Genomic DNA, 144,179 nt, shown 5'->3' with positions numbered 1-144,179 from the left:
ACGTAAAACACTATGGCCCGGTCGTTATGGGGTTAATAGGCATTCTGTCAGCATATTTAGGATTTCAGCCGCAGTTCAGCAGCGCTGCTGATTAGAGCCACCTGATTGGCTCTTCGGCACCACGTGACCACACAGCGTGCACGCGGATTGCCTTCAGCAGCCGTGCACTACACACTACACTTAAGGGTTAGGTTTACCTAAACCCTAACCCTGTGCTGCTTAAGTGTAGTGTGTAGTGCACGGCTGCTGAAGGCAATCCACGTGCACGCTGTGTAGTCAACTGGTGTCGAAGAGCCAAGCAGATGGCTCTAATCAGCAGCGCTGCTGAACTGCGGCTGAAATCCTAAATATGCATTCTGTCATGACAGCCCTGGGGCCTTTCAGAAGGCACCCGGCTGCCATGACACCTGCACGGCTCCCTGCAATCTCATCATGGGGGGTTGTATTGAATTGACAGCAGCATTTAAAAAGTTAACAGCCCTGATGAGCCGTGTAGCTCATTGGGGCTGTTGCCGTCGGGTGTCAGCTACAAGAAACAGCCGGCAGCCGCAATGTATGAAGAGAAATCAGCCTGTGATCTCTCTTCATACATAGGCCATCAAAAAGCATATCGGTGGTCACCAAGGGGTTTAAATGCTGTATTATTTATAGTGGCCGTTCTGAGTACTGCGTGCTTGTCCTGTCCCACGCTCTCTAACACCTTAACACTACAGGATGTACAGTCACATCCTATGTGTTCAGAGTTTGCACAGAGGAAGATCAGGAATCTATCCCACTCCATACAATGCAGGTGTGGCCTGATAATTACAGCTGATACCCGCTGGCAACAGCTGTAATCAGCACCCATGCTGATTGCGACTGTTGACCCTTTAAATGCTGCTGTGAATTGACCCAATCGGAGTTCAGCAGTCCCATGAGATTGCGGAGTGCCAGTTGGTTGCCATGGCAGACGGGGGCCTTCTGAGAGCCCCCAGGGCTGTCATTGCAGATTGCCTGTGGCATGGCTTGGTAGATTGCGGTATAATGTACTATGGTACTACATCATACTACAGGAGCGAGTACATTATTTAAAAAAATAAAAAAAATAATAAAAGTTTAAAAATAAAAAAGAGAATGCAGCATGTTCCATTTTACAGTGTATTGTGTGCGATATAGCCTTATTGTTCTCTATGTGTACATTGCGTATGTGCAGCTTTTACACACGATGTCGTTAGACGACACAGTGGTGGTGGGGGGGGGGGGGGGGGAGGGGGAGTCGAAAGACAAAATGAAACCGGGAGGACTTCACATTTAAAGAGTGCGTGAGATACGCGGTCATGCCCAGTCCAAAAACCACTGTCATACGCAGCGATACACCAGCTTACACAGCGCTCATGTGATCAAGCCCTTAGATGTATGAAGAGGAAAGTCCTTTCCAATCCAAAGGCTTGTATACAACCACGCTCAGTTCTGTTTTCCTGTACCGTTTGGGAAGCAAGAACACGGTCACCCCTGACTAAACATATCCATATTATGACAGAAACGAATGAACCAGGCCTCCAAGTTGTTACAGGACAACATAGCCAGCATGCTGCACTACTTTGTTCTGTTTTTAAACTGAATTCAGCGAAGGAGGTTCAGAACGTCAGACATTGATGTGAACGAACCCTAACAATGTTGAAATCTGCAGACCAGTAAAAGTGATAAGTATGGGGTCCACCGTCTATACCAGGGGTCTGCAGCCTATCTCTGCTACAGATCATGTTTGCCCATGTAGGCAAGGAGGGCCGGCTGTGGGCACAGAATCTGAGGGGGTCCATCATCACCATTAGGCTGCTTTCAGATGAAGGCATTTTATTTGGTGCATATTTTGCGGATCGCAATACAGAGCTAATCCATATGGCTGTATTTTAAAAACGCAGCATGTCCTATTATTGTCCGTTTTTGCCTCCGAATTGATAATTTCTATTGGGCAACTTCAGATCAGTATTTGCCCAGTTGAAAATAAAACCATATGACAGTAAACAGGGAGGCAAACACTGATGAACTACTGATAACATACAGCTGCCATGTCATCTGTAACACGTCCGTATCGTAGATCTGTTTCATGGCCATCTTACAATACGCTCATCTGAAAGCAGCCCATTTTAAATCAAATTAAAAGCTTGAAATCTGCTGCAGATCTGCACCAAAATTCGTGTCAAATCCACAGCAAAAAAAGCTACATGTGAAAGCACCCTTAGAGTGAATGCACACGGGCGGATCTGAATTACGGAATCTGGAGCAGGCGTCTGCCTCCAGACTCCACAGCAAATACCGCCCATAGCATGGAAAAGTGATTCTTAATGCATATGAGTGGAAACCAATTGCTCACGGATGGAAAAAAAAAAAAAAAAGAAAATCGCAGCATGCTCCATTTTCGTGCGGGACCGGCTCAGATGGTTTCCATTGAAGTCAGCGGAAGCCATTCGACCCACGGCCATTCCGGAATGTACAGATTTAGACAACTGACGGCGCAAATTCTGATTGCGGATCTGTGCCAAAAACTAGGTTAGAAAGCCGTGGATTTTGACGCAGTTTTTTGAGGCGGAATTCACGCAGAAAATTTGTGGTGAACTGCATCGTACGAACATACCCTAAAGGCAGGGGAAATTCTGCACCAAAAATCCATGTTAAAATCTGCATAAAAACCTGCACCAAACAGTGCAAATTTTGACACGGAATTCACGCTGCTGATCTGCTGTGGAATGTCCATTGTGCACACTGCGCAGCAGAATCTGACCCTTGTGTACGTGGCTTACAGTGGGGCGTCCATATGTTATGGGCCCCCGTGGCTAGCGGTTATTCGGACAGCTACAGGCAGTAGCCACTATGAGGCTGCCTGATGTCACACATGGTACAGCTAGAAATACAACTGCCATAGAAGAGCTAACAGTTCGCCATATGTTCTCATGTGATCTGAGCCAAAGTACACAGCTCCACAGCGGAGAACGTCCATCCACTAGTGACACTCCAGCTCTCTGCACTCACCATGCTCCTGTGCTGACTGTTACACTGATGACACTTCCCAGCCTGCATACACCGCTTCCGTCTCCCAGCTGTCCACCAATCACCAGCAGCCCACGTGTCACACTAAACAGCCTCATTATTCGGGCGCATGCGCAACAGCTTGATGTACGACTACAAAACTACATTGCCCAGTATGCATAGCGTGAGTGAGCGGAACCATTAACAATACGGGGGGAGTAATAAAGAACTTAGCGATGTTTTATAACTTTTAATAAAAGTAAATATAAAGCTTGATTTTTATATCATTTAGTAATATCATTTTCAAACGCGTAATGTAAGAATATGCCGTTTTGTGCGACAATAATGGGAAGTCCGGCGTCCCCTTTTCTTGAGCCATTCCGTTTCCATGGCAACCACTAGTAACAAACTGCTAGGAGCAAGCGGAGATCTGGAGAGCAGAGGAGGAGGAGGGGGCTGGTGACATAGAGGAGCAGGTACAGTTATTATATGGGGGGGCATTGTGCAGGACTGGGGGCTCTGCTCTGTACAACTCAGCAAGTAGTAATGGGGATCCTGCTGTCAACTCAAACAGCATGTCATATTAGTAACTAGGTCCTGGAAGTTCATTAGCATAAAAAGACAATGAGACATAAAGTGACTTTTGTGGGATGTCACTGGACTATGAGCGCGGTGCACCATGTCAAGGCTGAATTATGGAGCTCCAGTGCAGCCACTGCCACCTATATGCATTAAAGAAAAGCAAACGGACCGCCGAGGGTGTCGTTACACAGGACAATTACTGCCCAAACTGTCACTCGTTAGTGCAAATGTAAGTTACAGCTGTTCTATGTAAACACGGCCACCACAGGGTGAAGAGCGACAATTGTTGTTATTCAGCAACTAGCCAACAATTTTGGTGGAGATGTGCACTTGTTTGGCGTGCGCCTCCCACTGAATGCTGATTGGCTACTGCTTTTTTTTTTAACATTTAACACTTAATGCTTATTGGTTCCTGCAGACACATAAATAAGTGCAAGTGATCCATCCGCGACTGAACAGTCTCTGCTGGACTTCGAAAGAACATTGTTGCAGTGCGCGGGCCGCGGTTCGAAATCAGTTCACATGGGTGCAAGGCAATGTGAACTCGGCGCATGCACTCTGTAACTCTGGTGCCCGTGTGAAGCTTGCCTAAGGAAGTGATTATGTTACATTCATTCTGTTCAGGATTCCATCTGAATACTATTTTCTGCGATTAAGATGGAATCCTGGGATACAAACAGTGAATGTTGCAATAAAAACTATGTTTGGAATATGCAGCAAGAGAGCTCCCAGCCAAAACAACATCATAGACCAGATGTGTGCCATATGTCAAAGAAGGGGGGGGGGGGGCTTTGTTTAATTGAAGCATTTACACGTGGTTTGAAATCAACGTGAGATCTGCATCTCATTGTCTTCAATTGAAAATCACAGCTTTCTCCTTTGTCAATTTTGAAATTCATGTTTTGGAACGTGCAGCAAAAACCAAGCAATGAGGAGGAAATAACTGCCTGTGGAGCTCAGAGACAGGATTGTGTGGAGGTACAGAACTCCACATAATCGGAAAAAATGAAAAAATCTCTGCTGCACTGAAAGTTACCAAGAGCGCAGCGGCCTCCATGATTCTTAAATGGAAGATGTTTGGAACAACCAGGACTCCTCCTAGAGCTGCCGACACACCAAACTGAGTAATCGGGTGAGAAGGGCCTTGGTAAGAGAAGTGACCAAGAACCTAATGGTAACTCTGGCTGAGCTCCAAAGATCCTGTGTGCAGATTAGAGAAACTACCAGAAGGTCAACCATCACTGCAGCACTCCACCAATCTGGCTTTATGGCAGAGTGTCCAGAAAAAAGTCTCTCCTCAGTTAAAGACACATGAAAACCCATCTAGTTAGTTGTCTCGCTTGGACAACGAGGGTCCGTAGCGCCGATTTAGAATGACCACGACCGAGAGCATTGTTCCATTTAGTGTAGATGTCGGAGGAGGTACCTCCTTCGATCTGTTGCACCCACGAGCGTCGTGGACGACGAGGAGGCCTCCGCCATCCGGTAGGGGGTCGTCTCTTGATTTTCCTAGCAATTACTGCGGTTAGAGCACTGTGGGCTGGGACAGCTTCTGACAGGCGTGCAATATGACCAAAAAGTTTGAATCGTCTCCTTGTTATTGTTTTTGTGATTGACTCAAGCCCCGTTCAAGCCTGTATCTCGCTGTTTCTGATGAAGTTGAACCAACGGACACAGAGAATCTGGCGTTGGCATCACATGTGAAAGGACTCAAGACATTTAGTGGTTTGCGACAGCAAGGTCCAAGTCTCTGAGCCGTACAATAATATTGGCATTACGCAGGTCTGGTAGAATCGAATCTTTGTCCTGAGTGCTATGTTCTACCTCCACCAGAGTTTTTACAGGGACCTCTTCGCCAAGGCTGCAAGCGCTATTTTTCACAGGATGTCCGGAAGCGTCCTCCCATCTGTGTGCTGAACACTTCCGAGGTACACGAACTCACTGACAGTGTCGACTCTCTGGCCATTTACATCTAGGTCCGGAGGGGTTGCGAAGGCTCCTAAATTCTGCTGCATGGTTTTTTGCCAGGAGATGTGGTGCCCAAGACAGGACGCCTCATAATCAAACTGTTCCAATGAGTGTCTCAGGTTATTAGATGCGACGTCCAGGACTGCAACATCGTCGGCGTAGTCCAGTTCGGTGAAGTGGTCCTCCAGAAGAGTGACCCCATTACATTGGACAATACGCTGAAGGGTCCAGTCCATGACCCTGCAGAAGAGTGCTGGAGCCAAGACGCAACCTTGTTGAACACCGGACGAGGTCTCAAAATTAGCAGAGGTTGAACCGTTAATACGGACTTTGGTGGATGTGCCCTGATGCATGTCATTTAGTAGGTTTAGAAGGGATGTGGGGATGTTGATGCAACGCAAGGCCTTCCAGAGGGCTTCTCTATCGACCGAGTCAACATACGTTAAATTCTCTGTTTATCTCTGAGAGGAGCCTAAGAGCGAGTATGGCATTCGTGGTGGAGTGGGCTGCCATGAAGCCTGACTGCTAGAGTCTCCGCTTGGAGGTCAGGAGTGGTTGCACCCTTGAGAGTAGGACGTGCGCGAAGACCTTGCCGGGAACCGAAAGGAGCGTTATTGGCCTGTAGCTAGTGCATGCAGTTTTTGGGTCCTTTTAGAGGGCGATGATGATACCCTCCCTCCATTCAATGGGGACTTTTCCACAGGATCAGACGCGCAGAAATAGTTGATGTAGAGCAGTGCTTATTCGCTCAATTTGCGCATTTCAGCAATTTGGGTGGAATGCCATCTGAGCCAGCGGCGTGTCAGTGTCTACGTTTCTGAATAGCAGAATGGACCTCTTCCCGTGACGGAGCATCCGTAGGCACAGCATGGTCATCCACAGCAACGGATGCGATGTCGTCAAGGTCGTGGCACAGATTAGCCGGTGGGTGGTTCAGGGCGGATGAGGAGAAATGTTCACACCAGCATTGGAGTGTCTCGTCATAGTTGGTACAAGGGCTGCCATCGGATTTGTGGATTGGTGTATGCCGGCTGGTCCCTGAGGACTCTCGGATTCTTGCGACTGCTTTGTATGCTGCTCTTAGATTGTTTGACTTCAGACCCTCCTCAGCTTCATCAGCCAGAGCATTATAGTACCGCTCCCTGTCTTTTTTGGCTTTTGCCTGGAACACGCCCTTCAGCCTCTTACATTCTGCTTGATCATTCTTAAGATGGGCTTTCACCTTTGCTTCAATGACCTGCATAGTGTCGTGCATTAGCCAAGGCTGCCTACAGGGACACCGGTATCCAAGAAGGTCTTTGTGGCTTGACGGATAGTGTCTCTTGTGACATTCCAAGGTGCCTCTGGTTTATCTGGGAGATTGCCCAGAATGTGAAACCAGTTTTCGATTGGAGACCGGAAGTGACGTCAGACGCCAGTAGCAGCGCGCCGAGGCAGAGGCACGAGCGGGGGGTCTGAGGGAGACATCGGACCAGCGGAGGAGCCGATACCGGCGCCCAAAGGTGACAGGAGCCGGCAGGAGGAGTGCAGAAGCGGAGCGGGTCTCGGAGCAGCAGCAGGAGGGCAGAGTGACAGGTGGAGTGAGCGACCGCCGAAGCAGAAGCAGGTGCGGGGGCAGCAAACAGAGACCGGCAGTAGCGGAGGGGACCAGAACGGAGCAGCTGAGACAGGAGGCCAGAGAGAGCTGATAAGTATCTACCTCTACCTCTGTGTGTGTTTGTGAGCTGTGTGTCTTCTGTGTATCTGGTTAATTGTGTCTTCTGAGTGTGTGTGTGTGTCTGGGGGTCTAAGTGTTTGTGAGGGGGGGGGGAAAAAAAAAAAAAAAAAAAAATTTTGTGAGCGCGTGTCAGCGGGTAAGCGTTTGCGCGAGAGCGGCAGCGACTGAGCGGTTGCAGCAGCGTGTGAGCAGTTGAGTGGTTGCAGCAGCGGGTAAGGGGTCGCAGCAGCGGGTGCAGCGGGTGCAGCGGGTGAGGGGTCGCAGCAGTGGGTGAGGGGTCGCAGCAGCGGGTCAGCGGTCGCAGCAGCGGGTCAGCGGTCACAGCAGCGGGTCAGCGGTTGCAGCAGCGGTTGAAGCAGCGGGTGAGCGGTTATAGCAGGGTGTGAGCGGTTGCAGCAGCGGGTCAGCGGTTGCAGCAGCGGTTGCAGCAGCGGGTCAGCGGTTATAGCAGGGTGTGAGAGGTTGCAGCAGCGGGTCAGTGGTTGCAGCAGCGGGTCAGCGGTTGAGCGGTTGCAGCAGCGCGTGAGCGGAGTGTGAACAAGTCTATCTTCACTACTTCCACAAGTAAATTGTAGATCCCCATTAGAATGAGCTCCATGCCTGGCAATGTCATCCAGTGTGCTACTTGTGCAATGTATGCGGTCCTTGATCAGCCGATCGAGGGTGCATACTGTTGCGCAAGATGCGTGCACGTCGAACATTTAGAAGCCCAAATTCTGGATCTAAATGGGCAACTGGCAACACTGAGAGCCATTGACATCATGGAAAGGAGTTTGGTGCTCACTGAGCAGGCACTCGCTGGGGTAGAGGCGGGGGCGGACGGTAGTACGGAAGAGCAGGGGGAGCAGGCAGTCAGCTGGGTGACAGAAAGAAGGAGGGATAGAGGGAAGAGAACCAGGGAGGCTAGTCCTGAACTGGCACAACCCAACAAATTTGCAAGATTGGCAGATGAGGGGGATGCCATTACAGAGCCAGCACCGCTGCAGCACGACACGCCCTCTGAACGCCAGGGGGATGACTGCTCCAGTGAGACGGGGACGGGGAGCGCAGGGCAGGCTAGACAGGTTCTAGTGGTGGGGGACTCAATTATTAGGGGGACAGAGAGGGCAATCTGCCATAAAGACCAGGATCGTCGAACGGTGTGTTGTCTTCCTGGCGCTCGAGTTCGACACATCGCGGATCGGATTGACAGATTACTGGGAGGGGCTGGTGAGGATCCAGCAGTCATGGTGCACGTTGGCACCAATGAACAAGTTAGAGGTCAATGGAGGGCCCTCAAAAATGATTTCAGGGACTTAGGGTCCAAGCTCAGGGCGAGGACCTCCAGGGTAGTTTTCTCGGAAATACTACCTGTACCTAAAGCCACACTAGAAAGGCAGCAGGACCTTAGGGAGGTAAACAAGTGGCTCCGGAGTTGGTGTAAGAAGGAGGGATTTGGGTTCCTGGAGAACTGGGCTGACTTTGCGGTCGGCTACAGGCTCTACCGTAGGGACGGGCTGCATCTAAATGGGGAGGGTGCAGCTGTGCTGGGGGAAAAGATGGCTAGAAGGCTGGAGGAGTGTTTAAACTAGGGACTGGGGGGGAGGGCAAAATGAGATATGGTGGGGTAGCCAGTGTAATTAGCGATCTGGATCCAAGCAAAGGGAATGGGGGACGAGCAGGGGGTGGGGTTAGTACAGTTAGAACTGATAGATCAGCCATAAGTACGAATAGCAACAAAACAAATTTAAAAAACAAAAAAAATGATATAAATTGTATGATCACGAATGCACGAAGTCTGATCGGTAAAGTGGGCGAGCTTGAAGCAAGAATGACTGATGAAAGTTATGATATAGTCGGAATTACTGAAACATGGCTTGATGATAAGTGCGATTGGGCGGTGAATTTGCAGGGGTACAATCTCTTCAGAAGAGACCGAAGGAACCAGAAAGGGGGAGGGGTATGTCTGTACGTCAAATCGAACTTGAAGCCGAGGCTACGGGAGGATATAGGGGTAGGAGACGAACAGGTGGAATCTCTGTGGGTAGAAATACAGGGAGGAAAAAATAACAAAATCCTGATAGGGGTCTTCTATCGACCACCAAAAGCAACAGAAGAAACTGAAGACTTACTACTAAGGCAGATAGATGAGGTGTCAAAACGAAACGAAGTAATTATCATGGGGGACTTTAATTACCCAGATATAACATGGGAGAACGAAACCTGCAAATCTCATAGGGGTGATAAGTTCTTGAGAGTAATTAAAGACAATTACCTGAACCAACTTGTGCAGGAACCAACAAGAGGGAGAGCCATTCTGGACCTAGTACTAACTAACAAACCGGAACGTATAAGGGGGGTGCAGGTTGAGGGGCACTTGGGGAACAGCGACCACAATATAATCAACTTCCAGCTGTCAGTCAATAGGAAGCCTTATCAGGGAGAGACAAAGAAACTAAACTTTAGTAAAGCAAAATTTGATGAGCTTAGAACTACTATCGGTAACATTAATTGGGACAACATCCTCAAAAATATCGGTATAGAGGACAAATGGGAAAAGTTCAAAAGGATCCTAATCACCTCATGTGAGCAGTTCATTCCCTTTAAAAATAAAAGAAACTCAGCTAAAAGGAAACCAATGTGGCTCGACAAGACGGTACGAGGGGCAATAAACGAAAAGAAGAAAGCGTTCAAACTACTAAAGCAACAAGGCAGCGAAGAAGCGCTAAAATCGTACAGGGAAAAAAACAAAATATGCAAAGATACGATCAAAACTGCCAAGGAGGAAGCAGAAAGACGGATCGCAAAAGAGAGCAGAAACAACCCGAAGCTATTTTTCAACTACATAAACAGCAAAAGGATTTGCAGAGAGAGCGCTGGCCCTTTAAAAAACAATGCAGGAGAAATCATTGATGATGACGAAGGGAAAGCAAATCTACTAAACAGCTTCTTCTCAAGTGTGTTCACCAAAGAAAAGGAAATGCCACACGAGATGCAGGGGAATAAAACGAACCCCTCACAAAATATCTCATACCTAACGCAGGAGGAGGTGCGGAAGCGTCTAAAGAAAACTAAAATTGATAAATCACCGGGCCCAGATGGATTACACCCAAGGATACTAAAGGAACTAAGTGACGAGATAGCTAGGCCGCTATACCTAATATTTCTAGACACTATCAAGACCGGAGTAGTATGGACTGGCGCATTGCCAACGTGGTTCCAATTTACAAAAAAGGGAGCAAAAGTGAGCCTGGCAACTACAGGCCGGTAAGTCTCACTTCAGTAACGGGAAAAATTTTCGAGGGGATTCTGAGAGACGCCATCGATGAGTACCTCAAGGAGATTAAGGGAATAACTCCTCACCAGCATGGATTCATGAAGGGTCGCTCATGTCAGACAAATCTGATCAGTTTCTACGATGAAGTAAGCTCTAAGCTGGACCAGGGAGAATCTATTGATCTTGTATATCTGGACTTCTCTAAAGCCTTTGACACCGTGCCACATAATAGGCTAATATACAAAATGAGGCAGCTCGGACTGGGCGAAAACGTGTGTAAGTGGGTAAAAAATTGGCTCAACGAAAGAAAGTAGAGGGTGGTAATAAATGGATCGTACTCTGATTGGACCACAGTCGCTAGCGGGGTGCCACAGGGTTCAGTATTAGGCCCCACTCTGTTCAACATATTTATCAACGACCTAATAGAGGGGCTGCACAGCAAAATATCAATATTTGCAGATGACACAAAATTATACAATATAATTAATGCAACGGAAGACAATGTGCGGCTACAAACGGACCTGGACAAGATGGGGGCTTGGGCAGAAAAATGGCAAATGAAGTTCAATGTTGAAAAATGTAAGACTATGCACATGGGCAGGAGGAACGGATGTCACAAATATTCACTTAATGGGGTACCGCTGGGAAAAAGTGATATGGAAAAGGATCTAGGGGTATTAGTGGATAATAGACTAAACTGGAGTAACCAATGCCAGTCAGCTGCTGCAAAGGCAAATAAAGTCTTGGGGTGCATTAAAAGAGGTATAGGGGCGAAGGACGAGAACATTATCCTTCCACTATATAAGGCACTTGTCAGGCCTCACATGGAATACTGCGTACAATTCTGGACACCGGTGCTCAGGAAAGATGTCACAGTGCTTGAAGGGGTTCAAAGAAGGGCAACTAAACTAATACATGGAATGACGGGACTGGAATACCCAGAGAGGCTATCCAAATTGGGACTATTTACTCTAGAAAAAAGAAGGTTAAGAGGCGACCAAATAACCATGTATAAGTACATGAGGGGACAACACATGGATCTCTCCCGTGATCTGTTTACATCCAGGACCACGACGGTAACAAGAGGACATCCGCTACGATTAGAGGAAAGTAGGTTTCATCACCAGCACAGAAAGGGGTTCTTTACTGTAAGAGCAGTTAGACTGTGGAACTCTCTACCGGAGGAAGTGGTGATGGCAAAATCGATAGAGGAGTTTAAAAGGGGACTTGATGTCTTTCTGGAGAAGAAGTATATTACAGGATATAAATATTAGGTTAAGTGTCAATCCTGGTATACAGGCAGGTAGGAACTATTAGGGGTTGATCCAGGGAACAGTCTGATTGCCATTAGGGAGTCGGGAAGGAATTTTTCCCCCAAAAGGGCTAATTGGCTTCTGGCCTTGGGGTTTTTTGCCTTCCTCTGGATCAACACAGTAGGATAGACAGGCTGGACTAGATGGACAATGTCTTCATTCGGCCTTACATACTATGTTACTATGTTACTATGTTATACTGATGTTTGAGTGCTGGATCTTCCCTTAGGGCATCACTTTCAGTGAAGATTGTGAACTGGTCTTATGGGGCGGAAGGAGTGGAACTGCTATTTCGGCAATCAACAAACAGTGGTCTGTGTTTGCTGGAGCTTTAGCCCCGTGGTAGACTGAACTCGATTTGACAGAATTGCGATGACGAATGAGTATGTGGTCCAATTCCTTTTCTTGTACATCCATCGTTGGATATCCAGATAAACCTATGGATGCTACGTCTCTGGAACCAGTACCCCGCCAGGACACTGCTAGGCCCGTTGAGGCACAGAATGACAGCATCCCGTGTGAATTGTCGCTGGTTGGGCCTTCCCCAAAGGGTCCAACTATGTCTTCAGAGCCAAGAGTCCGAGGACCTTGGTTTGCGTTCAGGTCGCTGAGCACTATGAGTACATCATGCGGAGGCACGGACTGCATGGTGGTGGCGAGCTGGTCGTAAAAGGCATCTGTGTCTGTAACTGTGTTTTCTTCAGTTGGTGCATATGCCACAATAATGGACATGTGGCCGTGACGATGAACGGACCTGGCGTACAGCAGATGCAGAGAGATCGGATGCCACATTACTATAGACTGACTTAAGGGAGGGCGAAGGATCAGTGCCACTCACTGGGTGTGGTCCGAGCCACCAGAGTGTAATATGGTGGTGCCATTAACCTCACGCTGGTCACGATGCAGTAGAAAAACTTCGGTGATGCCAGCTACTGTGATGTTATATCTAGCCAGTTTGTTGCTGAGTGCCACCTGGAAGGCAGTCCCATTCAGGGTAAGGACATTCCATGTGGCGAAATGGGTGACTGAATGCAGGTCAGTTCTCGGGACCCGGTGATCAACCTTCATCCAGAAAGGGCCGTCCCGAATTGGAGTTTACCAAAAAGCACCTACAGGACTCTCAGACTGAGAAACAAAGGTCTCTGGTCTCATGAAACCCACATTTTACTTTTTAGCCTCATTTCTAAGTCTTATGACTGGAGAAAACCAGGCACTGCTCATCATCTGCACAATACCATCCCTACACTGGATTGGGTGAAAACGTATATAATTGGGTTAGAAATTGGCTCAATGATAGAAAGCAGAGGGTGGTAATAAATGGCTCATACTCCGATTGGGCCACAGTCACTAGTGGGGTGCCACAAGGTTCAGTATTGGGCCCCATTCTGTTCAATATATTTATCAACGACCTGATAGAGGGGCTGCACAGCAAAATTTCAATATTTGCAGATGACACAAAATTATACAATATAATTAATGCAACGGAGGACAATGTACGGCTACAAACTGACCTAGATTAGCTAGGGCAGAAAAATGGCAAATGAAGTTCAATGTTGATAAATGTAAGGTTATGCACATGGGCAGCAAGAATGGATGTTACCAATATTTGCTTTATGGGGTACCGCTAGGAAAGAGTGATATGGAAAAAGACCTGGGGGTACTAGTGGACTATAGACTAAACTGGAGTAACCAATGCCAATCAGCTGCTGCAAAGGCAAATAAAGTTTTGGGATGCATTAAAAGAGGTATACGGGCGAAGGACGAGAACATTATCCTTCCATTATATAAGGCACTTGTCAGGCCTCACATGGAATACTGCATACAGTTCTGGTCACCGGTGCTCAGGAAAGATGTTACGGTATTGGAGGGGGTTCAAAGAAGGGCAACTAAACTAATACATGGAATGAAGGGACTGGAATACCCAGAGAGGCTATCCAAATTGGGACTATTTACTCTAGAAAAAAGAAGGTTAAGAGGCGACCAAATAACCATGTATAAGTACATGAGGGGACAATACAAGGATCTCTCCCAGGATTTGTTTATACCCAGGACTGCAACGGTAACAAGAGGGCATCCGCTACGTTTATAGGAAAGCAGGTTTCATCACCAACATAGAAAGGGATTCTTTACTGTTAGAGCAGCTAGACTGTGGAACTCTCTGCCTGAGGACGTAGTGATGGCAAAATCCTTAGAGGAGTTTAAAAGGGGACTTGATGTCTTTCTGGAGAGGAAGGATATTATAGGCTATAAATCTAAGATTATTTGTTAATCCGGTTATACAGGCAGGTAGGAACTATTAGGGGTTGATCCAGGGAACAGTCTGATTGCCATTAGGGAGTCGGGAAGGAATTTTTTCCCCAAAAGGGCTAATTGGCTTCTGCTCTTGGGGTTTTTTGCCTTCCTCTGGATCAACAAAACAGGAGGCTAGACAAGCTGGACTAGATGGACATTGTCTTCATTCAGCCTTACGAACTATGTTACTATGTTACAGTGAAGCATGGTGGTGGCAGCATCATGCTGTAGGGGTGTTTCTCGGCAGCTGGGACAGGGAGACTGGTCAGGTTGATGGAAAGCTTAATGGAGCAAAGCACAGAGATATTCCTAAAGGGGTTTTGTCATTTAAAAAAATAAAAATCAATAATTACTAGAGATGAGCGAGCACCAAAATGCTCGAGTGCTCGTTACTCGAGTCGAACTTTCAGTGATGCTCGAGAGTTCGTTTCGAGTAACGAACCCCATTGAAGTCAATGGGCGACTCGAGCATTTTTGTATATCGCCGATGCTCGCTATGGTTTTCATTTGTGAAAACCTGGGAAATTCAAGAAAGTGATGGGAACAACACAGAAACGGATAGGGCAGGCGAGGGGCTACATGTTGGGCTGCATCTCAAGTTCCCAGGTCCCACTATTAAGCCACAATAGTGGCAAGAGTAAGACCCCCCCCCCTCCCCCGCACTGTCAGCGTAAAGATTGTTCTCCTCTGCCACAGCTGTAACAGCTGTGGCAGAGAAGAACGATGTTAGCCCATTGAATTCAATGGAGCCGGCAATACAGCCGGCTCCATTGAAAGCAATGGACTGCCGGCGATCGCGGGATGAATTGTCGGGAAGGGCTTAAATATATAAGCCCTTTCCTTCAATTCATCCAGAAATGTGTAAAAATAAGAAAAAAAATATACTCACCTTGTCCCGGCAGAACAATGTTAGCCCATTGAATTCAATGGAGCCGGCAATACAGCCGGCTCCATTGAAAGCCATGGTCTGCCGGTGATCGCAGGATGAATTGTCGGGAAGGGCTTAAATATATAAGCCCTTCCCTGCAATTCATCCAGAAATGTATAAAAAAAAAAAATATATATATACTCACCTAGTCCCGCCAGACGGAGTTCAGCGCGGCCGGCTGCAGTCCTCCTGAACTGCTCTGAACAGCTGTGATTAGTATTCAGCAGCCGGGGATTTAAAATCCCCGCCTGCTGAATGAGCTGCCTCTGATTGGTCACAGCCTGACCAATCAGAGGCAGATCTCACTCACACCCATTCATGAATTCATGAATGGGTGAGTGAGTGCTGCCTCTGATTGGCTCAGGGGCAGCTCTCAGCTGAATGACCCATGAATGGGTGAATTCATGAATGGGTGAGTGAGTGCTGCCTCTGATTGGCTCAGGGGCAGCTCTCAGCAGGTCAGTGTATGTTGTGTCACTAGTGACGTAACGTTTACTGCCTAGAATGGAAATGCCGAGCTACTGCCCAGACTGCACATGTGCGCTATCTTGCCGTGAGTGTTCATATAGTATTGTCACGAGACAGCACGCATGCGTAATCTCGGCAATAGCTTGGCACTCCCTGCTAGGCATTGAATGCTAGTGATGTAGCGTACATTGACCTGAAGGAAGAAGAATGCCGAGAATGGACTCTTTGTCACTAGAAGAATTTGGACAGCTTGTGATGATGTGACCCGGGGGACTGCAGGAGCCAGGAGAAGATCAGCGAGGAGAAGATGTGGTAAGCAGACTGACGGGGGAGGAATAGGTAAGTATTTTTTTTTTTCCTATAATGACAGAACCCCTTTAATGAAAGCCAGATCCAGAGTGCAAGGGAGTTCAGACTGGGCAGTTACCCTAAGCCCCTAAGCGCACCGCCAAGACAACACAGGACTTAGGGACAAATCTGTGAATGTCCTTGAGGTTTTGATTGGTGGAGGTCTAGATACCAAGACCCCCATCTATCTTTGGAATAACAGGCAGAAGTGCTTAGTTTTCAGTACTGTGCCATTTGCTTTTATCAGTATTTTTTAGTAGAGCAGAAGGAAGTTTGGCAGTCACAGGGGCACAGCAATTGGTAGGTGGTATCAGCCCCAACTCATCAAAACTTTTGATATGTCAATGTAACAATTGCTAGGAGACGAGATAACAAATAGAACAAAGAAAGCAGGAATTTGTGGGCAGACGATGTAGGACAGAGTCTGGGAAGCAACACCCCCATACAGACTGCTGTCTGCACCCTCCACTTATTCTTCTGGGCTCTTCATCCACAAGAAGAAGGGTTTATTTGTTTTTTTAAGTGGTTGATACTACTTATAATATAGCCTGGAGAGCAGTATCCCATTCTGAAGGCTCTCAGGACATCTCTCACCATGACAGCCAAGAGAATGTCGCCTAAGTATTAGAAGGGTATTTCCAAGGAATTGGGCTACTTTCTGATGTCATTCCTTGCTTGCGTCAGTTCTTTCACGCGGACGATAAGCTTTCACATCAGTGCAGAAAACCAAATGCATACGCGACCATACATAATTCACTTCTGTGATCATATGCAGGTCTTCCACTGTGAAAATCTGCACGTGGAATCCGACCCGTTTCTGTGAGCCTGTCCTAAATTATAGTCGCAAATTGTCTTCCTTTTTTCTAATTGTAGTTGTAAGTGCAATTTAAAAACATTTTCTGCAATTTTAGACGGTAAAATCAATATATCACAATAAATATATTAAATAATTTAATAGTTTTTAAGGCCTCATGTCCACGGGGAAATAATATTTAGCAAATCCACGCGTGAAAAGAAACGCAAATCCGCATCCCATAGGAAAGTATTGATCATCCGCAGTTAATTAAATAGCCGCGGATAGTATTTTAAATGATTTGCGGATATTAAAAAAACGTGACATGCTCCATTTTAGTGCAGATCACGCATGCGGGAGCTCATAGAACTCATATCTCAATTGATTTCCCGCATGAAAAAAAAAGGACAATTATAGTGCATCCGCAGCAGAAATCTGTGCGGGCCTGATTTTCCCCGTGGATATGAGGCCTAAGTCTCTTAGGAAAGAGCCTTGCAGTTTGGGGGAAATGCACACTCTTAATTTCAAACTCATAGAGAGTTTTAACCTAAACCTAACAATTGTTGCATTTTTAAGATAAAACCTTATTTTGTCAGTGAAAACAGACTGATAGACTTGTATCCCACACTGCTCTTTTGTACATAAAAACTTTGTGATAAAGCTTTTAGGATCCTTTTAGACAGACAAGCCGATTCTCGTTTGAACGAGCGAATGAGCAAGTGACGTCACCGCTAACTTGTTCGCTCTTGTGCAGCCTGTTTAGAGAGGCAGATACATTGTTGGCTCGTTCAAACGAGAAATTGTTCAGAATCATTCATTCTTTCACATACACTGTAGAAGCGAATGAAAAAAATGATTGCTGTTTAAACCGAGTGATACGGAACGAGCCAACGATGGGTTTTATGATTACATAAAATGTACGACGAACCAAAAGTGAACAATTCTCATTCGTCTTTCAGTCGTTGGATCGCGCTTAGACCAAACGATTATTGTTCACTTTCGCTAGATGGGAATTAAAAAGATAAGAACTGTAGAGCCAGTGTGTTCTGTATGACGTCTCTGCCTGAATCATTCAGAAGTGTAGCTGCGCTGATTAGTCTCTCTTAATAATGTATGGTCGTGGTACTTGTGCTTATAAATAATTCCTTTGCTTTCCTTTGTCACTTTGTAGTTTCACTCATTTGTGATAACAAGGCTGATAGGATACAGATTAGTATAAATTATTCAGTCTATGATACAATTCTATCAGCCTCAGTGACACCTGTGAAAAGACACTTGGGGACCTTTCACACGGGATGGAATTTGTCTGCGCAGACATTTTTGCGCCACCATGTTATCCCCATGTGGCTTGAATTCCGCACCTGTTGTAATACCTGTATCTTTACTTCAAAACTGCAAGATTAAACTCTGCTGCGGAAAAGCTTTCTGCTGTGGAATTAAGAAAAAAAAGCAAAGCGTTCCACAGAACGTCTTGCACAGTTAGGTCTTTTTCATGCGAGCGTTTTTATGCAGCTATTTAGCCGTGCAAAAAAATTATGACCATCTGAAGCATTGGATTCCAATGCATTCTTTCAAATGGGCGATATATCGGCCAGACAAAAAAAAAATCTGCGTCTGAATTCGACAGTTGATGTTACACGCGGCCGAAAAAGATAAGTCTTGCCCTATCTTTTGGCTGCGATAAGCCAGCAACTCCTATAGAAGCCTAGGGATGGAGTTTAGCAGCGGCTAGCGCTGCTAAACTATGTCAGCTGCCTCTATTGAGCCATTTGAAGGATTTCTCCCGGCCTAAGGAATTCCGTGCTGCAGCGCCTATACATCACACCCAGCCGTATGAATGGGCGAGAAAATGCAAGATTTGGGCACGCCTTTCTCTCTCCTACGTGTTTTTCAGTGGCGATGCGGCCATTAAAAGAGGCCTTAGAAACACAACAAAATCTGCATCAGTGCTGTGCCCTCGGCTTGCTATTTGTGGGACAAGTTATATTTTTATGTATTAAAAAACTTTTTAAAATATTTAAGTGTGTTGAAGAAAAAATTGTGACTTTTTTGGCTGGGAGGGGTTTAGTTTTTACAGTGTTCATGTTGCAGTAAAAAATGACGTGCTCTTCACTTTGCAGGTCAGTACAGTTATGGCAATACCACATTAATATAGTTTTCTATGTTTTACTACTTTTTAAACAAACATTGCTTTCCCTTGCCATATTCTGAGACCCATAACTTTTTTGCTGATTGGACTGTCTGAGAGCTACTTTGATGCAGGGTGAGCTGTAGTTTTTAGAAGTAATATTTAGGGGTGCATACATCTTTATACATCAGGGTTTTTTTTAAATGCTTTAAACTTTTTTTATATTTTTAAAAACTTTATTAAATCTTTTTCACTTTTTTTTAAATTTAGTCCCCATAGAGGAATTGAACTTGTGATCACTTGTATGCTTGTACTCTGTACTACAATAGATCAGTATTGCAGTATATAGTACTTTTTACTTATGACTATTAAACACTACTATAGGCATCCATACATGACAGCCCTGGGAGTCTTTACTAGGCCACAGGCTGCCATATTAACCTACCAGTTTCTTGCAATCATATAAGCCCCCTCTTCCACACCCAACACCCTGTATGGCTGCTTTGACTGTGTTGTCTAAATAGTAAACGGATTGCAGTCGTCAGCTATGGAGCGGTATATTTTTTAAATTATTTATCAATCCAGATTTTGACATACCTTTTTGTTTTTCCGCCAATGTTGCTGTGTGTTGGTGATGTATAGGGAGAAAGGTGTCCATCATGTGAGGGTAGGGGAAGTCTGCCACTCATGAATACGAGGACTCAGTGCTCAGCTTTTATTGCAGCAGATGAAAAGTGATTTTATGAAAAATACTTCAAGAAAAAAAAAGTATGCAATACTACTCAGATGGGGCGACATAAACTTGGTGACCGATTCCCTTTTAATAGATTTTTTTTTAATGATACATGCCCTTTAAAATATTATCCTTTTTTCCCCTTAGGTTATAAGGTGTGTTCTCTCTACACTTTGCAACAATGCCTACAGAAGGAAAATCAGATATGGATAGGATCGGCCTGTTCCATGAGATGAGCTACATTAGTATAGGAGACAAATATGTCACTCCCTGCTCCAGTAAGTAAGCTTTATCAAGTTTTAACATGTATAATGCTAACTTCATGTCCATGGGCAGATTTGAATTGCAGAAGGTCCGCAGTTCAAGCCGCCCATAGGGAACCATGGGCGTCTGCACTTGAATTTAATGGAAGCCGTTCAATCCGCGACCTGTCCGCAATTGTCATTGCGGGCAGGCCGTGGATTCTGCAGCAAAGAAAGAGTTTGGGGGGAAAAAAAACTGTTCTGCGCATATGTGCCAGCCGGCACTCCCGCACACACCTGCAGTACAGAAAAAAGAAGACCCAGACACATACGCAGGGTCCTCGGCCATAGGAAGGGTCGATTCCGCTGCTGGCTCCCGCATTCATAATCCGACCCACCAGTGGACATGAGGCCTATGGCTTCATTCAGAAAATAATTTAAATAATTGTGTAAACCACTCGATAAATAGTGCTAATTAGAGATGAGCGAGCATACTCGGCCACGCCCCTTTTTCGCCAGAGCGCCGCGATTTTCGAGTACTTCCGTACTCAGGTGAAAAGATTCGGGGGGCGCCGTGGGTGAGTGGGGGGTTGCAGCGGGGAGTGGGGGGAGAGGGAGAGGGCTCCCCCCTGTTCCCCGCTGCTACCCCCCGCTCCGCCACGCCTCCCCCCGGCGCTCCCCGAATCTTTTCACCCGAGTACGGAAGTACTCGAAAATCGCGGTGCTCAATCGAGTAATTACTCAAAACGAGTACGTTCGCTCATCTCTAGTGCTAATCTTTTCCATGGGCTGAGTGAGTGGCGCTGTTTTTTTTTTCGCATTCAAAATTAACGATTATCGCTCAAATTCATTTATTTGAATGAATTTTGAGCTATAATCGTTACGTGTCAATTGGCCTTGAGAGTCCAGCTAAAGAAAAACCTATCTGTACCTACATTTCCTATGATATAACAATTATGAGGCATTTTTCTTTGAGCTCTGTGTTGTGCTGTTCCTCTTTTATTCCTCCTGGAAATGTATGTATAAATTGATAGTGTTAGACTATATATGAACATACCCTTTAAACATGACCCATTTGTTTCAGAACCATTTAATGAAGCTGCAAGTAAGAATAGACAGATGTTTCCTGGTGGTGCCAAATCTATGGAAAATACATTAGGTGGTTACTTTGATCCGCAGTTCAAAAGAACGTTTGAAGGTGAAGCCTACTCAGATCCATTAAAACAAAGGCGACAGTATCGTATGCAGCAAGCCAAGAAGAACCTCGGAAAAACATTCCTCCCATCTAATGGGGAAAAAAAGTCGTAAGTTAAATAGCCCTGGAATTTCTAGAGTCCTACATGATTGTTGACTGATGCGATGGTGCAAGATTAGTGTTGTGGTATGGCCACCATACCAGCATTGTGTGAGCAGGGGAGCACTTTAATTTTTCTAGTACTCAGAACAACCCTTAGGCATTGCTCAGGAAAAGTCCAGTAGCTAAAGTAACACTACGGAGAAAATGTGTACACAGTAGTTTACCTAACTTAAAGGGGTTGTCTATTTGTAAACTATTGATGGCCTATCCTCGGGATAGGTCATCAACAGTAGATTGGCGGGGCTGCATCATTGTAGACCTCTGCCGAACAGCTGTTTGCTGGTTTGGTGCAGTTGTGTACTAACCTGATTTCTGCAGTAAGCAGACAGCTGTGTTCTTATTGCAGTGGCCCGTCTTGGTATTGCAAGCCACGTTAACATTGAAATGAATGGAAACTTGGCCTGCAATACCAAGCTAGGCCACTGCAGTAAGAATGGAGCTGTCTGCAGCATGGCGAACACATGATCAGTGGGAGTCCAAGGTGACAGAACCCCACCAATCTACTACTGATGATATACCCTGAGGATATGCCTTCAATAGTTTATAACTGGACAACCCCTGCCTGATGTTACAGTGCTTTACACAAGGATTCTCTTATTGGTACTCTTAACACAACAAAGCTTTGGGCCTGCAACAAGGTATATACATTGATAAATCAAGTAAGGGGCCCATTAGCTGACTGCAGACTTCTGTAAACTGCAGTTTAGAGTCAGTTGCTGGCAGTGAATAGGCAGTCAATGGGAAAAACAGTAGGTAAAAAATGCATCTTCTAATACAAATTTTAAATGTTCCTTTGAAGGCAATATCATTGAATAGGCTTCATAGAAATAAATGTGAATTTGCATTAATTTCATGACCTGGCAGTTAGTAATTAATTTGCTGATTCTACATTCCAATTACCTCTTTATTGTTCCAACTCTACTATGTTGAAAATGTACGATGCATTATTTACCTGGATTCTCAGATCTGTCAAGTCCATATAGCCCTTCCGTATGTTGTCCCTACTATTGTCTTACACTTACTCCCTTACAATTCACATTTTGAAATAAAGTATTATATGTTTGAGAATCTCTGCCACTGGAAGCTATGAAGCTTCACCACAACTCAGAGCTAAGAACTCCTCAGATCTTACAAACACTCAGTCCCCTCCTCTGTGTCTTCCCTTTACTCCTTAGTTTTACAGTAATTGTAAAAATTGCTAAAAAAATAAATGCCAGGTGTAAATATTACTTAAATGTGTTTTTGTTGTTGGATATTTTAGATCTGGAGTTGGCAGCTACTATGGAACTCTAAGTGGTCCAATTCCAGCCTTAAGTGCAGCAGTGAAACCAAGAAAAGCTTATACTGCACCAGGGAAAAACTTCTATACCAACCCTTCCAAGCAGGGCACAGGATTTGGGTGATGTATTGTAGACTGTACGCCATAACTGGTCTCACACTGAGTCCTCATTACTGAACTAGTTTCTTCTTTACAGATATCCAAACATCACCATTGGCAAAAGCTATACTTATTCCTCGGACAATTATGACATATCCAAAGAGCTCATGAAGGTATAATCCTATGGATCTAGTGATTGTCCGCTCTTTCATGTTTTTGCTCTTTTCGTTTGACTCTTTTTCTGCTCTTGCCTTCAAGCAGTGTTTCTTATTAGCAGAATGGAGTGGCTTATATGTTTAATCTTTATAACCTTTATTGAATTTACAATACGAATTACATCATTTCATCTTTGCATCACATAAGGACGGGAAAAGAAGAAAGGCATATATATTAAAACGCAAAAAACATGTAAAACCTTTTTAGGGAAGGGTGACAAAAAAAAATTAGGCAAAGCAATACAGAACAAAGAAAAGAGAACTGCCCGTTATGCTGTAAGTCTCTCCAACTCGCTCATCATGAATCCATCGTTTTTACAAGGTCGAGCGTGATATTGATTCAAGAAACTTGGACTGATTTTGCACCTGTACAAATGTGATTTTTCTGCAAGTGCAATGCGTTTTTGGGAAAATGCTGTACATGCAAGTTTCACGCTCATTTTTCATGCATGTGAAGAAAAAATATCACATGTTGCTTCAGTACTTTTAATGGTAAAAATTGCATCTCACTTGCACGCACAGCACATGGCATGCAATATACAGCGACTGTGAAAGACTGAACGAGTGTTATTTGAACGAGCCAGCGATGTATCCGCCTGTCTAAAAAGGCTCCACGAAAGCAAACGAGCTAGCAGTGACTTCACCTGCTCATTCGCTCGTTCAAATGAGAATTGGCCCGTCCTTTTCATGCACTACTCATCAATTCTAGTGACAGACCATTAGCACACCTATCTGCACTATGGTATGTAGTAAAAGTAGTTAGAAAGAAGAAAAATAGATAAATTCTAAAATATTGCAGTTTTCCTTTTGCCCACTAGATGTCAGGACAACCTGCTGCTTATTCACATGGTTATTTCTATCATTAGTAGGAGTCATTTGCAGAATGCCAACTTTTGTCTGTATAAGCTAACACTAATAGTACTGTACATAATGATGTATATTCACCCGCTACAGCTGTCAAAGTATAAAAACTGTTGAAGTGAAAATTGGCTAAATGCATTAATAAATATGGCACATTTGAAGACAAACACGGAGTGTATTACTTCTGTGTGAAGTAGTGATATGTCAGTTTGTAGAAGTATTAGTGGTATACATTGATAGCTCTTCGCCAACTGTTTGACCCCACATATTTTCCTCAAAAGTTGCAGTCAGAGATTGCATTTACAATTCAAGGGGTGTGGGGGGGACGGAATAAACTTTGCATCAGTTTCTTGTATGAATATGCCTGCCTAAACTGAACGATAAATGATAAGCGAATGAATTATCAGTTGTTGTTCAATCGCTGGCAGCATTTACACTGAACGATTGTTGTTCACATTTGCATGATCCAGTGATAATCTGAACAATAGCCATTCCCTGTAAAAGGGTTCCTACTCATGGGAAGACTTGGTGTTATTTCACACCTAATTCAAATTTGTAGACAACATTACTAACAGGTAAAACATGTAAATATTTATATAAAAGATTAGATTAAAACATGGAATTGATTATAACCCAGAAAAATTGACATCCTTTATAAGGGCGAATGCACACGGCCGGGTCGGATTCTGACTGCGAGATCTCGCAGCGGAATTAGACCTCGTGCCTCGGCGGTTATCCCGGCGTACATGTGCGATGTCTTCCTCTCTGTGCTGTGGATGTGCCAGCTGGCGTGCTGCTGCACTTGCGCAGTGCAGATAATGATGCGCCGGCGATGACATGGATCTGCGGCTATTTCGAAATTGCCGCAGAAATGGCGGCTTCCATTTACTGCAATGGAAGACGTCCGTGCGAGGCTCACACTAGAATAGGACATGCTGCGATTTTTCCCTTGGGAGGGGAAAATCGCAGTTGATTTCCACTCGTCGGCATGGAAAAGCGTTTGGCATAGCATGCCTATGGACAGTATTTGCTGCAGGATGCGGAGGTGAACGCCCGCTCCATATCCCGCAGTGCAAATACGCCCGTGTTCATTGGGCCTAAAATGGAAATGCTCTTTGAAAATAACAGCTATTACTTTATGAATATTAGTGTTGTCTTTCTTGTTACGTCTTTATTACAGTATATCTTTTATCAATATCATCCACCATAATCCACTTCTCTTATAACCTTTAACTATGATATAATATAGTATTATGATGATATATAAATTAAGAAAAGCCCCGTCATATATGCTCATTAGATATTTTGTGCTTTCATCATAGAAAGAAATGGACATGCATAAATCAAAAGTTAAAGGCGGAGCTTTTAGGCTTAACCTTTATCCAAAGGAATATTTTGACATAAATCCTTACCGGTCTGACAAACCTTTACCACCACTGAAGAAAAAGACAGAGAAAAAAGTGACTGTGAACCCATTTAAGCCAAGCTCACCTGCTAAGTCGGTAAGCAGGACTGTTCTAGTACAAGCAATGTATAGTAAATACATTTTTATTGAAAGAAATGGAAAAAGATTGCAATACACTGCACTACCACTACTAATAGTGCGGCACTCGGCATATCGAATTATCTCCGGACCAGTCTAAAACAACCCAGGGGAACTCAAAAATGTTACCTCAAACAGTACCACCAACACGGGTTACTGAGAACAGAAATTGATGAAGAGTGCTATTATTTAAATATAACATTTAGTTGATGGATTAATATAAGGTACTTAGTAGTCACTATTTTTATAACTCATTAAGGGTCAAAAATATACATCACAAAAAAGGAGAGAAAGACCAATAACTGCATCTTCTCCTCTATACATTCCATTTAAAGTAGACCATATTCCTACATGAATGTAAATAAAGCAGCGCAAGTGTTCAAGCAAAAGCAGAATAGTGTTAAAATGAATCCATTAGGTATCAATTCATATTTATTTATATATATATATTAGTTGACTGGGTCTTTCAGGCAGTGATGTGCAGCACAGATTGCATTGTCTATGGAATTTTAAGTTAGTTACATCATTAGGCTTCACATCATTCAAGGCAAGATTCACATGGATTTTTAAAACTGAGACTTTTAAAACTGAGACTAAGGAACAAAGTGGACAAGATTTGCAAAAATGTCGGTCACGCTGCGGACAAGATGTGTTGAAACTGACATGCAGCGCGAAATTCAAATCCGCAACATGTCAATTTTGCAGCCATTTTGGCTTCTGACTCTCTTCTCTCTTTTCAGAGAGGTTTTCACAGTAGAATACAGGCTGAAAAGCCACTTCAAAATCTGCATTGAATGGTGCGGGTTTAGGAGCAGCCTTTCCGCTGCGGAATTTCCATGTTGTACCGCTGCGGACATTCCTAGAGATTTCCGCCCAGTTTGAACCCAGCCTTAGGGTTCTTACTTGAGACACAGGATTGAGCATTCCGTGAATGGAGGTGAAGTGTGCTGGAGATTCGCTTCCGGACACCAACCTCCATTCATAGTAAACAGGCAGTTGTTCATAGATGAATGACTGCCTGTTTACACAGGCCAATCGTCATTTGATTGTTATGCCTGCCTAAACTGAACGATGAACGGTAAGTGAACAAATTATTGTTGGTCGCTCAGTGGCTGACAATATTTATACTGAATGATATAGTTCAGTTTTACATGATCCAGCGATAAACTGAATGATGATTATTCTGTGTAAAGTCCTTAGACCAGAGTAACCCGAGGAACCACTGGTAATTTGTTTTATAAAGTTTGGCTATATTTGCTAACTCTTCTGGAATGTTCAAGGGGCTCCCGGAAGAATAGGAAAACTCTTTGTTAAGTCACCTGTTCAAGACTGAAATCATCCAGAAGGGTATTGCATGTCTAGCCAATTATCTATTGCTTCTCTATTGCTAGGTAAATACATAGGTTGCCACAACTTGCTCTACATTGTCCAGTATATATATATATATATATATATATATATATATATATGTATATATATATATTATTATTTTCTTGCTATTTCTGTTGCCAGGCAGGTGGCATGAAAGCTGGAACATTTGACCCGTATCCATCTCATTCCAATGATTCTTATGGAAAAAGAACTGTAAAAAGTGCAAATGTTATTAAAGGTGGGAAGACATTCCAGCCTCCACAAGGGCCAAAATCATATCCAATAAAAAGTATTTTGGAATCACATGTTATAAAGTAAGTGCCATGGATATAATAATAATGTGTTGCTGTTTACTGTATTTTCTTCTATTTTTCTTTATGAATTAACCCTTTTGTTATATAAATGGTGCTACTGTAATAGCTAGAAATATAAAATTTCTCTAAAAAATGTTGAGAAATTATTAGATTTTTGTATAAATTTAGTTTTGTAATGTCTATTTATGTTCCTTTCATTGCAGGTCAGTAAACCCAATGAACTACAAGACAGTAACTCTGACATCGTACTGAAGGCCAGCCCATTATTGCTATGTTTAAAGCCAATGTAAATGTAACAGTACAAAGACAATCCTTCTATAAAACCACCAAGACTTTATATTTATTTCTAAATAAAATGCAGACTAAACTTTATACATGCATTTTAAATGGTCACTAATTTTCAAAACAACTTGTGTTTATATGATAGCCAATGTGATACCAAGCAAAACAGCAATTGATTTACCTAAAATGAAATTTTTATGCTGAAAAATAACTCTGAAGTGCTCGCCACTAAGGGTCTCCCTTCTCCTTAATTTGTGGCCACTGTATGATGTCAAGTGTGTTGCTAAAAATGGCATAGTGGCAAAATGGGCAGTGGAGGAGATGGATGAGATATTGTGCTCATTGAAGTCAATGAGAGCATAAAGGAGAAGGAGGAGGGAGAAACATTTACGCACAGACTTGCATGCTGAAGCAAATAGTGACTAATTTGCTGCCATTTATTAATTTCTCTACTGCCCAGAAAGTGTTATTCCTCATGTACACACAGAGCAACTTATTCTGAAACTCATCTGGAAAGTTATGTAAGTTTTAAGGTTATGTTTTTTTTTTGTTTTTTTATTTGTTTTTATTAGGTAAATCAGGACATATCTTATCATTACAATGGTTTTTGATACTTTAGCATCATGGGTATAGAAGTCATCCTGATTCATATTTTGCATAACATTTTTATATAACTGGGGGGGAGAGGGGGAGGGGGGATAGGGCTGGGGTAGGGGGAAAGAAAAGGGAAGAAGGGGGAGAAGAGAAAAAAAAAAGGGGGGAGGGGAATGGAGGGGGGAAGACAGAAAAAAAGCAAAAACAATAATAATAATCCCCCTTGGGGGAGTATCAGCGGGATGGGAAGAAATCGGGGAGGGGGGGGGGGGGGGAGAGAAACACATGTATTAAACCGAACTCTTGACCTGTTCTGATAATAACATATTTAGTCTGTTGACCTTCAAGTTGGAGATCTTCGGAAAATGTGGAGACCCCACACGGCCACGGCACGACCAATGGTTCACCCTATACAGGCCTATCTCCCACCGCTACCTGGAACCAATAGGTGTGATGAAAGGAGTTTTTTAGTTTTTCTTTTACTCTCTGTGGCATTAGTTGGATAAAGCTTCCCCATGTTTCGAAGAAAGCCTGCACCATTTTCTCCTTGAATAGTGATGTTTCTGCCCAATCCATTTGAAACAAGAATGCGAGTTTTTCCAGGAACAATCTAAATGGGGGGCCTGTTGGTTGCACCCATGTCTGTAAAATTGCTTTTATTCCTGCTGCTGCTATGAAGTGCAGTAATTTTCTTACTCCTCTGGCACAGTGGTATGTCTTGGGGTCTAGGTACCCAAATATTGCCCAGGTTGGTTCTTGTGGGCAGAAGTTTGTCAGGTGTGATATGGTATATTTGCGTATTTGGGCCCCAAATTTTTTTTTATCGGGGGGCATGTCCACAGACTATGGTATAAGTTGGTGTTTGGTTCCCTGCATTTAAAGCAGTTTGGGGTATCGTAGATTCCCATGTAAAATCCCTTGATTGGGGTAAGGTATGACCTGTGGACTATCTGTAGCCTCATCTCCAGAAATCTGACCGATGGCAGATATTTGTGGGCTGACGACAAGGAATCCCTAATTAGTGTAGGTGTAAGGTCTGGGTTGTCCTGGGACCACCTCCCGACCCCTGGGTCAATGTCCTCTTCCTCCCTCATGTTCCTAATTGCTCTGTATAGTTTAGATATCATTCCCTGTGTTCCCGTTTTCTTAGAGATCCAAGTGTCTCCTGCTTGTGTCCAGTCAGGTTCTTGGAGTTGTGGTATGAGTTCCGTGATGTAGTGTCTGGCCTGCAGATATGAAAATAGTGGGATCGGAAGCTCAGGGTATTTTTGTTTTATTTCTGCATGAGTTAGAATTCGTTTTTCCTTTTTGTGTAGTAATTTGTCTATTGAGTCCAACCCATGTGTCCTCCACTCTAGAAAAATGCTATGGGGGTTTCCATTGTTAGCGCAAAATTCGCTATCTTAGATATACTGTGCGTTTCCAAATTAAGATAATATGTACAGGCCTGGAGAGCTTTTCAAAGAAACACACGGCTACATCATGTGCCCCAAAAAAAAAAAAACTCTCCTTTATTCAGCGCGGGTCAAAACTTAAATCATCTCCAACACAGGAAGTCAGGCAATTTAGCAGTTACAGTGAGCTGATAGGCTACTTCTCAGAGGGAGGTATTTGTGAGGTAGCTTGTGATCTCATCCATCTGGGAGGAACTTCAGTGAGCACGCTCAGTTCATTCTTGAATTTAGCTTCATGAGAGAAACATCCTGTGTTTCTCCTCTCTGTTGTCCAAGACAAAGCACTCCTAGATAGCTTTCTGCCAGTTAGAACCGGTTTTTCCAGTTCTTGAGCACACGGCACTAGCTGTGGAGGTGGGGGGGGCGATGTTCCTTCTCCCAGAGGTTTAAAACATTATAGAAAATACATTATATTCACAGTTGATAACAGAAAATATATACAAAATGGTGAACATATAGGATATCTCCCACAATTCCCTCCTTTGTTGTGCGTATTTTCATTCTCCTGGATGGTTTTTCCTTCCTATTTGTGTTCTCGGGCCTTTCCCTACCACCTACAGGGGACCCTAGCTGTCACCTCCGCCATGTGGCTGCCTCCTGCCTTATCCCTTCCTGCTGCTGGGTGATATCCAGGATATGGAAAATACCACACAACACGTTACAGTTTCCCAACGGTATTTTAGGTAGATGGCTCCTGAAAGATTGATCTTTATTCCACGTTTTCTGCATAAGCCACCTTGTTCATAGTTTAAATGACATACAACATGTTGAATGTGACTGGCTTTCCAAGTGTGATCTCAGGTTATATTGTTTGTTACATGTTAACATTGGTCTGATTACACAATATGGCTGAAACATTGGTACACTTACTGCTACCTTATTGCATCTGTTGACATTTTTTTTTTTTGTACTATTGCAGATTTTCTTAAAACAGCGACATTTTTACACTATGCCAGATTATCACAATCTTCTTTTAAAAACAAACTAGTATATTACTCTCTGCGTAATCCTGTTTCCAGCGCCATTTATGTATTGCTGCAAGGAGCAAGACTTAAGTTCAGATTACGCTTTTAAGAGAGTAAGACACTATAAAAGGTTTTACGATAAGAATTTATTAAAACCAAAATGATAATTGAGCATAGTGAATAATTGTCCTACATTTGTAAACTATCAGATCTATATACAAAACATAAAGGTTGCAGATGTCACATCACAAAGTATAAAGATAGCAAGTTACATTATTACCTATCTATTACAGATCACATATTACCATCACCAAAGGTTCCCTCACTTCTAGGGGTTCAACAGATGTCATCCTAATCTGGTATTGAAGTGTACGGACTACCCAGAGCTTCTCATCCTAGATTCCAAAAGCTACCACTCCTTAGTCCCTCTCCTGTCCTTCATACTAGTATAACTTGTTGAGTCATAGGCCATATTCTCCAAGCTTTTCAAACCAAGATGTTATCAGTCTGAGACCCCCCCACCATCTGAAGGAGCCAGTTTCATTGATCAAAGGTTCAGAATCAACAACTCAATTCCCTAGACAATGCTGATGGTATCACAGGATTAACAAGACAACAGGTTCCTGGCCATACAATGTATGTGGACAGAGTTCAAACAAACCTATACAAATGGAACTGTAGTTAATGCAGTTAGCATTGTTCTGTCACATTTCACAGTTACATCAAAGCTTCCTACACCAAAAAGGTTTGAAGTCCACATGAATGTCCATAGCTATTTGCATGTAAAATACAAAATGGAGGATGAAGGACAAAATGGAGGGCTACAAATAGCCAATTATTATTGTACCACAATCCACCCTTTCGCTATTTGTAGCCATCATACAACTATTTCATCAAGATACATAAAATTAGCATACAATTTAGGGTTGGAATATGTACTTTGACATATCATGGTTTGATCTTCAAGTTCTATTTATCAACTTCTGAAATATATTACATAAACAACCAAATATCTGTTCCCTATATATATCCATTTGCTATCAACATAAAACCAATCTTGTCAGATCTGGGCTCGAAAAAATAACGAAAAACAAAAAATTCAAAAACCGTTAGATGTTGAATACAAATGTCTCTTCCTGTAAAATTGTTTCTTCTTCTCTTGATCTTCTTTAGATCCTAAACCTATAGGATCTCCGATGCAGGGAAGCAGGGGGATTATTGTGCCCTCACTGCTTTCCCTGGTTAGCCAAAGAACAGACCCTAAGTAGGAATCTGTCCCGCCCATTACATTGGTATCAAACAATCTTCTCCATTCTCCATATCCAGAAGTATCCACAGCTGACTATAGAGCCCCTTTATTCCAATGTAGCAGATGTCTCTGTACAGCATTTTGTTGCCCAAGGTCTTCAGGGAGGAGCGGTGATGCTTCGCCCTCCTTTGACGTCATCTGCTGGCGGTTATTATGCAGAGTATGAGGATCACCCCAGTGGCAATTTAGCAGCAGTCGGGCACACGTGTCAGTTCTTCAGGCTCAGTTGGCTAGTCATAGCATGGACAGATGCAGCATGCACTTAGAGAAGATGAAATTTCAAATCACAATTGAAAAAGTCCAAATGTCCTGGTGGAAATAACTCAGTTCATAAATTTTCTCAGTCCCTAATAAACTTGATCCAAAATAATGCAGTCCATGGCAAATCAAACAAAACAAAAACAAAATCACAATCTGGGGTCTTGTGTGCTTTTCTTCACCCCTTCATAAAAATAGATGAAACAAAAAAAAAATCTGTAGCTCAAAATTATCAATGCAACAATCTCTGCCCAGAGAGACTTGATAAGTTTTCAGCTGTAGCAAATGAATATTTTTAATATTCCTAATCTTCCTACATTATAGCACAAATAATGTCTATATACAGTAGACATATCATTTAAACAAATAAAATAATATCAAATATTGCAAGTAAAATCAATCAAGTTTCCATACAATAATCTTCAATTTATCATTATCATCAGCACTATTCTTGGTTTATCACATATGTTATTAAACACTGCAAACCAAGTTAATCAAATATATAACCCAATATTCCTAGATTTGTCATGATCCTCTTCATCAGTAGTTACGTATTTACCACATCCCTTATGAGGAAGAAGAGAAATGACAGCCCAATGACCGCAGGGGTCCTACATATAACAAAGGATTTTGGGCCACATTTATCTCCTTCCTTGATTATCTTTATTCAATGTCTGACATGAACCCAAATTAGCTTTTCTTGAAGTTTTCATTGAGACCGTAGTGGTTAACAGCACTTGAAAGGATTCTTTGCATTTTGATCTGGAAACACGGAGAATACACATTTATGAGTGACAGATGATATAACTCCTGATGTTAGGCACTCGCATGGGAGGTAAGGCCCTCCTTTTTGGCCTGGAATAAGAATAGGCCTATTACAGGAGCATTACCAAACAAAACCTTCATAGGGCCTCAACTTAGTCTTATATTTAGGCGTGGTTCTAACCAAGTAGATGACTAATAAAATGTTTACCTTTATTATTTATTATTACTTCTGCTGTACCCAAATATTCAAAATTACTTTCATAAAACATATTCTTAGGTCATATTTTTGGCGTGTTAAAAATTATTTTTATTTTATTTATTTATTTATTTTTTTTATTTCTCAAGCCACGCCTCCAAATAACATGAAAAGAGGTCTATGCAAACCAACAACTCCAAACACCTACCTGTGATAGCTGTATGCTATCATCCTGCAGTCACTGATACAGATAGTCTGGCTCGCACCGAGAAGGTACCTTGACCAATTGGCCTGGATTGTAACGGGCGCATATCATGCATCCTTGTACAAACCCTATTGCAGCAGTGTTGAACCCTGGGGTAAACCAAGCAGAAGACACTATACCACACATTACCTCCTTGGATGAATGGGTTAGCTCAGGGATCAGGTGTTGACATCATGGAGTACAGTGTGCAGGGGAGGCACAGGCATTTACCTTTCTGCCAGACCCCAGTAGCATTCCGCTCGCTTTTTCACTCCTCCTTTTTCTTCTTTTGAGGCCTGTTCCTGCAAGTCAAGCAACAGAGAAATATCTACACCTGTTTCAGGTGCAAGCAGGTTACCAGCCGTTACCTCATTCAAGGGAAGTCAGGCTGCTGCGGTGCCTGCTCTCTGGTTCCTTCCAGCCTCAGTAGTTGTCTCTGTGGCATAAGCCTGGACTCTGATGATAAGTCACCTGTGCGGAAAGAGCTAAAACCTTGTAGAACAAAAACACTGCTTCTGCGTTCTGGATTGGCTTACTCAAGGACCCCATGAAACTTCCACTGTGCCCCATAAGATGTGAAATCGTGTACGATTCCCAATGTGTACCTTAAGTCGGTGCAGACACAAACAGTCTTACCTGCAGCCAGCTTACATATTTCAGTGAGCGCCATCACCTCTATTTCCTGAGTAACTGAGTCTCTCAGGAGGGAAAGAGTGGTTTTTGTACAATTACCTCTTTCTGTCGGTTACCATTGCATAGCCTGTTTTGCTTGTCCATTTTCACAATATTTGGAACCATCTATGGGTAAAACTCAAGATTTACATTAATCATGGCAGTTACAACATTATTGTTAGGACCCTATTTTCCCTTTTCATTCGTGTTTCTACAACCATACAATCATGTGCTTGCTATTTAATGTCATGGTCTGCGCCTGCTGCCCCTTCCTCTCAACCTTCTAAATTCAGTAAAAGACATGAAACGACATTTGGAACTATACCCCTCTTGATTGCGATATGTGAGGGTGCTAGCAGGGCAGTCTCATACATAGTTAGTCTGGAAGCTGAAAGATGTTTAGTTTGCACTCTATACAGTATTTTATGACCCCTTGAGGGAGCATGACGTTACGGGGCCCCACACCATCTCCGGTACCTGCACTGAAACATACTGCAAACAGGAGAGGAAAAAATTGTTATTACAATCTGCAACCATAACAACTGCACAAATGATGGTAAACTACTGGTTTACTAAGGGACTGGTATCCCTGATACCCTTTGGGATAAACTCAATTACTGGCATCAAAAATGTACTTATTTTTCAAATGTAACTATTTTCATGTAAAATTCTGTTGTTAATTGAAAATGAGATACATTATAAAATAGAACTTTTGTTATTAATTTGACTAAAGTACTTATCAGGTGTCTCAAGTACACAATTATCTCATTTTAGTATCTTAATTCAATGATCTTCAAAATAACACGACTCAATATTTTTAAATTCTCCACATACTCCAAGAACCTATATATATATATATATATATATAAATATACTGTGGTAACCCTGGACTATTATCTCACACAACTACCCTCAGGAATAAAATTAGATGCCCCTCCTTTGGTCACCTACATTTGTTCAAGTGAGAGACTTACATGGAGTCTAAGAGTGACCTTCCCTCTATACATTACCACAATATATATATATATACCAACATCCACTTAAATGGAGACACTCTTCTCTCCTAGGCTGATCTGTGTTGAGGGTGGAGCAAGACCTCTTCCTATTGTTCTTCCCTCCCATCTCCTTACATCACCTAGCTCCACCCCCTGTGGTCTGGCTCAGCGTTTGGTCTTTCTTGCCTCATTTCATTTCTAGCCTCCGAACAGTACACACCATATAACACAATCTAACTCTCATACGGGCCCTTCATTTATACACCCAAATTCACACTCACTGGGGTTTTCACTCACTCATATATACAGACTGATAAGTATCTCATGTGAAGTAGAAACTGGGATTGTATTTACTGTTCATAGAACTTCCCATATTGAACAAAGTATATATATAAGAAAACTCTTATGTACCGCGGTTTTTACATATTTTGTTCAGAATAGGCTATCCAATGACAAACACAATACAACTTATGCCCATTTCCACCCACATACTTATATTCACCACTCCAGATAGCAGCCATTATCACCGTTCATTGTTAAACCTTCTACCTTTCCTTAAATCATTGACTTGCTTTTTCCTTTCCCATTTTTGTGTGTCCAGTTATGTTTACAAACATCATCTCACTGAATTTGCTTGCGAGTCATACTTACGATTTTTCCCACAACTCACGACACAGGTCTGGCTTACCACTAATAAGCACTTACAATTTCACCCCTGCCCATCTTGTCGTAATTGGAAAAATCCTTAATTAATTGAGATTCTCTACTCCTGCACCTCATGGCACAGATCTGTACTTTTGGCACCACATTGTGGAACCTCAACAGCCCGTTTGGCCTGCCCTAATCGGAGCAGAATCTCTGGCTAGCCCACATCTCTACTCCAAGCCCAAATTCCCTTGAGTTGAGGTATGCAGACATGGCAGATGCAAGCACTCCATGTGCACCCCTCCCCCCACATAACAAAGGGAGACCTCTTCAGCCACATGTTGAACAATGGAAACTCACCGCATGGACACTCTCAGCAACTTTACTCACTACTATAACCTTCAGCTAAAATTGCTTATATCAACTTTCCTTTTTGCTTTCTTTTTAACAAGTTATACTACACATTCTTTGTTCCTTATTAACCTGCACAGTCTGTTCACACCATTCACTTCTACAGAGAATATATAAACCCCCATAGCTCACACCTTCTTTCACTCAGGACATTTTCTTCACAGACAACATAAAAACAACACAGTATATCTATTTCATAGTTCTTTAGATACAGACTTATCATATTTCAACTCACCCGGCCTGGGGCGGATCATAGCAGAGAGGGAGAGATGGGACAGGTACAAGAATAGCTTATTACCTTGTTTGAGCTCATTATCTGTCCGTCTCTGCTTCGAAGTCCCCTTGTGTCCGGATAACGATGAAATATCTTCATATCTCTGTATCTTCATTATCCCAGCGGTGCCTCCAAATTTGTTAGCGCAAAATTCGCTATCTTAGATATACTGTGCGTTTCCAAATTAAGATAATATGTACAGGCCTGGAGAGCCTTTCAAAGAAACACACGGCTACATCATGTGCCCCAAAAAAAAACAAACTCTCCTTTATTCAGCGCGGGTCAAAACTTAAATCATCTCCAACACAGGAAGTCAGGCAATTTAGCAGTTACAGTGAGCTGATAGGCTACTTCTCAGAGGGAGGTATTTGTGAGGTAGCTTGTGATCTCATCCATCTGGGAGGAACTTCAGTGAGCACGCTCAGTTCATTCTTGAATTTAGCTTCATGAGAGAAACATCCTGTGTTTCTCCTCTCTGTTGTCCAAGACAAAGCACTCCTAGATAGCTTTCTGCCAGTTAGAACCGGTTTTTCCAGTTCTTGAGCACACGGCACTAGCTGTGGAGGTGGGGGGGGCGATGTTCCTTCTCCCAGAGGTTTAAAACATTATAGAAAATACATTATATTCACAGTTGATAACAGAAAATATATACAAAATGGTGAACATATAGGATATCTCCCACACCATTCTGAAAGTTAGGGTTGTTTATATGTGATAGGTGCGGGGATATGTGTGGTGATGTTTGACTGTCTCTGCGTAGTTTGTTCCATGTTTCCCATGCTGCCAGTATCAAAGGGTTGTGTTTGATTTCTCCTGGTAATTCTGAGTATGGTTGATGAAGTATGTTTTGTAGTTGCGTTGGGTTAGGTTAGCCATTGCCTGTTCTAGTTGTATATTTGTGAACTGTGACTTGGAGTAGATCCAGTCATGGATGATTCGTGCTTGTGCTGCTAAATTATAATCCCGTATGTTTGGTAGATTAGCACCACCGTTATCTTTGTGTTTGTGTAGGGTTTTGAGAGCAATGCGTGGTCGTCCCCCCCCCCAAGTTTCTGTATAGGTAGTTGATCTTCTTTATATCTTTTAATTTTAAGAATATGGGTAAAGAGTGTAGGATATATAGTAACCGTGGGAATTCTATCATCTTTAGGAGGTTAATTCTCCCCAAGAAGGAGACCGTGAAGTTTTTCCATACATTTAGGGTCGTTTCTAGTTTTCTAATGTATGGTTCTATGTTTGTGTTGTAGAGTGCAGAAGGATTTCTTGCGATTTGGATTCCCAGATATTTTATGGAGTGTTTTTCCCATTTAAATGGGTATTGATTTGCCCATGGAGGTTTAGCTGGTCCTTTGAGTAGTAATGCTTCTGTTTTGTCCAGGCTCAGGGTATAGCTCGAGAGTTTGCCTATTTTCTCTATTTCCTGTAGTATGGGTGTTAGTGTTTCCCTAGGGTTGTTAACTATGAGTAGGAGGTCATTGGCAAATGCTTCTACCTTTATCTTTATTTCTCCATAGCGTGCTCCCGCAAAGAGTGTTGTGTGCGTTAGGAATCTAAGTAGCGGGTCTATTGATATGTTAAAGAGTAATGGCGATAGAGGGCAGCCTTGTCGGGCTCCTTTGAATAAGTCGATGTGAGGCCATTAACTGTGAGAATTGTGGCGGCGTTTGTTTGTGTTGTGTTTATGTAGTTTGTGAAGGTCTGTCCGAACCCTCGTCTTCTCAGTAGTATATTTAAGAATGGCCATGCCATTTTATCAAATGCTTTCTCAGCGTCTAAACTTAGAAGCATTGTTATGGGATTCTCAGGGTTTTGTGCTGCGACAGTCGCTGCTATGGCGGCTCTGATGTTTTTTAAAGTGCTGCACCCTTGGGTGAAGCCTTTTTGCGATGGGTCTAGTATGGATGGGAGAATGGATTGGAGTCTGTGGGCTAGTATTTTGGATAAAAATTTGTAATCGCAATTTAGTAGTGCGATCGGTCTGTATAATCGCGGGTCTGCCGGGTCTTTGTTTTGTTTGGGGAGCAAGATTGTTCTGGATGTTCCGAAGTCCTCTATTTGAGTGTCTTCCGTATATATTGCGTTATATAATTGGGTTAGCACTGGTACTATGTCTGCTGTTAGTATTTTATAATATTCCGTCGAAAAGCCATCTGGCCCCGGTGATTTAACCCCTGCTGCTGTCTCAATTACTCCCCGAACCTCCTCCTCTCGTATGTCGGCATTCAATAATGTTCTTTGTTCCTCTGAGAGGCTCGGTAGATTTACTGCTTCTAAGAAGCTGTGGATGTCTTGTATATTAGCTGGCTCTGCCCAATATAGGTTTTCAAAGTATTCGTATAGTATTTGAGTCATCTCTTCCTGTTTTGTTGTAAGGGTGTTGTCAGTACGTCTTAGGGTTAGTATTGGTTTGTGTGGCTGTCTTTGGTTAGCTAAATTTGCTAACAAACGTCCTGTCTTGTTGCCCCACCTGTAAAATTTGTTTTTTGTCAGTTGCGTTTGCCAATGTGCATGCGTATGTACGAATTCGTTCAGCAGGTGTTTTGCTGTGAGAAATATTTGGTATGAGTCGTCATTTTGGGAGTCTATGTGTTCTTTTTGTGCTGCCAAAAGGGAGCTATGTAAGGCCTCAAATTCTGTTTGGAATTTTTTCCTTCTGTGGGACACGTAACCTATGATGTGGCCTCTCATCACTGCCTTTGAGGCTTGCCAAAATAGTGTTATATTGTCTATATGTTCTCTGTTGTCATCTGCGTAATTGTTCCAGTGTAGTTTTAAGTATTCTCTGAAGTCTTCCGATTCCCTTAAATATGAGGGGAAACGCCATATCTGTGACAGTTTCTGAGAGGGGATCATTTGTAATGTTATTGTGATTGGTGCGTGATCGCTTAGGGATATCGGGTGAATTATGGACTGTTGGTGGCACTCAACGGTTTTGTTTGATATTAAGAAGAAGTCAATTCGGGAAAACGAGTGATGGGAGTTAGAGCAGCATGTGTATTCTCTGCTAGTGGGGTTCGAGAGTCGCCACGGGTCACACACGTGAAGTTGGTCTATTAGTGTGATTAGTGTGTGTGTGGTTGTGGTTGGTTGGATGGAGGGTCCTGTTCTGTCTAGTGAGTCGTCTTGTATTCCATTAAGTCTCCCCCCATAATTATGTGGTCACTTGAATAAGTTTGTAGTTGTTCTATTAGTGTAGTATAGAATTTTGGTTGGTCTGTGTTGGGGGCGTATATGTTCACCAAGCAGTATGTTTGTGAACTTATGTCGACCCTTAGTACCAGATATCTTCCTTGCGGATCTGCTATGGTTTGTTTCGTTGTGTATGGTATGTTCTTCCTAATTAAGATGGCTACTCCTCGGGATGCTGAAGTGTGCGAAGCTGTGTAGCATGCGTCTATCCAAGGTGCCTTCAGTTCACCCTTCCCCTCTTTTTTCCAGTGTGTTTCCTGCAGAAACACAATGTCTGGTTTGGGTCGCTTCAGATGTGTTATTACTTTTTTTCGTTTAATAGGTGTGTTAAGTCCTTCTACGTTCCATGATAGAATTTGTAGTGTTTTGGGTGTTTGATATTCTGTTGTCTCTGCGTCTATGGGCATGTTGGTGTGTATGTTTTGGTTATATTTACCGTTGTGTTTGCCTCTTTGTTGTTGTCGCGTCCCCCGGTCCCAGCGAGCCGTGGGTGCAACTGAGTAGTGGTCGTGCCGCGTCAGCGGGGCCCTCCGATCTCCTTGTTAAGCTTTTTCCTAGAAATCAAACGGGTCATAGTGAAAAACATGAAAAAAAACTTGTAAACATTAAACATGAATATAGTCTTTTCTTTTGCATTAGTGTTGCCACATCCACGTTATTTGGACCAGGGTCGTGGTGGGGATTGGGGATCTAGTTCCCTCGTTTTTTTTTTTCCTCCTTCTCATCCTTGTTCGTCGTCTTGTTCCAGGCGCAGGTGTCTTCTTGCATCTTCTGGCGTGTTGAATGTCAGGGATCTGTTACCTTCTTGGATTTTAAGGTTATGTTTATATGGAACGTAAATGGTGCAGTTATTTTGCGTGAAATTTCCACACGAAAAATCCTCAGCATTTACAGAACAAGCCATGTGGATGATATTTAATAAATCTGCTCTACATGGTACAAAAAACTCCATGCAGAATCCACAATGGAAATGACATATGCTGTGGATTTTAAATTTGCAGCATGTCAGTTGTTTGCTGCAGAGGTTGAAATGTATGGCGATCCCATACCAACATTTACTGAAAAACCATCAGGTGCAGATGTGGCCACTGCAGATAACCCTAACCCTTACAGCTCTTTGTTATTTCTAATAGAACCTGAATATTCTGGACCATTTATTTCGCCATAGAACGGCTGTACCACTGGAATATTTATGCTATAAATCTTACTTCTGATTGTCTACACTGCGTGGAGAGGGTCAGTATGTGACTTGGCCTGTGCAATGCATCTCTAATGGAACATACAGCAACTTTGCAAATTGACTTAAACTACAGTTTTGTGCAGAACCTTGCAGAACTACATGTCTCTGTGATTTCAGATTAGAAACAAACCTTGTGTAGTCTAATTTTGCAGTCTCCTTACAAAGAAGTAGGAGACAGATGGAGGTATGAAAGCTGGATCAAACAATGCAAGAGTCGATAAACTGCTGAGTTCATCAGAGGCTTTCATAGACAGAGCTTTAGTCTCACATCCATGGCAAAAAGGGCTGAAAACACCAAAACTATATGATCAGTTGACATAATGGACAGCCACTTTAAAGAGCGGCTCTGCTGTGGTAGAATATGTATTACTTTAGTGCTATAGGTGTGATCACCTCCAGTGTCCGCTATCGCTGGAAGTCTCTGATTAGCTTGGGGTTCCAGTTGCCATCTCTTGTATCAGGGAAAAGTAACTTCTTCTTTACAACTTTCTGCATTTTTGCCATCAAGAGATCCATCCCTTCCCAATATGCTGCTTTTGTAGAAGTCTGCAGCAAATCATAAGCTGAGAAACTGCCACCCCATAGAGTGGGTTGCAATAGAAATGTTGCCAGGAAGACTCCTTCGTGAGGATATGCTTATTCCCTCTTGCTAATTGAAATTGGCCATGTCACAGGCTATGTCCATGATCATCTACAGCGAGTCTTCATCCAACATTCCTTGTCAGCTGGGGTTCGCCTTTGCTGAGAAAAAAGCTGTCAGCCTCTGTCCATTCATAGATTATTGTGGAGTCAAAACGATCAGCATTTAGAGCAAATACTCACTTTCATTAATATCAGAGCTATTCAACCAAATCAAAGGCTCCATAGTGTTTATCAAGCTAGACCTGAAGGGAGCATAAAATCCTGTGCGCACAAAATCTGGAGATGTGTAGAAAGTGGCTTTTAATGCCCATGATGGCCATTATGAGTATTAAGTAATGCCATTTGCTCTCAGCAATTCACCTGCAGTGTGTATATCATACACAACATCCTAATTTTCTCCTGGTCATTACTGAGTAAGTGGGAGCATGCCCCACAAGTCTTAAGCCAACGAAAAGAAAGGCAAACTCGAAAAATGCTTTTTGAACTGACCTGTGTTCCATTCTTGGGTTACATCTTATCTGGTACCGCACTCCAGAAGGATCATGTGAAGGTTCAGGCTATCCAATAATGACTGCAACACACTACGCGGAAAACCACCTAGCCCTTTTTTTTTGTATTTCCTGATCATTATTAGCAGTTTAATAGATTTTTCTGCTGCTAGCACCTATACCTGCATTCATTCAAAAATCTACTTATCCTAAGCATTGAAGACCAGAGACCATTCAAGCCTAATTTAAAAATAAGGTTTTCTTATTTGCTCCAATTCCCAGTTAACCGGATATTACACTGCCTTTCTTCCTTCAGGTGGATGTATCCTCATTTACAGTAGAGACAATCCTGTCCGAGCAGAATCTAATTAGTTAGATGCATCCCTGTGGGTTGTTCTCTAGAAGATTTTCTCCTGTTGAGAAGAGCTATGGAATTGGAGATAAGAAGGAGCTCCTCATAACGAAGCTTGCTTTAAAAAAAAAATAGAAAATCTACTGGAAGGAACTGTTTTTCAGTGACAATCTATAGGGATTATAAGAATTCACTGTACCTCCATATAGCTCACTGGTAGAACCCTTGTCAAGTCAGGTTGTTGCCATTCTTTTCTAGGTTCAACCTGATTATTACTCACTTCTTGATTCTACAAATAGAAGCCAGGATGCCCTCTCCTGTTCATTTGATGCCTTGGACCACAAAACCACCATAGAATCCAAATGCATAATTGACTTCAGAAGCATTATCCTTGCTACCGTACCTCAAGACTCACTAACCCTTCCACTCAGGAAAACCTTTGTGATGCACAAACTAAATCCTAAACTCCTGATTATGGCCCACATCGTTAGGTTTTCCCATCATACAGTGGTAAAGAAGAGTGTAGACTTACTTTTCAGGAGTTTTTGGTGGCCTACACTTACTAGTGATGTAAAAGACTTTACAGCATTCTGAAATTTCTATTTGTAACATAAAGTTGTTTTATAGCTCATATTTTCATGGATTTTATTACTGACCTCCCACCTTTAAAGGGCATAACACCATTTGAGTAGTGGTTGACTGTTTTTCCAAGATGGCCCATTTTTCTCCCATCAAGGCTTGCCCTCAGCAACAACCCTAGCTACTGGCTTTATTAAAGATATTGTCTATCTCCATGGATGTCCCCGGTAAATTGTATCCGACTTTAAGTACATCAAAATTTAAGTAGGCTTTCTTCAAATTTATTAAACTAAACTTGTCTACAACCATGCCTCTCACTCACACACAGAGAAAGGGTGAACTTGGATTTGAAGACATTTTTGAAGCTGCATGCTTCTTCTACCCAAGACAATTGGCTAGACCTTTTACCACAGGTAGAATTTACCCATAACAACCACTAGCACAAATCTTCTTTCATGTCACCTTTTGTCCCAACTGTACTATTTCCTAAGATTTCAGCCATAGAACCATTTCTTCAAAGTTTCTCTTCTGCAGTATATAATCTCAAGTGAAGAGAAATCTTTAGAGGACCTCTATTAGGTGCAAGACCAATGCAGATCAGTGGAACCTTGGAGACAAATTGTAGCTTTCCACCATCTTTCTTTGCCTGACAGTACATTGGACCATATGATATTTTCAAGGTTATCAACCTAGTAGCCTATAAGTTAGACATACAAACTTGTTCACAAATTACAAGATTGTTTTATGCCTCCCCATTAAAAGCCTATAGTCCTCAACATATTTTCTACATCTCACCCTATTTTTTCTTGTCACCTGTTCATCCTACACCTTTAAAGAGTGTTCTTAGGACAAAGTGTCCAATCTTTATACTCCTTGCATTCTTAGGAAATTGCATAGAAGATTCTAGAATAAATCTTTTTTTTAGGTGTTGGGGGCCCACACCTAAGAGAAGGCATAGTGTAACAAAACTTCAACAAACACCTACTGTGTCTGCTGGTTCAGCATCTGGGAAGACTTTTTTTCCTCACAGTGTCTTTTCTTTACTGTGCACAGTACTATGTGCAGGAGCTTCCACTAATAGCATGTGTGTAGTATTATAGCCAATTTTGTAGACCTCCCTCTGATGTCACATGACATCCAATTCAATTGAATAGCCTTTATAAACCTTGTATTGTGCACAAAAATATGCCTTAGTATTAGGTACCATCCTGACACCACCACTGTTGCAGTTTTCCTGTGATTAACAACTTCTGGAATCCTAAACCGTTGTCTGTTTATCATCTTTGAAACTTAGCTTGCAATCTTGACCCAATCCTTGTTTGACTACTCTCTTGGATCTCAGTTTGCCATTTTTTTCTATCTGTCAGGACAGGGTCCGGGATAATGGAAGTCCCTGAGAAAACCCGCAACCCCTGTCCCGGGCTACTTGCCCCCCTGGGCTAACCCCCAGGGCGACAACTGGGCGGCGGGCCCTACACTCACTAGGGAAGCGGGACACGGGAAAGACAAACAGACACTGGAGACAAACAAACAGTAGAATGGTCAGAAAATCCGGGTCGGCTACAGGAGGGTACGCGGTACAGAGGGGTAAGGCAAAAACTAAGTCAAGTCCAAAAGCAGAAGTCAGAAAGCCGGGGTCACAACAGGAGTCAAAACAATACGCGGGTGCAGCTGGAAGACCAAACTAACACTGGCAATGCTGGAAGGAAACAGAGACATTTAAATGCTGTCAGAACTCCCGCCCCAGCATCTGATTGGGGCGGGGAGCCTGACAGCAGCAGGACCCAATCAAGGAGACACTGGGAACACCGCCCCCAGCCATGCTGAGCAGATGGATGCCAGGGAAGCACGCCTGGTAGTCATGGAGATGGGGACGTGCGGGGCGGCACCCGCTGCGTCCCTAGCAACCCAGCGGCGACCAGGGTTACAGCGGCCAGGGGAGATCACTAGAACCGGGGCTCCCCTGCGCCGCACCTCTGCACCCCGGGTGGTAGGACTGGCAGTGCGGGCATAGCGGCCCCAAGAGTTGCCGGCTCTGACAGTACCCCCCCTTCTACGGGGGGACACCGGACCCCCATGGCCAGGAGCGGGCTTGAGAGGGAAGGCCCTGTGGAACGATCGGACTAGGCGTGGCGCATGAACATCCCTGGCAGGGACCCACGTCCTATCCTCAAGGCCAAACCCTCTCCAGTGGACCAGATATTGTAGCACATCTCTAACCCGTCGGGCATCAACAAGCCTTTCAACTTCATACTCCAGTTCCCCCTGTACCAGAGTAGGAGAGGGCGGGTTCTGGGTGGGTAGAACTGGAGTCACGTACCTTTTAAGCAAATTTTTATGAAAAACCTTGTGGACCCTCCAGGAGTCAGGAAGTGACAACTTATAGGCCACAGGATTGATAACCTGCGAAACAGTAAACGGGCCAATGAACCGAGGAGCAAGTTTCAGGGACGGAACCTTAAGTCTCAAATTCTTGGATGACAATAAAACTTGCTCTCCAACCACAAAAGGGGCCGAGATAGTGCATCTTTTCTTAGAGTATTTAAGCAGTTTCTCTTGGGAACCCTGAAGGTTCTTACGAACCTGGGCCCAAACTGTGCACAGTTCATCAGAGGATATGTCAGCAGCCAGATTGTTCGAAACAAAAGGAGCAGAGAGCGAGAACCGGGGATGGAACCCATAATTACAGAAAAATTGTGACAATTGAGAAGACAAGTTAACATGGTTGTTAATTGCAAATTCGGCGAGAGGTAAGTAGTTGGCCCCCTGAAACTGGTTATCAGAAACAAAAAGTCGCAGGTACTGGATCAGTTATTGATTCATACGTTCCGTTTGTCCGTTAGACTCAGGATACAAAGCGGAAGAAAAAGGCAAATTAACATTTAGAGTTTTACAGAAAGCTCGCCAGAAGCAAGTGACGAACTGTACCCCTCTATCTGAAACAATATTCTCAGGGATCCCATGTAGCCGAACAATCTCCTTGATGAACATTTCTGACAAAAGTTTGGCGTTAGGCAGCTTGCAAAGAGGAACGAAATGTGACATTTTGGAGAAACGGTCAACTATGACCCAAATGACCGTTTTCCCCAGCGAGGACGGCAAATCAGTAATAAAATCCATGGACAGATGGGACCATGGCCTGGATGGAATGGGCAAGGGAAGAACCGAGGACCCTCAGGACGTCTCCTGAGATTCTTCCCCCTTGCGCAAACCGGGCATGCGGACACAAACGACCGTACATCCCTGGCCATATGCGACCACCAATAGACTCTGGATAATAACTCTTGAGTACCCCTGATACCTGGGTGACCAGCTAGGACTGAAGCATGTGTCTTCTCTAACACTTTCAATCTCAGTGACAAAGGAACAAAAAATTTGCCTTTCGGAAGGGCTTCAGGGGCAGATTGTTGAGCAGCGTGTATAAGAGGTGAAAGGTCGGAGGAGACAGCAGCGAGAACCACCCCAGGGGAGAGAGAGAATACTGTCAGGCGCAGACTCAGAAGGTTCCGGGGTACCAAAACTCCTAGTCAGGGCATCAGCCTTAACATTCTTTGAGCCGGGTCTATAGGTCACAACAAAATTGAACCGAGAAAAGAACAAAGCCCAGCGGGCTTGCCGAGCATTTAACCTCTTAGCGGAGTCTAAATAAGTGAGGTTTTTATGGTCTGTGAGTACCGTGATCTGATGACGAGCCCCTTCCAAAAAATGCCTACACTCCTCAAAAGCCCACTTAATAGCCAGTAATTCCTGGTTGCCTATATCGTAGTTCCGTTCAATAGAAGAGAACTTTCTAGAAAAATAGGCACATGGTCTAAGGTTAGTGAGTGTGGAGGGACCTTGGGACAGTACCGCTCCCACACCAAACTCCGAGGCATCTACCTCCACAACAAATGGGCAGGAAAGATCCGGTTGTACAAGGACGGGCGCTGAAGAGAAAGCCGCCTTTAGGGTATCGAAGGCCATAAGGGCATCAGAAAACTAGGTACTCACATCTGCTCCCTTTCTGGTGAGGTCCGTTAAAGGTTTAGCCGCCACGGAGAAGTTTTTAATGAACTTGCGATAGTAATTAGCGAAGCCGAGGAAGCATTGAAGAGCTTTCAAAGTACCTGGCCGGGCCCACTCTGTGATGCCTTTCACCTTCCCAGGATCCATCTGGATGTCACATGGTGTGATAATATACCCTTAAAATGATATTTCTTGTACCCCGAAAACGCATTTCTCGAGTTTTGCAAGCAACTTGTTGCGTCTGAGTCGAGCCAACACGGTCCGAAACATGTGTACGGTGGCTCGCCAAGTCGGAGGAAAAAATCAGAATGTCATCTAGATATATCACGACGAACACCCCCATGATATCCTGAAACACAGAATTCATGTACCCCTGAAAAATGGATGGGGCATTACATAATCCAAAAGGCATCACTAGGCATTCAAAATGACCGAGAGGCGTATTGAAGGCGGTTTTCCACTCATCCCCTTCCCGAATGAGATTGTAAGCTCCCCTGAGGTCAAGCTTCGAAAACCACTGGGCACCAGCGAACTGGTTGAGGAGGTCAGGAATGAGCGGAAAAGCATACTGGTTTCTGACCGTGATTTTATTTAGCTCTCTATAATCTATACAGGGCCGGAGACCCCCATCGTTTTTCTTGACGAAGAAAAAAACAGCACCCACTGGGGATTCTGAGGGTCGGATGTGCTCCTTGGCCAAGATGTCCTGGATATAGTCCTTCATGGACTCTCTCTCTGGAACTGTAACATTATAAATGCGGCCTTTAGGAAGTTTGGCCCCAGGAACCAAATCAATTTTACAATCCCATTCCCTATGAGGGCGCAGGGCTTCAGACAATTGCTTAGAGAAAACATCCAAAAACTGGGAGAGGTAATCTGGTAGGGAAATCCCCTCGCAGGTGGAGGTACCCACCTCAACCGGACATAGGTGATTAGCACAGCGGGGACCCCACTCTACCAGTTCCAAAGTGTCCCAATTAACTACAGGATTGTGCTCCCGGAGCCAGGGAAGACCTGAGACGACGTCCACAGACAAGTCTCTCATCACAAGAAATGTGCAGGACTCAACATGTAAGGCTCCTACCGTAAACCTTACCTCAGAGGTAACCAGATTAACTAGACCTGCCTGCAATGGAGTGGAATCCACTCCTGAAACCAAAATCGGAGTCTCTAAGTGTAACAAAACCTCAGACAGTTGAGCCACAAAATTAAAATTAACGAAATTTGCAGCAGCCCCAGAATCAACGAAGGCTTGCCCAGTACGGTAGAAATAATAGAATTCTAGGGTGCAGGGCAATAACATCTTGGACATCCCAGGGAGTACCTTAGCTCCTAGACAGTCCTCCCGACAACTGCCTAGGAGCGGAAGTTTTCCTGCCGCGGCTTCTTGTTGCAGGTCGCAATGCGGTGACCCCGCTCCCCACAGTAGAGACAGAGATTCTTCTTTAGGCGATATTCCCATTGTTGCTTAGGGTTCATGGCTCCCAGCTCCGTGGGCTCTGCGGTGGGAGGTGATAAAGTCAGGTCATTAGAAGAAGTGGACGTGGGGAGTGGACTGGTCCGAGTGGAGTGTCTTGCCCTCAAACGTCGGTCAGCCCGAATAGCCAGTGACATGGCTTGCTCCAAGGTTCTAGGCTCCGCGTGGGCCACGAGTAGGTCCTTAAGACCCTCAGACAGACCGGCCAAAAATAAATCTTTTAGGGTGGCATCATTCCACCCGGATTCCATACAATGTTGGCGGAATTGGGAATAGTAGTCTTCCCCCATCTTGCAACCCTGGCACAGGGCTAGAAGTTTAGAAACTGCGTAGCCAGCCCAGTTGGGTTCGTCATAAATTTGGCCAAAGGCGGAAAAAAAGGCGTCAAGGGACAGTCGGGTGGGAGAGCCAGCAGGTAACGAGAAGGCCCAATTTTGGGGCTCTCCCCTCAGGTAGGTAATTACAATTCCCACTTTCTGGTATTCAGTACCGGAGGAGTGGAGTTGGAGGTCAAAGTAGAGCTTGCAGCTCTCTCTGAATGCGAAAAACTTCTCTCCCTGGAGAAGCAATCAGGAAGAGTAGCCCAAGGTTCTGACACAGTTCCTGGAGCGGAAGGGGGTTGCATGGAACCCGCAGCCACCACTTGTTCCTGTAGCTGCAAGCAGGTGGTTAGGTCCTGGACAAGGTTCGTAAGGACCTGGACCTGGTTCGCTAAAGCCGCCACGGCCTCCATCGAGGAGTTCAAAGTTGCCGGTCGGAGACAAGGGTCTGACCTTCCTTCGGCCAGTGTTACTGTCAGGACAGGGTCCGGGATAATGGAAGTCCCTGAGAAAACCCGCAACCCCCGTCCCTGCCTACTTGCCCCCCTGGGCTAACCCCCAGGGCAACAACTGGGCGGCGGGCCCTACACTCACTAGGGAAGCGGGACACGGGAAAGACAAACAGACACTGGAGACAAGCAAACAGTAGAATGGTCAGAAAATCCGGGTCGGCAACAGGAGGGTACGCGGTACAGAGGGGTAAGGCAAAAACGAAGTCAAGTCCAAAAGCAGAAGTCAGAAAGCCGGGGTCACAACAGGAGTCAAAACAATACGCGGGTGCAGCTGGAAGACCAAACTAACACTGGCAATGCTGGAAGGAAACAGAGACATTTAAATGCTGGCAGTGACCAGGGTTACAGTGGCCAGGGGAGATCACTAGAACCGAGGCTCCCCTGCGCCGCACTTCTGCACCCCGGGTGGTAGGACTGGCAGTGCGGGCATAGCGGCCCCGAGAGTTGATGGCTCTGACACTATCCGTTTCCAATTAGCCATGTAAAGGAGCTTCATTGCTTATGGGCATGCCTCCAAACTAAAGGCCCATTTAGACACAACGATTATTTCTCAAAAGATGTCTTTTGAGCGACTTTTGAGCGATAATCGTTGTGTCATTTACAGCGCAAGATGATCGCTCAAGATGAGCGATCACCTTGCGCTGCGAGTGGAGGATGCAGAGGACAAGCGGGGTGTGCCCGCTTGTCTTCTGCATCCAGCGGTTCCCCGCTCCGAGTGCCTGGCTGTTATACAGCCGAGCGCTCCAAGCGTAGGATGCAGAAGACAAGCAGGATGTCCCTGCTTGTCTTCTGCATCCAGCTGTTTTCTGCATGCAGCGCCCGGCTGTTATACAGCCGAGCGCTCTGTGCGGGGTATGAAGAACAAAGCTGGACCGCTCTGTTCTTCATACCCCCTCCTGTCATCAGGGAGCGGGATACAGCTGAAACAATAGCATCAGCTGTATCCCGCTGTGAATCCCTGTTAAGGCTCATCGTTGTCTTTCAGCACGCTGAAAGACAATGATGAGCGATGGCTTAACGAAAACTGCACAATATCAGTGCAATTACACACAATGATTATCGCTCAAAAGACAGCTTTTGAGTGAATTTTGAGTGATAATCGTTATGTCTAAATGGGCCTTTACTCTGTAACATTAAACTGGAACATGAACACTCAGCAGAGTCTTACTGGTACGTGGACTGCAAAACTGCGAACTGGAACTCGGAAACAGTGGACATAACTAAGCAGCAGACCTAAAACACTGACTGACAAACACTCAAAACACTCACCAAGCATACCCACAAACATAGATAGATGGAATTGCTATAATAAGTATGAGGAATTAGTTTGTGGATTGGCCGAATCACTTAAGCTGCAAGCCCACTTCAAGGGTCCTTGTTGTCTCGCAGTCCCTACTCTAACGAGACAACTAACCCAGGATACCTGCCTGCAAGCAGGCGATTGCCCCAATAAGGACGACCCTGCACTGGAACCTAAGGACCTAACTAGCCCTAGATGGTAAAGATCCACAGCAAGACAGTTCACACCACATGCACCGAGAGCCACACAGACACGCAGGAGCATGACACTATTCACACTTGTTCAACAATTATTTGTCGTATGGATCCCATTCATCCATATCCTTAAAGCCCTTTTAAATTCAGCGTAAAAGAATGTTTTTGAGCATCCACCTTGTATCTTGAATATAAGCTAACATTTTCTGCAGCTATATGAATAAATACAATATTAGGCCCTTATAAACACTGCCGGCTTTTGGGGTTTGCCTGAAACACCACGCAGCGGGACTGTTATGTCATTCACACTCACGAACTGACAAAACTCTGGTGGAACTCAGAAACAGCGAACATAACTCATTAACAGACATAACACACTGACTGACAGACGCCCAAAACACGACCAACCATACCCACACTCATAAACAGATGTAAATAGATACAATGTGAGGTATTGGTTCATATTTAGGCCAAGAGACTTAAGACCGCAAGCATACTTCAAGGGTCCTCATTGTCTTGTGGGTCCCTACTCTAATGAGACAACTTCCACATGACACCTGCCTGCATGTGGGGCGATCATCCCGACAAGGACGGCCTCACGCTGGAACCTAAAGAGCTACCTAGACCTAATTGACAAATGAAACACAGCAGGACTTAACACAGCTTACACCAAACCGCCAGGGCTTTGCATTCAACACAGCATACCATGCATCCTGAACAGGACTGTTCACACCACACGTCTGGCACATGCACAGACATGTAGGAACATGACACCATTCACACTGAACAAACAGAAGAAAGCCCAGCAGTCTCTAGCAGAGAAGCTGGTGTATATGAGCAGCAGACCTGTGGTGATTAGCTGACTGGAAAAATCCACACCCAGACAGCTTAATCAACCCCCACCTGTGCTGCTAGAAACCCATGTAGAACAACAGATCCCAGCAGCACACCCTAACAGGGACTTTGAGTTATAGCACACTTAGCCTGGGTTCACACACAGCGGAATCTCGGCGGAAATCTTGCGGTTTGGCCGCAGCGAAAACACGTGAGCTTTCCGCCGGGAGAAGCGCTGCTTCAAAACCCGCGGCACTTAGTCGCGGGTTTTGAAGCGGCCTGGCCACTCGCTCTTCCGCTGTGGCTGGCGCTCCCATAGAGGAGAGTGCGGCCGCAGCGGAAGAAAAAAAAATACACATGCTGCGGCCGGCTTTGCTGTGGTGGATTTGCCACCCTGTGTGGACGAGATTTCTGAGAAATCTTGTCCACATGGCTGTCTAATCCCGGGATTAGTGGCCATAGGTGGATTTGCCACGGTGAAATTCTGGACAGAATTTCAGTGGCAAATCCGCCTCGTGTGAACCCAGCCTTAGGGTTTGACAGTCTTACGTGTTCTGTTTTTTTTCTTCCGCCCCTTCCCCCTCCTCTCTTTTCTTTTTCTCTTCCTTACTATTTAATATCATAAATATAACATACTTTTGGTTACCATTTTATAATGGTCATAAAAAAGGCAATAGCAAAAATTGAAGAAATAAATCAAGAGTTATATTATCTGAAACGGTTTCTTGTATAGTTTTTTTTTTACTTAAATTTTTTATTAAAGACTTATGAGATTACAATAATGCAGAAAACAAATTTTGAAATAAATTTCAGTTACATTAGTGCAAAACAAATGCAAATGCATCTTGCAGTCAAACACATTCGTGGCCAGGGAAAAGAAGGAAATGAGTTTCCTAGAATCAGAGAGAATATTTTTAATGCATTTGTTTAATAGATCCTCCCAAGGGATACATAGCCTCTTAACTCAGGGACAGGACCTCCGGGCTTCAAGCTCTTTTCACGGTGGTACATGGTGCCCTCTAAACTGCACAATATTTACCCTTTGTCATCCCCGATGTGTTGGCGTTGTGATACGGAGATGGATACCCTCATGCATGTTTTTTGGGATTGCCCTGATGCATGGTTTCTGGAGGGCTGTCCATTCTGTAGCTTGTAAGATCTTACACACACAGATCCCTATGTCTCCGGCCTTATTCCTACTACATCACTCAGACCTCCCTGCGCGCTTTTATCGTAAATCTATACTTAAACACCTTGTCAATGCAGTCTGCTCATGCATCCCGGCCCTTTGGAAGGAGTATGGAGGGTTTGTTATTGAGTATATAATATTGCTGGCAGGACCACCGCAATTTCCTTTCTATGGAATCTGTAAGGCATAGGTCCAGCTCAACTCTAGTCCAGGACAACATTTCAAGATTATTTTTTGATGGGTGTTTTTTGGCTTCACGTTCAAGTCGCGATACTTGCTGTTCTAATTCCAGCTGTCGCGCCATGTGTTCCCGTTTACGGCTAACAACTTTATGTGTTTACCAGAGGAAAATGAGAAAGAACTGGCTGTTAATTTGAAAGTATTTTTCCAGCTTTGGCATTAATAAGGAAACTTTGGGGATAGATAAAAGGGAGTCGTTAAGGGTCAAAGATGTATTCATAGATTTGGATATTAGAAAGTTATAGATGACATTGGGCTATGATCTGACCATTGGACCGAGAGAATCTTTGACTGTAGTATCTGTGGCAAAAAGGTATCGGACGCCAGGATGTGGTCTATTCGCCTTTATAAGGAGTGCGGAACTGAAAAGTGTGTAAAGTCCTTGATGGTTGGGTTCAGTTCCCACCACGTGTCTGCTAGGTGGTATTGCTGAAGGAGAGATTTAAAATTGTGCAAAATTGAATGTTGAGGTAATTGAGGAGGGGCAGTATGAGTAGTGCCGTTCCTATCTAGATTCAAGCTAAGCATGCAGTTCGAGTCACCACAGAGAATAACTGTGTCTGTTTTGTTAGTCTCAACTAGCTCAAAGAGCTTCACGAAATATTGTATTTGCCTAGAATTTGGAGCATAGTAGGAGAAAATAGTCATTGGTGCATCTTGGATGGTGCCCGTTAATATTAAGTAGTGGCCCTTTGGGTCTGCGATGGTGAAGGCATGGGTGAAATGGACTGATTTACTGAAAATGGTAACTCCCTTAGATTTGGTTTGGGCTTTTGCTGAGTAGAATGTGGGCTATTGGGAAGAGAGATAGTGTGGGGCAGAAGTGGTGGAGAAATGGGTCTCTTGCAGGCACACAATATCTGTGTGTTTACTTTTGTAATATTGGAAAGCCTTTTATTTTTTTGTAGGGAATTAAAGCCCTGTATGTTATGTAATATCATTTTTACGTCTATTGGGGGGGGCACAGGGAATATTATGTGCAGTAGCTGTCTCAGAAGCTCCACCCCATAGTAAGGGGGGGTTGGAGAAAGGGAAGAAGGGGAAAGGAAAAGAAGCAGGGAAGGGGGGACAGGATGCGGCCAACAAGAAATGTTAACTTTAGAAACTATGAATGGAATTGACTCGGTAGTCATAGCTGATGTGGATTTCATTGCTTACTGAAGGGTTTGGAGATGGGAAGCCACTTCAGCACAGACGTGGAGTGGTTTATAGTGCTGATAGCTAATGTTAGGGGGAGACCCTGTAGGAAGAGAGGGAGGGGGAGGAGGGGAGCATGTGGAAGAGGGAGGGGAATCTTTGCAAGAGACAACCTAGCTATAAAGTCAAAGTACCAGCTGTTTTTGTACTTTAACTAGTTAGAAGGACTCAGCATACTGTTACACTGAGCAGTGGTTGCCAGGATTATTTCTAGTTCAGTATGCTAACCTCATTTGTAGAGTATGGTCTTCTTGAGTGTCTTTGTGGAATGGTCTCTCGCATGCCGTGATAAGGTGGAATGTCCGCTGCAGGTGCGGAAGAGAGCCGACAGAAGGTCATCAGGTCATGTTTTGGGGTGCTGCGATCGTCTCACTGTGGATTATTCCTGGAAGTTGCAATATTGTTCTGCTTTGGCTCCAGGTGTAGATTTAGGAAGTGAGGAGGGGATAGGCGATGAAGCAGTGGAACCCGGCTGAGGTGGAAGTTGCTGTAGCTGTAGCTCCTTAAAGCAGCGGGGGGTACTCCTGGCAGATAGAATAGTGTACACCTTTTCCTGGTATGAGAACAATAGCTTTAATAGGAATCCTCACCTGTATTAGAACTTTTACTATTGCAGGATTGTTAAGTACGAGGGGGCGCTGATCAGTTTTCGGCTTTACCCAGAAAGAAACGAGATAGGAAGATGAAACTTTACATTTATTCGACATACTCTCCCCTGATGTCAACACACTTCTTAAATCAGTATTCCAAGTTCTGTAAGCCTTGCAAAAAGAAGGATTTCAGTTGTGCTTCAAACCAGTCATCTGTAGCAGCCATGGCATCAAAAATGGTGTGAAATTTGGTACTCTTGAGGTGTTTCTTCAGGTTTGGAAACAGATGATAGTCGGAGGGAGCTAGATCTGGTGAATAAGGTGGGTGGTCAACCAGCTGGAAGCCTAGCTCCACCAGTTTTGCCGTGGTCGCTTGTTCAGTGTGAGCAGAGGCGTTGTCTTGCAGGAACAAGATTCCTTTGGACAGCTTGCCGCACCTTTTGGCCTTCAGAGCTGCCTGCAATTGGTCCAAAAGTTCAATGTAATACCTTGCATTGATGGTGGAACCATTTTGAAGGTAGTCCACTAGCAGCATGCCCTCCTCATCCTAGAACACAGATGCCATCACGTAAGTGGCTGATTTTTGCACCCTTAACTTCTTTGGGTGAGGAGAACTACTGTGCCTCCACTCTTTTGACTGCTCCTTGGTTTCAGGGTCATACAAATAAATCCAGGTCTCATCCATAGTGACCAGACAATCCAGGAAGTTCTTATCAGTCCGGAAACGCTGATAAATGGACCGGGAAGTTTTCACTCGCATGCTTTTCTGATCTGTTGTCAAACATTTGGGGACCCACTTTGCAGATAGCTTCTTCATGTTCAAATGTTCATGGATAATGACAAGAGATGAGTGAGCATACTCGCTAAGGACAATTACTCGAGCGAGTATTGTCCTTAGTGAGTACCTGCCCACTCGGAAGAAAAGATTCGGGTGCCGGCGCGGGTGAGCAGTGAGTTGCGGGAGTGAGCAGGGGGAAGCGGGGAGGAGAGAGGGAGAGAGAGATCTCCCCTCCGTTCCCCCTGCTCTCCTTTGCCGCTCCCCGCCAGCACCCGACTCTTTTCTTCCGAACGGGCAGGTACTTGCTAAGGACAATGCTCGCTCGAGTAATTGTCCCTAGCGAGTATGCTTGCTCATCTCTAATAATGACACAAACTCGTTCACGAGAAATCCCCATGATGTCTGCTATTCCTTTAGCTAAAATTGGCCGATTCTCCAGTGTGAGGTTGTGCACAGCATCGGCAATCTCTGGAACAACAACCTCTCTCGGTCATCCAGGACGTTCCTCAACATTGGTACTCAAGTGGCCCGTTTTAAATTTGGCAACCCAGTTCTTAACTGTAGAATATGAAGGGCATTCCTTTGCAGACTTTCCTTGCAGAAACAAGAATTTTATCACTCCTCTGCTCTCATTTGCTGTGAATATCGCCTTAGACTCCGCCATTTTGTTTTCCCGCGTGCCTAGATCACTATTGCCATAAGCTACAAACACAAAATTTTGAAAACATATATTAGACACATAAGGCTTTCATGTGATGTAACATTAATTACCATAGAAACAAAAAAAGAACACAAAGCCAAAGACTTTCAGCACCCCCTCGTATAGCTTGAGGGCTCTCCTCTTAGATAATGTCAATGGCGCTAGATTGGGGAACAGCTAGTACTCAAAGCCCTAAATTGTTAATTTATGGGAGGAGCGTACTGCACACATCAATTGCTCTTTAGTGCGGTGGAAGTGAAGTTTTAGCACAGCGTCTTTAGGGGGACTGTTTTGAGTTTTGTTTTCGTAAAGCTCAATGAACTTTATCAATTTCCAGTCGTTCGATTGGAATATTCAGGCATAGCTCCTGGAATAATGCAGTCACCATCGATTGGAGATGCGTAGATTGTCTCTACTATTTTCCACATCTTCTAATTTGTGATGGAGAAAGCGTATCTGCTCATGGAGTTGTTTTATTTCTTTCTCATGGGAGCCTAGGACTATGGTGGCATTGTCCATTCTGTCTTCTAGGGCTATTGTTCTCTGGCTAAGGTCCCGGAATTTGTTGGATAGTTTAGTTATAACTTCAGAAGAAATTTTTGAAAGTTCCTTCTGCGATAATATTTGTATCTGGTCTAGAAGGTTTTTTAGGAGAGAGGAGGTTGCGCCATCTGAAACGTTGTGGTTCGCTATGCTGGTGTTTGAGGAAGGTTGCAGACCCTCCATCGACGAGTTGGATGATTCATCTGAGGGGATATAGGTCATCTGCAGCTTTGGTGACTTTTTGGTTAATTGTTGTGAGCTGTGGCTGTGATTTCCTGCTTTGGATTGTATGTGGCTCATGGTAGCTGCGCCAGTAGTGGATAAGCTATAAGGTACTTGGGTCGGATTTGCGGATGAGGTGGGGTTTAGGGCCTCTCCGGGGTAAGGACCACTTCACATTGTTGTGTGTGGCTAGTTTTGCTTCAAAATGACATTATCCTTGCTGGATCTAGAGTCTCTTGTGTAATACACTATGCACATGATGCACTATTTTGGCGGGGTGCGTGTTAGGTGTGCATTATATGGCCGTGGCTGCAGTTAAGTGTCAACTTTTGTGAAAGAGAAGCATAATCCTGTAGATTTACTTGGTTCTTGGTATACCGGACATCTTCAAGTGATTGAGGAGAGACTGCCTGTGCCTCAATCAATACCCAATTGGGTTAATCATGACGAAAAAAAATGGAGGTTAATTGTGCTAGTTGGGCCGTGTGATAATATTTGATATTAGAAACCCCCAAGCCTCCTACACTTCGGGCATGTATAAGGTAGACTGCTGGATATGCCTGGATTTGTTAGACCAAATGAAGGACAAGGTTTGGATTGTAGGCCTTTTAAATCCACTGCCAGGATAGGAATGGGCAAAGCATGAAAGAGGTATAGTATTTTTGGGAGCCAAGACATTTTGATAGAATGGATTCTACCTAACGAGGATAAATTATAGGTTGCCCAAGTATTTAGGTCTTGCTCGAAATTCTTAATCAAGGAAGACTAATTAGCTCAGTATTAGGTCTCATGGGTATTTGTGAGATGTACACCAAAGTAAGGCAGACTCTTTGTAACCCCTTTGAAAACATCAGAAGTTTAAGCATGGGGAGAGGTAAGTTTAAATTCAGAGCCAACGATTTGGTGTCATTGACTCTAAGCCCTGTTATCGCTCCGAATTTATCCAGAATCTGATATATATTAGGGAGGGAAGTGAGAGGGGAGGAAATAAATAACAGCACGTCATCTGCATATACAGCATATTTGTGTTCATGTCCTCCTATGTAGATACCCTTCATATTCACTCTAATCAAGGATGCTAACTGCTCGATTGCTAACGCAAAAAGGAGAGGCGATAAGGCGCAGCCCTGTCTTGTTCTCCTTTCTAGTGCTATTGTGTTAAGCTCAAGCTCGGATCAGGGTTTTGAATTTTGTTCCAAATCCCATTTCCTCCAGAATAAAAAGTAAATATTGCCAGGAGACTGAATCAAAAGCCTTATGCAAGTTTAGACTGAGGAGAAGTCCTTGTCTGGTTTCCCCTCTGTCCCAGCCAGACCACACAGCCGAGATAATATCAATTGCCCGTCTTGTCTGATCAATTGCTTGCTGCCCAGGGATAAATCCAACCTGGTTCAGGTGAACATATTGACCGATAAAAGTGTTAAGTCTAATGGACATGATTTGCGAGAGATAAAAAAAGAATATATCAGCAGCAAATGTATGGTGCATAAAATGTAGATCTTTGTTTTTCCATCTTTAATAAAAATGTAACGTTTCGTACATCACACAGTCTTTTTCATGACTACACAGAACTCTATGCAGCCTATAAATACTGAAATGCCCCAAACTACCACCAATGAGGAGGCTCTATCTGTAAACTCCTCCCCCACAAGATTGAACCCACACATGCATATACTTCTTATTAATATCACACCTTGAACAAGCAGAGTCTTTATCCGGGATCCAGTTGCACATAGCACGGCTCCATGTTGCGTCCTATCTACCTACAGCACATGTCAGAGATTCATCCACGTCGAGAATCTCCATTGCACATGCGCCGGCCTCCATAATAACGTCATTATCTCATTGTCATGCAAGAGCCGTCAACTCTACATCCCTGCTATTTATTAATTATTTACCATCTCAAGGTCCACCCAACAAATCCCAGTATAAATATATACATAGTATTTTAATCTGTTTACCTAACCCCTCAAGTATCATGAATACCAGTTACTATCACCCATAACTCCAGCATATCATCATTATACCAGGGAGCATTACATACATTGCTTCCCATTATTATCCTCCAATATTACCTCTATTCAGACTACCATATTTCATATACATAGCCCATCTCAGCTCAACCACCCTGGTATTCTAATAGAAACAACAGCATCGATAATGATGATAACAATCTTTAATCAAGAATAAAAGTTGTAAACATCATATTAAATTTCATTAGGAAATGTATTTTTAAATTAGGTAGCTCCATCAAAGCATGAAGAGTAACACTGCAGCTGAGATATAGCACCTGGATACAGGGTAATCCAATGACCTGCGACAAAAAGGAGAACAATGATGAGCACATGACAGGACACACCTACAACCTAACTAAACAAAGAATCATCACTAGATGGTATATATAATTGAAATCAAGGCATAAAAAACAGCTGTTCACTATAGAGAATCAAACATGAAATATGTGGTAAGTAGTGGTACTCCAGATTTAGGTCTCTAGGAGCCATGGCATCTACAGTGTAGATCTACTTCAACTCCTTCGATTTTAGCATTAATGTGCGGTCAACCACTCTTGGTAGAAAAGGCACGTGGTCTATGACCCTGTACCTAAGCTGACTCACAGAACAAATTCCGCACTTTTTGACAAAATCCGCAACTGTGCTGCATTCTGCAGAATAATTCAAGCATGTGAAAGCATCTTAAAGCTTTCCCAACTTTCAAAGAAATTTTAGGTTTTCTCTTTCATATAAATAGAAGTTTCCACACAGTCTATTTGGAATAAATACTTATTCATTAATATTTATTTACATGGCATCCTGGGATGTGTATTTCAATCTGTACTGCAGCATAAAGTTAATTATGCAGTACTAATTGTACAGTGTCCCACTTAGGCTGAATTCACACGTAATCCTGCAGCGGAATCCGACCCTGTGCCCAGCCGGTGACCCCTAAATACCTGTCTACATTCTTCATAATCCGTATTGCGGATGTGCCAGTTGGCACATGCGCAGTACAGTTTATGCCACGCTGGCGCTAGGCGATGATGCGGGTTTTGCGGCCCGTCCACAGTGTCATCTGTGGACAGGCTACGGATTGGATGGCTTTCAATGACTTTAATGGAAGTTGTCTGTGTGAAACCGGCACTAAAATAGAACATGCTGCGATCTTCCCTCTGCGAGCAGAAAATTACAATTGGTTTGCGCTCGTGGACACGGAAAAGTGATTTTCAATAGCATGTTTATAGGCAGTACGTGCTGCGGAAAATGTCCACTCCGGATTCCGCAATGCAAATACGCCCATGTGCATTGGGCCTTACACATGGATGTTAGGAAGAAGGTGGGCTTCCCTGCTCTAGTGTCAGCAGACCTTCTTTGTTGCTTGTCCTATAGCTGTTGCAGTGTCACATAATGTGCATGGCTGATGGGTTGGGAGTTCCTCCCCCACCTGCTTCTTTGCATGGATCACCTGCCTTCAACCAATGTGCTTTGCTTTCCAAACAGAGGATTGTCATGCCAAGAACATTTGACCCCATTACTACCAGTCTCAGTGTGACCGTATTGCCAGAGTTATCTTCCATGCATATGTGACTGCTACAATATTCCAGCACGCAAACAACGCAGAACTCCGATGGTGAGTCGGAGGTGGGATCCCACCTCTGTCTGACAACTTTAATGCCGCGCATATAAAAAACAAACATGATGCCAGCAGCACAATCCAGAGCACTTCAATAGTCGGGCAAGATATGCATAGTTACCTGGAATCAGAATCGATGGATCACATCTATAATCATGTAGAGGGACTTGACAGCTTCCAAGGTGCAAATATAAAATGTCTTTATTCCCCCAATAACATAGTAGCAACATTTCGACCCCAAGGTCTTTGTCAAGAATACACATACATAAACGTATCTCATATATATAGTTACTCAAAAAGGAATCATACAAACTACCTGTAATGGATATCCAGACACACTTACATAATCCTTGATCAGCCTTCACTAATGCGTGCATATCTAACATGGTGCCATCCACCTCCTGATTCCCAGACATTTCATCGAAAAAGGGAATTCTGTAAACCAATTACACTTTTTTGTTTTTTTTTCTAAACTAAATAACCCCAATTTTGTTAACCTCCCCTGGTATTGTAGTACGCCCATTCCGTTTATTAGTTGCCCACCCGCTCACGCTCTTCTTGAGTAGCAATGCCCATAACTATGCACAATATTCCATGTGGTCTGACCAGTGACTCGTAAAGTAGAACAATGTTCTTGTCATGTGCCCTTAAATCTCTTGATGCACTTCTTGATCCTATTTGCTTTGGCAGCTGCTGCCTGACACTGGTTACTCCGGTTAGGCTTATACTTAACTAAAAGCCCCAAGTCATTTTCCCCGTCAGTGTCACCCAGTGGTTTCCCATTTAGTGAGTAATGGTGACATATATTTCCCCTGCCCATGTGCAGAACCTTACATTTATCAGTGTTATACTTCATTTGCCACTTTTCTACCCAAGCCCCCAACTTATCCAGATCCACTTGCAACTGCATTCTGTCCTCTGTTGTGTTAATTACTTTACATAGTTTTGTATCATCTGCAAATATTGCTATTTTACTATACAATCCTTCTACCAGGTTATTAATAAATATATTAAAAAGAATAGGGCCCACCTTTCATCCAAGCAGGCCTCAGTTATTCCTGCCATATGTCGTAGTTTTCTTCAGATGTTATTACCTCCAGTTTGTCAATTTTATTAGTCAGGCTTCCAGCATTAGTGACCATACAGGTTAGAAGGTTTGGGTTATTTTTTATATTAAGTGTGTCCCAAATAACTATTCTGCCAGTTTAAACTAATATCCCCTCCAACTGCTCCACCCCCATTTTCATTACTTAGTTCCAAGTTACTCTCTACACTATCTTCTCCTTGCCCCCCCCAGTCCCCAGTTTAAACACTCCAACCCCCTAGCTATCTTCACCCCCAGCACAGCTGCACCCTCCACATTGAGATGCAGCCCATACCCACAATAGAACCCGCAGCACACAGCAAAGTCGGCCCAGTACTCCACGAACCCAAACTTCCCTAATCTACCTCTGCTTTTCTGGTGTGACATATGGTATGGGTAGTATTTCAGAAAATACTACTTTGGAGGTCCTTGCTCTAAGCTTACATCCTAGTTCCCTGAAATAATTTTTAAGGACCTTCCACTTACCTATAACTTTATCATTGATGCCAATGTGTACCATGACCGTTGGATCCTCACTAGCCCCTCCCAATAATCTGTCAACCCAAACCGTAAGGTGTCGAACTTGAGCACCAGAAAGACAACACACTGTTCGATGATTCCGGTCTTTGTGGCAGATTTTTCTGTCTGTACCCCATATAATTGAATCTCCCACTACCAGGACATGCTCTTCGCTTCTATTCTCCTTCTTATTGGAGAAGACATTCTTCTGGGAATCAAAGGCCATGTCGCACTCCAGCAATGCTAATCCTGTAATGGCATCTCCCTCTTCTGCCAACTTGGCAAACGTGTTGGGGTGTGCCAGCTCAGGACTAGCCTACCTGGATCTCTTCCCTCTATCCCTCCTTCTGTCACCCAGTTGGCTGCCTCATCATCCTGCCTTCCAATGTTAACACCCGGCCCACATCTGCCCAAGGTTATTGTCAATGGCTCTTAGTGTTGCAAGCTGTGTATTTAGATCAAGGCTTCGGGCTTCCAAACACACAACACACTCACATTTTGTACAGCAGTATGCACCCTCGAACAAATGTTCAGGACTGTATACATGACACAAGATGTACAATGGATAGCGCTGTCAATCATGGAGCACATTCTAGATGGGGATCCTACAGGTAGATTAGATAAAAGTAATCTATGCAAAGGATTCAAATAAATAAGTAGTAAGGGCTTTTTCACACTGGCGATAAAATCGTGCGAGATTTGTGTGTTGCGAGATGCAAAAATCTTGCACAAATATGAGACCCATCCTTTTGAAGCAGTTCACTCACATTTCCAATGTTTTCCTGCATAGCACCGCATTGCTATGCAGAAAACAAATCGCAGCATGTTCTTTCTTTTGACAATATTGCCCATTGTCTTCACTCGGGCTGGCGGCAGCAGCACTGGCCCCATTTAAACCAATGGGAGAACATGATGTCATTGAATGGCTGTGATTGGTTAACCCTGCGCCGGCTTTCATTGGCTGACGCGGCGCTGAGTTAACCAATCAGAGCATTAGCTTGCTGGAGGTGGGGCATTCAAGCCCCGCATCCAGAAAGCAATGCACTGTTGGCATGGAGGAGGACGTGACAGCCTGCAGCAGGGCCGCAGACCATCGCAGAACGCTGGCAGTAGGGGAGTATTGATTTTCTTTTTACTTGTAGTTAGTTTCCCCATTTAAATGAATTGAAACGCCATTAATGCGTAACACATTAATGGCGTTTCAATTCATTTCAATAGGGAAAAGCGCTTTGACATACCAGGTTTTTGGCTTAAGAGCTCCATCATGGAAAGGATTAAACTCGTATATCAAGGCACTACAGTATTTAACCTCAAAGAAAAAAGACAATATAGCAATGCAATAACTAAAAGATTACTGTGACTTGATATGCACAAATAAACAACTGCAAATAAAATAGGGAAAGATGCACTCAGCAATTCCACTAATCCCAAGTTACACACTTAAGACACAGAACACTTTAGTAGACAGTACACTTAGAATCATGGCATTAAAAATTTCAATTTGTTCTGCAATAATCAAGCCATCACATGGCTGTGTTGACGGAAAAGTAAAGAAGTTATGATTTTTGAAAGCAGGAAGGAAATAAAAAAAATAGAAATAATGAAAAATGGTGCAAGAGTGAAGCAGCTAACAATTGCATTTGAGTTAAGTGTAAAAGATTTACTAAAGTTAAAAGGAGTAGTACTACAAGTTAGCACCTATCCACAGGATGCTGATCCCTGCTGAGAACCATGTCGATCTCGAGAATGAGATTTCTGTCTTCCGCTCTGCCTGTCACAGCGCGGGTCACTTCTTCCCCCACAGTGACGTCACCGTAAATCGAACGCTTGCCGAGCACGCGTGGTCCGGGCTCCATTCAATCAATGGGACTGACAGATATAGCAAAGCAGGTGCCGCTCGGCTATCTCCACACTCCCACTTAAAGTGAATTGAGTGCTAGTGCAACCAGCACTTCATTCAGTTGTCTCCTCATTGTGGGGAGTGCAGTAACCCCATAGTGAGAAGCTTTGGGGACATGGAACCCCCGTTCACAAAATCGTCAGGGGTCTCCTATCTTGTGGTAACTTGTAATAGTGGTACAACCTCTTTAATTTCATCCAAACCTGCCAGATTTTTTTCTATAAATGTATTTATTTTTCCACAATGCCTCAACCACAGTCTTATTCAATCTCTGTTATAGTTCTTCAGTTCTGGAAGCTAGATCTGTTAGTTTTAGAGTAGATGGCTTGCGTCTGTAAGTTGTATCTTCATTGCTCCAACCTTCTTTTGATTCATCCTTTTTTTGCTGAAATAAAATATTTACATAAAATCGATCATTTTGTGAAATAAATTCTTTAATACAGATAACATAGCAAATTTTCCCCTGCACAATAGTTATATAAACATTAAGGTCATGTCTTCACTAAAACTTCTGCATGCGTAGCCTTTAGTGAGGTAGTCAAGGACATATAACAATATATATGACTGAGGACATAAAAGTCTAATACCTTTTACTATTAACAATTAAAAAACTGTATATACAAATATTTTGTGGATACGAAGACAACAGAACATAGAGTAAAACCATTAGGGGTACGAATATAGCTCTGGAAGGAGTTGCCCTTGTCAGGGTGGGTGCTCTGTGTTCATCTAGGACTTACAGGGACAATTCATCACATATAAGACTTTTCTACCCTACCCTTTTCCCACTATGGTACTCCTATTGGCTCCATGCTATGTTGTTTTTTCTTTCTATGTATCCACTATATTGGTGTTTGGATTGTTTTTTATATACTTGTGCGTGTGTACATATTTTTAATTGCACATAAGGAAGATGGAACACTACCTCTGCAGCCCCACCTGTTGGAAGGCAGAATACATGCAAGCCAATGTTAGACTCCTTATACAAACCTTATAACAATGATTGGGAATTGAAAACAAAGCCAGAATCCATACACAGACAGCTGTTTCGGGGGGTTTGCCCATCATCAGTATGCAGTAGGTTTTTGGCTTAGCTAGGATGCTTTTATTTTATTCTTTTACCTGCTTTGTTTTGTGGACATTTATCCTTCTAAGGTCAGAGTTTTCTTCCAGTGCCTCCTGTAACATGGACTGCAGTTCTTGCTTTTCTTTAGCGTATTTAAATAACGTTGTCTTTGTGGAATTCAACATTTTGACGAGTTTGTCTTTCTCAGCATCAATTATAGCCAGTTGTTCAGCATTTCTTTTCTTCTCTCTTTTTAAATCTTCAATTTCATTGATTAAAAATTGTTTCTCAGCAGATAAATGGTTCGTCTCATCTTGAAAATGTTTTCTTTGGGTAAGAAGCTCTTCGCATTTGTCTGTTACAGTTTTAATTTCATGGACATTTTCTACTCCATCCTGTTCTGCTTTGGATAACCTTAGCTGAAGAAAGTTTGTCTGCGTTTTTAGTCTGCTAATTTGTTCTCTGTAGCGGAGATTTTCATCCTTTAAGCACTGTTCATTAATACGTAGATGTTTTATTGCCATCTGTATTCCAACAGTCTTACTCTTGAGACGCTGCTCTTGCATATGAAGTTGATCTGATTCAGTTAAGTAACTCTCTAACTCTTGAATCCTAAATACAAAGCCATCATCCTTCTTTACGGCTATATCTCTAGCATCCACAGTCTTGAACTGTTTCTGAAGACTACAGTTTTCATGTCTTAATATATTTATTTCGTTGTCTACTTTTTTTTCAATTACTGCACAATCATGACAAACAGTGGAAGGGGTAACAGGTCTAAGATGATCAGTGTTCATGGTGGACCAACATGGACTATCCACTGAGTTTTCGCTAATTCTTGCCTCTCTTTTATGATGAAGCAAAGGCACTTCTACTTTTGTTAAATCTGCAGAATGGTCCATAAGTTGACTGACATTTCTAAATGGAGTTAAAAAGCTGCTGTCACTAATGTGTGAAGAAATACTGGTAGTTTCTAATTGACCAGATTCTACTTCTTCAGTATCAGAGTTTTTTCCTTTGGATTCACTAAGAGTCAACATTTGATCTTTAAGTAGCTGATGATCATAACCTTCAGAAATACGATAGCTAGTGTAATTTGGGCTACTCTTAGGTTGTTTATCAACTTTTACAGGTAAAGCTGTATGCTCAACTGAGGAAAGTTTAGATGACAGGTCTGATCCAAGATCTTTTTTACTTGCTGTGAGTGGGAGTTCAGATGACTTAGAGGTTGTATTATGATGTCTTTCATCACATTTTTCATTGACACGAGAAATACACAAACTATCAATTTTCTCTGGATCACTGATCTGGTCTGCCACAGGGAATGATATATACATTCTGTTTTTAATTTGACGCAGATAAGGTAAATTATTCTGGAAATATAAAAACAAATTTTTATTAATAGGTAGATTATTGCGGTTACTACTTAGAAGTCTGAACCTGTGTGTGTTGCCCCTAGACCTCTTTTAATGCACCCCATAATCCTATTTGCCTTGGCAGCAGCTGTTCTTTTCCATGGCAGTGCTACCCAGTGTTTTCACATTTGGTGTGTAATGGTGACCTATACTTTAGCTGCCCATATGCATAACTTTACATTTAGCAGTCTTAATAACCACCCTCTACTTCCCATCACTGAGCCAGTTACTTACCCACGTACACAGATTCTCGCCCAGACCGAGCATTCTCATTTTATATACCAACCTTTTATGCAGCACAGTATCAAACACTTTGGAAAAATACAGATATACAAGATCTAATGAGTCTCCCTGGTCCAGTGTAGAACTTACCTCCTCATAAAAGCTGATCAGATCAGTTTATGAGGGGTGCTCCTATCAAACCAATGCTGATATGGAGTTAGGGGGCCTACACACTGGCGATAAAATTGCACGGTTTTTGCACAATCTGAGAGTGAGTGAAAACGCAGAATTATGAAACCAATGATTTTCAATGGTTTCATTCTAATTTGCAATGTTTTCACTCATGCGATGTGGCATAAAAAAAATCATGGCATGTCCTATCTTTCTGCGTTTTGCTTCCAGAGCATGTTTCCCTATGGATCCTCCTTTTTATCGAATTGCAATGCACGAACTTGCGATTTTTGTGCAATGCATTTTTATCATTAGAAACGTCTGTTGACTTTCACGCAATAAAAATCACGTATGGCAGCGATGTGATGTGCGATTTTTCACAAGAAAAAGCATTGCTGACACTCAGAAATTACCTGAATAAAGTTGCGATTTTGCAGCGATATCACGATTGCCAGTATGAAAGAGCATTTATACAGCTATTTTCATTGAGGTACTCCAGGATAGTATCTCTTAGAAACCCTTCAACATTTTACTCACCAAAGAATTTAGACTTACCGGCCTACAGTTTTTAGGTTCACTTTTTGACCCCTTTTGCAATATTGGCAGCACAAGTGCTATGCGCAAATCCAGTGGAACAGACCCTGCCATTATGGATGGAGTCCTTAAATATAAGAAACAATGGTCTATCACATTACTTAATTCCCTTAGAACCCGGAGGTGTATGCCATCGGGACCTGGCGATTTGTCTATTCTAATCTTTTTAAGGTGCTCTGCATTTTTTCCTGGGTTAGACTGATAACATTTACTGGAGAGTTTACTTCATCACTCTCAATTTCATCTAGCATTTCATGCTCCTGAGTCAATACACTGGCAAACTATTTAACAGATTTGCTTTGTCGTCATCACCCTCTACAAGTTTTTAAAGGATCAGCACTTTCCATTTTAAACTTTTTACTATTTATATAATTTAACAGTTTAGGGTTAGTTTTACTCTCTTTGCAGTGAGTGTCTCCCACGTCGCTGCTTTTATTTTCTTCTTACATACAGTATTTTCCGGCATATAAGACGTCGGGGCGTATAAGATGACCCCCGACTTTTCGTCTTATATGCCGGGAATATAGTGGGAAAAAAAAAAAATCAATACTCACCTCCAGCGGCGCTGCTGCAGGCTGTCGCTCCCCCGTGCACGATAGCAGAGCATTGCTTTCTGCAAGCGGGGCTTGAATGACGTCATGAATGGCTGTGATTGGCTAACGTCAGACTAAGTTAGCCAATCAGAGTATTAGCTTTCTGGAGGAGGGGCATTCAAGCCCCACTTGCAGAAGGCAATGCTCTGCGGATGTGCACGGGGGAGCAACAGCCTGCACCAGTCCTGCCGGAGGTGAGTATTCATTTCTTTTCCGGACACTGTATACCCGGCGTATAAGACGACCCCAGACTGCAGAGAAGATTTTTCGGGGTTAAAAGGTCGTCTTATACGCTGGAAAATAGGGTAATTTATTTTCTTGATTGTCTGATTGCTTTAGTAGTTTAAATGCTTGGTTTTTGTGGTTCATTGCCACCTTTACATCTTTATTGAGTAATATTGGCTCTCTCCTATTCCTAAAGGCCCATTTACATGGGACGAATGTTGGGCATTTGTCCCTGTGTGTACTCACTCCCATGCTGCTGCACAGGAGCGAGTATCGCTGGCTCTCTGACAGAGTGGCCAGCACGGAGCTGGGGCGGCTGGAGCAGATTTCACTCCTCATTCTTCCCCACCCCTCTCCATTCACTTAACACAGCGGCCATTCAGTACTGAACGGCTGCTGTTTACACTGAACGATCATTGGTCAGGATTTTAAGCTGCATAAAATCCTGAATGATGATCATACAGTGTAAACATCAGCTGTTCAGTACTGAACGGCCGCAGTGTTAAGTGAATGGGAAAGGGCAGGGGAGAGCGAGGACAGAAATCTACTCCAGCCTCCCCGGCCCCCCTGCTGAGCGAGCCAACGATACTCGCTCCTCTGTAACAGCACGGGAGCGAGTACATGCAAGGACGAGTGTCGTGTCAGGCATTGTTTGCCCAACATTCGTCGCCGTGTAAATGGGCCTTAACCTTTTTATTCCTGTGAGTATTTAGGGTGCATTCACATATTGCAGAAATGCGACGTTTTTCCCCTCTACACATGAACACGATTTGTTTAATATCATTCACTTTAATAGTAAATGTTTACGCTGCATTTACTCAGCAGCATTCCTGCTACTGAAAAACTTCGGTGTTTCTGCAACGTGTGAACGCACCCTAAGGGTGACAACCCACTACAGTTTCTTTTCACTGCGAAATTTGCAGCGTTTTTTTTTCTGCAGGGGTCTATGGGACTTTTAAAGGGGTTCTGACATCAAAAAAAAAAAATTGTACTCACCTTGCCTGGCCTGGCCCGATCGCCAGGCATGTCCCCTCCAGCCGGCATCTTCCCTCCAGCCGGCATCTTCTTCTGTGCCTTTAAAGCAGAGCAGGAGCGGTCAAAAAGACCGCTTCCTGCTCTGGTCCGTCCGTCAGGCACTTCCGAGGTCAACGGACGGACCGCCACAGCAAGCACGTCACAAGCAGTGCTTGCTGTGGGCGGCCCGTCCGTCCGGCTGAACTCCGGAGTGCTGCGCATGCGCAGTGGAGACGCAGCCCGTCCTGACTCCTGTCAGAGGGCACCTCTCCACTGCGCATGCGCGCGATCCCGGAGCGGCGCGGCTCGTGCAGACAGAAGAAGAGGAGCAGCGCCTGCCGGGAGATGACCCCCCGATGTCAACAACAACAGAAGACAAGGTAAGTATTATCTTTTTATGCTTTAGCAGCCATTAAACCGTGGGTTCCCTGGGTCCATTAGGCACACCAGGGAACAATGGCTGCTAAAGCATAAAAACATTATTCATGTCAGAACCCCTTTAATGTTAAAATCGCGATTGCGCAAAATTGCAATTTACCGCGAAATCGCGATTTTAACATTACAAGTCCCATAGTCCCCTACAGAAAGAAAAACGCTGCGAATTCCGCAGTGAAAAAAAAAACTGTAGTGGGTAGTCACCCTAAAGCTGCTTTAAAAAATTTCCCATTTATTGTCTGTACTCTTATTTGTGAGGACCTTGCCCCAGTCAATAAAGGTCGCTGTTTGAACTTTGCCTTCCAAAAATGTTTCATTTTTGTAGCGCTCTGATAGAAATCCCTATTGAAAGACAAGTGCAAAATATATTATGGCCACTATTTCCTAGGTGCCCCCCGACATGCACTCATGTTACACTGTCAGGCCTATTAGATCAGTCCAAAATAGCTGCCTCTCCAGTTGGGTCCTGTACAAGCTGGGAAAGGCAATTATCTTTAGTTATAGAAACTAATTTCCGTTATGAGATCCACAATCAATGTTGACCAAAGCACCTAAACCATTAGGGCTAATGCCCACGAATGGATTTTCACCGCAGTTCCCGCAGCGCAAATCTGCTGCTATGAGGTTCTATTGAACCTAATAGCTTTTCTGCCAGCCAATGCCGACTTGCTGAATTTTACCACGGATTTCCGCAGTGAGAAATAAATCGCAGCATGTTCTATTTTCCACAGATTTACGCCTCGGGAGGTCTCAATTAATATAGTATTAATGGAGACTGTGGAAAAACATGTGTTTTTCCACGATCGCCAGAAGGCGTGTTGTGTTTACCACCACGGTACTCCCGCGGCTTAAATCTGCGGGCGTATCCCGCTACGGCTGTGGGCATGAGGCCTTAGACAGAATAATAAAAATCTGCTTAAGTATTTATTACCCCTCCCTCTATCCCAAAAATGGTACTAATAAAGACTACAGCTCACCCAACAACAAATAGGCCTTCACACAACCTCATTCACAGAGAATTAATAAATATAATGTTGTGGCTATGAGAATATGTCAACAGAAAGTTATTTAGTTGAAGATGAAAAACAACATACATTTGGCATCGCTATAGTCACACTGATCAGTGGAATAAAGCTGGCATCTCATTATCACCATATTGTAAAGATTGTAAAAATGAAATCCAAAAACAATGGGGCAATTGTGTTTTTCCCCCCCAATTTACCACCACTTAAAAATGTTTTAAAGTTTTTCAATTCATTAAACGTTAAAGTGCTACCATAATACAACTCGCCTCACAAAAATTCCTAATAAGGAAGGCTACCTACACAAAGGCATGGGCGATAGCGGGTCGAGTTTCTTGTGAATGTGCAATTTACTCATAGTTGCGGGGCGGTTTTTTAGGCAAAAACGCCTTGCATCTCTTCTGTGAAATTTCAATTCTCTTGCGGGAGTTTCACGAGCATTAGGGGATCGGAAGTGTTTACCATTGGTTTCAATGCGAAACGTCGCATTGCAATTGCATGGACATTGCACGGCATGTGATGCATTAAAGGTCCCATTGAAATCAATGGGCAAGGAATTCTGAGAAATGCAAAAAGACAGAGCATGCCATGATTTTTTCTCTCACCACAAGGCAGTGCCATTCACAAGCTTTGGAATGATGTTGAGAGATGCGGGACAACCGTAGTCAGGTCATGGCATGGGTCAGGATCTGAATGAACTGCAGAGCAGCTGCAAATACGTAACACCCCTTTACCTTTTTGGGGTGTGCTCTGGGACCTGCCATAGCCATAAATTGATCGTAGCGGTGGGCCACAGATGGTAAAAGCTAATCTGTGACAAGTCTGATAGGTGGTTTTGGTAGTTATGGCTCAGGGTGGCCTCCCAAGAAGAACATATTATAATCTATGACTTCATCTAACAAAGTTGTATTACAGAAATACCATAATCATCAGAGGATAAAAACGTAACAATAAAACATACCATATCTTTACTTTTTGGTGTACTGGTCATTTGATATTCCTTAATACTTCGACTTAGAGTACTCTTAATGTCTGAGTAGACCTGTAAAAACAAATATAACCTTACTTGCTTATTAGAGATGAGCGAACGTACTCGTCCGAGCTTGATGCTCGGGCGAATATTAGGGTGTTCGGGATGTTCGTTATTCGTAACGAACACCACACGATGTTCGGATGTTCGTCTATATGCGCTCAATGGGGCCGGCGGCAGCAGCGCCAACCCCATTGAGAACATATAGAAGACAAATCCTTCTTCTCTGCCACAGCTGTAACAGCTGTGACAGAGAAGAACGATGTTTGCCCATTGAATTCAATGGAACCGGCAATACAGCCGACTCCACTGAATGCAATGGGCTGCCGGCGATCGCGGGATGAATTGTCGGAAAGGGGTTAAATATATAAGCCCTTTCCTGCAATTCATCCAGAAATGTGTAAAAATAAAAAATATATATATACTCACCTGGTGCCGACAGACGGAGTTCAGCGCGGCAGGCTGCAGTTCTCCTGAACTGCTCTGAACAGCTGTGAGTAGTATTCAGCAGCCGGGGATTTAAAATCCCCGCCTGCTGAATAAGATGCCTCTGAATGGTCACAGCCTGACCAATCAGAGGCCAGCCCTCACTCACACCCATTCATGAATTCATGAATGGGTGAGTGAGGGCTGCCTCTGATTGGCTCAGGGGCAGCTCTCCTGCCCCTGAGCCAATCAGAGGCAGCCCTCACTCACCCATTCATGAATTCATGAATGGGTGTGAGTGAGGGCTGGCCTCTGATTGGTCAGGCTGTGACCATTCAGAGGCATCTTATTCAGCAGGCGGGGATTTTAAATCCCCGGCTGCTGAATACTACTAACAGCTGTTAAGAGCAGTTCAGGAGAACTGCAGCCTGCCGCGCTGAACTCCGTCTGTCGGCACCAGGTGAGTATATATATATTTTTTATTTTTACACATTTCTGGATGAATTGCAGGAAAGGGCTTATATAGTTAACCCCTTTCCGACAATTCATCCCGCGATCGCCGGCAGCCCATTGCATTCAGTGGAGTCGGCTGTATTGACGGCTCCATTGAATTCAATGGGCTAACATCGTTCTTCTCTGCCACAGCTGTTACAGCTGTGGCAGAGGAGAACTTGCTGTGTCGTTCCCATCATTTTCTTGAATTGCCAAGATTTTCACACATGAAAACCTTAGCGAGCATCGGCGAAATACAAAAATGTTCCGGTCGCCCATTGACTTCAATGGGGTTCGTTATTCGAAACGAACACCCGAACATCGCGGGAAGTTCGTTTCGAATAACGCGAACCCGAACATTTTGGTGTTCGCTCATCTTTATTGCTTATACAATACTTTCCTTGTAGCTTGAGAGTACAACATAATAACTAAGCACATTTTAGTTAACCCCTTCCTGAACTGTGCCGTAATAATCAGTGGCGTAGAGTTGGTGATTCTCACATGGTGCAGTGCCCGTGCTGGAGCTATGCCCACACCATCACATGCAGATGTTGGCTGCAGTACACAGCTAACATATTGCGTTCATGGTCGGCATTGGAGATAACTGTAATATGGACCATTTATCCGGCTCCGTTCAGATTTCTGGACAAGTGCAATGTTGTCATTGAGACCTCGTGTGGGTCCAAATCACCAAATACAAAATACCAACTTGGCATAGTGACATAAAAAAAGAAAAGTGGTAAGCTGAACTTTAAGCCCACCTTCACAGGGGCCGGAAATGCAACGGCTTTTCCGCTATAGAAATTGTTGCGGAAATTACACAGCGTTTACAGTACAAACCACCTAGAAATTTCAGAAGTCTCATTCACATGGTGCAGGAATTTTCTGCAACAAAAAAAGCTGCAGTATTTAAAAAAAGCAAAAAACAATGGATTCTAAATCCATAGAATGTCTATCTATGCTGCGGAATGATTTTGTTGAATTAGTGGTATTCAGTTGCAGAATGCCCGCAGCGATTCCATGGCCTTAGGCCAGCTTCACACGAGGGGAATATGCTGCAGAATCTCCGCTGTTGGAATCATTGTGGAAATTTAGCAGTATTTACAGTACAAGCCATGTGAAGATTTTAAAAATCTTCACATGGAGCAGATATTTTCCGTAAGAAATCCGCAGTTATTCAAAGTTTCTGCAGATTCTAAATCCACAGCAAGTTTATTTTTGCTGCGGCTTTAAACCCTTGAAATACAACGGTTAAATCCAGCAAAAGAATTGCAATAAAAAACGTGGCCGAATACACACCATTTAGACCACGGTGGATTTATAGCATAAATGCTGTGGGTTTTCTCTTGCGGAATGCCCAGCTGCAAATATGCACTCTATCAAGATAGCCTTTTGTCATGGATTTACTGGTAGAAAAGCTGCAGATTTGTAATCTCCTCCACATGGCTTGTACAGTAAATGCAATGGAATTGCTGCAGCTATTCTGGCAGAAGAAAATGAATTTAATGAATGGTTGTGATTGGTTCATCGAGCGCTGGCTCTGATTGGCTGAGCCGTGGCACTCGAGAAACAAGAGCTTCCTGGAGGCTGGGATTTTCAAACTCCTGACCAGGAAGCTCTGCTGGCGTTTAACCCTTTGCAATCCAATTTTCGATTCAGGGTTTCCTAGGAGGCTTTGTCATTCTGCCATTTTACAATGGTGCCATCTGCTGGCTAGAGCCAGTCCTGCAGTATGTGACATGCTGGAGAGGCCCCCAACAACAGAGTGGCCAGTAATATACATTACCCTGCCGGACGTCTTCCGCCATCGAAGCTGTACGGGCTTCAATCAGAATGTTGGAAGATGTCAGACAATGGATTTGAAAGGATTAAACTACTGGGAAGCTTCGGGAGAAGTGCGGTGGAGCAGACAGCGCCTCTGATGTGATGATTTTATTTTTTTAACTGTAGCTAGGGCTTAGTTTACGGCTCAAACAGTAGGATTTCCCACTGTAAAGGTACCACACGAAAACCGCGTTTTTGTGCGATGCCACACATAGAAAGGCTCCAAAGGGAAACATGGGCTACAAAAAAAAAAATTAATCACAAATCGTGGCTGTATGGAGCATGCCGCGATTTCGTATTCTAGCAATGTAGCAGACTACAAAACATCGCTCATGTGAAAGAACCCATTTAAATCCATGGGCTTCTCATACATGCGTTTTGTAGCACAGTTGCATTGCTACAAAATTGCGCGATTTTGTAGCCCGTGGGAAAGCAGCCTTTATGTAATAGCTCTAATTGCCAGGCTATACTGCAACATTGGCTTGTTCATTAAGAGCTTAATATTTCCAACAATTAAAAGATACATGGAGACAACAAAAGTACCTCTAATAATGACTGTGAACTGCTCGAAAGTTCCTCATCTATGTCAAAAGATTTCCCTAAAAAAAAAAGAAGACATATTTTGATTTTATCCAAATTTTTTACACTTTTTAGAAAGCATGACACGACAAACAAATGAGAGCAGGATGATATATTCTGTATGACACACAAAGCTAGTGGCAGATCACATTCTGCTAATACACGTGCTGACCATTCTGTTCTAAGAAGGCTATGTATTAGAATGGGCACTACGGGGGGGTATATTAGGGCTAGAATTTGCAATTACTCTTGCCACTTTTGAAAAATGTCAAGTAAAGTTGGTAGGGTTTGCAGGGAGGAGTTGGTCTGTATCTCTCCAACAGATTTACTAATCCTAAAGACAAAAATGAGCACAATGTTTTTATAGCAGTTGTACATTTCATTTTCTGTTCTTGAGCAGCCCGAAATGTGTCATATTAAGAGGTGTGCAGCTCCTAATAAACTGGCGCGTTTTAGGCCTGTGCACTTCAGATTAAAAGTAGCGCACAAGACGTCAGTCTTAACCCTTTCCAATCCAATTTGTATCCTGGTTTTCCTAGGGGGCTTACTCTTTTATGCCATTATACAACAGCGCTATATGCTGGCCAAAGCCAATACTGCATGAGGCAACACGTTGGATAGGCTAAGACAGCAGAGAGGCTGGCAATATACAGTAAGAAAACCCAGACAGACTTCTTCCAACATCAGAGCTGTACAGCCCTAAATCATAATGTCTTAAGACATCAGACAGTGGATTGGAAAGGGTTAAAGGGGTTGTCCCGCGCCGAAACGGGTTTTGTTTTTTTTAACAGCCCCCCCGTTTGGCGCGAGACAAACCCGATGCAGGGACCTAAAAAAAAATCCGCACAGCGCTTACCTGAATCCCCGCGCTCCGGTGACTTCTTACTTACCCGGTGAAGATGGCCGCCGGGATCTTCACCCTCGGTGGACCGCAGGGCTTCTGTGCGGTCCATTGCCGATTCCAGCCTCCTGATTGGCTGGAATCGGCACGTGACGGGGCAGAGCTACACGGAGCTGCTCTCCGGCACGAGCGGCCCCATTGAGAAAAGAAGAAGACCGGACTGCGCAAGCGCGTCTAATCCGGCGATTAGACGCTGAAAATTAGACGGCACCATGGAGACGAGGACGCCAGCAACGGAACAGGTCAGTGAAAAACTTCTGATAACTTCTGCATGGCTCATAATTAATGCACAATGTATATTACAAAGTGCATTAATATGGCCATACAGAAGTGTATAGACCCACTTGCTGCCGCGGGACAACCCCTTTAATAAATCTTCCCTTATCGGTGGTTCGGTGCAGGCACTAATATCACAGATACTGATATGCTAGAGCTGTAGTTTTACATTTGGGCACTGTATGGCGGTGTTTCAGTACATAGACTAGTATAATGTGAGAGCTGTATAAGGCCATGTTTTGGAAATAACATGGCAATATATTATGCAATCAGAAAAAAAGGGAAAAAAACACTTCAGCGCTCTGTTAAACTATGTCGATATATATCAGAATCTTACTTGTTTGGGGGTGCCCGATCTCCTGGCACCCCTCACATCCAGAGAAGCAGAAAACCCAGTAGAAAGAAGCGTGTTCTTGTAGGTCACATTTAATAATTAAAAAAAAAAAAAAATTTACAATGCTGCGACGCGTTTCGGCTTATACCAAGCCTTTCTCAAGCCTTGTCACCTTCTGCCGCTCTCCCTCTGGGATGTCTCAGGACCGTTGATCTGTGAATAACCTAATCTAGGTATTGGAGGCTCACGTGGACCAACAAACTGACCGGTTCCTATATCCTAGGACCGGTTCAGTTGCGGTGAGTCCCCCTCTAAACCAGTTCCTTTTCTGCTTTTCCTTATACACCACTGGAGCGCCGTTTCTGACCTATATTGTTTTATGGCAATATATTACATATAAGCCCATTATTTGGACTCTGAGAGGCAGTTTAATTGGGTATTATTGTATCTTGACACCACCAGGAAGTCCTGGTGAAGACAAGAGTGACAGGGGGGTGACGTCTCCTGTAGCTGATTGGCTGCCGACATCGCTCCCCTGCAGGTCCTGAGCGTTCAGTATAATAGTGCCCTGATGTAAGCTCCCCGCTGATGGTCAGAGCAGCGTTCAGAAGTGCAACCAATGGAAGTGGATTGGTGTTTCAGTCTCAGCTCTCTGTATCATGCTGTTTCCATAACTCCAACTCACTTCTTTAATAGTTACAGCACAGCCTGCTCGGACGTTCCCAGATTCCCAGCCATCTCGGCCTCTGTTTACAAAAGGTATTGCCATTTCGGCCATTAAAGGGGTTTTCCGGGTAAACATAGTACTATTGATAATTATTCTCAGGATATTGATCAGCCAGTTGTCAGTTTAACTATACATTTCCAGGCGGAATAACAGAGGTAAAACCATTGATAAACCAACTTCTGCAACAGGTAGCCGGCCTGCCGCTGCAACACCAGAGATCGATGGGAACATTGATCTACGCTGTTTCCTCCTACATACTGCAAAAGGCTGATGAGTTGCCATGGCAACTGGACGCCAGATACTGGTGTCACGGCTTACCACTGCCTATGAATGCTATTGTAAGCAATAAGGAATTGCAATGCAGAAGTACTGCAATGCATTATCACAGCTGTTATGGTTCAAGTCCCCTACAGGGACGTAAAAAATGTAAAAAAAAATAAAATAAAAATAGTGTAAGAAAAATAACAAAAAACCCAACCTTTTTTACGCACTTTCCCCTATTTGTATAAAAAAAAAAAAGTACACATATATGGTATCCTCGTATGTGTAGCGACCTGTAGAATAAATTGAGCACACTACGGCAAAAACTGTGAACAAAAACGACCTAAGGAACTGAGGCAAAAAGCTTAATATGTTCGTTTTGCCTCCCCAAAAAAATGCAATAAAAGTTGCCATTTTAGAAAAAGCTTTTATTATGCAAACAAAATAATTTTGGTATCGTTGTGTAATTGTACCAACCCGCAAAAAAAATGCATCATGATTAACGATGTGTAAGAAAAAAATAAAAATGTAGGTTTTCTCTGCCTGCTACAAAAAAGTTTTACAATACATTATATGTACCCAATAATGCTACCAATAAAAACTAGTTTGTCGCGTTACAGACAAGCCCTCCTGCGGCCGCCGTGCCCAGGACAACAGTACAAATGTTATGGCTTTTGAAAATTTAAGAAAATCCTCAAAAAAATGCTGTGTCACTTGGGCCAAAATAGGCCGCGTCACTAAGGGGTTAAAGAGTGAGGCTCCCATCTATCAGTCACAGCGGGGCCTCTAGGACAGCAGGGGGCAGCAGTGGGAGGAAATGCCGGTAATAACAGTCACAGTGCCCTCACACAGCCATACCTGCGCTCTCCGGCGGCTCCGCCATGTTTGTCCTGGGCTCCGCTAACAGCCGCTCCGCCTCGCGCTTCCCGCCAAACAGCAGCAGCCGTTTATTCCCTCGTCGCGCGGCACCGCGGAGCAAAGCGCGGAAGAGCAGCTGCTGCCGGCTGTGTGAGTGTGTGAGGTAACCATGGCGGGCCGCCGCTAGCTGTGTTACCATAGACGTACATGAGGTAATCACATGGCCGCCCTCCTTCTCGTCATTACATTATTGTAAGCTCTCCGGGGGTGTAGATAATGGAGGTTCTCCGTCCATGTGCCCGCGGTGGAGGCTCCTACTCCTCTCACACAACTGGGGCTGTGGAGATTGAATTGCTTTTCCATCCCAACAACTATTTTATTTAATGAGTTTTATGTAAATGAGATTAAGTGTCTCCTGTTAATTGGAGAACATTTTGTACAGCTTCGTGCCGCCATCTTCCTGCTGAGGTAATCTTCGTACCGCTTGGGTGCGGTTAGATAAACCAGACCTGCGTACGACCACTACATGCGCTGTTACCGGGCTGGCTGCGGTTTTCTTTTTACACGGTTACCGCCCTGAGCTACACTGTGAATAGACCCTACCACCCTCCGCTACACTGTGAATAGACCCTACCGCCCTCCGCTACACTGTGAATAGACCCTACCGCCCTCCGCTACACTGTGAATAGACCCTACCGCCCTGAGCTACACTGTGAATAGACCCTACCGCCCTCCGCTACACTGTGAATAGACCCTACCGCCCTGCGCTACGCTGTAAATAGACCCTACCGCCCTGCGCTACGCTGTGAATAGACCCTACCGCCCTGCGCTACGCTGTGAATAGACCCTACCGCCCTGCGCTACGCTGTGAATAGACCCTACCGCCCTCCGCTACGCTGTGAATAGACCCTACCGCCCTCCGCTACGCTGTGAATATATCCTACCGCCCTCCGCTACGCTGTGAATATATCCTACCGCCCTCCGCTACGCTGTGAATATACCCTACCGCCCTCTGCTACGCTGTGAATATACCCTACCGCCCTCCGCTACGCTGTGAATATACCCTACCGCCCTGAGCTACACTGTGAATAGACCCTACCGCCCTCCGCTACACTGTGAATAGATCCTACCGCCTTCCGCTACACTGTGAATAGACCCTACCACCCTCCGCTACACTGTGAATAGACCCTACCGCCCTGAGCTACACTGTGAATAGACCGTACTGCCCTGAGCTACACTGTGAATAGACCCTACCGCCCTCCGCTACACTGTGAATAGACCCTACCGCCCTCCGCTACACTGTGAATAGACCCTACCGCCCTGCGCTACGCTGTAAATAGACCCTACCGCCCTGCGCTACGCTGTAAATAGACCCTACCGCCCTCCGCTACGCTGTGAATATACCCTACCGCCCTCCGCTACGCTGTGAATATACTCTACCGCCCGCAGCTACGCTGTGAATATACCCTACCGCCCGCAGCTACGCTGTGAATATACCCTACCGCCCTCCGCTACGCTGTGAATATACCCTACCGCCCTCCGCTACGCTGTGAATATACCCTACCGCCCTCAGCTACGCTGTGAATATACCCTACCGCCCTCAGCTACGCTGTGAATATACCCTACCGCCCTCCGCTACGCTGTGAATATACCCTACCGCCCTCCGCTACACTGTGAATAGACCCTACCGCCCTCAGCTACACTGTGAATAGACCCTACCGCCCTCCGCTACACTGTGAATAGACCCTACCGCCCTCCGCTACACTGTGAATAGACCCTACCGCCCTGCGCTACGCTGTAAATAGACCCTACCGCCCTGCGCTACGCTGTGAATAGACCCTACCGCCCTGCGCTACGCTGTGAATAGACCCTACCGCCCTCCGCTACGCTGTGAATATACCCTACCGCCCTCCGCTACGCTGTGAATATACTCTACCGCCCGCAGCTACGCTGTGAATATACCCTACCGCCCTCCGCTACGCTGTGAATATACCCTACCGCCCTCCACTACGCTGTGAATATACCCTACCGCCCTCCGCTACACTGTGAATAGACCCTACCGCCCTCAGCTACACTGTGAATAGACCCTACCGCCCTCAGCTACACTGAATAGACCCTACCGCCCTCCGCTACACTGTGAATAGACCCTACCGCCCTCCGCTACACTGTGAATAGACCCTACCGCCCTCCGCTACACTGTGAATAGACCCTACTGCCCTCCGCTACACTGTGAATAGACCCTACCGCCCTCCGCTACACTGTGAATAGACCCTACCGCCCTCCGCTACACTGTGAATAGACCCTACCACCCTCCGCTACACTGTGAATAGACCGTACCGCCCTGAGCTACACTGTGAATAGACCCTACCGCCCTCCGCTACACTGTGAATAGACCCTACCGCCCTGCGCTATGCTGTAAATAGACCCTACCGCCCTGCGCTATGCTGTGAATAGACCCTACCGCCCTGCGCTACGCTGTGAATAGACCCTACCGCCCTCAGCTACGCTGCGAATATACCCTACCGCTCTCCGCTACGAATATACCCTACCGCCCTCCGCTACGCTGTGAATATACCCTACCGCCCTCCGCTACGCTGTGAATATACCCTACCGCCCGCAGCTACGCTGTGAATATACCCTACCGCCCGCAGCTACGCTGTGAATATACCCTACCGCCCTCAGCTACGCTGTGAATATACCCTACCGCCCTCAGCTACGCTGTGAATATACCCTACCGCTCGCAGCTACGCTGTGAATATACCCTACCGCCCTCAGCTACGCTGTGAATATACCCTACCGCCCTCAGCTACGCTGTGAATATACCCTACCGCCCTCAGCTACGCTGTGAATATACCCTACCGCCCTCAGCTACGCTGTGAATATACCCTACTGCCCTCAGCTACGCTGTGAATATACCCTACCGCCCTCCGCTACACTGTGAATAGACCCTACCGCCCTGCGCTACGCTGTAAATAGACCCTACCGCCCTGCGCTACGCTGTGAATAGACCCTACCGCCCTGCGCTACGCTGTGAATAGACCCTACCGCCCTCCGCTACACTGTGAATATACCCTACCGCCCTCCGCTACGCTGTGAATATACCCTACCGCCCTCCACTACGCTGTGAATATACCCTACCGCCCTCAGCTACGCTGTGAATGTACCCTACCGCCCTCAGCTACGCTGTGAATATACCCTACCGCCCTCCGCTACGCTGTGAATATACCCTACCGCCCTCCGCTACACTGTGAATAGACCCTACCGCCCTCAGCTACACTGTGAATAGACCCTACCGCCCTCCGCTACACTGTGAATAGACCCTACCGCCCTCCGCTACACTGTGAATAGATCCTACCACCCTCCGCTACACTGTGAATAGACCCTACCGCCCTCCGCTACACTGTGAATAGACCCTACCGCCCTCCGCTACACTGTGAATAGACCCTACCGCCCTCCGCTACACTGTGAATAGACCCTACCACCCTCCGCTACGCTGTGAATAGACCCTACCGCCCTGAGCTACACTGTGAATAGACCCTACCGCCCTCCGCTACACTGTGAATAGACCCTACCGCCCTGCGCTACGCTGTAAATAGACCCTACCGCCCTGCGCTACGCTGTGAATAGACCCTACCGCCCTGCGCTACGCTGTGAATAGACCCTACCGCCCTCAGCTACGCTGCGAATATACCCTACCGCTCTCCGCTACGCTGCGAATATACCCTACCGCCCTCCGCTACGCTGTGAATATACCCTACCGCCCTCCGCTACGCTGTGAATATACCCTACCGCCCGCAGCTACGCTGTGAATATACCCTACCGCCCGCAGCTACGCTGTGAATATACCCTACCGCCCTCAGCTACGCTGTGAATATACCCTACCGCCCTCAGCTACGCTGTGAATATACCCTACCGCTCGCAGCTACGCTGTGAATATACCCTACCGCCCTCAGCTACGCTGTGAATATACCCTACCGCCCTCAGCTACGCTGTGAATATACCCTACCGCCCTCAGCTACGCTGTGAATATACCCTACCGCCCTCAGCTACGCTGTGAATATACCCTACCGCCCTCAGCTACGCTGTGAATATACCCTACCGCCCGCAGCTACGCTGTGAATATACCCTACCGCCCTCAGCTACGCTGTGAATATACCCTACCGCCCTCAGCTACGCTGTGAATATACCCTACCGCCCTCAGCTACGCTGTGAATATACCCTACCGCCCTCAGCTACGCTGTGAATATACCCTACCGACCTCAGCTACGCTGTGAATATACCCTACCGCCCTCCGCTACGCTGTAAATATACCCTACCGCCCTCAGCTACGCTGTGAATATACCCTACCGCCCTCCGCTACGCTGTGAATAGACCCTACCGCCCTGCGCTACGCTGTGAATAGACCCTACCGCCCTGCGCTACGCTGTGAATAGACCCTACCGCCCTGCGCTACGCTGTGAATAGACCCTACCGCCCTCCGCTACGCTGTGAATAGACCCTACCGCCCTCCGCTACGCTGTGAATATATCCTACCGCCCTCCGCTACGCTGTGAATATACCCTACCGCCCTCTGCTACGCTGTGAATATACCCTACCGCCCTCCGCTACGCTGTGAATATACCCTACCGCCCTGAGCTACACTGTGAATAGACCCTACCGCCCTCCGCTACACTGTGAATAGATCCTACCGCCCTCCGCTACACTGTGAATAGACCCTACCACCCTCCGCTACACTGTGAATAGACCCTACCGCCCTGAGCTACGCTGTGAATAGACCCTACCGCCCTGCGCTACGCTGTGAATAGACCCTACCGCCCTCCGCTACGCTGTGAATATACCCTACCGCCCTTCGCTACGCTGTGAATATACTCTACCGCCCGCAGCTACGCTGTGAATATACCCTACCGCCCGCAGCTACGCTGTGAATATACCCTACCGCCCTCCGCTACGCTGTGAATATACCCTACCGCCCTCCACTACGCTGTGAATATACCCTACCGCCCTCAGCTACGCTGTGAATATACCTTACCGCCCTCAGCTACGCTGTGAATATACCCTACCGCCCTCCGCTACGCTGTGAATATACCCTACCGCCCTCCGCTACACTGTGAATAGACCCTACCGCCCTCAGCTACACTGTGAATAGACCCTACCGCCCTCCGCTACACTGTGAATAGACCCTACCGCCCTCCGCTACACTGTGAATAGACCCTACCGCCCTGCGCTACGCTGTAAATAGACCCTACCGCCCTGCGCTACGCTGTGAATAGACCCTACCGCCCTGCGCTACGCTGTGAATAGACCCTACCGCCCTCCGCTACGCTGTGAATATACCCTACCGCCCTCCGCTACGCTGTGAATATACTCTACCGCCCGCAGCTACGCTGTGAATATACCCTACCGCCCTCCGCTACGCTGTGAATATACCCTACCGCCCTCCACTACGCTGTGAATATACCCTACCGCCCTCCGCTACACTGTGAATAGACCCTACCGCCCTCAGCTACACTGTGAATAGACCCTACCGCCCTCAGCTACACTGTGAATAGACCCTACCGCCCTCCGCTACACTGTGAATAGACCCTACCGCCCTCCGCTACACTGTGAATAGACCCTACCGCCCTCCGCTACACTGTGAATAGACCCTACTGCCCTCCGCTACACTGTGAATAGACCCTACCGCCCTCCGCTACACTGTGAATAGACCCTACCGCCCTCCGCTACACTGTGAATAGACCCTACCACCCTCCGCTACACTGTGAATAGACCGTACCGCCCTGAGCTACACTGTGAATAGACCCTACCGCCCTCCGCTACACTGTGAATAGACCCTACCGCCCGCAGCTACGCTGTGAATATACCCTACCGCCCGCAGCTACGCTGTGAATATACCCTACCGCCCTCAGCTACGCTGTGAATATACCCTACCGCCCTCAGCTACGCTGTGAATATACCCTACCGCTCGCAGCTACGCTGTGAATATACCCTACCGCCCTCAGCTACGCTGTGAATATACCCTACCGCCCTCAGCTACGCTGTGAATATACCCTACCGCCCTCAGCTACGCTGTGAATATACCCTACCGCCCTCAGCTACGCTGTGAATATACCCTACTGCCCTCAGCTACGCTGTGAATATACCCTACCGCCCTCAGCTACGCTGTGAATATACCCTTCCGCGCTCAGCTACGCTGTGAATATACCCTACCGCCCTCAGCTACGCTGTGAATATACCCTACCGACCTCAGCTACGCTGTGAATATACCCTACCGCCCTCCGCTACGCTGTAAATATACCCTACCGCCCTCAGCTACGCTGTGAATATACCCTACCGCCCTCCGCTACGCTGTGAATAGACCCTACCGCCCTGCGCTACGCTGTGAATAGACCCTACCGCCCTGCGCTACGCTGTGAATAGACCCTACCGCCCTGCGCTACGCTGTGAATAGACCCTACCGCCCTCCGCTACGCTGTGAATAGACCCTACCGCCCTCCGCTACGCTGTGAATATATCCTACCGCCCTCGGCTACGCTGTGAATATACCCTACCGCCCTCTGCTACGCTGTGAATATACCCTACTGCCCTCCGCTACGCTGTGAATATACCCTACCGCCCTCCGCTACGCTGTGAATATACCTTACCGCCCTCCGCTACGCTGTGAATATACCCTACCGCCCGCAGCTACGCTGTGAATATACCCTACCGCCCTCCACTACACTGTGAATATACCCTACCGCCCGCAGCTACGCTGTGAATATACCCTACCACCCTCAGCTACGCTGTGTATATACCCTACCGCCCGCAGCTACGCTGTGAATATACCCTACCGCCCTCAGCTACGCTGTGAATATACCCTACCGCCCTCAGCTACGCTGTGAATATACCCTACCGCCCTCCGCTACGCTGTGAATATACCCTACCGCCCTCCGCTACACTGTGAATATACCCTACCGCCCGCAGCTACGCTGTGAATATACCCTACCGCCCTCAGCTACACTGTAAATATACCCTACCGCCCTCAGCTATGCTGTAAATATACCCTACCGCCCTCAGCTACGCTGTGAATATACCCTACTGCCCTCAGCTACGCTGTGAATATACCCTACCGCCCTCAGCTACGCTGTGAATATACCCTACCGCCCTCCGCCACTTTGTGAATATACCCTAAGGCCACTCTCACACGTGCATTTTAGAAAGCGCGGCATTTTCACTACGATTTTCAGCGTCGTTTTTGCGTGTCACAGCGCTTGACTGCGCTTTTTATTGCACCCCATTGTTGTGATGGGTGATGAAAATTGAACGCACGTCTGCAAGGCTGCAATGAAATCAATGGCAGCGTTGAAACACGGTTAGTGCGGCGCTCGGGACGCCGCTGTAAAAAGCAGCATGTGTGAGAGTGGCTGCACGGAAATAAAATTGCTCATGTAAATAAGTCCATTCAAAGGAATGGAGGTCATATTCATGTGAGTTTTCTGTATTGCGCACCGAACAAAACTTGCGCTAAATCCCCACCCATGTGAATAAGCCCTTGGGCCGTTTTCACACGGCTGAGAAAATCGTGCGAGATTTGTGTGTGGGATGCGGGAAACAAATCGTGGCACGTTCTATCTTTCTGCGTGCCGTTGCATCACATCTCCCGTTATTTGCAATGGGGCCGGCGGCAGCATCGCACCACTGAGCAAAATTGCATGTTGGTGAATGTAATATTGGGCTGTGATTCATGTTTGACCGCTTTCGGCAGTGATCACTAGAGGGCAGTATGGCTTACTGAATGTGGTATGTTTGTTGCTTCCAAGTTCTCTTTCATTTGTATTTTGTGGCTAAGGGCTCATTGACAGGAGGGAATTTGCGCAGCTAACTAACTTACATACACAAAAAAATTGCGACTATTAGAAGCAATGACTTCCTATGGAAAGGCTCAGACGAAGGAACTTTAGCCATGCAAAAAAACAAATAAAATAATAGGACATCAGTGGCATCAAGGGAGGGAGGAGGGAGTTCAGCTGCGTCCAACACTCGGAAAATAAGACAGCTGCCTGCATTTTACACATTAGGAGGATTTCTACCGACCAAGGAAATTCCAAACAGCAGCGCATTTTTTCTGCAACACGCCGCTGCAGATCGTGTGAATGGGCGATTTTTACGCAAATGAAGCTCGAGACTCGTCTGAGGAAAATCGTCCATTCACACTATTGTTTGGTTTTTTTTGTTTGGCGGATTATCCTCGTTTTTTAATTTGTGCGATTTTTGATGCCCGTCCGAATGAGCCCTTGAGTGTGCAATTGTGTATTTGCTGCATTTAATGCATTAGAATCACTAAACTCCTTTCTCTGTGAATTGCGCACACAAATTCTGTGCACACAAATATGCCTTAGGGCTCCTTCTCACTGGTGCCTGGATATTAGGCAGTGAATCATGGCTCCATATTGCCCTCGCCATCCATATGAAACCCCCGAGGTGCGAAGCATTTTCATGTGAAAACAGCCTAACTTCACTGCGGGGCTGAAGGAATGCCCCGCCATGGGTGTCACAGCCGCAGCAGATGATCGCGGAGATCCCCAATTGCTTTCATTGTTACTGCCAATAAATCACTGGTTCATACGCAAATATGCTCGGTAGCGGCGTATTTGTGCATGCGCCCGTTTGTTTAAAGGGGTTGTCCCGCGAAAGCAAGTGGGGGTATACACTTCTGTATGGCCATATTAATGCACTGTGTAATGTACATCGTGCATTAATTATGAGCCATACAGAAGTTATTCACTTACCTGTTCCGTTGCTAGCGTCCTCGTCTCCATGGTGCCGTCTAATTTCAGCGTCTAATCGCCCGATTAGACGCGCTTGCGCAGTCCGGTCTTCTCCCTGGTGAATGGGGCCGCTCGTGCCGGAGAGCGGCTCCTCGTAGCTCCGCCCCATCACGTGTGCCGATTCCAGCCAATCAGGAGGCTGGAATCGGCAATGGACCGCACAGAGCCCACCGTGCACCATGGGAGAAGACCCGCGGTGCATCGTGGGTGAAGATCCCGGCGGCCATCTTGCTAAGGTAAGGAAGAAGTCGCCACAGCGCGGGGATTCGGGTAAGTACTAAACGTTTTTTTTTTTAACACATGCATTGGGTTTGTCTCGCGCCGAACGGGGGGCCTATTGAAAAAAAAACAAAAAACGTTTCGGCGCGGGACAACCCCTTTAAGTCCTGAATGTGCTCATCCATGGACAAGAATAGGACCTACAACGATTGCCTTCACATGGAGCATTGGTCCGTGTGAAAGAACATACCAGTGAATAGCTATAATGGGCCAATGTTCTTCCCCGAACACACACTTGTCTGAATGGGCCCTTACGTTGTGTCAACACACTGTACACGCTGCGTGTATTCATAAAGCCCCATTGACCTGGTGTATGCCGGTACGCTTCAGCTTTTTTTTCTCGCTCTATGGTAAAGCATAGCAAACTACTAGATTGCAGATTTGCTTCTGAGGGCTTTAACAGACAGGTGCATGCGCAAATACGCTCGCCGTTATGGAGCGTATTAGCACATGAACCAGTCAAAAAGTAGGAAGATAGGTCCTGCTCTATCTTTTCTCGCATGCAGAAAAACTACATACAAGAAAGATTGGGCAAGTCCTATCTTTTCCTGCACATAGTAATAACGCACGAGAATCACGCTAGTCAAAACTGAACCGTTGAAATCAGAGGTTTCATCTTGTCAAGTTTTGCGGACGTTCTTTTCACATTGCTGGGGTCTGATGGGTAACAAAGAGAGCTCTCTCTGTACTGACCGTGGCGTGTAAAGGGTTAAACACGGGGACTCCAAAGTTTATTCAGCCAAGTACCTGCTTCCCTCGGCTTGGGAGACTTGTACCGGGCTTCTAATGCAGCGCTATCAAAAGACAGCACTACAGAATAAAGCCTCATAACAGCCGCTGTCAAAAGACGTATTGGCAGTCGTTAAAGGTTAAACCCCTTAGTGGCGTATTGGAAGTAAGTAATGCCCCCTTTACACAGGACGAGAAACTCATGATTCTAGTTTGCCCGAGTGAAAAAAATGCTGACGTCATCTCCAGCTTATTCCCGCTCGGGTGGCGTATTTAAAGTGCAGTATTCTTTCACTAATCTTGAGTGTTTCACATTCCTATCAGGCACACTGTACTATCAGTGTTTAAACTGCCCAACAAGCACACAAGCCTGCTCTGATTTTCATGACGGCTGAAACTCCACAACGAATGAGAAGCACGCGATTCTCATTCGTGATTCAGTCGTTGACTCGCATTTCAACTGAATGATTATTGTTCGGTTTCACTCATTTGAATGATTTTCTGAACAATAATCATTTTGTGTAAACTCAGTTTAAGGGGTTAAAACTAATCTCCATTTTTTTTAAAAACCACCACCTAAAATGTTGTAATAAGAGCATTAGGGGAGATTTACTAAGCTAAATGTGTCAGATTCTGGCTGAACTAGCTCTAAAAAACTGTCCTACACGGCTTGTGCCACATTTATGTATTTTAGACACTTTTTGTCCGTCTATAGACAATGGGTGGGGGGTGAAAATCTCAATATATAGTTTGTAACAAACTTCTATATTTTCTCTAAAACAACAGTAGGTCCAATCAGTTGTGTTTTTGTGTAAATTTATTTAACATTCATTTGCATTATGTAGCAAAAAGTCACACATTCTTTTCAAATGTTGTCACATCAAAAATAGTGTAAAGGTATGTTCACACCTAGCGCAAATGCTGCAGATTTTCTGTGGCAAAACCCCTGCTCATGCATTGGTGCGGATTTTGACTGGAAATCAGCTGTGAGTCTGCCTGTACTGCGCTCCTCTCATGTCCCAATACTGCTCTGGGTACAGCAGCGTGCGTAGGGAACTGCTACCGAGCCCCGCCGCCGGCGTTCATGTGATGTGACGGCCATGTGATGCCAATTGCACATCACATAAACACCGGTGGCGAAGCTCGGTGGCAGTTGCTGGTGTGCTGCTGCACCCAGAGCTGTATGGAGAGGTGAAAACACCGCAGGGCAACCGGAAATTAGGTGTGGATTCGCAGCTGATTTCCCTGGGAATGGGGTTTTTGATGCAGAAATGCTGCGGAATTTCCCACTGTAGAATATCCTCAGCATTCCCGCTACTTGTAAACATACCCTATTAACAGGATAATGTTTAGTTGTGCTTCTTCATGGCTACCTCACCTTATATCTAAATATAACAAATCTATGATAACTGCAGTCTTGTAATTCAGTGGCTTGTAAAAATGCAAATACAATCGTGACATTCCAGAATCCTTTAGTAAATTGAAAAATATTAGTTGACTGAAAAAAATAAATACTGTTAGTAATCTGTTATTTCCAGCAGTAATGGTACTAGGCATTGGCTGTGTTTTGTATTACAAAGTAGCCTGAATTAAAGGTATTTTCACACTGATTTGTCATCTTTGTTTTTGTGGTGCAAATAAATCCATCTAAATAAATATCAGCTATTCCATTAATGAGGAATTCACATTTCTGACATTTATCTGTTGTTCCATTGACTTCTTAATGGAGGTCCCAGCGCAGATGTGAATGCAGCCTAAAATAACTATAATCAACCATTCCATAGTAGACTGATAAGTACTGCAGTTTACTATTTGTTTCTTTTCATTAGTGTACCTAGATGCGTAGTATCACTGGTGACATGCAGGGTTCAGTATTGATGGAAATCTACTGTATTAGGTTTTTCATTGTGTTATTTGTTGTATTCTTCAGGCTGCTTGGGAATACACGGAGCTGAGTAAACAGTCCTTTCATTATTTTGATAATGTTTCATCTGTATGATTTTTGTATACAGTGGATATACAGTGCCAGGTTTTTGTCATGTTAAAAAATCCGACAAAGCTGAATCGTTTTAGGTTTATTTCCAACGTCAATGTGCCCCGTTATCTGTGCAACTCCATTGACAAACAAACTGATATCTTTTAGGGTAGGGAATAACAAAAAAAAAAAACACCCAACAACTGAAATACTGTGGTTGCACTTTATGACAGCATTCGGTCTTTTTGGGTTGGTGTCTATCAGCAGAGCACATCTTGACTTGGCAATCTTCGCCCACTCTTCCTTGTAAAAGCATTCCAAATCTGTCAGATTGCGAGGGCATCTTGTGTGTAGCGCCCTCTTCAGGATCTTCAACAGGATTCAGGTCTGGGCTCTGGCTGGGCTATTCTAAAACTTTGATCTTCTGAAAAAGAGTCACTCTATCGTTAATTTGTAGGTATGGTTAGAGTTGTGCAAAAAACCACACTAACATGCTCCCATTCATTGAAATTAGCAATTAAGGTAATTAGTTCAATATATGCTATTTTCGTGTACAAATGCACAGAAAAATAGAGCATGCTGTGTGTTTTTTTGCACAAACGAATGTGCCTGTGAACTAACCCATTGAAATCAATAGGTTCTATTCACTGGGTATTGTGAGCGCAAATACGTTTGTTTGACACAAGCCTAAATGTGATTGGCTGATGCTGAACATAGCCCCACCCCTAAATATAAGAGGGTGTTCACAGTTACGCAACTACATATTATTAGTTATTTTTCCACCCTAAATTATTTCAGTCTGTTTTCCAGTGGAATTGTACAGATAACGGGTCACACTGAAGGTGAAAATAAATCTGTAATGACTCATCTTGGTTAGATTTTTTTTAACAACATTTTTTTAACAAAAGCCTGGCATTGTAACAGGGGCTTTTAATATCCACTGTATGAGATTATAAGCTTCAGAAAGCAGTATGTTATGGTGAAAAACATTTTGCAAAAACAATAATAAAAATATTCGTCATTCTCATATAAAGGTGAAAGTGCGGTGCTTTCATTTGCGTGAAATGATTACCTAAGCTCTACGTTATCTAAACAGTTTTTCAAAAAGCTTTTTTTTTCTTCATGTCTTCCTTCAAATGAGTAAGCTATGCAACACCCCATCCATTACCCAGATAAAAACTCTGACTATTGACTATAGTCAATTTATTTACAATGTAATGTTGAATTGACTTTCTGGGTAAGGTTTTCGTTTTTCCCATTGTTGGCAAACCTTCCACTTTCATGCTATTTGAAAGCCTACACCTCATTAAAGCTGATCGTCATTATTGAAATACGTTGTGGTTGAAGATGGCTCCATTTACGCCTTTGGATAGACTGTGACTGCGTCGTATCCTTCTGGTGGTCTCATGCGTGCTCTCGCATGGGCTTCACAATACAGCTGGCCATCCACAAAGAAGTATCCTTTCTGTTTCAAGTTCAGGTTGCAGTCTTCACACACAAAGCAGTCGGGGTGGCGGAACTTGTCCCTAGCTTTTACCACGGTGCCTCTGCATTTTGTAATATGAAAGAAATTAGATATTTTACTATTCATCTTTGCATCTATGAAAAAATGTGTACAGTATAGCTCATACACGTCTATGGGAGATTCATTTGGCTATTTGCTTGAAAACATCATTCAAAAATCTGTCCCTATAATGCATTGCTCACATAGTTGCATGGCTTCTTACAAGAGAGAGCTCAGATACTCTAGAAGCCACATCTATGTCGGTTAGACGTAAAAAGAATATTAGGGCTGGAAACGCAGAAGCAGTTTGTGATTCATTTTTAGATGCAGTTTTTTGAGCCAAAGCCAAAAGTGCATCCAATTGGGATGAGAAGTATAAGGCTCCATTCTCACGGGCAGTTCAGTTTCAATAAAAACTGCACCGAAAAGTGCATTTGCGAAAACTATGTGTGTTTTGCCACATTTTACTACAAACATAGTAAAAACACACATGGTTTCTCCAGTGCACTTTCTGGTATGTTTTTTTTATTGCAACCGAAGTGCCCCGTTTGAATGAACGTGATTTATGACCCGATATATCGCATTCGCAGTCCTAAAAACCCCTGGATGCGAGGCGTTTTTACATGGAAATTGCCTTGCATAACTGAGAGGGTCCCCTTCATCGCCGCTGCGGCTGTGACAGCCGCGGCAGGAGATCGCAATCTTTTTCCATTGTTTTCAATAGGGCCGGCACTGCTGGACGATATCACAAAAAGAATGAAGATGCTGAGATGTGTTTTTAACTGCATCCCATCGCAACATGGTGCCATGCAGGGAAATATCGCAAGTGTGAATGAATTCATTCAAAAGAATGGGTTTCATATCTGTGCGTCTTGCAACGCACAAATCTCGCTCTAAGGCCTCCCTCACACAGGCGTTTGCAGAAACGCAATATATTTCAACTTTGCGTTTACTGTGGTTTCAGCACGCTGTCATGCATTTTTTACAACGTTTTGGACAACGTGTTGAAAACACAACCAAGGATGCTGAACAAAAAAAAATCAATACTCTCCAAGCTGCCGCTGTCCGGGTCCCTCCCACTGCTCTCCGGAACTCCTGGAACTTGTCATCACTGACAGAGGATCTTTTACTTGTGACAGGGTTTGAAGACCCTGCCTCCAGCAAGAGATTGCTCTGATTGGTTGAGCCCGCTGAGTGTCAGCAGGCTCAGACAATCACAGCCAGCGCTGAATGCACCAATCGCAGCCATTCGTTGAATGGCTGTCATTGGTGCATCGAGCGCTGGCTCTGATTGGTGGAGCTGGCGCTCCTGAACCAATCAGAGCAATCTCTCCCTGAGAGACGGGGATTTCAATCTCCGTCACCAGCAATAGATGCTTTGTCAGCTTGGCAAGTGGCCGGCAGATGGCTTGGAACTCGAGAGAAAAGCAGCAGGTTCCCCGACGGCACCTGCTAGGTGAGTATTTTTCTTTTTTTTTTGTTATTGTTTAGGTAGTGCAGCTAGCGCTTATGTTTGGTGATGCCAAAAACGTGGTACAAAGTTGTGCCATGTTTTCAGCAGCACTGAAACCGCTGCCCATTCATTTCAATGGGCGACGCAGGGCCAAGGATAGAACATGCATCGCTGTCAAAGTACAGCATTGAAGACGCTGCATTTTCACGCTTGTGTGAACAGCCTCATAGAACTGAATGGGAGCGTTGTACAGCCTTCAGCACTGCGCCAAAGGCTCTACAAAAACGTCCGTGTAAGGAAGGCCAAAGAGATCCTTCACACTGGCATATTTGCACATCTTTCAGTGGGTCTGTTCACATCATGCGTCGTGTAAAAAAAACCAAAAGGCAGCATGCTCTACTCTTCTGCACATTTGTGCATTAAAGGTTCCTATAGAAGTTTATGAGGGGTGTGCAAATATATACGCAAGGAGAAGTGCAAAACGCTGTGCAATTCTGTAGGAGAAACAACACATCTGGAAGTCATCAGGCTAAATAGTCATTTAAATTGGGGCGTGATCCCGTGCCTTGCGCAAAGAAAAAGTACAGCAAAGTACGCTGATGCGCGTGTAAAAAAGACTTGTTCATGGCACAATTATGTTGCGCGGAGTCATGTGCACTGGCATATATGTAGTGCCCTATTTGCATGCACTAAACACAGAATAGAAAGATGCCCTAGAAGTCTATGGAAATGTACGAAAATACGTAAGGGGACTTATTGTCTGTTGTGAATTTTGCTATGGATCTGCAGAAAATCTGCAACAGATCCACTGCAAAATCCACATGTGTTAGGGCTTCTTCACACGAGCATAGGCTCAAAAACGCTCGCCGCAGCGCAACATATTTATGCATTCACCATCACTTGAGGGGGTGAAATATACTATGAAAATCGACGGCATGAGGGCTCATGCACATGTCAGTATTATTCACCAGGAGCCAAAACCAGGAGCGGGTCCAAAATACGGAAAAAAAGCAAATCTTTCCATTATACTTCCTCTCTGTATGTTCCTGGTTTTGTCTCACAAAATACTGATGAAAAATACGCCCGTGTGGAGGAGCCCTGAATTTGACATTGTCTCAAATTACATTGGCGACTATGCGGACATAAATAAATTGAAAATGTGCCCCATTTTGTGTAATCAAATCAGCATGCATACCACTGAGACATATACTGTACACACACAGCTTACACTCCTTATTCGTAGAGTTTGGAATGTGAACACTCATATCTACACTATAACACTGAACAAGCAGGACATAAACAAGTATTCATTGCATACCTTTAGGGATCCTGCCCACGCGGCGAAAATCCGCTGCATTGCCCGCAGCTATTAGGGTCTATTGAACTTAATAGCTCAATGCTAATGGTGCGGAATTCCATCACGGAATTCTACACCAATGAATCACCCGACCTCACCCGCGGCATGCTCTATTTGCCGCGGGTGTACGTGCGGCCGGCTTCCATTGCAGTCAATGGAAGCCGTCCTTCACGCTATCTTCCGCTGTAGCACAGCGGAAGATAGTGTGAAACCGCTTCCCCGCCAGCCGCGTCATGCGCTCTATTGCGCATGCGCGCCGAAGCGTCTTGTGGGACGGAGGATGCCGGATCCGGAGGTAAGTATTGGGGTCTCTGGGGGGGCGCCATGACGGGCTCCGACGCGGAATTCCGCGGTGGAGCCCGTCACGTCTGTGGGAAGCCAGCCTTACACATAATGTTTTGGGAATTCTAGGAAGCTTATACTTACACGATCCCATTCCCACATCTGTCACATAGCGGAACTTTTTGCACAGCAGATGCTCCTGTGTTGGGCTTATTGACTGGAGCTCTTACACTTCTTGTGCCCGTAGGACGATCTAAAAGAACAAGAATTTTTATGACTTTTCGTATGTTTTTCGTCATTTCACATAATAACTCACCTAGCTTTTTAGAAATCTACGTATACACTGGATCATTTTTTTTTAGTAAGGGCTAATGCCCACGGACAGATTATTGCTGTGAAAATCGCAGCCAGATACCCGCCGCGAATTCCGCAGCAATATCAGTCCATAGACATGCTGTGTAAATGATTCTCCCTTGCCCACGAATAGAAATCAACTGAGATTTTTCCATTCGGAGGGGAGAATCGCAGCATGTTCTATCTTGTGCCGAAAAATGCATGGACGACTTTCATTGCAGTCATTGGAAGCCATCCGTCCCGCGTTATTTCCCTCTGAGCACAGCGGAAGTATCGCGGAAATCCGCATCACAGCCCGACATAATGAGCTGGACTGCACATGCACTCCGGCTCGCCGGACGCGACACTCGCGGTGGATCCGGAGAGATGAGTATGGTGTCTCTGGGGGTGCCGGGTCTGATTCCATTGCGATATTACACAGGCGAAATCCAACCCAGCCGTGGACATGAGGCCTAAATGTATAGGCAAAATATTAGATGTTTACCAAATATGGTTAATGACAATGATTATTATTCAGGGTTCATACGCATCATAGAATACCTGGAAATGTCATGGAATTATCTGATTTGTCATGGAATTTTTTTCTAAGTAGTAGTAATAATAATAATATTATGTTTGTCCAAAACAATTTCTTTATTCCATTACAATCCAGTATTGTGTTTAGCACCATAGGCCAAAGGAATAAAGAAATTGTTGTGAATAAACAGAACTAAAAACACACAAGAATCTCAATACTCAGTCTTGAAAATACAAAAAATGCTTCAGATTTTTAAGTGCATTAGGCCCAATGACAACATGCGGATTTTAATTATAAAATCTGCGTGTGTCATCCGCAGCTCCAGAAGCCCATAGGAATGTATTAGCATCCGCAGGGCAAATAAATGCATGCGGATGTGATTTATTTTTTATTTATTTATTTCCTGGCGTGTGGGTCGAAATCGCAGCATTCTTCATTTTCCCGCTGATCATCCGCACAGATAGCTCCCGCGGTGTCCACTGAAGTCAATGGAAGCTGTCTGGGCCCGCGGTACACCCACAGCTGTTTTTGTGCTGTGCTGCGGATCCGCGGGAGAGCAGGAGATTTTTTTTCTTTAAAAAGTGTGCACGTTGCATGCGTGTGGCACGCTGCCGGCGTGCCGAGCACATCCACCGTACTGAAGTAAGAAGATCCGTTCGCGACAGAGGGGAGACCCGCAGCGTCAAGACAGGTGAGTATGCTGTCATTTTTGGCTTTATGGGTGCGGGCACGGGTGGAAACTGCTGCGGGATTCTGTCGTGCGTGCCTGTGGACATGAGGCCTTAAAAGTTTTTTTGTTCTCAACTGGCCTCTCATGGTTGGGGATTTTTTATGAAAAATTGCAAGTGGCAGCCATGTTTTTGCGAGAAAAAGCAGTTCTGACGCTCAAAAATCGCGGGGAAAAAGTTGTGGTTTTGCCGCGATTTTCACACAGCGATATTGCATTTGCCAATGTGAAGGAGACTTAAACCTCTGATTGCGTGTATTTCGAATTCCGTGAGTGTCATTTAAAATCAAGATTTTGTCATGGAAAAGTCATAGAAAATTTTTTTTGAAAACCTGTATTAACCCTGTTATAACAGTATTTTTCTATACAAAACCTTACAGTAGATGAAGAGGCTAAATAAATACATAAATACAAGCTTGGTAATTTGACAGCTATCATGCGGAACCCACTGCTTTGATACTCTTAAAGCTCCGTCACACTGGCGAGGGCGATATCACCCTCGCTATCTATGTGAAACCCATGAATGTGAGACATTTTCACTGCGTAGATGAAGAACCCCCCCACCCTGCCACGGCAGCCGTCAAGGAGTCCCAATCACAGCCACGGCAGAGGATCGCTGAGTTCTACCATTGTTTTCAATGAGGCCGGGAGGCAGCAGCTGCCCCCGGCCCTATTGAAAACAATTGGCGATATCGCAGAAAGTTAGGACATGCTGCAATTTTTTTCTTTCTTTTCCTGGGTAGCATCGTATCTTGCTGCCATGCAGGAAAAAATTGCTAATGTGAATGAACCAATTCAAAAGAATGGGTTTCATGTTTGTGCATCTCACAACGCACACTTCTAGCACTATTTTCTCGCCAGTGAGAAGGGCCCCTTACCATGGGCATTATGAATGCTTGTCCCTGCATGACAGTAGAGATAATTTTCTTTACATCTACAGTATATAACAAATACATATGTGGATACCAACCAGAATCCTCGTCAACCATATCCTGCAGCACTCTAAAGGAACCGGACTGCCGTGGTCTACTTTCATGTTCTGTGTCGTCATGAAGGAGCCGGTATACATCAGACTGTGGCACAGCAGGCATTGGATCGCTGAAAAATACTTTCATTCAGTGCTGTTTTGTGGAGCAATAATCTCTAACATATGTTACCATCCTATCACAATCTCTTATCAAAGGTTTACCACAGGATTTAAGTTAAAAACCCATTTAACAATGATTACCATATCAACGAACCGCACCAACAAACTCAAGGCCCTTTTACATGCAACGATTATCGCTCAAAATTTGTTCAAATGGCCAAAAGTGAGCGATAATCGTTACATGTAAACGCGGGCAGCCATGCACTGTTCGTTCAATTGTCGTCTAGAGATGGTTTTTAAGCCAGCATAAAAACCATCCCTAGCAGTTCAAAAGACATTTTTATCAGTGTACTGATTTGTTTTTGCTTTGCATACCTAATGAGTTCACTGTTTACTCTGCTAGGAGGAGAAGAATGGAATCTTCTGGCCAGATATTTGCTCAGTGGGAGTGTGTTCATGCGATAACCATCATATAAATACACGCCCAGCTGAGCAAACAACTCCTGGAGAAAAATGCAGATGAAGCCATTATCTGCAGGTGTAATTTTATTCAAAAATGTTGGCAGTTCGTTCACAATTCGTTAAGTCATGCAGTTGTTTAAGCGATAATCGTATAGTGTAAAACGGCCTTTACTGTTCTACAGCTCATCACCAATCTCAGATCCTATCTATGTACAAAGTAAATGCTACAATATGGAGACTTCTTGTCCAGAGAGTATCTAGGATTGTTGACAAGTGGCGACGTAGGATTGGAGTCAAAATTGACAAGGTTATAAAATTATTTATATGTCTGCTACTCTGAAGCAGACTTAGAAATAATTACTAAAATTTAGACTCTTAAGGTCCTTTTACATGCAACGATTATCACACTAAATTCGTCCAAACATCTGAAAATGAGCGATAATCGTTACATGTAAACACTGGCATCATGCACCTTTCGTTTGTACGATGGAATAAAAATGGATAAAATCCCTCGTTTAGCAGCTGAAAGGCTGAGCAAATACATTGCATTTAAATGCATTTCGCTCATTTTTCAAAAGATTGCAGGATACACAGTGTACTCATGTTTTGCTTTGCATACATAATCAGCTCATTGTGTACTCTGTCTCTCTCTGATGGCAAACCACCCTGCAAAGACAATCTGCCAAGAAAACTAAACGATTTGACATCATCCTAGGAGTCAGTCATCACTCGTTGCTTGCACCAGGGGACTTTACCTTTTACCTGCGCATAGGTTATCAATAGTAAAGTGCTGGAAAACCTATTTAATATGTAGTGATTACAATCAGCTAATTATCAGAACTTCCCATATAATTCTGATATTAATCAGTGTATATTATGTATTTTTGTAGGCTGAGTTCACAACTGGGCTATTCCGTTCTTCAGCTGTGTCATAAGAGCCTAACACCGATAATAACTGAAGTGTTGGTTCTGGCACATCACCACCAGAACTGGTGTACAATGGGCCAACTCGACATGATGGGGTCTATTGGGTTTCCGTAATGCAGTCTGGCCTTTTTCCATGTTCAGTACGTAGTACATTGCTGTGCTATTTTGTCTGGGATTTTATGCCAGATCTCAGCAGATGGGAACAAGCCCTTTGCTTGTTTGTGAGAAGAAAAAATGAAACCAAAATCGTGAATCGAGAAAAGATTCATATTGGAGTAAAATATCATCTTTTGGTTTTGTACGCCCGGTTGTACTATATGGCTCCATTTTAGTTCCAAGTTGTATATAATATGCCATCCATAGACGTATGGCCCATAATGTGTCTCCCTATTCTTGAGAATTCACAGGCAACCAGAGGAGGTTTATTCTGCACAGTGTGCAATTGGATATGACATTACAGCATTCAATGCTTCTTGAGAATACCTCTGTAATACAGTGCTATCTTAAAAGGGTTGTCCCGAGAAAGCAAGTGGGGGTAAGCACTTCTGTATGGCCATATTAATGCACTTTGTAATATACATCGTGCATTAAATATGAGCCATACAGAAGTTATTCACTTACCTGCTCCGTTGCTGGCGTTCCCGTCTCCATGGTGTCGTCTAATTTCAGCGTCTAATCTCCCGATTAGACGTGCTTGCGCAGAAGGGTCTTCTCCCTTCTCTTGGGTCTCGGCACAAGCGGCGTTCTGGCTCCGCCCCCTTCTACGCGTCATCGCGTAGCTCCGCCCCGTCACGTGTGCCGATTCCAGCCAATCAGGAGGCTGGAATCGGCAATGGACCGCACAGAGCCCACGGTGCACCATGGGAGAAGACCCGCGGTGCATCGTGGATGAAGATCCCGGCGGCCATCTTGGTAAGGTAAGTAAGAAGTCGCCGCAGAGCGGGGATTCGGGTAAGTACTAAACTTTTTTTTTTTTTTTTTAAACCCATCCCTTGTGTTTGTCTCGCGCCAAACGGGGGGGCCTATTGAAAAAAAAAAAAGCCGTTTCGGCGCGGGACAACCCCTTTAAGGCATATATGGTGGCATATACAGGGCTTATGTACTCCATGTTCCACCATACAGGCTCCATACGCATGGCTCCTTCTTGGGGCTTCTTCAGACAACCCGTATTTCAGCGCTAGAGAATACTAACCTTTGATTTCAATTGATTTTTTGCGGTTCTCTCGGTCGCATAAAAAATAGGACCTGCTCTATGTTATGCACATTTGCACACCAAAGAGTTTATTGGAGGTGCGCACATATATACACACAGGTATGTGCAAAATGCTACACCTCGTTTGGCTTAATAGCCATTTAAGGCCCCCTGTCCACGGGCGTTGCGGTATCCTGCGGGAGCCAACGCCCGGGAGCAGGAGCATGCAGACAGATCTCCCGCAGTCAGCCTATCTGACAGATAGGCTGTCCGTGGAGAATCACGCATGCTGCGAATTGCTGTCCGTGAGCGGAGAATCGCAATGATTCTCCACTCGTGGACAGGAGGGCTGCACTTTCCATAGCAAGGCTATAGGCATGGATTGCGTTCGCCGTGGGGAACGCAATTCAAAAACGCCCATGGACAGGCAGCCTAAATCATGGCTGGGTGACTAGCCCATGTGAACTAGCGATGCTTGTGGAAATACGCACAATATTGTGCACAGGCATGTACCAAAAGTGCACTCGTTTACTGCACAAAAAAGTTGCGAAGGAGCGAGCATATTTTGCAATACACCTGTGTGAAGCCGCCCGTAGGATAAAGTTTTGTGCATAGAAGTCTCAGCATGTAGTAACTTTCCTTACTGGATTGTCCCACTAGTTTATATAGATGTTCTATCTTGAATATCACCTCTATAGAGCAGCAATATGTAAAATAAGTGTTGGTATAAAATCTATGTACCTCATCTGAGGTTTTTCCCCTAAGATGGTGGAGACTTGCCCCTGTAGACTTTCCATAACATTGTCATCAGAATATAGTTGCATCGGTGTATTAAACTGTGCATGGACAATCTTCACACCAGGAAGCTCCATTTCCAGAGGAATGTTAGGCGCCATTCTAGAGGCAGCTTTCAGCTCAACGGGATCTATAGTGCCAACGGTGCTTGCTGTGGAGGGGGTGCTGCGCCCACTGCCAGGGTCAAAGCCTGAAGGTGTGCTGCTTCCACTGTGTTACACAGCCAGTGACGTAGCAGGGTTGAAAAAGTGACATAAGAAGTGCAGAAAAATTAGCCAAAGTGTAGTCATAGAACATGTGGCATGCTTGTATGTTAGTATTTGTTCATTTAAAGCAATCAGTGAAGTGGTGGAGGTAAGGCATGCAAACAGCGAGTGAAGTAATGCTATGGCCCTGTGCACATACTCATTTTATAGCACTATTCTGTATGGTATCCTATAGAGATTTCTGTACATCTGCGTGTTTTCAAATTGGCGTTTGTATTCCTTAGTGCACTGTCCGCGTACTGCCATATGAAAACAAAAATTAGGGCATAATTCATGGAATACTATATACCGTAGGTGCAATTTTTTTGCCAGTAGGGAATAAGAAATTGGATCTGTATATGAATGGGTGACAAATATACTGTATAAGGTACCATTTAAAAAAAAAAATAGACTGAAAGTGCATTAATAGTAAAAAACGCATAGATAAATGAGTGCTCTGATGCAGAACAGTATGCCATACATATACATAGAAAATAATATGGTAACACATGTAACTTTAACGGTGCAGTTTGCCATTTGTGCCAAATGGTACCATATTTTCTACATGCTCATGTCTATGACGTTTAAACAGGGTTCTGCAGCAGATAGCTCTGTTAACACTGCGGTGGCTTAGTTTGTTTCTGATTTTAGTGGAGCTGTGGTTTCAGTACCAAATTTGGCTGCTACAATACGAACAGCACTACCTGCTTCCAGCGCTGTCTGCAATGACAATGGACCTAAGGATCAGCCGATCGGCACCGATCAACTATAGTATAAGTCCTGGAGAACCCCTCTGTGCAGGGAATAAGTGCAGTTTTTCTAGTGTTATTTGTAAGCTCAAGCGACTATCATTTTTCATTGATTTTCAGATAGACATGCAGATTAAAAAGTATTGCAGAGGAACCTTAACCCTTTGCAATCCAGTTTTGGATTCAGGGTTTCCTAGGGGGTTCTCTTTCTTCCATTATATAATGGCGCTATCTGCTGGCTAGAGCCAGTACTGCAGTATGGGACATGCTGAAGAGGCCCCCAACAACAGAGTGGCCAGTAATATACAGTGAGAACACCCTGCCGGACGTCTTCCGACATTGGAGCTGTACAGCCTTCAATCAGAATGTCTTCAGACGTCAGACAGTGGATTGCAAAGGGTTAATAGAGGTAGAAATGTTCCACAAGGCATGCACACTGAATACACAAACATTAGGGACACTTTTCTACTATGAAGTGAACATCTAGCAAGTTGTCAAGAACATTGCACAGTAATATTGTTTCATTTCTAAGCTGGCTGTAGATGGAATGATTTGCCCTCAAATCATTATTTGGGCAGTTTTTAATATTGGGATGCTAGTTGTTAAAGAGCCTTATACTACTGGATATCTTCAACATTGGGAATGATCTTCCAGGGGAAAAAATCATCTCCGCTGATGGAAATATTGTTCATGTGCTTTGCTGCTTATGCACTTTTTTAGTGAGACAGCCCCATCGGCTATTTTATTTTATTATTCTTTTTATTGTGAATATATTGTTGTAAGGCTGATTCTTTTTATATTTCTTCATAGTGACAGATGTGATTCTGAACGACTCACAACTAAAATTTGACAATACAAATTTTTTAAAATAGGTGACCATGATGCCAGCAGTACAGAACAGTGACACTGCTGCCTCTGATTGGCTGCTGTGTTCACTTTGTGGCCATTTCACAAAAAAGACCAGGATGACCAGCTCTGGATCACCAGGTCTGAGGATGGGGAAAGCAACTCTGCTTTTATTATTTTAACAGCATTGAACCTATTTTTTTAAAAACTTGTTTTGTAACCAGTCACCCCTTTAACTGATCTGTGTCTCCTATATTTGCAGTGCCATTTTTTAATACACATTGAATTTACTCACCACCTAAAATTGCATTGAGGAACATATACATATTTTGTTTCTCTTTCTGTGCTGCTCCCTATCATGAGTGCCAGAATATTTTGCATTACAAAAAAAATTTGTTTTAGTATCGTCAGCTCAAAGTATAGTGTGGGTTACATCTAGTACTAACTCAACAGGGGGCAATTGTAATTTTTTAAAAGTGAGCCGAGCTAATGTACTTTTTGGCTTTCTATTCTATTAAAATGTATACGATTATTTGTGGTCTAGGGAGCACTATAAAACGTGTGACACATTCTCGGCACCATCATGCATTCTGTTCACTAATGGTGCTTTTGCTGCGGAATGCAGTTCATTGCATTACAATGGCTTTTGAAAAAAGACATTCACACACTGTAGAAAACAAATCTGTTTGGATTTGTGGGTATGCTTTTAATTTTTATATCTACAGCATGCTGCACTTGGATTTCTTCTTGATTTTTTTAGGTCGGAGTCAGACTAGCGTGGTTTTATCCCCTTAGGCCTCGTTCACACGGACTACAAAATCTCGCTACGAAATCATCGCTATTATTTGTAGAGTGAAAGAACCCATTGGAAACCATTAGCTTCACATACATGCTTTTTTAGCGATGATTGCGTAGCCCGTGTGAACGAGGCTTATGCAGACATATTAATCACAGCCATATAACGGGACAAACCGAAACCATTGATCTCCATGGGAGTTCAGTGGTTTCGTTTTCACCACCTCTATTCCCGCCCATGATTTGTACGGCCGGGAAAAGATAGAACCTGCCCTATCTTTTCCGCATGTAGTTTATGTGGCAGCCTCTATTTTCCCGCCTCTTTTTTCAAATTTCTGCACTCTGGCACAGAGTTTGACCGCCGGCGAGGGGGAAGAAATCTCCCTCTTTTAAGCACAGCTACACTTCGTGCTGACGAGTGTATTTGCGCCTACGGCAGTTTAAACCCGCCTACAATCAGATATTGCCCATTACAAGACGTATTTTCACTCAAAGATTATTTTAATTTGTAATATCGTATGCATATTATAACATTGTTTCAAACTTGCCATTTGTACTGTTTATACTATATTGCAGCATGTTAGCATGTTGTTTTTACGTACTGTGTAAATTAAAGGAAAATGTGTGCTTGACTTCATTTGCCAAATAATCCTGAAGCTCACACTCAGATGTTACTAATAATGTAATTCTCTTTAGTAGCATGCATAGAACACAAATGATTCAAATGTATAACCTGGTCCTGCCTGGAAGTATGAAAGGCTTAGGCCTGACATTATGCTTGTGCTCAAAGTATCCCAAATCCTGTAGAATAAAAGTGGTTGGTTAAAGTTAAATGTAAACCATGAAAAATGTATTTTTCAAATCAGGGAGGATCAGTGCAACTTTTGAAACATTAAAAGGGTTGTGCCAAGTTATAAAGTTATCCCCTAGCCACAGCATAGGGGATAACATAATGCGTGGGAGTCCGACCATTGGGACCTCTGACAATTGCGACAAGGAGGTCCAGTACAAGGCCCTAGGAATCTCCAGTGCTCCCGTTGAAATGAATGTAGCATTGACGCCAAGGGCTTGCATAGAAATCATGTAATCAATAGAGATGAGCGAACACCAAAATGTTCGGGTGTTCGTTATTCGTAACGAACTTCCCGTGATGCTCGAGGGTTCGTTTCGAACAACGAACCCCATTGAAGTCAATGGGCGACCGGAACATTTTTGTATTTCGCCGATGCTCGCTAAGGTTTTCATGTGTGAAAATCTGGGCAATTCAGGAAAGTGATGGGAATGACACAGTGACGGATAGGGCAGGCGAGGGGCTACATGTTGGGCTGCATCCTAAGTTCACAGGTCCCACTATTAAGCCACAATAGCGGCAAGAGTGGGCCCCCCCCCCCTCCCAACAACTTTTACTTCTGAAAAGCGCTCATTAGCATGGCATACCTTTGCTAAGCACCACACTACCTCCAACAAAGCACAATCACTGCCTGCATGACACTCCACTGCCACTTCTCCTGAGTTACATGCTGCCCAACCGCACCCCCTCCCCCCCACAGCGCACACCAAACTGTCCCTGCGCAGCCTTCAGCTGCCCTCATGCCACACCACCCTCACGTCTATTTAGAAGTGCGTCTGCCACGACGAGGGACCGCAGGCACACACTGCACAGGGTTGGCACGGCTAGGTAGCGACCCTCTTTAATAGGGGCGGGGCGATAGCCCACAATGCTGTACAGAAGCAATGAGAAATACAATCCTGTGCCACCGCCATCAGGAGCTGCACACGTGGGCATAGCAATGGGGAACCTATGTGCCACACACTATTCATTCTGTCAAGGTGTCTGCATGCCCCAGTCAGACTGGTTATATGCACCTTAACAGTAACCGCGTTGGTGGTAATGTGGTGGTGACTGCGGACCTAGTACCACGGTTGTATTTTGTTGGTTTTCGGAATGCGGCCAGGATTAAGTGGGCCGTGGCGGGGGGATGGTGTGGGGGCTCTCGTTGTGTCGGTAAAGGTGAAATTCTTGGACTGCCACCAGACGAAGCAATGCAAAGACATTTGCCAAGAATGTTTTCCCTGTTGGAGGAGGAGGGGGATGTTTTTGAGGCACTACGTGTCCTCTCCACGTGTCCGTGGTTATATGCACCTTAACAGTAACCGCGTTGGTGGTAATGTGGTGGTGACTGCGGACCTAGTACCACGGTTGTATTTTGTTGGTTTTCGGAATGTGGCCAGGATTAAGTGGGCCGTGGTGGGGGGATGGTGGGGGGGCTCTCTAGTAGTGTCGGTAAAGGTGAAATTCTTGGACTGCCGCCAGACGAACCAATGCAAAGGCATTTGCCAACAATGTTTTCCCTGTTGGAGGAGGAGGGGGATGTTTTTGAGGCACTACGTGTCCTCTCCACGTGTCCGTGGTTATATGCACCTTAACAGTAACCGCGTTGGTGGTAATGTGGTGGTGACTGCGGACCTAGTACCACGGTTGTATTTTGTTGGTTTTCGGAATGTGGCCAGGATTAAGTGGGCCGTGGCGGGGGGATGGTGGGGGGGCTCTCTAGTAGTGTCGGTAAAGGTGAAATTCTTGGACTGCCGCCAGACGAACCAATGCAAAGGCATTTGCCAACAATGTTTTCCCTGTTGGAGGAGGAGGGGGATGTTTTTGAGGCACTACGTGTCCTCTCCACGTGTCCGTTCCATGTAAGCAATAGTAGCACTCAAGACAGGCCCCAGTAACAATTCTGAAGCAGCAGTATAGCGGGAGCGCAGTCTTCGTTCCATGTAAGCAATAGTAGCACTCAAGACAGGCCCCAGTAACAATTCTGAAGCAGCAGTATAGCGGGAGCGCAGTCTTCGTTCCATGTAAGCAATAGTAGCACTCAAGACAGGCCCCAGTAACAATTCTGAAGCAGCAGTATAGCGGGAGCGCAGTCTTCGTTCCATGTAAGCAATAGTAGCACTCAAGACAGGCCCCAGTAACAATTCTGAAGCAGCAGTATAGCGGGAGCGCAGTCTTCGTTCCATGTAAGCAATAGTAGCACTCAAGACAGGCCCCAGTAACAATTCTGAAGCAGCAGTATAGCGGGAGCGCAGTCTTCGTTCCATGTAAGCAATAGTAGCACTCAAGACAGGCCCCAGTAACAATTCTGAAGCAGCAGTATAGCGGGAGCGCAGTCTTCGTTCCATTTCAGTAGCCTTAGTATAGCCAAGGCACAAGTGACATTTATGTAGCTAAACTGTAGGCCAACCCCACACACCTTTCTGTACCATGAGTGCAGGCGAAGAACATAGAAATTACTATGATTACACTGTAGGTGAGGGCCCCAAAAAATTGGTGTACCAACAGTACTAATGTACCTCAGTAAAAATTGGCCATGCCCAATCAAGATGGCAGGTGAATCGCTTTGGTTAATGTGGCTTAAGTGGTAACTAGGCCTGGAGGCAGCCCAGTGTAACGAAAAATTGGTTCAAGTTAAAGTTCCAACGCTTTTAAGCTAATTGAAACTTAGAAAAATTGTTCAGAAAAATTATTTGAGTGAGCCTTGTGGCCCTAAGAAAAATTGCCCGTTCAGCGTGATTACGTGAGGTTTCAGGAGGAGGAGCAGGAGGAGGAGGAGGAGGAATATTAGACACAGATTGATGAAGCAGAAATGTCCCCGTTTTGGATGGTGAGAGAGAACGTAGCTTCCATCCGCGGGTGCAGCCTACGTATTGCTTACGTATCGCTGCTGTCCGCTGGTGGAGAACAGAAGTCTGGGGAAATCCAGCCTTTGTTCATCTTGATGAGTGTTAGCCTGTCGGCACTGTCGGTTGACAAGCGGCTACGCTTATCGGTGATGATTCCCCCAGCCGCACTAAACACCCTCTCCGACAAGACGCTAGCCGCAGGACAAGCAAGCACCTCAAGGGCATACAGGGCTAGTTCAGGCCACGTGTCCAGCTTCGACACCCAGTAGTTGTAGGGGGCAGAGGCGTCACCAAGGATGGTCGTGCGATCCGCTACGTACTCCCTCACCATCCTTTTGCAGTGCTCCCGCCGACTCAGCCGTGACTGGGGAGCGGTGACACAGTCTTGGTGGGGAGCCATAAAGCTGGCCAGGCCCTTAAAGACTGTTGCACTGCCTGGGATGTACATGCTGCTCGATCTACGCACATCCCCTGCAACATGGCCCTCGGAACTGCGCCTTCTGCCACTAGCGCTGTCGGCTGGGAATTTTACCATCAGCTTGTCCGCAAGGGTCCTGTGGTATAGCAACACTCTCGAACCCCTTTCCTCTTCGGGAATCAGAGTGGGCAGGTTCTCCTTATACCGTGGATCGAGCAGTGTGTACACCCAGTAATCCGTAGTGGCCAGAATGCGTGCAACGCGAGGGTCACGAGAAAGGCATCCTAACATGAAGTCAGCCATGTGTGCCAGGGTACCTGTACGCAACACATGGCTGTCTTCACTAGGAAGATCACTTTCAGGATCCTCCTCCTCCTCCTCCTCCTCCTCAGGCCATACACGCTGAAAGGATGACAGGCAATCAGCCGGTGTACCGTCAGCAGCGGGCCAAGCTGTCTCTTCCCCCTCCTCCTCATCCTCCTCATGCTCCTCCTCCTCCTCCTGTACGCGCTGAGAAATAGACAGGAGGGTGCCCTGACTATCCAGCGGCATACTGTCTTCCCCCGCCCCCGTTTCCGAGCGCAAAGCAGCTGCCTTTATGGTTTGCAGGGAATTTCTCAAGATGCATAGCAGAGGAATGGTGACGCTAATGATTGTAGCATCGCCGCTCACCACCTGGGTAGACTCCTCAAAATTACCAAGGACATGGCAGATGTCTGCCAACCAGGCCCACTCTTCTGAAAGGAATTGAGGAGGCTGACTCCCACTGCGCCGCCCATGTTGGAGTTGGTATTCGACTATAGCTCTACGCTGTTCATAGAGCCTGGCCAACATGTGGAGCGTAGAGTTCCACCGTGTGGGCACGTCGCACAGCAGTCGGTGCACTGGCAGCTTAAAGTGATGTTGCAGGGTGCGCAGGGTGGCAGCGTCCGTGTGGGACTTGCGGAAATGTGCGCAGAGCCGGCGCGCCTTTACGAGCAGGTCTGACAAGCGTGGGTAGCTTTTCAGAAAGCGCTGAACCACCAAATTAAATACGTGGGCCAGGCATGGCACGTGCGTGAGGCTGCCGAGCTGCAGAGCCGCCACCAGGTTACGGCCGTTGTCACACACGACCATGCCCGGTTGGAGGCTCAGCGGCGCAAGCCAGCGGTCCGTCTGCTGTGTCAGACCCTGCAGCAGTTCGTGGGCCGTGTGCCTCTTATCGCCTAAGCTGAGTAGTTTCAGCACGGCCTGCTGACGCTTGCCCACCGCTGTGCTGCCACACCGCGCGACACCGACTGCTGGCGACATGCTGCTGCTAACACATCTTGATTGTGAGACAGAGGAGGAGGAGGAGGAGGAGGGTGCTTTAGTGGAGGAAGCATAGACCTCCGCAGATACCAGCACCGAGCTGGGGCCCGCAATTCTGGGGGTGGGTAGGACGTGAGCGGTCCCAGGCTCTGACTCTGTCCCAGCCTCCACTAAATTCACCCAATGTGCCGTCAGGGAGATGTAGTGGCCCTGCCCGCCTGTGCTTGTCCACGTGTCCGTAGTTAAGTGGACCGTGGCAGTAACCGCGTTGGTGAGGGCGCGCACAATGTTGCGGGAGACGTGGTCGTGCAGGGCTGGGACGGCACATCGGGAAAAGTAGTGGCGACTGGGAACTGAGTAGCGCGGGGCCGCCGCCTCCATGATACTTTTGAAGGACTCCGTTTCCACAACCCTATACGGCAGCATCTCAAGGCTGATGAATTTTGCGATGCGGACGGTTAACGTTTGAGCGTGCGGGTGCGTGGCGGCGTACTTGCGCTTGCGCTCGAACACTTGCGCAAGCGACGGCTGAACGGTGCGCTGAACTACACTGCTGGATGGGGCCGAGGACAGCGGAGATGAGGGTGTGGGTGCAGGCCATGAGGCGGTAGTGCCTGTGTCCTGAGAGGGGGGTTGCATCTCAGTGGCAGGTTGGGGCACAGGGGGAGAGGCAGGGGTGCAAACCGGAGGCGGTGAACGGCCTTCGTCCCACCTTGTGGGGTGCTTGGCCATCATATGTCTGCGCATGCTGGTGGTGGTGAGGCTGTTGGTGTTGGCTCCCCGGCTGAGCTTTGCGCGACAAAGGTTGCACACCACTGTTCGTCGGTCGTCAGGCGTCTCTGTGAAAAACTGCCAGACCTTAGAGCACCTCGGCCTCCGCAGGGTGGCATGGCGCGAGGGGGCGCTTTGGGAAACACTTGGTGGATTATTCGGTCTGGCCCTGCCTCTACCCCTGGCCACTGCACTGCCTCTTGCAACCTGCCCTGCTGATGCCCTTGACTCCCCCTCTGAAGACCTGTCCTCCTGAGTAAGCGTTGCACACCAGGTGGGGTCAGTCACCTCATCGTCCTGCTGCTCTTCCTCCGAATCCTCTGTGCGCTGCTCCCTGGGACTTACTGCCCTTACTACTACCTCACTGCAAGACAACTGTGTCTGATCGTCATCGTCCTCCTCACCCACAGAAAGTTGTTGAGACAGTTGGCGGAAGTCCCCAGCCTCTTCCCCCGGACCCCGGGAACTTTCGAATGGTTGGGCATCAGTGACGATAAACTCCTCTGGTGGGAGAGGAACCGCTGCTGCCCAATCTAAGCAGGGGCCCGAGAACAGTTCCTGGGAGTGCTCCCGCTCCTGAGCAGGTGTTATTGTAGTGGAGTGAGGAGGCTGGGAGGAAGGAGGAGCAGCAGACAGAGGATTCGGATTGGCAGCAGTGGACGGCGCAGAACTGCGGGTAGACGATAGGTTGCTCGAAGCACTTTCTGCCATCCAGGACAGGACCTGCTCACACTGCTCATTTTCTAATAACCGTCTCCCGCGTGGACCCATTAATTGGGCGATGAATGTGGGGACGCCAGAAACGTGCCTCTCTCCTAATCGCGCAGCAGTCGGCTGCGACACACCTGGATCAGGAGCTTGGCCTGTGCCCACACCCTGACTTGGCCCTCCGCGTCCTCGGCCACGTCCACGTCCACGTCCTCTAGGCTTACCCCTACCCCTCAGCATGCTGTATTACCAGTGATTAGATTTCCCAGGCAGGAAATAAATTGGCGCAAGACTGCAGGCCAAATATAATTTTTGCCCTTTTTGGAAAACGAAAGGCCCCACTGCCTCTAGTGAATGAATTATCTAAGTTTAATAACTGTGCTGTGTCCCTGCTTATGTGTCACAGAACGTGAGGGTAGCAGAGTTATTAACTGTGGCAGAGCAGGTATTTTTTTTCCCAATTAAGGAAAGCAAATGGCGAACCCAGCAGTAAAGCGTAGCTGGCTGCGTATGATTTAGCAATGTTTTTCACGCAGCTCACACGTCTACACAGGCGTAAGGACGGACACAGGCTGGACAAATAGATTTCTTTTCAGTTTTTTCCCACCAACAGGCAGCACTGCGTATATTCAATGAACCTGCGAAGTTTAATAACTGCGCTGTGTCCCTGCTTATGTGTCACAGAACGTGAGGGTAGCAGAGTTATTATAACTCTTGGAGAGCAGGTATTTTTTTTCCCAATTAAGGAAAGCAAATGGCGAACCCAGCAGTAAAGCGTAGCTGGCTGCGTATGATTTAGCAATGTTTTTCACGCAGCTCACACGTCTCCACAGGCGTAAGGACGGACACAGGCTGGACAAATAGATTTGTTTTCAGTTTTTTCCCACCAACAGGCAGCACTGCGTATATTCAATGAACCTGCGAAGTTTAATAACTGCGCTGTGTCCCTGCTTATGTGTCACAGAACGTGAGGGTAGCAGAGTTATTATAACTCTTGGAGAGCAGGTATTTTTTTTCCCAATTAAGGAAAGCAAATGGCGAACCCAGCAGTAAAGCGTAGCTGGCTGCGTATGATTTAGCAATGTTTTTCACGCAGCTCACACGTCTCCACAGGCGTAAGGACGGACACAGGCTGGACAAATAGATTTCTTTTCAGTTTTTTCCCACCAACAGGCAGCACTGCGTATATTCAATGAACCTGCGAAGTTTAATAACTGCGCTGTGTCCCTGCTTATGTGTCACAGAACGTGAGGGTAGCAGAGTTATTATAACTCTTGGAGAGCAGGTATTTTTTTCCCCAATTAAGGAAAGCAAATGGCGAACCCAGCAGTAAAGCGTAGCTGGCTGCGTATGATTTAGCAATGTTTTTCACGCAGCTCACACGTCTACACAGGCGTAAGGACGGACACAGGCTGGACAAATAGATTTGTTTTCAGTTTTTTCCCACCAACAGGCAGCACTGCGTATATTCAATGAACCTGCGAAGTTTAATAACTGCGCTGTGTCCCTGCTTATGTGTCACAGAACGTGAGGGTAGCAGAGTTATTATAACTCTTGGAGAGCAGGTATTTTTTTTCCCAATTAAGGAAAGCAAATGGCGAACCCAGCAGTAAAGCGTAGCTGGCTGCGTATGATTTAGCAATGTTTTTCACGCAGCTCACACGTCTCCACAGGCGTAAGGACGGACACAGGCTGGACAAATAGATTTGTTTTCAGTTTTTTCCCACCAACAGGCAGCACTGCGTATATTCAATGAACCTGCGAAGTTTAATAACTGCGCTGTGTCCCTGCTTATGTGTCACAGAACGTGAGGGTAGCAGAGTTATTATAACTCTTGGAGAGCAGGTATTTTTTTTCCCAATTAAGGAAAGCAAATGGCGAACCCAGCAGTAAAGCGTAGCTGGCTGCGTATGATTTAGCAATGTTTTTCACGCAGCTCACACGTCTACACAGGCGTAAGGACGGACACAGGCTGGACAAATAGATTTGTTTTCAGTTTTTTCCCACCAACAGGCAGCACTGCGTATATTCAATGAACCTGCGAAGTTTAATAACTGCGCTGTGTCCCTGCTTATGTGTCACAGAACGTGAGGGTAGCAGAGTTATTATAACTCTTGGAGAGCAGGTATTTTTTTCCCCAATTAAGGAAAGCAAATGGCGAACCCAGCAGTAAAGCGTAGCTGGCTGCGTATGATTTAGCAATGTTTTTCACGCAGCTCACACGTCTACACAGGCGTAAGGACGGACACAGGCTGGACAAATAGATTTCTTTTCAGTTTTTTCCCACCAACAGGCAGCACTGCGTATATTCAATGAACCTGCGAAGTTTAATAACTGCGCTGTGTCCCTGCTTATGTGTCACAGAACGTGAGGGTAGCAGAGTTATTATAACTCTTGGAGAGCAGGTATTTTTTTTCCCAATTAAGGAAAGCAAATGGCGAACCCAGCAGTAAAGCGTAGCTGGCTGCGTATGATTTAGCAATGTTTTTCACGCAGCTCACACGTCTACACAGGCGTAAGGACGGACACAGGCTGGACAAATAGATTTGTTTTCAGTTTTTTCCCACCAACAGGCAGCACTGCGTATATTCAATGAACCTGCGAAGTTTAATAACTGCGCTGTGTCCCTGCTTATGTGTCACAGAACGTGAGGGTAGCAGAGTTATTATAACTCTTGGAGAGCAGGTATTTTTTTCCCCAATTAAGGAAAGCAAATGGCGAACCCAGCAGTAAAGCGTAGCTGGCTGCGTATGATTTAGCAATGTTTTTCACGCAGCTCACACGTCTACACAGGCGTAAGGACGGACACAGGCTGGACAAATAGATTTCTTTTCAGTTTTTTCCCACCAACAGGCAGCACTGCGTATATTCAATGAACCTGCGAAGTTTAATAACTGCGCTGTGTCCCTGCTTATGTGTCACAGAACGTGAGGGTAGCAGAGTTATTATAACTCTTGGAGAGCAGGTATTTTTTTCCCCAATTAAGGAAAGCAAATGGCGAACCCAGCAGTAAAGCGTAGCTGGCTGCGTATGATTTAGCAATGTTTTTCACGCAGCTCACACGTCTCCACAGGCGTAAGGACGGACACAGGCTGGACAAATAGATTTGTTTTCAGTTTTTTCCCACCAACAGGCAGCACTGCGTATATTCAATGAACCTGCGAAGTTTAATAACTGCGCTGTGTCCCTGCTTATGTGTCACAGAACGTGAGGGTAGCAGAGTTATTATAACTCTTGGAGAGCAGGTATTTTTTTCCCCAATTAAGGAAAGCAAATGGCGAACCCAGCAGTAAAGCGTAGCTGGCTGCGTATGATTTAGCAATGTTTTTCACGCAGCTCACACGTCTCCACAGGCGTAAGGACGGACACAGGCTGGACAAATAGATTTCTTTTCAGTTTTTTCCCACCAACAGGCAGCACTGCGTATATTCTATGAATAATAACTGTGTTGTGGCCCTGCCTATACAATTCTTTCCCTGCAGTATCAATGGAGGGTGCAATGCTCTGCAGAGGCGATTTTGAGAAGCCCAAAAAAAATGCAGCACAGCCAACAGCAGCCTGGACAGTACTGCACACGGATAAATATGGCCCTAGAAAGGACCGTTGAGGTTCTTGAAGGCTACACTCACTCCTAACACTCTCCCTGCCTATGCAGCACTTCTGTCCCTAATGCCAGGTGCAACGGTCTGCAGAGGCGATTTTGAGAAAGAAAAAAAAATCCCACTGCTAACAGCAGCCAACACACAGCTATCAGTGGCCCTAATAAGGACCTTTGGGGGGTCTTGAAGCCTACACTAACTACCAATTCTTTCCCTACAGCAGCTCCGGTATAAACAGCACTGTCCCTCATCTAACTCACACCGCATCTGAGGCGAGCCGCGGGAGGGGCCGACTTTTATATTAGGCGAACACCTGATCTCGCCAGCCACTCACAGCAGGGGGGTGGTATAGGGCTTAAACGTTGCAGGGGGAAGTTGTAATGCCTTCCCTGTCTTTCAATTGGCCAGAAAAGCGCGCTAACGTCTCAGGGAAGGAAGTGAAAGTAACCAGAACACCGCATGGTGTTCGTCACGAATAACGAACATCCCGAACACCCTAATATTCGCACGAATATCAAGCTCGGACGAACGCGTTCGCTCATCTCTAGTAATCAACAATAACGGTAATTTTTTATGAGAAAGCTTATAAAAAAGTAAGTGTTTTTTTGTATTATAATAGTTTATCTGTGCTGGAATGTGGTTCCATTAATTTTTTGACTGTACAGATAACTTTTTGAAGCCTGTGTCTATTTCAAACATTTGAAGGTGTTTTTCTACTAACCGAAATTGCTCCACAGCCACTACTGTGCTTCTTGGTTGCTGCGGACCAGGACTTCTGACTGCTGCAGCCAACCACTGGCTACAGTAGTGACCTTCTATTGACAGTGATTGGCTGCAGCAGTCACATGTCCTGGTTAGCAGCAATCACAAAGTACAGAGTGCTTGTGGAGCAATTTTAGGTATGGGAAAAACACTTTCAAATCAAACATATGATAACATCATCATTTTCCTCCATAGCTCCAATGTCGGGAGAGGCCCGACACTGCAGTGCACGAGTACATCTGCACCCGATCGTCAGACACATCGGGTGCAGATGCACTCCTACACTGGTCCTCATCGAGGACCCTCGAGGAGAAGGCAGAAAGGGTTAAAAACCTTTTCTGCCTTCTCTTTTACACATTACATAGCGCTCAATTAGCGCCATGTAATGCACGGAGATTCCGGCAGGTGGTCATGTGACCGCCGGTGTCACCTCACCCCAGCGGTCACATGAACGCCGAGTTCGGGAGCCTGAAGAGAGAATGCGGAGATATTACTTCCGCATTCCACCTGGGGATCATGTGACCTCCAGCTGTCGCGTGATCGCCGAGCCGGGAGGCTGAAGGGAGAATGCGTAAGTAATACTTCCACATTTCCCCCCACAGTGTAGTGACCACCTGCACCCTCCTGATCTGTCAGATCAGGAGGGTGAAGGGAAAACCTATTTTTTCTCATCCATTCTCCCCAGCTCCAATTTATTTGGAGCTGGGGAGAATGGACGAGAAAAAATAAATGGATTGGAAAGGGTTAAAGAGGTTGTCTCAAAGTCATACAAGTCAGTTTGTAGGAAATATGACAGTTGAGAGTCTTCTGTTATTCTTGAGCGAATTCCTATTTTCAGTTTAGAGTTAGGTTGTATAAACAGAAATAAGTGGTAATTTTACAGTACTGTCACCAACTGTGATTTGGAGTAGCCCAATTATTCCCCAACATGCCCAGTATCTTGTTTCCCTTCAGGGTTAGCACTGCATGAGGTAACAGATGCTCATCCCCTTCCATATGGCATTCCCATTCCAAACCGTCAAGCCCCCCCAAATTTTATATCCACATTTAATTGTCGTATTAGGAAAATGGTGATTTTTGTAAAATGGAATACAAGACAAGTTCGATACATAAAGGTAAACGCTTCAGGCATTCAAAGAATATTTGTCACAATGGTTAGATTTAAAAATTTTTTTTTAACTAAGCACAGCAAAGTTTTTGCATGCATGCATATATTCAACTTACATTTGATCTGCATTAGGAATAAGTCCTCTCATCTGTCCATGGAAGGCATCTTTAATGTTTCCGGATGAGTATAGCCCAATTGGGGTGTTATAGGAAGAACTCACTACCTGCTTTTTGTCACCAATATTTGCACCAGCTACAAAAGGTTGTGCTCTTCTGTTATGAGCTGTACCAATAGGCTTGAACTCCTGCATACATTTGGATAAAACACACCAAACCACAATTCATGCGGATTAAACACACACAAGCAAAAGAACCACTGCTTGTATTTCACACATCAGCATTTCATGCACATAACATTATTTCATAATGGAATATTGCTGCAGGACTGTATTGACCCATAATGCACTCATTCCTTAGGGCGGTTATCCTAGAAAAATATTACATCCAGCCCATAGTTATAAACATTTTTTTGTATTTACACTTAATAAAGACATGTTCTTAGTTTTAGATATTTCAGGTCTAATGTTAAAATAGCATCACCTGCTGTTTCTATTGGAGTGTTTGTGTCCAGTCTACTTCAGTAAGGCTGGGTTCACAGAGGGCGGATTTGCCTTGGAAATCTCGTCCAGAATTTCGCAGCAGCAAGTCCGCCTGTGGCCGCTAATCCCAGGGTTGGCCAGCCACGTGGACAAGATTTCTCACAAATATCGTACACATGGGACGGCGAATCCGTTGCGTCAAAGCAGGGGTTGCAGCACAGATTTGCCGGCCGCAGCAGCCATGCTCTCCTCTACGGGAGCGCTGGCCACAGTAGAAAAGCGTGCGGGTTTTCAAGCAGTGCTTTCCCGGCAGAAATCTCATGGTTTTTCGCTGCGGCCAAACCACTAGATTTCCGCAAAGAATACGTCCCGTGTGATCCCAGCCTAAATGTTCCAAAGTGGTCACACCTGCTCAGTCTTGCTGCTTTGCAGTAACGCTGTTTCTTTTATCAGCATCTCTTCTGACATCAGAGAAAACATAGCAACTTCAGAAGCAGCCGCTCACCACACCAGGGATCCCACTACATATCCAGTGGAGCAGAGAGGGATGCAAGACTGATCAAGTAGAACAATTACTGAGGTGGACACAGAATAAAGACAATGGGTGGTGCTATTCTAACACTTGTCCTAAAATATCTGTGGATATCAACAATTTTTTTGTAAGTGTAAATACAGGAAATGTTTACAGTTATGAGCTGCATTTAACTATAAACAATATTTTTCATGAGACAGCTCTTTTAATCCACTGCATTAGTTAGAGGAGGTGAAAGTAGACTGAGAGTGTGTGCACAATACAGAGAACCTCCCTGAGTGCTTCACTGTTGAGGAACTCCAGCTAAATATTCCTTTCCGCAGAGGTTTAGGTCCACGATTGCACAGACAAGCATGGCACTATTTTTGGAAAGAAAGCAGACTTTTTTTGTTTTTTTATAATCCAGGGTAACTCCCTTAGTCTACAAGTGGCCTTCTCCATTCTCAGTGTATGACTGTATAGACTTAGGTCACTTTCACAGGGCAGTATTTGAGTCAGTATTTTGCATCCGTTTTTGAAAGCCAAAATATGGAAGAGGTGCAGATCTCTCCATTATGCTTTATTTCTGAAGGTTCCATTCCTGATTTTGGCTTACAAATACTGATGCTAAATACTGTATGTACACACACAAACTGACAATGTGAAATGTGTTTTATACAGTTGACAACTGTATGGACAGTGCTGTATTCTTTTCCCTTTGAATGTAAGAGAGTGTTTGAAGGGAGTGTTTCAACAGGTTTGACCATGTCCTACCGTAGTGCTGATATTAATAGATAGGGGTGATGGTGCGGCATTTAGGCATTAGTCGATGGCTTTATTAGCAGCAGGACTAAGCGAAATAACTTTTATTCCCTTTGTGCGCCACTCGAGGAAATACACGGAAGGCAGCCTTCTCCCTGAAGTGTTCCTGGCATTTTCCATTGAGTTGCTCCCTAGCTCTGACTGACAGCTGTTTTGTCCAACCAGATGACTGCTACAACTGTCAATCGGAGTGGAGAGGAGCAGCCGTGCAGCGGCTCAATGGAGAGAGCCGAGAACACCTCAGGGAGAAGTTCTACTTTGAGGCACTTGCATGAGCAGCACATGGGGGAATAAAACTTAGTTTTTGTAGCAGCAGGACTGATAAAATTATCAGCAAGAGTATGTTTAAACACCATTCCAGTTTTTTGTGTTGAGAGTGGCTTTGCATGGTCAGAACTGCTGATGGACTCCTCTGAACTTCCCTTCACTTTGCTGATTTTATACCACACAAGCCTTACAAAATGTTTCTATAAGTGCTTATTCAGACGTGCGTATATCGGCCAGGTTTTCACGCCCGTCCGATATACGCTGGCCCTCCCACTCACCGGCTCTCTGCTTCTCTCTTCCCCTCCGAGCGGTTTGCAATGGGAGTGTGTGGGACAGGGGCGAAACAAAGCTTCCGCCAACCCCCTTCCCCTTGTCTATAGCCAGCAATGTGAGTGGGCGGGACAGAGTGGAGCTTAGCTCCGCCCCATCCCGCCACTTCCCATTGCAAACAGAGGAGAGAGGCAGAGAGCTGGTGAGTGGGAGAGAAGGGGGGGACTGCTTAGATGAAAGCGTATATCGTCCGGCCCTGAAAACGCCGGACGATATACGCTCGTTCGAAGAAGCCCTAATTTTGAGATGTGTGCATGCACAATGTCCAATGATACAACATTTGAGTACCTGAGGGGATGCCTGAGTGCATGGCATCCTAGTCATAGTCTTATTTGGCCTTTCTATTGGTGGTACTATTTTTGCTATGTATGGTGGTATTAGTTGAGCACTGTGTGATGGTATTTAAATACTTTTCTCAGCCATGGGAAAGTGGCTTTGCTAATGCAACTTGGGCACCATTACTTGTTGTTTCATAAATGTAGAGCAGTTTTACTTAAAATTTTAATTTATATGAGCTTTGTATGGTAGTATTTTAGCATTGTATGCTGATATTAGAGCATTGCAGGATGGCATTATTTGAGGTTATTAATTGCAGGTACTTTTAGTAGCACAATCATGCTATTGAAAATTTTAATATTCACCCTCCTACAAGAGTTGCAAGGCTACTTGCATCCTTTTTACTTAAAGGCAGTTTGCATTGCCACTTTTCAGTCCTAGACTGAAAATGCATTTATGTGGTGTGTTCAGGATGGTCATATGTCCACATGGGGCAGGTCCATAGTAAAAAAATACACCGCAAATCTGCTGAAAATCTGCAGTGGCAATAAGCGCACCAAAGTATGGTTTTTTTGTTTTTTTTTGTTTTTTTTTTACGGATTTTGTTGAGCAGAGACTGCAGATTTCACACTTTGCATTGTAAAGATTGACATTCATGGTGAAAATCTGTAGCATAAATCGTCATACTCTGGATTTAACTTCTGCAGTCAGTTCCACTGCAGATTTTATGCAGAATTTCTTTGCAGCATGTTGATGAGATTTGTTAAAACTTCTTCCACTTCGCCGCTGCTGTAATGCTCTGCGGATTTTCCATAAGCACTTCTACTGGGGAAAAACTGCAGTGTTTACGTGCTGTGTGTCACATATTTAATATAGCCCTGTCTAAGGCTAATTTCACATGGGTGAGTATGACATTGGGCCATGAGACTTGGCTCCATATCGTGTACGTGCGATGTTCTTGCAAATGCGAGGCGTTTTTGTGTCTAAAACGCCTTAGCACTTCAAGTAAGTGGCGATCCTCCAGCACGGCTTACAGCCGCGGCGAAGGATCGGCAAGAGTTTCACATTATTTTCGTTGAGAAATATCCCTTTGCACGCTGTGTAATGTTTTTGCCGGCCCCAATGAAAACAATGGGAGAAGCGTTCTGAGGGAACACCCGGACATAGGCCATGCTGTGATTTTCTTTTTACTGCACCCGTGATGCAGGAAAAAAAATCGCTCTTATATATGACCCCATTCAAGAGAATGTGGTTCATATACGTGTGATATTTGTGCTTCTCGCAACACACAAAATCCTGCACGATTTTTTTCAGGCATGGGAAAGTGGCTTCATGCAGTATCTGCTCGCTGTTTGTAGATTCCCTCTGTGCTTATGTGGCTTTCCTCAGTATTACTACATTAAAAATGTTTGGCTATAACAAAGTCTCTGAATACAACCAAGGGTATCAATTTGTGTATTTTTAAAAGAAAGCAGAGTTTGTCTTACCTGTGGTTCAGCTTCAAGGTTAATTTTATATGGATCGTCACATACTTGCGGAGACCACATCCTAGTTTCAGCTCTAAAGACAAATAAGTACATTTGAAAGTCCATATACTTTAGCCAATCAACCCTGTAATCGGCTATGTTGATATCTGTGTCGGAAGCTTCGTTCAGAGACGTGACATAAATCCAGCACAAAATGTGGACAGATCCCATTATAGTCAATGGAATACATTCAGCATTTTAATTTCCTGCTTCCATGATGGAACAGGAAAATGGGAAACCAAGCAGGGCCTTACATGCTTCATCGTCTAAAAACAGCTTTGTAACAACTTGTGATTTTAGCTGGGTATTGTATGAAATCTGTAAACTAGTTACATTTTCACAAACTGAGGGCTAATTCAGACAGACGTATATCAGTCAGGTTTCCATGCCCGACCGATATACAGTGTCCCTCTCTGCAAGGGGAGGATGCGGTCCTGGCTTGGAGCAGTGCACTGAGCTCCTGCCGCCTCTCCGCCCTTCGCCACTGCTTGCAATGGGATGGGTGGGACTGGGTGGAGCCAAGTTCCGCACCCCGGAAAATGTAAAGAGAGCCTTTCAAATTCCTATTATGTCCTTAACTAAACAGGGTACTGTCCTAAAAAGAGCGACCATGTTCTCGAACCTTTCTCTGGAAAGCCCTACACTTATGATTTCAGAAAGCAGGTTAAGGTAAATATCAACAAGTCTGTGGGAGGTACAGAACATGCATGGGATCCCTGTTCTTGTATTTCAGTAGAGATATTAGCACTTGGATCACCAAAAAGTCTTAACATTTATCACCATTTCCTACAGATAAGTAATAAAGGTTATAAAACCGCATTATGAAAACCCTCTCTGAGATCGAAAGCACCATTCTTTTATATGGGACTTGGTACGTGATTCTTCTTTAACCCCTTCCAGCTCCATGACGTATAGGTACGTCATGGAGCGGCAGGGTATGTATGAAAAGAGGTTGCGGGACAACCTCTCTTCATACAGTGCGGGCGTCAGCTGTTTAGTACAGCTGACACCCGCGGGCAATAGCCGCTATCGGCCGTTCGGCCAATTGCGGCTATTAACCATTTAAATGCCGCTGTCAATTCTGACAGCGGCATTTAAATCCCCGAATGATGTTCGGGGGTCCCGCACGTTCCCCCGTGGTGACATCGGGGGAGCCTTGCAGGTGTCATGGCTGCTGGGGGCTTTCTGAAAGGCCCCAGGGCTGCCTTACCAGACTGCCTATCAAGCCATCCCCGTGGGGTGGCTTGTTAGACTGCCTGTTAAATGGCAGTATGATGTAATGCTATAGCATTACGTCATACTGCCGGAGCGATCAAAGCATTGCTGGTTGTAGTCCCCCAGGGGGACTTTAAAGTAAAGTGAAAAAAAACAATAAAGTTTTTTTAATTGTAAAAAAAAAAAAGTTATAAAAGTTTAACTCACCCCCCTTTTGCCATATCTATTATTAAAAAATCTAAATCATAAAATAAAAATACATGTTTGGTATCACCGCGTCCGTAAAAGTCCGATCTATAAAAGTAGTGCATTATTTTTCCTGTACGGTGAACGTCGTCCGAAAAAAAAAAAAAAAAAGCCAGAAATGCACTTTTTTAGTTACCCTGTCTCCCAGAAAAAGCACAATAAAAAGCGATAAAAAGTTGTATGTATTCCAAATTGGTACTATCTGAAACTACAGGACATCCCGCAAAAAATGAGCCCTTGCTCAACTATGTCGACGGAAAAATAAAACAGTTATTGAGCGCACAAAATGACCGCAGAAAATAACTGAAAAAAATTAAATGTCTTTGAAAATAAAAATAGTACAGTAAAAAAAAAAACCTATACAAGTTTGGTATCGTAGTAATCGTACCGACCCATAGAATAAAGTTATCATGTCGCTTTTGTTGCAGTTTGTGCGCCGTAGAAACAAGACGCACTGAAAGATGGCGAAATGTCGTTTTCTTTCATTTTACTCCACTTAGAATTTTTTAAAGTTTTTCAGTACATTATATGGTACTTTAAATAGCACCATTGAAAAATACAACTCGTCCCGCAAAAAACAAGCCCTCATACAGCGACGTGGATGGATAAATAAAGGAGTTACCATTTTTTTGAAGGGGGAAAAAAAAGCGAAAATGGAAAAAGAAAAAGGGGCCATGTCATTAAGGGGTTAATGTAATGTATTTATAGTGATTGTGATTATTAATACCATGGGTGCAACTAGATATTATCGTCAGTCATATTTTTAACACGGCTGATATTCTAGGTTACATTTAAAGTACTGCTCTTAAGAAAACCTCTCACTTCAATCAGCAATAACAGCTCTAGCCTCATATTAATAAACTGACACTTAAATGTCCTGCAGGGTTCTTAACCTGAGGGAAATGAATACCTGTCAATCTTTAGGCAGAGCTGGTCAGTTGCAGCTTTAATCCTATCTTGTGCTTCAGCATGTGTCATGCCATCAGTGCTGTATCCATCAATGGCAAGTATCATATCTCCAGGGCACAAATTAGCAATAGAAGATTTACTTCCTGGGGTTATCTGAAAAATTAAACAGACATGGTACATGAGTTAATGTAAAAATCCTGGTCGAGGGTAACATAAATAAGCAATACAGTTCTCTATTTTATCTCTATAAAACACATTATTGTGAATTGTTTTCCGATTTTCCTGAAACTGTAATACTGGGCAAATCCACCTGCAGCCACTAATCCTGGGATTAGCCAGCCATGTTAACGAGATTTCTCAGAAATCTCGTCCACACGGGACGGCGAATCCGCCGTGGCAAAATGTACCTTTTTTGTTTTCTTCCCATAGAGGAGAGCGCAGCCGCAGCAGAAGAGCAAGCGGCCAGGCCGCTTCAATACCCGCGGCTGGGTGCCGCGGGTTTCGAAGCAGCGCTTCTCCCGGTGGAAATCTCACATTTTCCCGCTGCGGCCAAACCACGAGATTTCCGCCGGGATTCCGGTGTGTGTGAACCCAGGCTAAAAGCCTCCTGTGGCGCACAGTTTTAGATCAACATAAATGCAGTCCTAAGCTCTTGCTCACGCCCATATGCTTTAGGTAGCCGGCTCAAGGTTGACTCAGCCTTCCATCCTTCTGAAGTCGATAAAATTAGTACCCAGCTTGCTAGGGGATGTTAAAGATGACTGGGGAAGGCAATGGCTAACCACCCTGCAAAAACAGCCTGCCAAAAGAAAGTCACAATGTGACGTCACCCTAGGACTCGGTGCTTGCACTGGGGACTTACCTTTTACTTTTCTGATTTTACTGAAAGTGTACTAGTCTGATTATTTAGAAAGTTTTAATAATAAAGTCCCATGGAGGCAGACTTGTATTCCGTCTACAGAGTAGAATAAAAAAGGTGTTGTAAAACAAATCCCTATAAGGGTTTTTACCCACTAGCGTTTTTTTTTTCAATGGGACTTTCTACTGTTAAATTCACATCGCACAAAAAAAATGCAAAAACGCAAGCTTACTTTTTTTGTGCGATGCAAATGTAACATAAGAAAGTCCCATTGACATCTGGAAAAAAAACGCTGCGAATTTGCAGCGAAAAAAGACTAGTGGGTAAAAGCCCTAAGGGTGGTTTCACATCTTTAGCTGGAGCCCATACGGCCGGATGTCCCGTCGCAGATACATCTGAAAATATTGGTAGAAAAAGCTCTGCATTCAGTGTATTTTCTTCTGTCTAAAAGATGGAAAGCGGGTGGACCATATTATAGTCATTGTGTTCCACTCAACGTTGTTCGGTTCTGAATGGTACCAAACGGAGCAGGAAAGTGGAATCCCCAGCGCAGATGTGAAGGCACCCTAACGTTTCCTGTAGTTGTGGCAGGGCCTCCTCCAACCTCTTTACTAGTCACATCAGTCCAGAAGCAGTTTCCTTTGGAAACTGAATGATTCTAAACATGCCTTAATGAAAGATTTTTTTGATTCTAAAGACATTAAACAAGTGGATACCAGTCGCTTGCTGATTCTTGAACAGCCTTCCAGTTAGAGCAGGCTCACGTGTGTAATTTAACAACGTATTACGCATGCGATTTACATGCACATAATACACGGGGAATGGAGTCAATGAAAGTTTATTGATTTTCATTGATCCATTGACACTTGCGTATATACTTTGCATATAATACGCAACTTATTATTCCCCACGGGTGCGTAATAAACGCTGTACATACGCAATTACATTGCATATGTTCTGTGTTTATATGCAACATTGTTAAGTGACAGTGGGAAATGAAAAAAAGGAACAAGTCAGACTGTGATGACTGCATACATGAGATACACTGTCATGCGCAGTAAAAAAAATTGATGCCATACGTGGTGATGTGTGGGCTCACACAATGGTAAACTGCATTATACACACAGCATTTTACAACGCGCTCATTTGAGCCCGGCCTTAGGGGTATTCTGTAATAAAACAGTTATGTTGACAATCTTAGATCATACTTTTACGCTCTTCTTGCAAGGCGTTGCCTGAGGATAGGTTTGTTAATTCATGGATCAATTTCCCATCTCAAGTTTCATGCTCTTCCTTTTGGGAAGGATTGTACTAGCCATCTTGCTACCTTAAGGATGAAGGGTGTAACTGTCACTCCATGTAATGGCGAGTTCATCACGTTGGACTAGGCCAGACTCCACTTTCATCTTCAGGAAACATTTCAGCATTATAGTATGACTCCGCTACTCAGAGTTCAAAGTAGATTACAGATCTTTTTATATCCTAAATGATACTCAGGATGTTGGGCTGACAGCAGCGACGGCCCCATTGGAAGGAATGGGAGAGTACCGTGATCCACTGTGACAGTAGCGGCAGGGAATTCCTTCACCCCTGCCGCGTCTAAAGGGATTCCTCGCAAGGATTGAAAACAATGAGCGATATCACAGGAAGATAGAACATGATGCAGTGTGTTTCTCGCATAGCATCACATCGCAGTGCCATGTGGGAAAACATCACTCATGTGTATGAACCCATTCAAATGAATGAGGTTCGTATTTGTACGTTTCACAACGCACAAATTTGGCGACTTTATCACCCGTGTGTTATGTAACGGAAACCTGCAGAGGCAGATTTAGGGCTTCTTTATACAAATGTGTGTACAAATACTGTTCGCCACAACGCAACGTATTGCTCATTAATGAGGTTGAATGAGGTACATTTGCATGCATGTCTGCGCATAATAATGTACTTTTTGCACACACCAGGCCAGTTCACACATTTGTGCGACATACCATTTCTGTGGATTAAAAGGTTATTACCCTAATAAGGCCCGTTTTTTTTTTTTTTTTTTACAGTTTTACGCAGTGTTTCACGCATCCCCTTGCATATATGCGCACCTCCAATAGACTTGGGGGGTGGCCTTTTCTGCGCAAAACACAGAAAGATAGAGCAGGTCATACTTTTTTTTCTGCGCGCCTAAAATACACATGAGAACAAACCCATTGAAATCAATGGGTTCTAATGTCTGTGTTTTGCGGATGTATATATTTTACGTATGCAAATTGAGTCGTGTGAAGAAGCCCTTTCCTGAAGTAAAATGCTCAATCTGTTTCAAAATGGGTATAATGTAAAATCTATTTGTCTTGGTTTTCCTATTCTGGCTGTTGGTCAGTCTTGTATACAGGTTACATCATAGAGCGCTATAGATACAACTGGTAACCCTTGTCAGCTGCTTAGCAGATGCCCATGACCCCCTGATGCTCCCGAAATACAGTACATACATTCACATGATAACATCACCTCATTCCTCTCACAGGGTATTCCACTCCACTTGGAACAGTCCACTTGATCTGCTTAGAGGCGATTCCTACTTGTGCAATGCCATCTATTTACTGCAAGGCGTGAACAGATATGGATTTCTGAGTCATTTACAGTGTGACCACTAGCTAGAGGGGCTCCTCATACTTCTGCTAAGGGCCATTTGCACAGGAAGATTATCGCATAATATGCCTAAATGCAAAAACATTGTTTAGTTTTCGTTATCGCTCATTTTCAACCAGCATAAAAATCATTGCTGGATCGCTGACTTCTTGCTGTGTCTAAATGCTCCCCGCTTAGTGCTTCACATTGGATGTTTTGTCTTTCCCAAATTTTACATTCTGTCAGCTGACAAGACTTTGCTTAAGATGAAGGGAACAGACTTTCAGTCACAAGAATGCTTGCAACAAATAGGTCATGTATGGATATAGCCTAAATGAGGATTAGATGAGAAAGTTTAACACTTGCTAAAAAAACCACGATCGTTAGTGTGGGGTTACATCCCCTTTTGCTGCTATAACAGCCTTTACTCTTCTGGGAATTATGGCTATGGGAATTTGCGCTTATTCAGTCCAAGGAGAATTAGTGAGGTCAGCATTGATGTTGCAAGAGAAGGTCTGGCTAGCAACTGGCATTGCAGTTCATCCCACAGGTGCTCAGTGGGTTCGTGTTCAGGTCTCAGCAGATCCGTTAAAGGGGTGGTCTCGCGAAACCAAGTGGGGTTATACACTTCCGTATGGCCATATTAATGCACTTTGTAATGTACATTGTGCATTAAATATGAGCCATACAGAAGTTATTCCACTTACCTGCTCCGTTGCTAGCGTCCTCGTCTCCATGGTTCCGTCTAAATTCGCTGGCAGCTTGCTTTTTTAGACGCGCTTGCGCAGTCCGGTCTTCTCCATTCAGCACGAGCCGCTTCAGTGTGCTCCCCGCTACAGCTCTTCTGCGCATGCGCAGACGAGCTGTCACTGCTCGGGAGCGCGCTGGAGCGGCCATTCTGCACCATCCTCTGTTAGAGGAAGGTGCAGAAACTGGAGCTGCCCAGCGGAGAAGCCCAGCCCAGCCCAGCAGCCCCGAGAAGCCTCCCAGGTAAGTGATGGGTCGGGGGGGGGCTGCCGCTGCGCTGCGCCGGGGGGGCTGTCGCTGCGCCGGGGGGGGCTGCCGCTGCGCCGGGGGGGGGCTGTCGCTGCGCCGGGCTGCGCCGGGGGGGGCTGTCGCTGCGCCGGGGGGGGCTGTCGCAGCGATGGGGGGGCTGTCGCTAGGCCGGGGGGGCTGCCGCTGCGATGGGGGGGCTGTCGCTAGGCCGGGGGGGGCTGTCGCTAGGCCGGGGGGGGCTGCCGCTAGGCCGGGGGAACTAGCGCTGGGCTCCGGAACCTAGCGCTGGGCTCCGGGGCCTTCACCTGGGCTGAGGGTCTAGCGCTGGGGAGTCGGGGGCTAGCGCCGGTTACCTGCTGCCTGGCGGTGGGCGTCTGGTCGGCGGCTGCGGGGTGTCTGGTCGGCGGCTGCGGGGCGTCTGGTTGCCATGGAGACACAGCTGGCGGCGTCTCGGGAGCGCGCACGTCGGGCTGCAGCGAGCGACGGGGAAAGAGCCGGCGGCCATCTTGAGGAAACTTTTATAAGTTGCTGAAACGCTGGAACGGTAAGTACGAACCAGCTAGAAATGTCATTTACAGGGGTAATTAGTAATGTATGTTTAATGGGGGGGACTGGGCAAAAAAAAAAATTAACTGCTTCCTCGAGACATCTCCTTTAAGTTCTTCTATACCAAACTCGTCAAACTATGTTGTTTTTTCTCTGCCTTGTGCGCAGAGGCACAGTCATGCTGGAACAGGCCCTCACCAAACTGTTGCGTAAAATATCTTTGCATGCTTTAACTTTGCTGGAAATAGAGTGCAAAATCTCAGAAAAATAGCTCCGTACTGTTATCCCTTTTCCACAAAATTTTACAGTAGGCATTATGTAATTAAGTAGGTAGCGTTTTGCAAGCATCCATCAAACCTAGATTCATCTAGAAGTGCTGAGTGGTGCTAAGGAGGACAGGGGAATTTTATGCGTTGCACACTACAGCTTTTAGCGGCCCTGCTCCGAGTTTGTGTGATCTACAACTTTATGGCTGACCTGTTACTTCTAGATACTTCCACTTGATCATAATAGCACGAATAGTTGAGGGAAGCAGATCAGAAATTCCACAAAATGACTTGTGTCACGCTTGAAGGGGTTTTATTATTTGTATAAAAACCTTTCCAGCAGCACGGCCCGTTATGAAATAAAGAAAAATTGATAATTTTGCTTGGATCTCCAAAGCGGAGCTGAGTGGCTCACACTGCTTCTGGCTAGGTGGTCGAGCAGAAGCCCATGACTGCTGCTTCCAGTCAGAAACAGCAGTGCCACCGTTGGCACTCCTGGCATTATTGCTCATATCCTGGTCATCATGCTAGGATTTTGATGACCTGACGCAGTGGCCTCTGATTGATCACAGCCGTCACGTGTTTCCACCTGGCAGTCTAGCCGGAAGCTGATGCCGGGTCAGTGCAAGCCGCTCAGCTCCACTTTGGAGGTTTGAGGAGAGGTAAGTATTATCTATTTTATAGTGGGTCCAGCTCTTGGGAAAAGTTTTATATATATATATATTAATGATAAAACCCATTGATTTCAATTGGATTATTAAAAAGCGGAAAACAAACAGGAAGCTTTCCCTTTCCGTTTATTCCTTTAAGGTTTGTATTTTATAAACAGAACACATAAGGGTCGTCTGCAGCACTACTTGTCCTGTTTAAAGACGGAAATTTAATAGAAAGGAAGCGCATGGAAAGTTTTCCGGTTTGCTTTCCATTTTTTAATAACCCCATTGAAATCCATAATAGAAAAAACATATCTGTTTAATTCTGTTTTGCTCCAAAAATGGAATTGAGATGGAGACCCTGAACTGGGGCTCACGCTAGTATAAAGAAGCCTAAGGCCACGGTCACACAGGGCGGATGCCCAACGGAAATATCGCGGTTTGGCCGCAGCAAAAACTGCGACATTCCCGCCGGGAGAACCACCGCGGAAAAAGCTGCGGCAGCTTTGAAGCGGCCTGGCCACTCAATCTTCCGCTGCGGCCGGCGCTCCCATAGAGGAGAGGGCGGCCGCAGCGAGAAAAAAAAAAAAAAATAGACCTGCTGCGTTTGGCAAATCCACGCCGCAGCAACGGCTTCTGCCGGCTTAGCTGCAGCGTATTTGCCGTCCCGTGTGGACGAGATTTCTGAGAAATTCTGAGGGATTAGCAGCTGCATGCGGATTTGCCGCAACGAAATTCTGCTCGGAATTTCCGCGGCAAATCCGCCCCATGTGAACCCAGCCTTAATCTGTCAGGGTTGTCTGTTGAAAAGCTTGTTGATGGTCTCCGACAGCAACCAGCAGAATTCTGAATGCAGCACCGAACCATAACTGAGGCTGTAATTTATGACGACTGATTTATGTATTATATGTACCAAGTTATTTACCTTGTTATTTACATTCTATCTGTATATAAACTGTCAGATGGTGCTCAAAGATAAATTGAGATGTATGTTTGTTTGTTTTTTTTCAGGTAAAAATTACTACTGTGGTTGATCTTTCCACTACTCATTTAATTTAGGGACCGTTCAACCATAGTTCTTAGCATTTTTGCTGTGTGCTTGTGTCATGTTTTTGTGTTTTTTGTTTTTTTTTGTGTTTAAACTACATCCTCATATGAGTGTATATGAATTTTATGAGTGTGCACATACAGCATTTTTGTTTTGCTGTTTAAGGCCGGCTGCACACGGGAGACTTGCATTGCGGAATCTGTAGCGAGCGTCCGCCTTCGGATTTTGGAGCATATACCACCCATAGTATGCTATGGCAAAACACTTTTTCCGCTACACAAGCAGAAATCAATTACGATTTTTCCCTCGCTGAGGAACAATCGGAGCATGCTCTATTTCTGTGCGGATTTCGCTTGGACGCTTCCATTAAAGTCAATGGAAGCTGTCCAACCCATGCCCCTTCCACAATGATATGGAGGAAAGGTGGCAGATTTTGCGTTATCCCTAGCGATGACACGGGAAAAGCCAGGGTTTTAAAAGAAAAACAAAAATTGTACTACGCATGTCCGACAGCTTGCAGTGCGGACCATCTGCAGTACGGAATAAGAAGAAAGAAAAGTCAGGTACGTGTGGATGCCGGCTGTGCACAGGGTCAGATTCTGCTGCAGGCTCCCGCATGCGGAATCTAACCCAGTCGTGTGCAGCCGGCCTTAATGGTGGTTTTAGTGGCAGTTTTGTTCAGAGCACAGAATGCTGAAAGAATGGATATTTTCAGGTGATTTTCTTCATAGTTCAATACAACTTTAAAAACTGTGGTACTAAACTATTTAGTTACCCACGATGGCTTGTGACATCACATTTCTAGAGTGTCATAAACTGTACCTGAACATTACTATAAATATTTTTAGCAAACCTAACAAATATGAGAGCCTTTTTCATGCTTTTGTATAATGCTTGAGTTGCTTTAGATTGTAGTATATTCTACTAAAGTTACTCATTACAAATCTATTATTCTTTGTACAGCAGTTTTTTTGGTATACAGGAATCACAATACTGGTGCACGTGGAAAAAATTGCAACTTTTAGGGCTTTTCAGCCCTGTTCTGACATGTTTTCAAAAAGTGGATGGAGCCTAGCTAGCTTTACACCAGCACCTGAGATGCATTATAGCAGAAACATATGCCAGCTTGGAACTTGCGTAGGTTTCCATATAGACCCATTTATCACTCTTAGCCTGGTGCACAGTTTACTTCGACCAGTGTATATAATGCCAACCTACGTAAATGTTCCCCATTGTCATTTAGCATGGATCCAAAACAGATCTGCTTATGCTAGGCGCATTACTATATTTTTTCGGCCCCTTGTAAAGGTGATCACGCTCATAAGACTGTTCATATCTTGTTAATAATAATGATTTTAGCTATGTATTACCAGCATATTCAGCAGCGCTTTACAAAAATATTTCACAACATATAATGTAGAACCAGGATAGATGGTGAAGAGTTTAGATTAGTAGGCCTCTCTAGAAAGATGTGTCTTGAGGGCTGTGGGCGTTTGGAAGTAATCTCATTGTACGGGATAGCGCATTCCAGAGAACTATTGCGACTCAGCACAAAACTAGGAGGTCTGGATTCGAGTCTAAGGTCATTAGTAGGAAAAAAAAAAGTCTCAGAGAGGGAGCAGTTCTCAAGAATAAGGACTAAATTCAATGAAGACAACATACTTATATCCATATAAAATATAACCTTTATAGTGATGATTGCGCTTTTAATCACTATGGGTATCTACTGATGGATATGGATACCTCCCAAATTCGAAAATTGACTAGGAATGACAGAAATAGAAATTTGAAATGGAGGAAACTGACAATTAGTGCAGTGTGTGATATACTGTGTTCAGAGTGGAACTGTAACAAAGTGCGACAAGCAACTTTTTGAATTTGGGAGATATCCATATCCATCAGTAGATACCCATAGTGATTAAGAGCGCAGTTATCACTGCGCCCCCCCCCCCCCCACCCACACACACACACACACACACACGAACTTAGTTATGAGGAGCATAACCGAATGATACATTTCTCAGCCAGAGGCTATGATCAGCTTTCTGGTCCCTGCACTATCGTTAATCCTATTCCGTAAGTAATAAAGAAATACTTCTATCTATACATATTAGCCTTTAACTATGGGTGATACATGTATCTCGTTTAATGAAGAGTGTTTAGGATTGGTTAACTGAAATAAAAGTATGTTGTTATTTTACTAGGATATACATTAGTAACCTATGAGATTTCAATATATCCAGAGAAATATACTTACCGTATATAGGCTTTGCAACAGTAATTTACCCTAAGGCTTATGTATAAAATGAATGTAGGATAGGAGATATCAAGTTATGTATCTTCCTCTATCCCTAATGATTTGTGACAGTTTACATCTCAGACTGAATATAGAGGTCATACAGGATTTATATGGACATAAGTCAGAAAAAATACAGTCAGTATTTTTACATTGTCTTCGAGTGCATATCTGGGGGAGAGATTGGGGACTTGCGTCTTCTAGGGTGTCTGGGGATTATTAAGCGCCTTTCCGAAACCTCTCCCATCATTTGAATATCATTCTATACAGTAAGCCCTATACTTCCACTGTACAATTATAGACCTGGAATTCCCTTTCGGAAATTCGGTCTGTGTATGTCATACCAAATATCCACTATATTCTTTAGTCTGAAATAAGAATCCACTCTGGTAACTTATGAGTGTACCAGTTTAACATATGTGTTTTGTTTGTGTCTAAAGGCCCATTTAGACACAACAATTATTGCTCAGAATTCGCTCAAAAGCCGTCTTTTGAGCGATAATTGTTGTGTGTAACTGCACTGACATCGTACAGTTTTCGTTAAGCAGTCGCTGATCATTGTCTTTTAGCACACTGAAAGACAACAATCAGCCTTATCAGGAATTCATAGCGGGATACAGCTGATACTATTGTTTCAGCTGTATCTCGCTCCCTGAACACAGGCAGGGTATACTCCACACAGAGCGCACGGCTGTATACCAGATGAGCACTCCATGAACAGCTGGGGTATGAAGAACACAGCAGTCCAGCTGTGTTCTTCATAGCCCGCTCGGAGCACAAAGTGATCGCTCAACGTTTGAGCGGTCACCTTGCACTGAATGCACACAACGATTATCACTTAAAAGACATCTTTTGAGCGATAATTGTTCTGTCTAAACCAGGCTTAAGTAGTGGATTCTCCCTATAGTTTTTTAAATTTAATAATAAATAAAGGTTATATTTTATATAGATAGAAGTAGGTTGTCTTCAGGGAATTAAGGTCATTAGTAGAGTGGAGAACACAGGTAGCGTGGTACACGGAGATGAGGGGGGAGATATAGGGAGGTGCAGCACTGTGGAGAGCTTTATAGATTAGAGTGATGAGTTTAACCTCTATTCTATTTTTGACAGGCAACCGGTGTAGTGACTGGCACAGGGTGGAGGCGTCGGTGTAGTGACTGGCACAGGGTGGAGGCGTCGGTGTAGTGACTGGCACAGGGTGGAGGCGTCGGTGTGGTGACTGGCACAGGGTGGAGGCGTCGGTGTGGTGACTGGCACAGGGTGGAGGCATCGGTGTGGTGACTGGCACAGGGTGGAGGCGTCGGTGTGGTGAATGGCACAGGGTGGAGGCGTCGGTGTGGTGAATGGCACAGGGTGGAGGCGTCGGTGTAGTGAATGGCACAGGGTGGAGGCGTCGGTGTGGTGACTGGCACAGGGTCTAGGCGTCGGTGAGTGGACTGGCACAGGGTGGAGGCGCCGGTGTGTGGACTGGCACGGGGTGGAGGCGCCAGTGTGTGGACTGGCACGGGGTGGAGGCGCCAGTGTGTGGACTGGCACGGGGTGGAGGCGCCAGTGTGTGGACTGGCACGGGGTGGAGGCGCCAGTGTGTGGACTGGCACGGGGTGGAGGCGCCCGTGTGTGGACTGGCACGGGGTGGAGGCGCCCAGTGTGTGGACTGGCACGGGGTGGAGGCGCCCAGTGTGTGGACTGGCACGGGGTGGAGGCGCCAGTGTGTGGACTGGAACGGGGTGGAGGCGCCAGGGTAGTGACTGGCACGGGGTAGAGGGGCCGGTGTAGTGACTGGCACGGAGTGGAGGCGCCGGTGTAGTGACTGGCACAGGGTGGAGGCATCAGTGAAGCAGCTCGAGTAAAAGATAAGCCTGGCAGTTGCGTTCAGAATGGAATGGAGAAGGGAGAGTTTAGTGGGAGAAAGACCAATCAGTAGTGAGTTGCAGTTATCAAACTGAATGCATCAGGACAAGAATAAGAGTTTTTGATGTTTCCACAGTGAAGGATTCCGGAGATGTTTCTGAGATGAGCAGGCAAGTGATTGAATATGGGGAGTGAAGGAAATGTCAAAGAGAAAATGTAATTGATTGATGGATGATTTTTTTTCACATGTTACAATGTTTTTTGTAGCTTTGTTTCTTGTATCTGTTCTTCCCTGTCTTGTAAGCACTGCGGAATATGTTGGTGCTATATAAGTAAAGATTATTATTATACCAATGCATTTTAACTACAGAAGGCTCAGCTTATGTGTTGGGAAAGCTGTATCTAGGTGCACGCTATAAAAATATTCATAGAGCCCTATGGAATCAGCATAGGCCAGTGGTGATAAACCTATAGCACGTGTGCCAGAGGCGGAACGCACGGCCCTCCCTACTGGCACGCGCCGCCATCGGCCGTTTACCACTTCTGAATGGCGGCAGGGGCCGCGGCTCCCCTGCGGCATTCACTTAGCAGTTGTGTGCAGCCGGGATCCTCCTCTATCCTTCCCGACGTCTCCTCTTAGGTTCCATGAGAGCAGGGGGAGGAGGCATCCATCAGAACACTGACTTCACAGTGTGCACCGGGATTAGCGCTGAGCAGCAAGCCAAGCAGAGGAGGAGCGGAGCTTCCACGAGGACGAGGGGGTAAGTATGTGGGTCTCGGGGGGTGGATGGGGCAGCTACTGTGGGATGTCACTATTACACTGGGGATGCTGTGGGATGTCACTATTACACTGGGGGCCGCTGTGGGGTGTCACTATTATATTGGAGGCTGCTGTGGGGTGTCACTATTACTACTGGGGGCCGCTGTGGGGTGTCACTATTACTACTAAGGGCAGCTGTGGGGTGTCACTATTACTACTGGGGGCCGCTGTGGGGTGTCACTATTACTACGGGGGGCTGCTGTGGGGTGTCACTATTACTACTGGGGGCCGCTGTGGGGTGTCACTATTACTACTGGGGGCCGCTGTGGGGTGTCACTATTACTACTGGGGGCTGTCACTATTACTACTGGGGGCCGCTGTGGGGGTGCCACTATTACTACTGGGGGCTGCTGTGTGTGTGTGGGGGGGGGGGGGGGGGGGGGGAGACTATTACCGCTGCGGTATGTTTACATGTGGTGAAAATGAGCAGGGTTGTTTCAAAATAGATCGGGTTCAGCTTTTGACTGCGGAAATGCGGCCGAATTTTCCACAGAAATTTCCGCTGAGGACATTCTGCAGTATTTCCGCATCCAAAAAGCAGTCAAAATCTGCACGCTGTCTATTTTGAAGCGGCCCTGTCCTTTGTAGAACGATGGGGGTAAAATCATATGTTGTGGTAAACCTCACCCCCTGACATGTTGGCGATAAATAAGTGGGTTTTGGGTTGCAGTTTGGGCACTCGGTCTCACAATCACTGGCATAGGCCAAAATGACTCTCTTTGGACATACTCTGAATCCATGAAGCCCTATGAATATTTTCATCATAAGCACCTGAATTTTTCCCGAAACATATGCAAAACCTAGTGGATTTAAAAACAAGGTGTCACACTTCTCACCCATTCTGTGTTACTGACGTAACTACCACTGTGACGCTACGCCATTGTCTCTGTATATTTCCAGTTCGTTATTAGTTGCCAGTCTTGGTCATGTGTTGGAAACTTAAATGTGCTTAAAAAAAGATTTTAATATGTTTTTAAGCTTTTAAAGGGGTTGTCCCGCGAAACAAAGTGGGGGTATACACTTCTGTATGGCCATATTAATGCACTTTGTAATGTACATTGTGCATTAATTATGAGCCATACAGAAGTTATTCACTTACCTGCTCCGTTGCTGGCGTCCCCGTCTCCATGGTGCCGTCTAATTTTCAGCGTCTAAACGCCCGATTAGACGCGCTTGCGCAGTCCGGTCTTCTCCGTGTTGAATGGGGCTGCTCGTGCTGGAGAGCTGCTCCTCGTAGCTCCGCCCCGTCACGTGTGCCGATTCCAGCCAATCAGGAGGCTGGAATCGGCAATGGACCGCACAGAAGACCTGCGGTCCACCGAGGGTGAAGATCCCGGCGGCCATCTTCGCAAGGTAAGTAAGAAGTCACCGGAGCGTGGGGATTCGGGTAAGTACTATCCGTTTTTTTTTTTCAACACATGCATCGGGTTTGTCTTGTGCCGAACGGGGGGGCTATTGAAAAAAAAAAACCCGTTTCGGCACGGGACAACCCCTTTAATGCACATTACAATTTTAAGGCTTGCTCTAAAAGTGACACTCTTGGGGAATGAGTGTGTACAAAGTATATTTCCTCTTGGTAGGTACACAGGCACGCTCAGCTGAGCATGCATGTGTTTCCAGCAGGGAGAGGAGAGCAAACCGCTGCCAGACACTTGTGGCGGCATCTTACCTCTTCTGAGGACAAAAAGTATTGGGCATGTGAAATTCTGCATCTTTCCATTTATCCATCCTTCTTCCAACATAATCTGTCAGGAAGCCCCCATATATATATGACAGTTGACTGAAGCCCACTGATATTGTTCAACTTCTATGTGTATGGCGGCCTTCTAGTCTCAGAAAGTGAAGTGTCCTATTTCTATTTCCAAAAAAACAGCTTAGGATGGTTTCACATCTGCGGCAGGGTTTCTGCTTTTCTGCTCCGTTTGGGGAGCAGCAAAGGGGAATCCCTGCACTACATGGTTCCGTCTCTTGACGGAACCAAACAGTGCCGGACGGACCCCATTGACTATAACTGGGTCCATCCGCTTTCCACATAGTAGCTTGGCTTTTGGGCAGAAGAAAAAGAGCTACGGAGGTTTTACTGCAAATCACATGATCTTTTAGTGCATTATATGTTTGGCATTAAAAAGATCTTGTTATCAAACTCAAATTACATTGAGCCTACAAAAACATAGTGACAGATTCGCTTTAAATTCTGTAAACTGTTCTGGGTCATAAAGGCAGTCAGATATTATTATAAAAAATATTATTAGTGTCAACCACAGAGATATTAAATACTCCAATAGTATATGGCTGCTGTGGAGTCCCTTATCATGCTACTGAGAGTTGTATTATACCAAGAAAAGTGACAACCTCTTAAAATATGCAGATAAAGAAAGATGGAACAATACAGCTCTGTATGGATTTCTGGCTTAGTTTCCTATTCCCAAACATTGTTTTAAAGACTTGTTTAAAGAGTCATACATTGATTTGAAGGAATGCTGCCATCCAATAGGTGGCGCTGCAGAGGTATTGTTCCATCTCCCTTATTTGCATATCTTACCCAGAGGAGCATGCATGGCCTTGTAAGTCTCCTCACCCACATCCTAGTGTCTCCACACCCCTTCTGGGTGCTCTCCTCGGGGAGAGACTATGCCCACTCCTACCCCTCGACCCACTCTCCTACTAGGTGTCTCCACACCCCTTCTGGGTGCTCTCCTCAGGGAGAGACTATGCCCACTCCTACCCCTCGACCCACTCTCCTACTAGGTGTCTCCACACCCCTTCTGGGTGCTCTCCTTAAGGGGAGACGACACTCCTTCTGAACCTCTTGTATATTCGTAATTGGTAATGATTTAGTGATTTATGTAAATATATTTTGTATTATTAAAGCTGAGGAAAGTTACACTTAGCGCGCTTATTTGACTGCTTGCAGAAATCCACTCCATATGACTCCTCCTCACTGTAGTTGACCTGATGTGGGTGGTGGCTGGAGTGGGACCCTGTCTGATATAACACTTATTACCTAGTCCATTGACAGCTGGAATACTCTTTTACAGTATAACTACAGATATATGAAAAAATGTATTCTGAGCACTGTAAAACAATCATAAATCCAAAACACCATTGTTCCTAAGGGCATCACTTCTGATACATCACAGTCATAGGCATTATTGTTAACACAACCGTCTATTAAACAGAAAATAGCCACTTAACGATGCATTGCTTCCCAACACAAGTACTGAATACATGGATCTAAGTTTAGCAGTCCTGCGTACCAGCCATTCCTCACATCTAGCTACCATTTGGCATAGATCATTACCATTTTCCTCTAGGTCACCTGTTCTGCACCAAAGTCTGTATGTTTTGACTGTACAAACTGTATAACATCCTTTACACAGATGTAAAATCTATTAGTCATCAAGTATCACATGCTGGTTTTTTTCTAATTTGTTTTTTCTTAGTAATTTTAATATTTACAGAAGTACATATGCAGCTTAAACACTAATTATTTAGTATCAGATATAACATAAGTGACAGATATTCAGATGATTAAACATAAATGGCAGATGTTAGTATAGAAACATAGTATATGGCACCAGGGCCCAGGTGTGACTGCAACTTCCTAACTGCCTACAGTTACATCCCTGTTTACAGACCGCTAACACAGACAATAATTTGAAAATATTGTATCTTTTGTTAGTTTTGCAATTTTACTTACCCTGGAGATAACAAGAGGCTGATTAAAATCTATGCCCCCAGTCAACCTGAATCCCCAAGGAGCAGGTCCAGGTAGGACCACATTTTGTGGCATTTTTGTTTTCCTATTAGACTATTTCGTGATGTGAAGGTACAAAAAACTATAAAAGAAAAAGTCTCAGATCCAGAATCCTAAGATTATAGCCTCCCTCAAACAGCAGTTGAAACAGTCCAACTCCCTTATGCCTAATGATCTTCTCTTTATCCTTTTCCTCAGACCAACGTCACAGCCTGGAGTGGAGAACTAGAGCGTATGAGGGGAGGGGAACGAACAGATAGGAGGAAGAAGGGCAGCAGAGGGATGTGTTTTGGAGCTGGCATTCCTTAGCCTCAGTACACTTTACTCATTACAGCTACAGTGCATTAACTCTTAAATAGGCTTTGCAACTTGCATTCATTCATGTTCAGTTCACAAACACTGGGTAGTTGCGTAATCTTAATAATGAAGTCATTATTTTGTTTTTGCCAGAAGCTTCATAATTGTACATCTCTAGGGCTCACTCACACAGGCATATGTGGGCTGCATATTATGCACAGATTTTTTAATACACCTAATACGCAGTCTTAAAGTCCATTGAATTGCATTCAGCCACTCAGACATACTTATTACGTGCATGAAAAAACACAGCATGTCCTATTTTGCTACTTAATATGCCCATTGTAGGCTTTGGGGATTTAAAATACGCAGCAAATACCCATATTGCATTCATAGTTGCTGTGTACTGCATATTATGCTCATAAATACACATATAATATGCAGTCGACCTATCCCCGTGTGGGTGAGCACTTATGGCTTTGGATTATCATGTGTTTTACTTTCAGAACTAAACTAGTTTAGATCCAAATTACTGTACATTCTTTCTAGTTAAGTCATTTTCAGGAGATATTCTTCAGATTGCACAACTGTATCAAATAGTGTAATAGTCGAGCATAATCTGTGTATAAACGCCTAAAATTAAGCATTCTTCTGGCAATCTTGTGCTAGAATTTTTTTGTATTAACATATTTTATTTGTGTGGATTTGTTGAAAACTAATATCTTTGGGAAGCATTCAGATTGGATTGAATTCATAGCATTTATGTGTAATCAGATTCATAAAAGATTTGAAGAAAAATGTTACAGGGAAACTAGATCAGGAAAACACTCCGCTTCTGGATACAGTGTTGACAGTAAAACAAAAACAAACCTGATAAGGCAAGGTAACAGGTGACATGCAGTAAAATGGGCTTCATCATAAGGGCACATAATATAAGGTATTACTAACCTTTAATCAAGGCGCAACAAGATAAAGCTAAATGAAATGAACTTGCATATGGCACCAATAGGGGAAGAAGCCCGGGAGGCTGAAATGAAAGTATGTGAAGAGTAAAAGAGAGGAACACAGTAGTAAGGAAGAAAAGAAAGATTTTTTAAAAAGGTGGGTGGAGGGAAGATGGGCAACAAAAACTGGGAGCAAGTAAAAAGTTGACTCTGCACTGTCAGCAACTGACAACATATATCCTATATAACTACAAGATTGACACTAAAGCATCAGAGAACCTAAATGACATCCAAGGTGTCCAGAGTGCAAGGAAACAATCTTCAGAGTCTTTGCCATCAGCCACAAGTTCCTTTATCCATATAATGTTGTTTAGCTCTTGAACCCATTCTATTATGGAGGGAATCACCGTAGAACACCAATGTCAAGGGACCACAGCCGGAGCTGCCACCAGGAAAAACTGCAAGAGGGAACGTATCATCTGAGCTATACTGTCATGTAAAGAATCTGGGGGCAGAGATAATAAGGCAAACAGGTGTATTGGGAACCCTAAGGCTGCTGACCACTTGGTAGACCTCCAGAACACGAGCCCAAAAGTCTCAAATCTAGGGAGATTCCCACCAAATGTAAAGTAGTGTTCCTCATTTAGTCTTATAGCACCAACTAGAGTCAGAAGCCATAGGGGCAAAGGGATGTACCGTGACTGGGCACTGATACCATCTGGAGAGTATCTTATAAATCCTCTCTTTGGCTCAACAGGTTTTTGCCAGAGCATGGGACATTGTACAGATTTTTAGCCTGCTCATCAGCAGTTACCCCAGATCGCTAGACCACTACTCGAAAAAATGAGGTGAAACCTGGCGTACTGGCAGATATTAAATCATAAAGAAGGGACACGCAATGAGATTGCGGGTCAGACTGAGTAAGTAGAGCTTAGAATGGGGCAACTGTAGGTGAGAAAGTTATCCTGGAAAATTAGACTGCCTAGGAATAAGCTTAGCTGATCATAGGAAAACCAGAAAAGCTGCCAATCCCGTGACTGGGCCTGTAGTTGCCTCAGTGAGGGAGTCGTGCCATTAGGCATAGCGTGTCTAAGCTGAATGATGATATTGATATGAGACATGCCAAATGATATAGTTGAAGATCAAGAAGTCCAGCTTCTTCCCGGGACTTAGGCCAAGTGAGCATTGTCCAGGCTATCCCAGGTCTATCCCTAACCCAAACAAAACAAAGACAGAGGACAGTTGTGTAAAAAAAATCTGGGGGGAAGGAAATGGGAAGAGCCTGAAATAATTCTAAAAACTTTGGTAAGACATCCATTTTCATCATATTTATTCTCCTGCAACAAAAAAAGGACGGCTTTTGATAATTTTGTAGGACACCTAAGATCCTGCTAAAGAGAAGAGAGATTTTAAGGTCCTATACGAAGCTTAAATCAAATGAGATCTGTGTACCCAAGTAGGTGGTATGGGAACAACACCAATCAAAGAGAAAATTAGAAACTTATAAGTGGACGGTGTGAGGGAAAAAAGTGATATTGAGGGCTTCTGTTTTACTATAGTTAACTTTTAAATTTGCTAAGGTGACCAAAAGCCTCAAATTCCTAAATGATAATAGGGAACTGAATGCAGGGATTTGATATGTAAAGACGATCAACCGCATCAAGCGCAACCTTGTGGTGATGATCTCCCACATTTACTCCTTGGATGTCTGGATTGTTCTAAAGAGCAATCGCAAGATGCTCCATGATCAGTACATATAATACGAGGGAAAGAGGACACCCCTGGTGAGTCCTGTTGTGTATCGGAAAATAATTTGATAAGACTGTATTTACCCATAGACTGTCAAGCCAAAGAATGACTATAAACAGGTAATCTATTTTGCTAAAGACCAGAGCCCAGTCCAACCTGTCCCAAGGTGGTCTCCAAGAAATCCCAATGAACCCTATCAAAGGCCTTTTTGGCATCAACCAAAAGCAAACCTAGAAGGCGTTTAGCAGACTTAGAATGAGAGATCAAGGTTCTGATTGTATTGTCCCTTGCCTCTTTGCTCCATATAAACTCCAATTGGTCTCTATGGACCAGTTGTGGGCGCACCCATTGCAAATGATTTGCTATGAGTTTGGAATATATAATTTAACATCGCATTTGATCGAAGCTATTGGGCGATGGGTACCACAAACTGCCAAGTCTTTGCCTGGCTTGGAGATCACTGATATATGTGCCTCCATGGCCTGTCAGGTAACAGGGTTTTCTGGCGTAATACTGTTGAAGACCCCTAGCATGACGGGGAAAAGCTGAGAAATAAGCCTTTTAGAAACTAGGGGTGAAGCCATCTGTTTCCAAACTTTAACCAGAAAACATAGATTTTACGACATTTAAGAGTTTATTGGTGTAGAAAGGTTCATCTGGGGTTCTAGTATTCTCTATAGAGATGGAGGGGAGTTTTGTCTCAGTTACATAAGCTTCCACTTTATCTTTAAAAAGCACTTGAAGCATACCTCTGTAAGGGCCTTGAATATTGTATAGATCCTCATAGTACCTTTTAAAATTATCCACAATTTCCAATGGGCTCTGATATAGATGTCTACTAGGGAATTTTATATTGGGATTGTTTCATAAACTGAATACATATTAAAATAGGAAAAAATTATTTACTCTCCTTTTAAATCCGCCACGGCTTAAGGCCAACAGTTCCCTGGACATACACTATGCCAGGGTCAATCAGGTGTGCCCATCACAGCCAATCATTGTCTGCAGCAGAGACATGTTAAACTTATGGTAGGCTTCAGTTGTTGGCTGCCTTAATTGTTCTGTCTAAAAGCACCGTATCAGTCAAAAACATTGTTCAAAGTGAAAGAACGATCGTTTGGTGTAAACATGAGCCAACGACCGAACAATAATTGTTTGCTTATGCTGCGTCCATTTTACACAAGCATAAAAATGATTGTTGGCTCATTCATTTACACTGGGAAAAACGAAAAAAAATTTCATGGTGCCTCAAATTTTAGACCTTTTTCTTCTGGGTATTTTTGTGCAGCTGATTCCGAAAATACCATCCATTTCTTTCTGGGAGCTTTAGTTTTTGAGCTGTTCCTGATCTCCTTATCTATATTTGTTATATTTACTTTATTTCTCCACCAGCAGTTGCTTACTGCTAGTACATATAGTACATATTGCCACCACTGCACATCAACCTTGGTTTAATGAAAAGATTTGTAAAGACACTGAAGAGAAATGGGACGTGTTTCGGCTACAAATGTAGAAAATTTCCTGCGATAAGCATGACGAAGCTAATAGCAAATAAATTTGATGGACCACAAATCTGGCAACTCATGAAAGACCAGTGTTTCCAAGATTCAGCAGACAACTTTGAGGCATTTGAGGCATAGTTGTAAGGCATTTCCTTGGATACTAGAAAATCACAAACTCCGGTGAACTTGTGGAGAGTATGTTCACTTATGTTTCTGAACGCTTGGTTGTAACATGAGCATCAAATTTCAGAACCTGCAGTCATTTTGAAATTAATTTTTAGATTGGTGATGTAAGTGATGAACAGGGTTCTGGTTGTTTGGGGGAGAGGCCTGTGTCGCGGGTTTGGAAAGGTATGGTTTCCCCCTTGCGGTTTATATACTTAGTTATAACAATCTTATGATAATCTTTATTTATATAGCACCAACATATTCCGCATCACTTACCAGACAGTGGGAATAGAAACAAAACCACAGCTACATGTACATGTAGTTAATCAATTGATCGAGACAGTAGGGGTGAGGGTCCTGCTCAAATGAGCTTACATACTACAAATAATAGGGTGATACAGAAAGTAAATGGGCTGGAGATGTGCACGGTGAAGAGTGTAGGATTCTATACACAGATAGTGGTCAAAATTGAGCCGCATAGTGGCTGAATCGGTATGACTGCAGGGGACGGTTGATTGTGGCTAGCAGGGAATGCAATCAGTAGCACAGGGAGCATGTTATAAGGCTGAGTACACAGGGGTTTGGTTTAGAGGATATGGTGTGCCTCCCTGAAGAGGTGCATTTTTTAAAGCATTCCTGAAGTTGTGCGAATCAGGGATTGCTTGGATAGTTTTGGGTTATGAGTTCAAGAGGACTCTTGTTGTTCTAGAGCAGGGGTCCACAACCACCGGGCCGTTAGGTGGTTAGCGCCGGTCCGCGGCACCGCTGGAACTTTTCTTCTAAACACAAGGCCCGCGGGCCGAATCCGGCCCGCTGCCTTGTGTTATGTGGCCCGCGGTGTGCCGACGCCGCTGACCACTGAAGCGATTACCAGCGGGGGCGCTGCAGCTCCCCGCTGGTAATTGCACTGATCCCGGCGCACAGTGTGCAGCCAGGATTCTCCTCCCTGAGTCCCCTGCTCATTAGTTCCGCAGGAGAGAACTCGGGGAGGAAGCGTGACGGGCTGCACACGTACGTCAGGGCAAGCAGAGGGAGCGATGCTGACAGCAGGTAGGAGATAAGTATATAGGTTAGGGGGGCTGTTTATTTCTGGGGGGGCTGCTTATTACTGGGGGGGCTGGTTACAACTGGGGGGGGCTGGTTTCTACTGGGGGGCTGCCTGTTACTGGGGGTGGTGGGGGCTGCTGTTACTGGGGGGAGGGGGCTGCCTGTTACTGGGGTGGGGGCTGCTTACTACTGGGGGGGGCTGCTTACAACTGGGGGGGGGCTGCTTACAACTGGGGGGGGGCTGCTTACAACTGGGGGGGGCTGCTTACTACTGGGGGGCTGCTTACTACTGGGGGGGCTGCTTATTACTGGGGGGGCTGCTAATTACTGGGGGGTGGGGGCTGCCTATTACTGGGGGGTGGGGGCTGCCTATTACTGGGGGGGAGATAAATTATATGCTGCCCTATGTGTGTGCTGGGGGGGGGACTATATTTTACTACCTTATGTGTGTACTGCCAGGACATTCTAAATGTCATAGTTGAATAAGTATGCACTAAACTCCAACCCCCTTCATAACCTCGCCCCATATAACCAAAGCCCCGCCCATGTCCCGCCCAACCCTGCTGGGCCTTGTAAAAA

At 44.8% G+C, this 144,179-nt stretch overlaps 4 protein-coding genes across 7 annotated transcripts in view; 1 reads left to right on the top strand and 3 right to left on the bottom strand.

Moving 5' to 3' along the window:
* Window positions 1-3,080, bottom strand: part of UFSP2 (UFM1 specific peptidase 2) — a 28,166-nt gene extending 25,086 nt beyond the window's left edge. For both annotated transcript variants that reach the window (XM_066573450.1, XM_066573451.1), the window contains exon 1: window positions 3,010-3,080. In XM_066573450.1, coding sequence (XP_066429547.1) covers window positions 3,010-3,057 — 48 coding nt within the window. In that variant the 5' untranslated portion in view covers window positions 3,058-3,080. The remainder of the gene's footprint in view (window positions 1-3,009) is intronic.
* Window positions 3,081-3,411: 331 nt separating this feature from the next.
* Window positions 3,412-27,185, top strand: CFAP96 (cilia and flagella associated protein 96). 2 transcript variants are annotated; one of them, XM_066574663.1, is made up of 8 exons: window positions 3,412-3,482; window positions 19,680-19,810; window positions 20,859-21,078; window positions 22,393-22,530; window positions 22,607-22,682; window positions 24,908-25,087; window positions 26,641-26,813; window positions 27,017-27,185. In XM_066574663.1, the coding sequence occupies exons 2-8, from the start codon at window positions 19,714-19,716 to the stop codon at window positions 27,063-27,065; spliced, it is 933 nt and encodes a 310-aa protein (XP_066430760.1). In that variant the 5' UTR covers window positions 3,412-3,482; window positions 19,680-19,713; the 3' UTR covers window positions 27,066-27,185. The 2 variants fall into 2 exon arrangements, with proteins under 2 accessions (XP_066430760.1, XP_066430761.1); XM_066574664.1 differs by lacking the exon at window positions 3,412-3,482 and adding an exon at window positions 3,637-3,817.
* A 36,690-nt stretch (window positions 27,186-63,875) lies between these two features.
* CCDC110 (coiled-coil domain containing 110) lies at window positions 63,876-78,091 on the bottom strand. The gene is made up of 5 exons (XM_066574807.1): window positions 78,067-78,091; window positions 74,674-74,729; window positions 71,320-71,400; window positions 64,724-66,040; window positions 63,876-63,986 (listed from the first exon to the last, which is right to left on the bottom strand). The coding sequence occupies exons 1-5, from the start codon at window positions 78,089-78,091 to the stop codon at window positions 63,876-63,878; spliced, it is 1,590 nt and encodes a 529-aa protein (XP_066430904.1).
* A 10,586-nt stretch (window positions 78,092-88,677) lies between these two features.
* PDLIM3 (PDZ and LIM domain 3) lies at window positions 88,678-138,106 on the bottom strand. Of its 2 annotated transcripts, XM_066573448.1 has the most exons (8): window positions 137,837-138,104; window positions 122,184-122,335; window positions 119,774-119,846; window positions 103,879-103,946; window positions 100,457-100,720; window positions 97,018-97,145; window positions 94,594-94,702; window positions 88,678-91,400 (listed from the first exon to the last, which is right to left on the bottom strand). In XM_066573448.1, the coding sequence occupies exons 1-8, from the start codon at window positions 137,927-137,929 to the stop codon at window positions 91,211-91,213; spliced, it is 1,077 nt and encodes a 358-aa protein (XP_066429545.1). In that variant the 5' UTR covers window positions 137,930-138,104; the 3' UTR covers window positions 88,678-91,210. The 2 variants fall into 2 exon arrangements, with proteins under 2 accessions (XP_066429545.1, XP_066429546.1); XM_066573449.1 differs by lacking the exons at window positions 100,457-100,720; window positions 103,879-103,946 and adding an exon at window positions 115,599-115,786 and having other exon boundaries at window positions 137,837-138,106.
* Between the last annotated feature and the right edge of the window lie 6,073 nt (window positions 138,107-144,179).

This window comes from Eleutherodactylus coqui, chromosome 7, assembly GCF_035609145.1.
Source record: "Eleutherodactylus coqui strain aEleCoq1 chromosome 7, aEleCoq1.hap1, whole genome shotgun sequence".
NCBI lineage: Eukaryota > Metazoa > Chordata > Amphibia > Anura > Eleutherodactylidae > Eleutherodactylus > Eleutherodactylus coqui.
This window is presented reverse-complemented; position numbering and strand designations above follow the sequence as displayed.

What these genes read in the sequence shown, in the direction of transcription:
- CFAP96 (XM_066574663.1), top strand. Translation starts at nt 19,714, where the DNA reads ATGCCTACAGAAGGAAAATCAGATATGGATAGGATCGGCCTGTTCCAT. An exon ending in AAGCAGGGCACAGGATTTGG is followed by an intron (nt 22,531 to 22,606) that starts GTGATGTATTGT and finishes TCTTCTTTACAG; the next exon opens with ATATCCAAACATCACCATTG. An exon ending in CAAGCTCACCTGCTAAGTCG is followed by an intron (nt 25,088 to 26,640) that starts GTAAGCAGGACT and finishes TTCTGTTGCCAG; the next exon opens with GCAGGTGGCATGAAAGCTGG.
- CCDC110 (XM_066574807.1), bottom strand. Translation starts at nt 78,091, where the DNA reads ATGGCGGAGCCGCCGGAGAGCGCAG. An exon ending in GGAGCCGCCGGAGAGCGCAG is followed by an intron (nt 74,730 to 78,066) that starts GTATGGCTGTGT and finishes TTTTTTTTTTAG; the next exon opens with GGAAATCTTTTGACATAGAT. An exon ending in ATGTCCACAAAACAAAGCAG is followed by an intron (nt 63,987 to 64,723) that starts GTAAAAGAATAA and finishes ATTTTATTTCAG; the next exon opens with CAAAAAAAGGATGAATCAAA.
- PDLIM3 (XM_066573448.1), bottom strand. Translation starts at nt 137,929, where the DNA reads ATGCCACAAAATGTGGTCCTACCTGGACCTGCTCCTTGGGGATTCAGG. An exon ending in CTCTGCCTAAAGATTGACAG is followed by an intron (nt 119,847 to 122,183) that starts GTATTCATTTCC and finishes ATTTGTCTTTAG; the next exon opens with AGCTGAAACTAGGATGTGGT. An exon ending in AGATGTGGGAATGGGATCGT is followed by an intron (nt 91,401 to 94,593) that starts GTAAGTATAAGC and finishes TACAAAATGCAG; the next exon opens with AGGCACCGTGGTAAAAGCTA.